Raw genomic sequence first — 125,580 nt, 5'->3', positions numbered from 1 at the left:
TGTAATATGTACATATAATTTTGTTCTTTTTAAAGAATCACTACCTTGCCCTTAATTTATCTGTGACCTGTGTGTGTATACTGTTGTCATGAATGATGCACTGTTTGTTTGTGTTTCTTTTTAATTGTATTTTATTCTCCTTTAGTAAGTATGTAATTTGACTATGCAGCAAAAATAATTAACATATTAAAAAAAAAAAATACAATCACATGAATACATTTTCCATAAATATTCATTCACTTGAGAACTAAACTCCAGTATAATGAATGAAAGTGTGTCCATTTGACGCCAGTTTATACTTGTACTCCACTATAATTCAGTGGGAATTATTACACTATTTCTGACCTCACTGCATGTATTTTTAAGCTATAGTTACCAGTTGCTCAACAAAATAAGACTTTACAAACAAAACATCTTATGAAATAATACGTAGCACTGTTACAGATTAAAGTTCCCAACAGTATATTTATACAGTATATGTATTTTTACTTTTGATACTTAATGTAAACATTTTTAAATTGCCTTTTAGTGGTAATTGAGTAGTATTTTACTACTTTTTTTGTAAGGATCTGAATATTCTCTCCACTTCTGCAAAATATATATAAAAAACATAAAATAGTGATATAATCCAATATTATTATAAAATATTATTTCATACTGCTTCTTTTTGTTCCTTCTTTATCATAGGATTATAATTGGTGGTGTAGGCTACTTGTAGGTTACTTTACTTAAACTTATACTCCACTACATTTTGGAGGCAAGTAAATCAACAATTACAGGAGTATACCAAGAGGTTCAAATTAGACACAACTTTACCAGCTGCAACAGTAATGAAACATGTAAACACAAATGCATCAGCTATTATAACACATTAATATATATTATTCTGAAATGGGCAATTCTGCATAATGGGAAATTTTATTTTTGGCACTTTGATGCAAGTACATTAATACTTTACTTTACTTTGAATGCACTATTTTTACTCTGAGGTTTTGTTTCTTTTACTTACAGTCAATCTGAGTAGTGCCCCCACCACTGGTTGCTGGGACTTGCATGTTCACATGCGTGATAAGGAGTTGGACTAATTCCATAATTATTTTTCTAATTCACAAGAAAATGATCCCACTAACAAAATGTATAAAACAGCTTTTCAAATTAAGGGTTGCACTCTGAACTCTTTGTTAACATCCATTCTGACAACATTTATTGTAATGAATTGTGGAAAAACAAAAACATGTGTGGATCCTGGGATAAAACATTATTAAAGGGAGGTCTGTGTGATGACACCATTTTACAACCCTTCAGGGACAGTTGCACAGAGCTGTGATCCGAAACAAAAGAGAGCATGTGAATCAAACAAGATGCTCTTAAGAAGAAGTACATGTTTGATCTCAGCAATTCAAAAGATTAGAAAACCAACGCAGGGTAAATTACACACCTTGTAAATTCTAGTGAATGCATCGCAGGGGGCCTGAAGACTTCAGAGGAAAACAAATGAAGAGATCTCTCAGACACAATACTACTTACACTTCAAAGCCTGTCAGAGGATGAGAGGAGACAGAAAGGATATTCCTGCTCTGATAAAACTTCAAGGCATATCTCAGTCATACACACAGACAGAAAAAAAGTCTTCTTCATTTGAATTATGTGGGTTTACGCTCAGTTGAAATGACTATGCAAGGCTAAAGTTTCATCCACACCACAAGAATTGCATCATAAAAGTCTTATTTTATTAAGTAAAAAAAAATCTGGCTGTGTGGTAAGATCTTTTTCTTTTTTAATTTGATGCATATTTTAGTGTTTATTTTATTATTTGTCTGATGTTTGGTTCATTTTACTGCAAAATCTCCATTTTACCAATTAGTTTTCATGTGTTATTGAGTCTCAAAATGTCCTGTTTCAACTTCTTTCTAATGCAGAGCAACTTGTTCAAGATTTTCTTTTAGAATCAAGTGTAATTTTTTTATTCTGTCTTGCCTCAAAACACTGATTGTTGATTTTTTTTTTCCTTTTCAAGAAAAAAAGCTTTCAGGATTCCAATTCCAGATGAAAACCACTTGGTAAGATGAAGATTTTTGCAGTGCATTTCAGCAAACATCAAATAAACAAACACAGGTTTATCAGAAATCAGCTGTCGCCACTTCTGTATTCTTTATTTGTCTACATCTTTTTGGTGCAGAGGCACAGACTCGTTATCTGCGGGCTGAGTTCCTCTGTGGTCATACATGGGTGGGAGCGATAACGCTGCTATGAAACAAAAAAAAAAAACATGATCTTGTCGTCCACAGGCCGAGGAGAAATGGTTCAGAGGGGAAGAGGAGGGGAGTGGAGGGCTGAGGTTGTTGACTGAGGCCTGTTTGAGGGTTGTTGCATTCTTGGCAGGAACAACCTCAACAACACCAAAATTGCAGCATTTCACTCCGCCTGCCCTGAGATCTGGAGAGGTCAGAGGGAGATACTGCCAATAATCGGGAGCGAGGTGTCAACCCCTCCTACCATTGTCAGTGGGACCACATCAGAGCGACTGCATCCCTCTTCACCCTCCCACTCCACTTCCCTTATTCACTATTCTGCGGTTTGTATTTGACCGGGGGTCTACAGGTCGGTTTTATCACCCGCCTCACCCCTCCCCACCCCACTCAATTGTACCCCTGGAGGTGTTTATGGGTAGGCTGACAGGATGTTCGGCCCACCAGGAGATCAAAGTCTCCCCTTCAAGTAAATGTGCTGTTGCTCACTGTGACCTTTTCAACTCCAATAGGGTTAACATCACAGACGCATGCAAGGCTGGGATTACAGTAGAGGAGCTGGATGATCTTCGTTGTGGCAGCGGATCAGTTTCCTTCCTGCTGTGGTTCACACACAAGAATCAGAGCTCATTTTTGCAGTAATGGACGATCATCCTCAGGATATGGGCCGTGGGTTCACGGAAAAGAGGATTCCTAAATATAAGTGTGCAGTCACAATTATTGGCCATATTAGGGCATTTCTTTTAAAAACAAAAATACAGCAAAAAGCAATAGAGCTACATATACAAACTGATGAGGTATAGAGAGAAAACAGACAGACATACGATCACAACTCCCATTGCAATGTTTAAGTTATGAGGAACACAGGCTATTTGATTTTTAAAAAGTAAAAGTGTATTTTCAACATCGTCCAAGAACAATACAAATGCTAAATAACTGTGGTTAAAGAGAAATGGATTAAGTCCAAATTCAAGGCAGTGCTGGCCTTCACTTAAGGCCCTTTTTTTTTATAGGAAATCAGGACATTTGAACAACAAATAAAAGGCTGTAAAGACCCAATTCTGACCTCACTCGATTAATTCAAAGGCTCCGGGTGTTACTGCATAGTTAAGTGAAATCTTACATTCATAACATTTAGAGCAAAACAGAGCAGTGTTATATGGATTTTAAAATGCGTATTTGAACAGCTGCTTATGAGAACAATCCTTTTCATACTCATAATGTCTCAGTAGCACAGACATTATAAGACGGTATCTCATCTTACGTCGTATTACTTTATAAAAATGTGATTTTGGACAGACTGAATGTATTGTTTTTGTGACGAAAGCAGATGAATTGATAAGTTAACAACATTTCAAATATTTCTTTCTTTTCTCCTTGCTTCCAACTCTGTGCATCACTCACAAAGACTAGGTAATTTGTATGTGTGCACCACGTTGTGGGTATTGCATTTTCCCAAATAGTTTCCTTTGTGTCTCTCCCGTCATGACACTGCATAACAACTACTTTGTTCCAACCACAGTAAAAAAGAAGCTGGCAGGAAGTGAATTCCTCTGAAGCTCAATCACAGACTCTCTGCTCACGTGTTTCACAGTCATCGTGTCTTCAGATGTTTGCAGCGCTTCAGAGACAGTGCACTACCAGTACAGGCAAGCATGTGAGACCAGCCAACAGTTTACCGAGTTCATTCACAACATCTAATCCACATCTGAGTCATAGCAGAGTCGTAAGGTGAGTTCAAAATCAGATCGACGGGACACACACACACACATAGTGATCTATATGAAAAAGGGGATTGGAGTTCAGTGTTTATACATGGCTCAAGACACAAGCTAAAAAAAAAGGCACTTTGCAGATCAAATAAAACAGGGGTATATTCATGTGAGGAACAGTATAACAAAACTATTACAGAAACATTTGTAAATGTCTTTACTCCACAGAAGGCTCTCATCTTCAGTTTCATTCATCCAGGCTCCACAATCATGATAAAAAAAAAGAGAATATATTTCACATACTCGAGCATTAAAGCAGTCCTTGCTTTAACTGTAACAGTTTTACATTGCTTAGAGCCTAAGGGATGCAGAATTACACACCGTGGTACTGAGGTGCCCTTCTGGTGCAAGGATCAACTAATCTTGATGTCAACCACTAAAAATGATAACACAGCATATGTTCACTGGTGATCAGTTGCCCCCCCCCACCCCCACCCCCCTTGTGTCTGTCTTTACAAAGCAAACCCTCTTGTGGTATTCACCAGTATTGCAATATGGAAATCTCGAGCAACGCCTGCAGTGGTTTTTCAAGTTTCCAGGAGTTCTAAGAAGGTGCCATTGCACAGCACAGAGATTGCAGCCAAGAACACGGAGCCCGGGGAGTTCACAGCGATACTTTTCTCTGTGTCTGAGGCTGAATGTGCATCAGAGTGAGTCATTCCCCTGAAATATGACTCAGTGTACACAGAGTCTGACAACAGTTCACAACCGTAAACACCAAGCTCTTTGCCATCCACAAAACAAGGCCACTCTTTGGAATGATGCTGATTAAAAACAGTAAACAACTGTCAATGAAATACGCAATAAAATATCAAATCATCTCAGAATAAAAAAGTGCTCAGTGTACAGTTGCTCTCTCAGAGAGATCAGTGGCTGAGGAGGATAGTTTTCCCAGCTTGTAAAGGATGGAAGGCCTTGTTGAGTCCGGTGAGCATCTTGACGGTGCAGGTATTTCAACCTTCAGAGTTCCATCTCATTTCCCAGCCTTCTCAGTGGGAATGTACTCAGTTTCACCTGACGACACCTGAGAGATGCGGCGTGTGGAGCCCCACAGGCGACGGGAGAATTGTCCTGAGCGAACCTGAGACGAGGAGGGGAAACATGTTAATCTTCACTTCAGGGCTAAAACGGAGATGTTAGACTAAAGATGCTCCATTACCATCTGAAAAACCTGGTTTTCAACTAGTACTTAGCATATGATTACGCCCCCTGCCCCCCCTCACACTTACACATACAAACATACACCACCACCCCACTCCTTCATCTCACACTTCATCTCACTTCATGTCCTGGTTGGTTCTCACCTCCTCTGGCTTCCCTGCCCCCACCACAATTAACTTCCCGTCCTCTAGTCCAACGAGGATGTGGTTGCACTCTTTGGTGACAGACACACTCCTCACAGGAACCATCAAGGCCAGGGGAGCTACCGAAGCATCCAGACTGTCAAACACAGAGGAGTTAGAGTTTCTGCAAATGCCGAAAATTGGAATCATTATGTTATATCATATAGTTTTTTTTTTACCTGTATAAATCTCGTATGTGGAGGCTGCCCTGCATGGTGCCCAAGATGACATATTCAGACACCAGGTGCAGAGCAGTCACCTGCTCCTCCATGGTGAAGGAGGACAGCAGGCAGCCGTTTACAGAGTAAACATAAATGGAGTACTTGCCCTGTAGGAAGACGTAGAATTAGCACTGGCATAAGCAGGCTGAGAAACTTTGTTTGAGTATAACTGTGTTTGCGTATGAATGCTACTATACTGGATGTATTCATGTACCTTCCTGTTAGAGCGTTCCTCCAGCGAGGTCTGTACCACAATGTGGCCTTCCATGCCCACCTGGAGCTCAGAGATTTGGGCGGGTACACAGCTATTACCGGGAGGTCGCAGGGTTCGCAGGAACTGGCCTCGTCGGACAGTGTGCACTATTACAGTCCCGTCCTGACACAGTAAATGTCAGAGTGAGGGTCAGGTTTGATTCAGACCAACAGTGAAAACTGCACCTTTTGTTCGTTTTTTTTTTTTTTTTTAAGTTTCCCACTGCAAACCAGGTTTTTCAAACCATAAGCCACACAGTGAGAATCAAAATAAATAAAGATCAAAGCTCCTATAACTACAGCTAAGAATGACAGACTTGTATCTTGTATCTTCTCTGATTTTAATACCAGTTAGGATGAAAAGCTCAAAATGACAGTCAGCCAAAACTGTGGTTTACCCACTGTTCATTTTGTTGCATTAAGCTTTAAGATGGCAACATTTGTCTCCTTATACCCATAACGTTTGTGTTTTGTGGTTGTTTCCTGTGGATTAGATTAGATTCTCACTTCTAATGAGCCACATCACATTTTGCTTGGAGAAAATCCAAGTAGGATTTTCAGGCATCTTATTGAACACAATTTTTCACACCCACACAAACATGCAGAACTGGAGCATAATGCACTCCAGCGATTTAAAAAAAAAAGACTTATGAATTATCTACCTACATTATATAATAAATCATTACTTTGATACTAAGTGTCGAAATTTCAAATCAATATGCAAAACCCGTCACACACAATAGATACTTTGTGTCCAGCAAGTGTTTATAGAGTGTGACACCTCTGACCTTTGACCCTGAGACAGCCATGTCCAGTTCAGTGCTGATGGCCACACAGGTGACCTCCTGGTCATGTCCACAGAGTACCTGCACCGGCCGAGGAGACAGGCCGCTGGAGAGGCCACCCTGAAGGACGAAGGAGTATCCATATGTGAAGCCATGACCTTGATGGCAGCTTATATTCATGCACATGTGAGTGACTTATTGGATGCAGACAGGGATCTATGAAGACGTTTACCTGCTGTAGGACCTGCCACACTATACAGGATGTGTCCCTTGAACCAGAGATGAGGTAGATGCCACAGAGATCCAGAGCCAAGCAAGTAATGACGTCTTTGTGGAACACACAAAAATACAAATAAATATGCAAAACTTAAACAAAGCTTGTATATTAAAAGTTAAACATACAACAATAAGAGCTCACCAATGTGCCGGCAGATCCTGCCAACCAGCTTGCCCTTGCCCAGTTGGGTGACGCGGAGACTGCAGTCCCAGTGTCCTCCGCTGAACAGCAGACGTCCGTCGTTGGACACCACCAGCACCTGAGCGCTGATCTCCACCCCGGGAGAGAAAGGCCCACTCAAGAAACGCTGTGTTCTGCAGCACAAAGCAGGGTCGCAAAAGATCAAAGCGAGTTAGAAACAAGAAGTGAGAGTCAGGCTATGACCTAGATGCGGAGGAGATTTATAATCACAACATAAAACTGTCATGACATCTGCAAATTACAACCTGCATGAAGCCCCAGTGTTCAAATGCTTCTCATCCTGATTTATTCTCTTTTTATGTGATCCACGTTCAAGATCAGGATAAAATAAGATCCATTAAAGCAAATTTCAATTAATGAAACAGGCTTTGAAGCTTCACAGACAAGAAAAGGATGCCAAGGCAGATGTTACGCTTCCATCCAACTGTCAGGAAGATTTTATGCATCTTTTGAGATGCTGTAAAAAAAAATAAATAATAAGTGGGTTTTTGATTTGTAAATTAAAAAAATATCAGAAAATGTCATTTGAAAAAGTACTGAGCCAGATATTTTACTCACAATAAATTCAGGGGTCCAAAGTCAAGCTTTTTTTCATGCTATTTATCATGTGATATTTTAATGTGAGGGCGCTCACTTGGGATTAGTGATCGTGGGGTCCTTAGCGAAGGTGAAGTAGTTGGCGATGTTTTTATCATACGGCAGCCAGCTATGCGTTCCTATCAACCCGTTTGAACTCACAGTCACCTGGAGAGAAATAATGACATGGTATGAAAATGACGAACCTCAACAATTCAAAAATGAATGTATTTTTGCTGTCATGACTGCATCCATACCATTATGTCTGAGCCCTGGATGATGAAGGAGCGATTCTGGCTCTTTGGTACCACTGCCTGGACCAGAGGAATGCCGTCACTCACCACCTGAGGCACACACATGTGAATATTTTTATTCTTTTTATTTTTTTTTTTTAGAAGAAGAATAATGAGATCACGATGGGATTTCAAAGCATTTTAGGCCCCACCTCGACAAATGACCGCAGTTTCTTGAGCTCCTCAAAGATATTTGGGGGCATAGTGTCCAGGCGGGCCTGCCGCCTAGCTGCGTTCTCAGCTGACATACGAGGAGGATGAGGCTCCTGGGTGGAGACAGGAACATGATATGTTTATCTTTTTAAACGCAACATCACAGAGTTTTGTTGATAATGGAATCTCAAAAAGGAGCTGTGAATTAGACTGGGAGCAGCACCTTAAGGAGCTGACAGGGTGTCTGTCCGAAGTTGCTGATGATGCCTTCCAGGGCCTTGCGCTCGTTCTCGTTGGCAATTGCATCCAGATCTACTGCACCTGCAGAGAGGACAAACAACAAGGAAGAAAGATTTTTCTATGGGACACAAGGAGCGGAAGAAAAAAAAAAAACTGAAGGAAATGTTGCACGTTTTTTTTTCTTTCATTAATAAGAAAAGGTATTCACTCTTGTCTTACCTTCATAAGTGCAGTAGTAGAAGACATTGAGCGCATTCACTGCCTCTTCACCTCTCTGCTTGCAGCCAAAGATCAAGTCAATCCACTCATGGAGGTGACTGGACACATGCTCACATTCCTAGGGTCAAACATACAATATGCTATCATCTTCAACAGCTGCATGATCAATGTGAGTCTTTAAGACTGTGGCTGTTTGTGTGGACTCACCAGGGCTTTCCTGTGTTTCCTGATGAAGTCTTCTCTTGATGTGGCCCAGCGAGGCAGCAGAACATCTGTCACAGAGTCCTGAGATATCTGCAAATGTCCCAGGTCAAATCCTACAGCAAGCAAACATGCATTAGCTTCTTTATGTCAACAATATATCAGCGATACGGCTAAAGACAAAACACATCAGACTCATTTGCTTTAAAATTTGACCACAGGTATAAGTGCTCCTTACCGTTCATGTTCTGCAGGAATTCGGAGAAGTAGAAGAACTCTGGGATGAGCTCTTTGACGTCAGCGGGACTCTCCATGCGAGCCTGCCAGGCGGCTGCCACTGAGTGGAACTGTCTGTCTGCACAGTCGAACCTACACAACAACACGGCATACCAATGTGAGACCAGAGATCAGCAGGAAATACTTAAAAATATCATGCACGGGTCAGTGTTCCCACCTGCCACTCTGCAGCTGGATATGCAGGGTGGTGAATGGCTCCATGCGGATCATGTAGTGCATGACTCCTGCTGCATTTGAGTAGTGTGTGCCATAGTGGAATTTGTCAATGGTGCCTGTTGGGTCTTCAAAGCTCTCATACCTGGTGACAGATGCAGAAAGATGCTGAAAATGATAGATTCTTGACATTGTCCAAAGCATTTTGTTGCTTTGTAGTGTGTAATTGACAGTTGGCTGGTGATGCAACCACAGTCACATTGTTATACAACCACTCACTTTTCTCTGACATTCTGTGCATGGCGTGGGTTGACCACACCTATGGGTTTAGACAAGTCCCTGAAAACCGATGGGTCCTCGAGATCCAGAACAGAAGAGGTGTAGTCACACAAGACCCAGGGGAACTGAGGACAAAAAAAAAAAAACAAAAAAAAACACAAATGCAACATGATGCCTCCTCACACTGAAAGCACATCACCTTTTGCAATAAAAACACTGTCAGGGAGAGATGGTGTGTATTTACCACAGGGTACTGCGACAGGTCGTTGTAAGTGCGTCCAGCAATGGTGTTCAGTTGCATCAAATACTCAAAATTGGAGATTTCTCTGTATACCCATTTCTGTTCAACACATCAACATCAGATCAGGTCAAAAACAATCAGAACAATTCAGATCTAATAAGTTTCATAGAGAGGACTGTATTAAATAAACACCTGTGTGAGCCCAGATGCCTTCAGTAGCTCTTGGGGGGAGCGGGAGCCGAAGTAAAACAGGTTGGGAGGCCGCAGCCCCAGGATCCTCGAATATACTTTGTTTCGTACCTGAAAGGAAAAACATAGTTTTGTTTTTTTTTTTTCATATCACCACATCATTTAACAAACATGTATTATTTAATTCTAATTAAACAGCCAAATGGGTTAAATTTGAACTGAGCCACACCTTCTTCCTGAAGTTGATGAAGTAGTGAGCCTGATCTATGAAGAACAGCTCCAGTGCAGAGCGGCGCAGGTTGTAGCGCCTCAGATGGACTTCTCTGAGCTGAGACAGAGGCCTCTTGAAATCGAACCCGATTCCTGAAGGCAGTGATACTCATTACTCATTGTTTTTTTTTTTTTTTTTTTTACAGAACCCTTTGTAGACCAGTGGAAAAAAAAAATGGCAAGGTGTGATGTCTGTGATCACATATATACTATATTACCTTCCTCCGTCTCCTCTTTCTCACTGCTGCCGTCATAGAAGTAAAGATGGTGTGTGGTGACCTCCAGACGACCAGGAACGACCGCCACGATGGTGATGAGCTCACAGTCTTCCGACAGAACCAGTTTTTCTTTCTGGCTCTCATCTTCTCCCTCCACCCTGAAAGCAAAGAAGATGGTACACCTTAATATTTCCTGCACCACATTTGCAAATACCAGATACATTATATTCAAGGGGCGCCCGTTTGGTGAAATTTAGTGTTTCAAAACCCGTCGCCCTGGTCCACATCATGTGAGTTTTTTACTTTTAGTTTATGGCCAATGGAAAATATAGAAGCCGGTACAAAAGATCTGCGAACTAGTCACTCACTTATTATCCAAAAAGACAAGGTCCTCTTCTCCTAACTGATCATCCTCCATGTCGCTCACTTTTGCTTCCTTTGCAACAGCCAGTGGGAGAGGTTCAGAGCTACGAGGGCTATCAGCTCCTGAAAATAAATCAAAAAGAACACAGCACGTCTTCAGAGCACCATTCTGCTAAAATGACAAAAAAAAAAGAAAAAAAAAAAGAAAAGTTAGTATCTTTGTACTCTGTGACATACCCATGTTGTCCCTCAGCGCACTGGCCTCACTGTGAGTGTCATAGTTGTAGTTGGGTACAAGTTTGAGACGCATCTTTGAATAGGTCTCTGCATTGGACAATTTCCATTTCACCTCTGGTTGAACTCTGTCAAAAAAAAAAAATACAGCAAAAGAAAAATTAGAATTGAAAAGCATAAATAGATCTTGGAGGCCACTGGCGGTTCACTGTTCCCTCTTGGATTTGTAAGTGAGAATCCTTGGCCAGAGAGTATTTTCAACAATAACTGACTGAGAGTCAGATGTCATCATACCTGTTGGCCCATGCTCCTCTCTCACTGGTCAAAAGCCTGCGGAGAGCTCTCCAGTGCTGCCACACCACCCCCTGCTGGCTGGAGCTCTGCTTCTGCCAACTGAGGTACCTGTTGTTTTCACTTCTGACGCGCTTCAGGTAGGGGTCCACGATCACTTCCTGTTTTTGCAAAAAAAAAATAAAAAATAAAAATAAAGAACAGTCAGAAATATCAAATCAGTAACCTATTAAAATTTCTTCATATCATGCATGAAGCCTGGAAGTTCTCTCATAACCTGAAACTTGGATTTGCTGTCAGATCTGTCTTTTTCCCGCTTAAAGGCCGTGCTCATCAGGTCATCGAAGCAGGAGTTCCAGAAATTGGACATGATGTCGTGGCTCCTCCCAAATGTGTCCAGCTCGTACTGCTCCATGGTGGGTTGGACCTAGAGGAAGATTTTGAGGAGGAGAGGACGTACATTCAGTCACACACAGTTACACAAAAATGTCACGGATGACACAATAAAGTCCAAGACTAATGCATCTGTTGTGGTCCTTGAATGTGGATTCTAAGTGACGAGGCAAAAACTGAAAAACACACATTCATAAAATCACTGCGAGTCAAACACTCAAGAAAGAAATGATCAAAATGAAATATAAATCATATCAAATAGAAGCTGCACTGACCACTAACTTTCTTTTTAAACACATGGTGGCTGATTTTTTAACTTCTGCCACCACAGAACCTAAAGGATGAGTAAGTTAGATGCATGAAAACAGGAGACAGGAATGGCATCACATTTCCCCATCTGACTGACCGTTTCCCTTTATTTATTTATTACATTAGAAGAGGTGTTTTTACAACTGCTGCACTGTCTAAACTCATCTGTTGTTTTTTTCCTTCCCTCTTACCGTCTCACGTTACACGCTAAGAACATGAAGCTGTATAAACATAAATACATCGGCTAAACTACTTAAACTGCAGACACATACACACTTAAGACATACATGTGAGAAATCAGCCTGGTCCAAACTATCAAGGCGGCCAATGTTATGCCATGCTGGCTAATGTATTGCGGGATCCGTATACAAAAGTAATCTAAACAAAACAGATTTATGAGCATGCACTGTCACACAGAGCGATGATAAATCTGCGCTCAGCTAGTGGTGAGTGTGTCTGTTTGGCATCAGTTCTTAAAATATCTCAGCTTCGAGTTTGAGCATAAACTGATCTCTGCCTAAAATATATCGAAGGTCAGCTAGAAAACATTTGGGAGTGTAGAGCTGTTTCTTTTTTTTTTTTCCTTTCTAAACTTGTGATAGCTTTTTTAAACTTTGCATTAGATTTCTCAGCCACCCAGTGAGATGTAACTGGTCACACTGGGAAGAAAGATTGCAAAAATCCTGAGTGTACATTAATGTGATGAAGAACAGAGCCAGCAGTATCTGAGAGTGGAGGGTTGATTATACCGACTCAGTCATAACAAAAACAGGAGAGGGAGGCTCTCTAGAATCCCTAAACAAAAGATAAATGACATTTTGATTTTAAATGCATAATATCAGCCAACGCACTGACCTGCTGCTGGTAAAACCCCTGCCACTCCAGCGTGAGACAGTAAACCTTCAGGTCCTGGGCGAAGGTGGTGCTGCCGTTGGTGATGGGCAGGTTGGGCAGCAGGTTCTGGAGGGTGATGGGGTTGGCATGCTGATCGAGCAGGGTGCGTACAATGGGCACCAGCTGGGAGAAAGTCTCTGGGTGTCCACAGTTGGTGCTGTCCATTACACCTCCCGGCCACAGGGGGGCGCCCAGCTGCCCCAGTAGGAAGCACACCTCCTCCCAGCTCAGACACAGCACAGTCTGGAGCAGGCTGTGGAGCTTCACATAGGCCATCACACACACCTGAGGAGGGGCAGAAGGCAAATAACTTACTAACTTACTTTATAACTGAGAGTCTATCCTTTAAAAAGGATATGATAAACAAACATATATGTAATGGTGTTTTAATTAGTTCAAAAGTCCTGTATGTAAAATTATACTAGTACAGACATCCAGAGTATCAGAAATATGTACTTAAAGTATCAGGAGTAAAAGTACTCCTTTGGTAGCAAATTGGACCCTGGCTGTTATATTAGTATATATGATATTATTAGACTGTTAATACTGACGAATTAATTCTACAAGCATATTTACTTACTGTATTTGGCTGAGGTGTATGTACATAGGTTGAACTTTTTACATACGTTTCAGTGGTTTAATCTATGATCCCTCCTCATATTTTATGAGTGGATTAAATGTTTTGTATGAGAAACCTCCGTCTGCAAAGTAACTCAAGCTGTCAGGTAAATGTAGCAGAGAAAAAAGGACAATCTCACTCTGAGACCTAGGAGAGTCTCAGTAAGAAGTAGCGTACAGTCCCTCAAAACTCTACACAAGTGCAGAACTTTAGTAAATGTGCTTAGTTAGTTTCCACCATTGGATTTAATGTAGCTATGTTAGTATTTCTTTTATTCTAATCTCAGTTTGTATTGTATATTCAATCTACTAAAGTTGGTTTATTTCCAGGACACCTGCAGCTGTGACGTCCGGGTGCAATTAAGTGAATCTATTCCAGACCTGACATTCGGAAAAACAAATGGCCATGGGTGGAGTTGTACTACTTTGGAGATGAACGCAACCAACAACATTTGATGGAAAGCCTTGTGTCCAGTTCATTTATGACCGCTCCCCCAATCTCACAATCTAACAACGAGCAGCAGCAGCAGCAACCATAACTCTAAGAGGAGCTGCCCTTTCATACAGAACACTCCCTCAGAGGAATGACTGCAATGTCTTTAAAAAGAAACCCATAGAAGGCTTGGTATTTCTTGGTATGGCTTTATCTGAGTGCACATATCAAGTAAAAATAAATTCTGCAACCCCTTTAAATTTATTTCCTGCAAAGTTCAATCTTGGGTTGTGAAAGACATGTACAAGGAGAATTTCTTTTTTTTTTTTTTTTTAATTTATGGTTGGTGTACTGGACAGGACAGATAGTGGGTTCTGCTGACCTGCGAATGTGGCTGTTGGATATATCCGGTGATGATACGTAGGCCGATCTGAGCCATTTCCTTCAGTTCGGTGTTCCCTGGGCTGCCAGGGGTGCTGTGCCATGCCTGCAACCTGTCCAGCAGGTTCACCACCCCCTCAAATATCTGCAAGACAACAGCTGTCAACAAAGGACTCAACATAAAGGTTAGACCTGTTTCCACACCTTGCACATTTTACAGCAACCTAAAGCCATTCAGTGCATTAAACACGGCTTAGCCTGCATTGAAAAAGATGCTACCTCCACCCAAACGTGACTCTCCACCCTGTATTAACTCGAGTCAGGAAAAATGTCTGCTAACGTTAAACATAGTAACTGACAACAACCACACCCAACTGCCCCTGCTTTGTATTTACGATAATAATAATAATAACAATAATAATAATAATAATGTAATAACTGAAGTCACTGATGCCTTTAACAGCCACATAAAATGTTGTTAATATTAATAATTAAATTACAGTACCACTTTCCAACAATGTAATCTGACTTTAAAAGATTTGTCATGTTTTTAAATAATTCTATTTCATAGGACCAACATAAAAAAAACATTTTCTTACAGGTTTATTTGTAACAGTTTAACATCATTAAGTCAGCCAACAGAGACGATACGGCCAAATTACATAATTTCCTGGAAGAAAACACCCATGACTGTTCTGCACACATAATTTCATAATGTCTGCCACCAGCTCAGTTACTGCAGAAAACTGCTGCATTGCTTTTTGGCAAAAAAAAAGAAAAAAAAAAAGGAAATAGAAAACTAATAAAAAACTAAAGTAGATTGTTGCTCTGGGGACCGAGCCTTTGAAATTCATCAGCAATTTAAATTCCACTGGTGATGAGTATTTATAAAAAGCAAACGTGCAGCTCTTAAACAATCTCATGTGTTTAATTCATACAAAAACTGAAGTGTATGAACGACAATTTGTGGTTTTACAGGGTTTTTAATGTGCTGAGTATTATTAATAATTAATAATTAAAATTAATAATGAGTGTTTGTTTGCTGGGAGCAGTCTCGGTCTTTGTGCTAAGCTAAGCTAACTGTCTAAACAGTTCTGAACTAAACAGTTCAACAAATAAAGGATTTGAAGTATCTTCCCTCAGAAGATTGAGTTGCATCATAATCTGTTTTTAATCAGCTGTGTCTTGCTGCACTACATACGTTTTAAAGATGAGACCATTTGGACTCAAGATAAGGAAGTAAATAAAAGAACTGGTGTTTCTATAATCAACCAGCAAGATGGAGACAGGCTTTCAGGAGCAGAAGAGAATGTGTGTGTGGTCCATACATCATGTGTTAGCTGAGGTATGTGGCACACCTTTTCACTCCACAGCGTGTGGTTGTCTGTACCCTCAGCAAACAGGAAGTCCTGCAGCAGCCGGAGGAGCCGCACCAGACTGGGACAGAAAGGCAGAGACACTCCCTGGGCGTCCCTCAGGTCTGACAGAGACGACTCCAGCATCATCTCCAGCAAACTGGCACACAAACAAACCTTGAGTAAATGTAATAATTCTGAACATTTGGACAAAAGGTGTGGTTCAGTTCGTGTTTTTATTGCGACACGGGCTCAGTGCAGATGGAATGTGTTTGTTCTCTGAGGAGAAATAAGTTTGAAACCATCGTCACTGACCTGCGTTTGATGTCATCGGGAGGGCGGACCAGCTGGCAGGATGAGCCCAGTTTGGTGAGAACAGAGAAGACCTGTCCTCTCTCCCTCCACACCACATCCTCCGGTCCCTCCGCCCCACTGCCGATCCACAGCACAGAGAAGACGATGTTGGTGAGGAGGTTGCACAGCTCCTCCTCAGGGGTCTGCTATAAACATAAAAACAACTCAGTCCCAAACTCACACAGAAAAGAACTGAAATAGTACACACATCAAAAAAAAAAAAGAAAAGCAGCTATACCTGTGGGTTGGATGTATTGGAGATCGTGTCTCCAGTCGGAGGGTCTGTCCCATAGCTTGTATCATCCAGCACGTTGGACAGACTGGAGCTCTTCCTGGGTCTGAGCGGTGGAAATGGTTTGCAGTGCTCCAGAGGAGACGGTGTGTTTGTCAGACTACCTGCAGGAGTGTGCGCGCCTGTGTCTCCCATGCCTCCTAGCTCCAGATCTAAGGGCGATGTACCAAAGGGAGAGAGGGGCTGGTACTCTCTCCCCTCTTCATTGGGGCAAGACGAGGTGATATCAACTGCATTGGAGATGGAGGATGAGTGGCTGCCCTGGTCCACCGAATCAAATGACTTAAAATGGAGGGAGCTGGTGAAGTTTTTCAGCGGGCCTCCTCCTCCACTTGGAGGCGACTGGGATAAATCAGAGAATCCCTCAGAGATGTCCCGCTGGCCACCTTCATCCTCCTCCTCCTCATCCTCAATGTCCTGCGATGTGCGGTAGCTCAGGAAGATGGCAGGGCGGGTGTCCTCTATGACCAGAGACTGATCCCTGCGCAGCGTCGGCCGATAGTTTGGTTCAAAGGAGCCGCGGGTGCCGGAGTCTGCAATGCTGGCGGTGTGGGACTCGTAGGACTCTTTCACATAGAGTTTGGTGAGAACATCCTGCCAGCCGGGCTGCTTAGCGAGCTGCTTCACATAATCCTCATTGGAGTAGATCAGATGAAAGAGCTGGGGCGATATCAGAGAGGAACAGAGAGAGCTTGTTTTCATTACTGAGACGATAAATATGCTGAGGATGAAACTCCCTGTGCCAGTTTTAGCAGAGCATGAATCATGTGAGCAGACTGACCTTGCGACAGACGTCCAAGCGGACGGTGAGCTCAGCTCGATGGGACAGACAGACCACAGCAAGGAGGTCTCTGAAGTTAGGGCTGGCATCTGTGGGGCAGCAGCAAATCTAATTTCATCTTCAAGTCCATGAAAAACTATTTCTTAATCAGCTTTCTGCTATAAATAATGAGATCTTTCATAAACCCACTTATTACTTTCCAAAATTAGAACAACACTGGTACAAAAGATTTCTGTATTTGTGATTTTTCTGCCTTTTCTCATCAATTTGAAACTATACGCACTGATCAGAATTCAAGATAATCCTTTCTTTTACACGTCTTCTATCATCGAATCATTTCCTGAAAGTTTCCAGTAAAGAACTTTGGTAGAAGACTGTTTTATATATATATATTTAATATGTTTAGTTGGTTATGTTGAGTTCATAGGCAGCTGCAGAGGAATTACTTGAAAGAACTGCTCAGCTCCACTTAAGCCAGAGTAAATATGAATTCATTATTTATTTATATTGGAAACTTTATTTTTCAGCTGTATGCTTGCTTGTAAACTAATTTCATATGTTTGCAGGTTGAGCTGACCTGACGACTCTAGGTTACACTAGCTAAGTGTTACATTTCAACAATCTTTGTATTTGACCACAAATTGGTTTCAAATTAAAAGTTGTTTTTTTTTCCAGGAAACGTCCTTGGAAATTATTAGAAAATTAAAAGAAATTTACTGACCTTATCAAGTTACAATGTGATGACTGTTGGGTTGTTTACTTATGTTCCCCTGGCAGATACCACTTTCAATAAAAATTTAATCAAAGCGTACCCGCACAGTCCGCATGAAGGAGATGAGTTTTAAATCATTAAATGAACTAATTTATGACTACGCATGTTTTATTTCCTCTTCAACTTAAATTTGGATTGTTGCTTATTCAGTGTTTAAGAGAAATACTTAGAGATTCACAACTCAGAGGTTGTTTCATCATTACCTGTAGCAAGGACCTGCTCATACAGACAGCGCACGGTGTTCATGGTGACGGGAATGTCTTCAAGGAAACAAACCAGGCCAAGGTAACCGAAATCCTTGAGCTTAATGCGCTGCTTGTTGCGCTCAGACACTCGCTCACTTTTGAGGATTTTGTATAAAACCTGCAACATCACAAGGAAATTGTGAGGGTTTTTATTTCTGTTTTGCCAACATATCACATGGGAGTTTGCAGGCAAATATCTGCTGAGTGATAAGCCTAAGTATTTTAAGAAGAGGTCCACTCAGTTTATCTCACCCTGAACACCCTCTCTCTGGCCTCGTCTCCGAATCTTGGAGTGAGCAGCAAACAGTAGAGCTGCTCCACGCCCCACTCCAGCAGCACGGCCTGCACATGCTCACGAGGAGGGCTGCTCCTCAACAGCTCATACAGCACATCCAAGGCCCTCACCACCTGATTGGAAGAGGAGTGAATCATCAAGATGGGGGGAGATGTGAAGGAGGACAAGGTTAGTACAAAGCACAAAGAAATATGTCTTAAGGAGGTTGACATTTTAAGTGGTCACTAAAAAGAAAAAGAAAAAAAAAAAAAAAGAGTGGATGATCGGGTTAATCGAGGTAATTTGGGGATTGGATGGTGAAGCATCATTCTGAAAAGGTCAAGTGATAACAAAATTCAACTCCCAACAGAAACAGAGGTAATAGATATAAGCACAACCTGCTGCTCCTCTCCTACAGTCAGAATGTAGGCGAGGACACTGTGAAGCTCCTCTGATGTCGGAGACTTGAGGAAGTCTTGCAGCATGGCGAACAGAGAGGTCTGGATTGTTTGCTTTTCATCAGACAGAGAGCTGCCATCTTTCTCCCCACTATGACCAAAGATAAGGAAAAGTATTGTAAATTATACAATAATATAAGAACAAATATAAATGTTTAAGAAACACTAAACTGCAGTAAATTTGTTTGGAATTCTCTTCATATACTTTATATTGTGGTGGACATCTGCGTCTTAATTTGAAACTATATTGTGGAAGGAGAGAGGTTCACCTGTAGAACGTCCGAATGGTATCCAGAATGTACTGAACCCCGTACTTCCTCTTCATGCGCTGCTTGCCTTTGTTGATCACAGACGACAGGTACTGCACGTGGGCTTCGGGGGGAAAAGAATACTTTTGTCATCTCCCTTCAGGTTGACATTTAGAAATGCCAAACCAATATGTGAGCTCGTGCCCAAAGAAGTGCATTAATTTACAAAACAGGGCAGTGAAGTGCAGCTTCAGGCACAGATTCACTTATAATCCTTGCCACGGCTTGAACTCAAAACATTAATGTATTCTATCTCTGCTCTACGGTGCTTTTAGCCTCCTCTTACTCCTTTCAGTCTTTGTGTCCCTTTTTATATTTATATGCACGCCAAACAGCTTCGGCAGACATTAAAAGGTTCACAGGTGTGTTACAAGACAACACAGGGGCTGCTTGTGCCTTACCCAGACAAACAGCGAAATGGCTTTTAGTCCAGATACGGAAATCAAAGAGCAGGTGCTGGTAGAGTTGCTGTAGGAGTGGGCTGTTGCCCTCATTGAAAACCTGCTCCAGCAGCAGCTGACATGCCATTAAAACGTTCATGTCCATCATGCTGCCTGGAACCTGCAGAGGTGAGTGGGAACAGAGAGTTACAGCGTGTTTGTGTTGAAGTATGTTTTCATTTGTTTGGATTTGTCTGTGTGCTAGTTACCTACTTTGATAATTGCTTAATAATTTAGTTCATTTTTCCAGCAAAAATTCACTGGTTCCAGCTTCTACAATGTGGAAGTTCGCTTAGATTTTAGTTAATTGAATATTATTGATCTGAATATTTGGGTTTTTGACTGTTGGTCGAACAAAACAAGAAATTTGAAGACGTCAGCTTGGACTGTAGGAAACTGGGGTGGACATTCCTCTGATGTTTCATACACCAAAAGACCAATCAATTTATCATGAAAAAATGCAGCCCATTAATCAATGATAAGAATAATGTGAAGTTCCAGCCCTCCGGTCTCAGCCAAACCTGGCAACCCCATGCAATTATAAGAACTCATTTTCATTACAGGATGCTCCGCGTCAAGGTCAAATACAGTATTTCAACATATCCTGTCAGACAACCAGCATGTCTGTGCTGCACCAGATTGACACCTGATTGGCTGCAGCCATCAAAGATTCACATCTATTAAAATTGTATGACAACTTGAACTTCTGAGCTCAAAACATACGTTATCATGAATCTGAAGACATAATTTCTACTACAGATGCCTCACTGAATGAGGACAACACTGATCTTTGCTTCAGAACCCTTTGGCATTTGTTCTAAATCAAAAGCTATGTAAGTTTGTCTTTGATGTGGCTCAGCATCAAATACAGATAACGCTGTCTGCATCACCGCATCAAAAAGCTAGAAGATAACTAGTTATGGTTGTTTGATACCCACTGAGCAGTTTTATTAGCGGGAATCATGAGAACAGGAACTGAGATCAGGAGTGATGACAATGCATCACAACTAACTCTTGCTTCCACGTTTTATATGATATGTAATTCTAAAATTAGTTTTAATCTATGCATGATTTTCTAAATTTCAATACATTTTCAAGCAGCAGATTCTGTGGCTGAAATCCTTTGTTCTCATTCAGGGACACCACGCAGTCTGACAAACTCTGCATAAATTCCCCCACACAAGCATGTGATTCTGCCATTCTGAAAGAACCACTGCTGTTTCTACAACACCATAACTATTCATTACGCTTCAATTACTTTGCAGCAACACAATGGAAAAGGTCAACTATTCCCTTTCAGATGCTTCTCGCAATTAGCTCCCACTTGCTGCGGTAAACTCACATATGCACCACTTACTTTGCTGAGCATGGCTCCTATGATGCTCGGCCCATGGCAGTGCAACAGGCTCTCCTGATTGACAGGGTGATGACGAATCAGGTTTTTCACCATCAGCAGGAAAGCAGCAATGCTGTTTCTCTCTAGTCTGCCCTCTGAGAGAGAAAAAAATAGGGCAAAACAACTTTTAAGATTTCCTGTGTTACCCACAGTTGTATTTATGCATTACAAAGCACTTTATTGACATTATCATATCTCAGAATGAGTCATATGTTGTGGTATTTGTCTCACTTCTCACAGAGAAGTTCCATGTTCCATTTACCTCATTATATTTATCTCTTTATTTACAGACTAATGTGCTGTAAGCTCCTGAACTGCAACGCTTCAAGCATGTTATGGCTCAGTATACCCATGCTGATTTTTAACCCATTAGTGTTGATTTCGAAATCTGTATTGTTGTATATTATGCTATGTGCCTCTTTTCTGACTGTTTAGTGCTTCCTGTTTGTCCATGCATCATGCCCCTTATGCAGACAGTGACTCACTGCTACTCAAAACACGTTCAGAGTCTGCAGTGCACTGAAAATTATACCTAGCGTTTAGCATTTAGCATAGGATAACAACTGAGCGAAGAGAAGTAGGAAACACAACATGCAGAAGAAAATGTACAAATGTGAGGCATGACCTGACCTGTGGATTTGTTCAGCGGCAGCAGCATGGCAGCGGGGCCTCTGGACGAGGTCAGCTCTGGCCCAAGCAAGTCTGAGATTTCCTGACCGCCGTTGTAAACCTGCTCAGCCTCAGACACCTGCTCAAGCAGAGGCAGCAAAACCCCAATACCTCCGACCACATTCACAACATCCTGTAGGAAAGGAAACAAAAAGGCATTGATACAGGCAATGTTTTTGTAAACAAGTTCACTGTATGAATACCCATCGCGTCTGAAATTATAATGTTTAATCAAAATTTTTCATTTCTAACCTTGATGTCCCAATTCACTACCCTGTGACCTGTCAGCCTGCCGTCATATTGGTGATTGGGAGACAGGTCCAGACATATCTGGTTCTTGAAGGCCTGAAGGAAACATATATACAAGCATGTGAAACAAGAATACTTTCTGCTGGTGTTGTCAATAATTTACACAGTAACATCATTGCAATCCTGAGTTTCGGTGGGTCACCTGTGGAGTGTAGTAGAGCAGAAGCTTGCTGTTGAGATCAGATATCTCTCCATCCGCTTTGAATAAGGACACGTGATTGGGGCCTGTGAGCAGAAAGCAACACGCAATCACTACTAAAAAATACAGGCACAATTGGTATTCTTTCAACTGTTTGGGGACAGTGATTTTCTTTACTATTGTTTTCCTATATATTTGATTTTCTGGTGAATTAAGAAAATGATTAAATATTCAATCTGTGCATTCTGTGCAACAATATTTGCATTGTAGCAGAGAATGACCTACCTGCAGCAAACAGAGCTCTCGTCTGGGTCTGCTGCAGAGCCTCGTGGCAGATGAAGGCGGTGCCCAGGAGACCATCCAAAGATGTGGGTGTTCCCCACTCTGTGTCCTGCAGTCCCGCTGGGATGGTGTGCACAGGGGAGTCACCTGCAGAACCCCAGTGGCCTCCTGCAAAGGAGGCTGGGAAAGACTGGGAACGGATAAGGGAGGGGGCATGGGAAGGGAAGGCAAACTCGGGGGATGGGCTGCTGCACGAGGTCATGGGGAGGTTGGGGGAGGTGGTGGTGGTAGTGGTCCGGTGGCCTGCAGAGCCAATGCAGCAGGAGGTAAAAGGCTCACTGAGGGATGGAAAGCGAAGCTGAGCAGTTTTACACTGCTCTCCATCAATGTAGATGGTGACCAGGTTCTGACCAAAAGGACGGCGGCCCGGGATGTGGACTATCGCCACTGAATGCTGTGATGAGGATGACATTAAAGAGCACACAGACGTGTGTCAGCAATATTTGTATTGAGAAACCGGAGGAAAACAGTCTTTAATTCAACCATATTAATAGACCTCTTTCGTCTCTTGTCAGGAGGCACACGCTTCAAATTTCTTATAATAATCATGCTTCAAGGTTAGAGGCCCAGACAACATCGTTTGGAAAAATGGTGTGTGATTTTCACTGTGATTTAAATCTATTTTTATTTGGGACAGGCTAAATGAGGACACATGTTGGCCAAAATCCTGGCTGCACTATTCAGTATGTGTTCACACTCACCCAGCGTGAGTCAGCTAGCGGGTGCTCTGGCAGAGCGACAGCCATGTAGTCTTTCTTAGTGCAAACAGCCACTACCAGCACACCCTCCATGGTGAAGAAGGCTTCAAGCCCAGTTCCACTAGCTGTGAAGAAACTTTGGAGAGAGAAAACAAGTTTGTACTGTGAAGGTGGACACTGAAATGCTTGCAATTCATCACAATTCTCATCTGTTCTGTGTTTTTCTACCTGTACAGCTGCTTCCTGCGTGGCCCTTTTCCAATATCATGCTGAGCCCCTGTGCCAGAGTTGGCACGAGGTCTGCGGTTGTTGAAAAACTGTTGGTGACAGGAGGGGAACTCCATGTTGAGGCAGAGCCAAGCGTGAAAGGCAAACCCGCTGCCTGGCCAGCGTTGGACTGTGGGCACCATAATACCTGCCATAGGGGGCGTGAGATCAAAGTACTGCAAGGCACTGTCCTGGCCTTCTCTGGCTGCCATGGCCGAGAGCACTCGGATGATCCGAGTGCAGTAGGGGTGCGCCCTGCCCAGCACTGTGCCATTTTCCTGATCCACCCTGAGCAGTCTGAGCAGACTCTTCAGCTCCTCTGGTTTCAGACACAGGGAGCCCAGGTGCTGCAGGAGACCCAGGAGAGCATCTGCACATTGCCTGTCCAGACTCTGGGGCTGGGAGAGCACCTGCAGCAGAGCCCCCACCATGCCTGCCTCCACAGCTACGGTGCGACAGGACAAGGAGCCGCGACAGACGGTGGCCAGCCACTGCGCCACCAGCAGCTGAAATTCCCTCTGACCCGACAGGTCAGGCAGCCACTGCAGGAGCAGCAGCAAGGGCTGGTCGTTACTAATGCCAAGGTGATGAGCGTGGGCATGCTCGCCCTCCACCGCCTGGAGACAAAGAGGGCCGAAAATAGAGAAGGCAGAGAATGAAAATAAGATATAGACATGGTCACATGACATGATTACTTCAGGTTAACTAGCACTAACACAGTTTAAATTGGAACAAGGTCATCAATAAGAGCAAATTGACTTCTACTGTCTCCGCAGTCAGCGGGGATAATGAGGAAATGTGCATTTAACCATGTTCATCAGCTCCTGCAGCAGCCTTTTGGTGGGTTGACCTTGACTCTTCAGCACATCAAACAGCTGGGAGTAGCCAATCCTCTCCTTGAAAACCTCCTGGGTGGGGGGAAGAGACAGAAATAGGCTGGAGAAAGCTGCTCCACGGGGGATAACTAGTTGGCACACTTCCATACATTGGACGAGAATACAATGAGATTTCTTAAATGAACGGAAAACAGCTTTCCTCTTCAGGCACTCATTTATGTTGGCATTGTAGGCATCATATTATGTTTAACAATGTGCGTACAGGGGGTATGAATAATGTACTTTTAACCATGGCGGGCCTTACCTTTGCAGAGGGTGAGTTACTCATTATAGCTGTGAGGACTCCTAAAGCATGAACTGTAATACTGTCTGATCCTTTCTCCCAAACCTGCATCAAAATAAGGAGGTATAGTTGATTGTGGCATTGAAGAGCTAAAAATGTGTATCAATCATGAGATAGAGACCAAAAGCCCGACAAAGGTGAAGACTTAAACTGCACATGGCCAAAAAGAAAATGAGTCAGTTTAGAGCATATCTTTCATCAAATAAAGGATTTCCTCTTCTGATTATCTGTAAAGTGCAAGAGGACACACACCGCAAACATTGGAGCAGACTGGGTCAAAGTAAGTGAACTGCTGTACCAGTCACCAAACAATCGCATCTTTGTTAATTACTTAGGTCCCAGCATGCAAAAACCAATGCCAACCACCAAAAGAAAGATTGAGGCGACCCCCCCCCAACTATTGCTCGAAATTAGGCAACATCAAAGCCCGGTACAAAAACCAGTCACACGACACAGCAGCCAAAATACGAGGAAAAGAAGGAAAGACATGCGCCGAAAAAATGACCATTTCATGCACTATAAAAAACACAGCATGCTCTCCTTGCCCAGTGTTGTCAACAGGGAATTCAGCCTCTAATTATGAATCTGATACATTAAACACTCCCACACAGGCAACGATTAATCCTGATGATCTGAATGTTGACTTTTCAACGTGCAGCAAAGCTATAAGCAGCTTTTTCCTTACGTTTATTTAAAGTTGGATTCAAGTGGAACAAACAATGGGCCCAAATAACAGTTAATGATATGTGACATAGGCTGTGAGTGCACTTGCATTCCAGATGCGACAGATAAAAAAGGTAACTCCAGACGACAGTTATCACATATGGCCGCGCTACCTGCTTTATTTACAAATGAGCGTAAGTCAGACTTCCTGCCTAAAGCTTCCTGTTTAAATAGCTCACAGCATTTAACGAGTGGAGGGAAGGCTGAGTTTCCTGCTGACAGACCCATATCGACACCGAGTGGAGGGGGGCGGGGGGGGGAGTACCTGGTCCACTCCGACCTCTGTGAGTAAATGTGTGGTGAGGTCACACACAATCTCATGATCCGGCCTACGCCTGTTGCTCTGAAAGAGCTACAGATACGCACACAGGCGCGCGCACACACACACACACACACAACACAAAAAGACAGACAATTAGACAGAAAGTCCTGGTCCTGGTCTCTTTACAGCTGCAGCGGGATACTTGTGTTGTGAGCATGTGAGCAAAACATCAGCTGGTGAAACGGATTTTTTGTTTTTGTGAGATTTCACACTGAGAAATTAGAAAGAGGTTAGAGAGCAGATGTGACATTAAATAAAAATGTGAAAGAGGAAGTAGATGGTGACAGACTGACAGTCACAAGTTGACAGAAGGGAAGATATAAAGAGCTGACAGAACAGACAGGTACGTCTTAGATGGACAGGGGTCAGGGGTCTGACCTTGCTGTTCTGAATGAGCCTGAGGATGTGTTCAAAGCAGTTGTTGTTGAGGAAGACAGCCTGCAGGACTGGTCTATCAGAGCACTGCAGGATCTCAGGAACAGCAGCTAAAATTGACAAACAGGAGGATGTTGACTCATTTTATTTATCAGACTCCAGGGAAATTGAATATTCTCCACACTGCTTTACATCCAGCTAGACGTGAGACCTAGTGGACGTGCTCTTACTTAGCATTTGGCTCTGAAGCGAGATCAGACTGTCTTCCCAGCTCTGTCTGTCTTGCTGCTCGCTGATGAGCGGTCGGTTCCAGTTGAGGAGCTGGAAATAGCTCTCCAGTATCGTCCGGATCTCGACCTGCCGCTCCGCAGGACTGCTGGAGTGCAGGAGGTGGATCATCGCCGTCAGGCACTGCAAGGTCAGTCGCGGGAGCGCCATGTCCTTGGGTTCAGGGGAGGTCCGGCAGCACCACGCTCGCAAAACAGAGAACAGGTCCTCAACAGAGTGAGGGGTGATGGAGAGAAGGCCATTCTTCTGATTAAAAAAACAAAAAGAAAAATAGACAAAGTGACTCTCTGGTAATCACTTTTAATTTACACTTGTAGTGTTTTCTCAGATAGTGGAATAGTCACTGATGAAGAGGACAGATAGGCGAGCAGACCTTTCCTCCACTGATGACAGCACCCTGGAGATGAACCAATCTGAGTGTGAGGAACTCTGGGATCCGCTCGCTTTCAAGTAGACTTTCTGTGAAAGCCAAGAGTGGTCAAGCCAAAAGATAATGTTACACAGGACCAGCTACCACTTAACCACAATACAGAAAAACATGAAACACAATTTTGCTGTCAGAATCCCTTTTGGTAATGCACGCTGGCACTGAACAGGATACACTGTCACAGAAAATGACTCAATAAAAATAGTCAAAAGTGCATGGTACAATGCCTCGACAAAATTTCTCTTGCAATGCCACCACCGCCATTCAGGGTTACATCACACAGAAAAGCCTAAGCCTCACTAATCTGCTAGGTATTACACAATTAGCTCTTAGCATTTCCAATTAAAGCATACTATCACGGTATAATCCTCCTAAAATTTGGACGTACTGAAACTTGTCCAGGCTGAGATTTCCCACATTGCTTATAGATTAGTGCTCGCTTCTTATAATTAGACATGTTGTGAAACTGGTGATTGAAACTGATAATTAGAGACTTGATGAATAATTATGTTTGTAACCCAAACCAGACAGACTGACAGAGTCACCTGACCAGTTACTTTTCATCATAAGACAGAGTATTTTGATAAAGGGTGATTTCCTAGAAAACAAAAAGGCAGCGTGTTTTTCAAATCAAGTCAAATGTGTTTGGGCAGCGGCAGGAACAGTTTGATTCCTGTGGTATGCGAGGTCTGACAGAGATCAGAGTCGAGCAGTAGAGCAAACGAACGGGAGTGTCTCACCATGGAAGAGAGCAGGCAGCTCCTCTGGCAAGGCCAGCGGGGAGAACTTATACTTGTTCCTCTCCAGCAAGCTCACCTCCTCCCTGCAACACACAAAGCCTCATGTCACCGCACTCCCACTCACTTCACGCCTAGTCAGTGTGCAACTGCCACTAATACTGCTGGCACTAATGAGTCTTGACTTTGTGGCTTAGAGGCAACAAGATGAGCTGTTACACATCACAAAAGGTTGGGCAAGATGCTAAATGCATATGTAAGTCTTTTGGGCTTTGTGTGACTAAATTCCACCTCCCACACATTCAGTGCAGACGATCTCCAGTGAAAAGCAAAACACACACACACACACACTCACCCTGCCAGGCGTCTCCTCCATGTCTGATAAGGGTCAAACAGACTCTCACACAGCACGAGTCCATACTGCACAAGCAACTGCAGAGAAGACTGATCCCCTTGTCCACTTTTTAGCTGCTCAAAACACAAAGTGTGGACACACATCCTCAGCACACATACACCTGTTTTTAACATCTTTTTAACGTGCAACAAATACTTCACAATTCACTGCTGTTCAATAAAGAGAGTGTCGACTGAACACACACTTCACTTGTCAGTATAAACTAGTTCTGTTAGTTCTTAATGAAGTTACCTACTATAAACAGGATCAATTCACTGTAAATAATCTAATCTAATAATCAGGACTAAGTAATCTTTGCGTGCATGATATACTGAGCATGCTGTGGAGCTAAGCCGCATCATAAATCACTGAACTCTACGACCTGTTTGAAAAACACTTCATACTGGCCTTACCTGGTCCAAACAGAAATTCAAAAGCCTGATAGCTTCAAAAACAAAACCAGGGGTCTTCTCTGGGTCGATGTTCTCCATATTCCTAGAAGTAGAGAGAAATTCGTGCAGTTGAGTGTTAAGAAATTCTGTCTGATGCTTACCCAAGAAAAAAAAGAAGACAAACACAGTGATTCTACAGAATCTAAAGAGACTACTTCCCGACACCGAGTTGCATCTGCTTTACACAATCTCCAGTGCAATTTCTGGAAAAGCTGAAACAACGTCTGTATTCATCTGCTTCCCTTTATCTCCATCTCCGTCATTGTCATGGTAAAGAACAGAATTTCTCTATTTTGTAAACTGAGTGTACATAAAATGAATTTGGAGCAGTTTTATTTTCTAATAAAATGATAAGTGACTAACTTCTATACTTGATTTCACGCAATATCAGGACAATAAGGAGAGTTAGGACGGCAGTTCCACTGTGTAACATGTTTACGATCATGATGATGAAGCGCACACACAGCACACTGGCCTCTCACCTGCAGACTATGATGAAGAACTTGATGAGGAGCAGTGGGTGTGGGGTGCTGCTGTTTTGCTCGCCGGCGCCAGAGAGGTGCGGCGAACTGTGCCATGGCTGGGTGCTGAGGAACACCAGGACCTCTCTGGGGAGCAAGGGCACCTCTGAGCTAGACTCCTCCAGCCTGAGAGAGTTGGAGAGGAAGATGTGCGAAGAGATGTGGGAAGGGGGGGGGGGCAGTAACAAACAGGCAAAGGGCGTTGTAATAGCGACTGAGTTTATACATAACATAAACATGTCAAAATGGTATCTCTACAGAAGGTCAGAGTTCATTCTGCTTTGGGGAATACAAACCGGTAGAAGCTTCTGGCTTTGTAGTTTATATAAAATAAATAACTGTTTCTACTCACCTCCGGGGCTCCAGTGACTGCACATCGATGAGCCTCTCAAAGGACGCCACGAACGCCTCCAGCCACTGTTGCAGGTAGCCCACGTCTTTCTGCAGGAGGGAGGAAAGAACATGTGAGTCCCTAAATCAACTCAACACCTCCAGGCATGCGCACAGAGCAAGTAAACAATACAGTAGGTGTAAAATGTGTATGGTTACGAAAGAAATTTCAATGGAGTATGCTCTTTGGTTGTGCTCAGCTGCTTTGCTACGAGCATTAAACTGGGACTGAAAACATAGCACAGACTAAATGTTGTGACCTGTAAAAACAGGTCATAACAGTAACAGGATGTTGCAAAGAGATGCAACTCGGAGAGGAACACATGAGCCAATTCTTTCCTTTTTCAGAACAGGGGGGGGGTTAAAGGAAACAGAATCAATATATTCCTTTGTTTTAAGTTCACATCAGTCATAAGTTCCACACATTCAGCAGTAAGCATACATTAACAACATTTCACCGTCAGCATGCTATTGTCTCTAAGAAAGGCATTCCTGCATTACTATGTCCTTATATAATGTCATTTAAGATGGCTACAGTTGTATGAGGATGTTTACAACACTTGTTATCACGGCTTTAATCTGCCTCTGCAGCGCAACATATCTTGCTACTCTTCACTCCTCACATCAGTCTCTCAATCTCACATCAGACTAAATAACACAAATGACGCACAGGTCCCCAACGAAACAGAGTCAACTTTACATGGAAATCATTTTTCGTCTTTTTAAACACAGACTTGAATATAAATCGAATGAATAGATCCTAGTGTTAAATAGAACAGGAGTAGGACATCTAGAGATGTTCCCTGATGTACTGTGTTAGGGAACAACCTGAACACTTTGATGAGCTGAGTGTGCATGTGAGCACTGTACAGCAGCTTCTCCAGAGCAGGCGGTGTGAGGGAAGACATGACTGGTTTCAGACTGGCTGATTCATTGTACACAAATAACACAGCGTGAACAGCACATGGTATCGCTAATTCATCAGGTACTTCCCCGAAGCCAGCAGGAAAATAGATCAAAAAGGACTAATGTCAAGTGTCATGTGGCTGATGCGTACTTTACAGGCTGCACCATGAGAAAAACTTCTAGTACAGTGCTCTAACATACATATTATGGCTATGTGTTGCAGCTCATTGCATGTCTAATATGCAGTTAATAGTCACAGTTCCTCTACTAAATGCAACATCGAAATGGAAAACTGATGCATTGTACTCTGAAAACACTGTGCGACTATGTCTTTTCTAATGCTGCATTCATTTTAAATGTACATTACCAAGTGGCATTGACTTATGAGCCAGTCCATCTCTCATTGTACGCAGCTGAGCAGGGTGCCAGGTTCTTGTGAACCCAGTCTCAGATGAGCCCTCAGTGTAGTCCACAGTCGGCAGCTCAGCAGCTGCACATCACTCCTACAACACCAGCAACGGCGTCCGACTCGCTCGCATCTAGTCTCCCAACATCAAGCAAACAACCAGGAAATGACATGTCACTTTAACCGAAGCTTATTTCCTTCATACTCTGCCTCCACGTCAAACCCCTTCCTCTTTTGGTTCTACTGCTGGTTGTGAGCAGATATGACCATCGATCTATAAAAACAGAAACTGGCACAGTGTTTATGAGCTCAGCAGGAGCTGAAACTGACTAAAATGTGATGCCTTGAAGCAGTGAATGTCACAATACAAGGACCACTGTATTTAATGGAGATAGCTTAGTTCATATACCTTTAGCCCATCACTGTAATTTTTTTTAAACAAAATGTGATTTGTAAGTTATTAAAAAAAAAAAAAAATGAAAGAAAATAAAATGACATTAATGGCACACATGCTATATGTAAAAATATACAATAGTTGAATGACTGACTCCTCCCTAACATTACTGAGGATATAATAACAACTTTTTATGATGACACAACTGTCCAGCGTTGTTTTCGACAGCGTGCAGAGGCTCCATCAATTACTACTCTATCTACTGGAATTCACAATGTACACGGACACATAGTCATTAAATGACGCTGTTTGGTTTACAAATGTGTAGGCTGTGAATACAGACTATATTTCTATATGCTAATATGCTATTAGTTTTCTAGTTTGTTGTTTAGACACACTGAAGCTGGGTGGAAGTGCAACAGGTAGATTTTTAGAGTGTTATAAAAAAAGAAGAAGCAGTCACATAAAGGAAGTGAGACTGGTTTGCTATCGAAGAGTAGAACCAGAGTGAATACAACCCTACTTTGTGCATCCCTTGACAAATCCTAAAAAATCATCCCTTACAAAATGACTATTGATCAACACCTCTGAAGAAATCCATATCCTTTGCTTGCAGTTCTTTCAACTTGTTTCCCATGACGTTGCCAAGAGGAGCTAGCTCAGTAATTGGTACGATGTATGCTGGCAGAAAAAGGCATATTAAAGACACTATTAGAACAGATGTCCCAAACCAACTATGAGGGACCAGCCTCTATAAACAGTGTCATTTATCTCCGTTCTCTCTGCACATGGCCAAGCAGCTGTGTCGCTCTCTGCTGCTTGGCATTCTGCTTCGCTCCAGCTTCCTGCACAAGTGAAAGCAAAGAGCACTTTGATTTTCCTGGTCTGCCCTTGTGTTGGTAAACAGGGGAGACCGAGGCACACGAGGGAATTCAGTCACAGGGCTCATGGGACAGTTATAGTGAGCTGCAGGGTTGATTCCGTTTGTTGTTGTTGTTGTTGTTGTTGAATCTCTACAGTATATTAAATGTGCATCAGTGGCTGAGATAAAGGCACAGTAGGGGTAACTGACAGCGTGGTGACAAAAAAAAAGAAAGAAAGAAAGAAAGAAAGAAAGAAAAAAGCCAGGAAATATGGCGTGTTCTCTCCTCATAGCAAGCAGAGAAGGTGGTTTCACAGCTGCCTCCATGGGTAAAAATTGGGTTGTCACCGTGGTCCAGCTCTACCACTACAGGCTTTAATTAGTCCTTCCAACAGCCTCTCAAGCTAATGATCACAGGATAATCACAGACTGTTTCTCTGCCAGCCTGACATCTTACTGTATCCACGCATGCAGCCAGAAATGATGCCTCTTTGTGCCTCACTTCCGTCCGGTATCATAACATCTGGACGTTCTGCAATTTTACGTGTGTGTGTGTGTGTGTGTGTGTGTGTATGTGTCTTGGGTCAGTTATCTTTTGGCTGTACACACTGTGTTGACCACAAGAGCTCTGTGCACGTTAAGGCTTTCTCACTGCATCATTATGTTCATGTTCCGCTTACTTCTGTCCAAGAGCAGCCTGAATGTAGGGCGGCAACTAAAGGTTTTCACGTTTTTCTTTTTAGATTATTTGTTTAATTGTTTGTTCAATATTTCCTGGTTCCCACATTTCAAACGCGAGAGTTTGATGGTGTTTCTCTGTTTTTAATGGGAGAAAAATTTAATACATCTGGATATTTTTTTTTACAGTTCTTAGTAAACTGGTAAGATGAAGATATAACTTTGGGCTCTGGTAACTTTTTACCAAGACATCTCATTAAATTGGTCACAGTTTTGAACAAATGACTTATTCATTAACTGGGAAATAAATTCTCAAGGTAATCAGTGGAGAAAATAACAATTAGCTGCATCCCCACAGTTGGGATGTAATGAAACGTAACCATGCAAAACTGTTGTTAAAGTTTTCATTCTAACAGTATCACTGTATTATGACGTCCTATAAGAAAAACCTTATTGGGTTTCATCAGACACGATCTGACAAGTTCATGTTACTCCCTCAGTGATTAGATCAGACTCTTCTGTGTATGTCCATACCTGTCAGGCATGAGCATTCATGGTGGTCTGGGAAACATTCTCAGATATGAGATATAGAGCCCTGAAATAGTTCCAGTAAGGCTGGTTTCAACTCCAGCAGATGAGAGACACAGGCATGTTCTGCCCATTGCATGAGGGTCTTGATATGCATATATATGCATATCCTGGTATAACATTTAAACCTGCAAAAACCTGATAACCAAGACGCATTTAGTAAATAAACATTGTATGTTTATGCTGTCAAGTTGTTTATTGATCTATTTGATGGAATAAATGCATGTCTCTGGTTTTATTAATGTATCCATACAGTGTTATTATAATTTTAGCTAGAATCAACTCTGGGGTCTAAAAGGGAAGCTGTTCTCATCAGTTTATCCATCATTGCCTGCCTGTTCATTTGGTCATTTGTACTGACAGTGTCTCATGTTGGAAGAACTTTTCGCACAAGATATAGTAGACACTTCTATACACACAATGGCTTTTCAAAATTTCACATCATTCCTGAACCTCAGCTGATCTAAAAAGTCTTGCAAAGGGTGTGTGACTTCTTGCACAATCGGAGGAAGCAGCGCTCCTTTATCACCAACAAGCCTGAGCAAGCTTAGCTTTCATATTGCAAATACTGAGCGATGGCTGACATGTGTCCTCAAAAATGTTGGACTCAATTGTTCTGACTCATCGCAGCTTCACTATAGACTGTAAACTCTGAGTGAAGGTGCACTAATCATATTAGGATTTCATACAGATGATTCTAAAAAAAACAGTCTGAAGCAAGTATAGGAAGAAGTCTGAGGAAAAACAGTGTTATCAACGGAGACACACAAGACAAAAATAGTTTTACACATGAATTCAGATCTGTTACAGGGTGTAAAACAGCTGCCTGGGCGTGTTTGATGTGACTCATTCAGAAAGTGTCAGGCTGTTGCCTCTATAAGTAAAGGCTTGTTTACACACAAAAAGCTTATTAAATTGAGCTCAGGTCTCTTTTCCAGTTTGACCGATTTGCACTAGCCAACACCTACATCTGAAAATAAGGCCTGTGGTGTGAAGATGGGATGTGTCCAGTTTTAAAAAAGGAAAAAAAAGAAAAAGAAGCTGTTGTCTGTGTTGACTTGATTAACAGGCAGACAACAAAAACATCACATACAGTTGACGTCTGTAGGAGAGGCAGGTGTTTGTTCCCTGAAGTGGTTCTGCTGCCTTTCTGCAACCTATTGTGTTTCTCTCATTCACATAAGGTGGTGACGTTTAATACTGGGCTCAGTTAAACCACTTTCCTCAGCCATCCTTTCTCGCTGCTCGGCAATAAGAGCAGGTCATTTGCACACATGCAAAATCTGCATCCAAGAAAGCTTGGAAATCTGCGTGTCGTTCTCTGGGGTAAATTTAAAAAAAAAAAAAGAGGGAGAGAGAGAAAGAAAGTATTTTAAACTTTCTTCTTTTAGAGCCAAGAGGCATCTTAATAAGGAAGTGGTCTCTTACATAGAGATGCTACACAGCTGTCAAGTCAGATTCAGGGCACACACTCACCCACACACACACACACACCAGTGACTCTTTCTAGCAGTGGATTACTTGTGTCAGCACCTACAACTTTTTTTTTTTTTTTTTGTTTCATAACTGAGAACGTTTTGCAAATCTAGATTTGTACGAGCAGCAGCAGCCCAGAGGAGAAGTAACTGGGTGGATTAGAAACACACTTCCTCTGGGATCTGCCCAAAGTGACCACAATGACCACTTTGATAGTAAATGCTGCAGCGAGAGGCGATGCACTTCTTGTCCACTTTTGTCACTGCTCCATTTTAGAGCATTTTTTGAAATTATTCCATCTTTGACTTCTGCCCTTTCTTTTAAAGACTCTGTCTGTTTACCCAGATTGGGATTAAGACTAGTCCTGAATTAAAACAAAATTCAATGAGATGATGAAAAATGTCCACGACTAGACTTTATCCATGTCAAGACAGCAGGTCTGCTGTGATGGTAGGAGAGGAGTCTTTGTCACCCACAGTGAACATACAGTACATGCAAACTTGGAAAGAAGCCTTCTCTTGTTTTTCTCTGTCCTCGGGCAAGGAAGCAGATTGCAAACACATTAAATAGTAATACTTAATTTATTCACAGCCACACGGCCTTCCTCCTTCAAGAAGAGGCGTGACATGGAAACCATGTGCAATAACCTCTTATCATGACCGTCTTTTCATTCTTATTACTAAGATGCTGTACTTTAACGAACAACCGGGGGATTGAGCTGCAGTTGCACCCACTGGGTGAAACATTTGAGACCAAAGCACCACATAAAACAGTTTGACACTCAATTTAGGATAGTGTCAAATTAGGTTAAGCGTTCTCACCACAGAGAGATGCAATACTGTTTTTTTTATTTAATATGTGAGTCATAGAGGAAATTTGCTGCTGGGAGCAAAACAAAAACAAATGTTCAAAGTAATAAGTGAGAATATGGTCGTTCTCTTAACAATAACACAAGGCTCCATGACATATAGAAACATATTAATCCCATTATGCTGCAAGAATGTGACACGCTTCAACTAAGGGAGAGAGACAGGAGGGGAGAACAGGAAGAGGAAGTAGCCTCAGTAACACCTGCATCGCAGGTACAGGATTAATCACGCCTCACTAAGCTTCAGATACCCTCACCACTGACTGCTTTCAACAGGTTAAATGGCTCAGTGACACAGTTATAAGACATGATATGGTATCCTTCTGTGGTCTGCACAGGGCAGCCTCCACCATTAGGTAAACAAACAGCTGCTGTACAAACAGGCAACAACAAAAAAAACCCAAAAAAGACAACACAGGCGACTTCCTCATAAACCGTTTCCAACAAACGACAGAGATAGGACACACAACACATCACACAGACTGCGATCATGTGTCGATCGGGTTCATGTTATAAACTTTAGGCGGAGGACCTGCTGCGACAACAGGTGTCACCGTCAGGGCTTCCGCACTTGCACTCACCTTTGTGTAATATAACATCCACAGCTCATACAGCCTTTCCTTCGATGCCATTCCGCCGCCCTTGTGGTTGCTCATTATCTGCCTTTTCTGTTTGTTTGTTTTTTAAAAAAGCATCAAAGTGTAAAGCATGGTCAAAGCCAGGGCTGTTTGAAGTAGTTTCCTAAAGGCAGGAGGTGGAGTAGGCGGTGGAGGACGCGGCACGCTCCTGTGAACCATTCCTGCAAATTCGGGCACAGTAATCCGCACAAAAGTGCTTTTTTCCTCCTCGACACGCAAAGTTATCAGAGTGGCGTGGAAAAGGAGCAAAACATGACGGTGTGAGCGTGACCACGGTGCGATCACTGTCGAAACTGTGAAACCAGGAACAAAAATGCGTGGAGATGCATGTCTGGAGAAACACCCATGTCCGCATTTAGAGCGAGCTTGTTGCTGTATGATTCCTATTGGAGAGAGTTCCCACGGAAGCGACAGATGCCATCCGACCGAGACCGAAAATGACCGCTACCGCGTTCAGTCAATGGATGTGGGCAAGTCCTCTCTGTGTGGTGTGTGACGAGCAGGAGCAGGCGACCATCAACTGGTGTCTGACTCTATTAACAAGGCAACAAATACAGTGAAGAGTTGGCTGTAGATCATGCTCACAGGTAGGCTGATATTCTTAAAGACACATGCACACAAACACACACACACGCACACGCACACACATGCACACACACACACACACACACACACACACACACACACACACACACACACACACACAGCTACATCTACAGGACTCCTCTGAGTGACTAAGGAAAGTCAGGAGCCTATGCATTAACTAATATATAGTCAAATGTATTTTTTCAGTAAAATCTGCCAATTAAAAGAGGTAAATTTAAAAAAATCTCTTCATAAACCTATATGCAAATTATCACTTTTTTTATTGTATTAAACCTTGTCATGTGCAATTTCTGCAAAGGGGAAAGAAGCAAACTGGGGGGAAAGAAGCTGTCACTTTGTACGGCAAGCAACATTCAGCACTGATAACATAAAGACAGGCAACCAAACAAACAGCTGAACTTCAGACTCTAACAGCTCCTTCTGATGGGTCCTGGTGCCTTTGTGGGCTGTTATAAATAATTACTGCACATCATTATATTATATACCTGATGAAGACTGTTAAACAATAAACCAGTTTACACCTAGACACCTCCACTGATAAAAGGAGTGCTACTCAGATAGATACTGAAAATAAAAGGGAATAGGGAATATAACTTAGTAATTTTCCTGCATTTAAGGTATCCAGTAAAAATGTAACACATCAAAATTAAAAAAGCTAATTTTGAAGAATTGTCCCTCTTAACTTATAAGAAGTATTGGAATGTTTTAGATGGATCTGGTGGTGTCGGGTCTAACTCCATGTACTGTAACCCGATGGTCTTCACATTTCACACTTCTCATACATTTAAATTCTCTGAGAAGAAACATCACATTATTCTTGAAGTACAAACATTTGTATTTATTTTAAATAAATTGAATAATAAACACACAATTCTTGCAAGAGGTTTATGAGCCTAGTTATTGATGCGGTATACTGTTGGAGGATATTCACTAATGCAACATATTCTATTAGTTTCATCATGTGTTTGCCATGTTTATGCATGTAAAATATCAGGTAAGGCTTCACTTGCTCAACATTACGCTTAAGCAGAAAGAAATGCACTTCATCTCTGGACATGCAGTTTGTCCTGTTATACTCTGTGGGTAGTTTACAGTAGATATCCTTCTCCTATATGCTATGGGAGAGACTGTATCGTAATCTATAGCAGGAGTTAGTTATGGGTAATTTATTGATTTATAAGTGTTATGATATTTAACCTTTATAACATCTTGAACACACACAGGTTTGTGTTGTCACACACCAATGTCGGTCATTAGGAGGAAGTACACAGTGAAGCTTGAGGCAGCTGTATTACCATGGAGATGGCCTACATTCCTAACCAGGACCTGACAGTGTGACCATCAACAGGCGGGACAGTGTGCCACTCTGTCCCACGTGTGATCTTTATTTACTTTAATATATAGGCCTGTTCACAGTCTATAAGTAGGTTTAAATAGGCTTTTAAAAAAAGCCTGTTAGCTACTGAAAGTTAAATCAACTGAAGCATTGAAGATGTCCATGTGCCAATACATCCAATAGGCCCCAATAGAAACTTATCTGTGCTTAAAATCTTCATAACCTAAAGATTTATTTTTAAATAATAATGTTTAAATTTCTATTAATCTAATCACTGATTTTGAAGGAATTAGTCAAACAAAACAAAACAATATCACATGATGAGGCAACAGGCCACTGCAATCGATGTGCTCGACGGTCGTTTTACATCCTCAGTCAGGACAACTAATGGGTTTCAGAGAGAATTGAGCGGCGTGTAACGACAAACATGGAGCGAAATGTTGGGTCACTTCAGGAGCAGGCCCTCAAGAGAAAAGAGAGGCTAAAGGCACTAAGAGATAAACAACTTCATGTAAGTTACGTGTCTCGTGATGTTTAGCTTATGATAAATGCAACATAGCCTGTAGAAAACGCGTCAAACTGTTAGTGAGGTAACGTTAGCCGACTTAGCTTGCAGCTAACGTTAGCACGGTTAATGTAGCAAATTGGTCTTAACCTTGGTTCGTTGATCTGTTGATGTGAAAAGAAATATTTAATCGATATCTAGTTCAAATTTACTTGCTTTTATAGCAGTAGTTGTAGTTATTAGTCATTCACTTTTGCCCATGGGGCCAATTTGCGAAGCTAACCTTTATGAGCTAATCATGTAGCAAAAGTTAATGTCTTCGTTTATAAAGTATAGTAAAGATCCTATTAAATTAGCATCCGTGGTTACCCCTCTGTTTTGTGCCTGTACAGGTTTCATTGTGTTTATAACTTTGTTTTAACTGCCATGACAATGAAAATGTATCTCAGGTTTGATAAGGCCAGAACTGCAGTCGTAATTCCTTGTATTTAAGACATTGAGTTGGTTGTTCTATAGTGCATTGAACAGTGAGGCCTTAATAACACCCCAAGCCCTATGCCCTGAACCCTCACAGACTTAATTGACATCACCTGGTGAGTGTTTGAGCGCGCGAGGCTGCAAGGGCTGAAAATGGTACAAAGAGGAATGTGAAAGCACTTATATCAAGTTACCTTGATGATGCCAAAGCATTTGCATTCAATTGTGGGTTTGGGACTTTTGATTGTACATTTTTATTCCCTCCCTTTGCTCCCTGTTGGTAAGCAAAAAATACAATGTTGGATCAGATCTGGTCCATTTTTGGTATTTGGAGTTCATCATCATGTCATCATAGGACAAATAACTACACAGTTCTGGCTCTGAATCACCAGTGGGCTTTGTTTTTATACTGTCATTTACTGTCTCTGGTAATTCTCTCAGGCAAAGTCTGCAGAAATGCAGACTAATGGAAAGTGTGTATAAAGGGCTCAAAATGTCTGCTGGAGAGCCCTCATATCCTTGATGGTTTGACAGTGGTACAGCCCTAAACCCTCATGAATTTACAGGGAACGTGTCTCCAAGTCTGTGGGAGTGGACATTGGGATTGGGCTGCTGACTATCAGAGGTATAGAATAGACGGGGGCTGCAGGGATAAGAGCTCTGACCTTGTGTTTATGCAAGGAAATGTGTCTCTTGTTGATGTTTAATGACAAAAGCAGTTTCTCTTATCTAAACAAGACATATAGCATTCTAAAATTCTTGGAATATAATGGAACACTGGTCACACTAATCGGGTAATTTCTGAAGAATGTAACATTATATTTGCAACTTTGTTTCACAAAGTAATTTCACTAAATTGGTTGTTTAGAGTGTTTTCCCACACAAGCCCAACAGAGTAGGATGTTTGAAAACGTCTTAACCATCTACGACATTGTGACGCTGAAAACAATAATAACTAACTGAAACCACCTGAAACTGAAAACACGATTATTGTGGTAGAAGGTGGAGAAATTTTACTAAAAAGACACAACTTTTTCTTTTGTAAAGGAGGATTTGTAGGAAGTATGGAGATACCTCAGTTTCATGAACGATGCAGAGAAAAAAACTATTAGAATCTGTTAAAGAACACAGCAACACACAAAAAAAATGTCTACTACTCTTCTCTGTGGCCACTGCCACACACTAGACAGTTAAATCTAAAGCATGTGTAACAGTTGATTGACAGTTCTTATCAGTTATTATGAAAATTATATTGTATGCTTGGCTAATCTGTCCATGATAATTGTACAATATTACATTTTCATATCAACACACACCCTAGGTCTTGACCCACATATTCTGAGAGCAGGTTGTTGCACCTGAGCTTCAGTGAGGCTTCAGCAGGGCTCCTGCTATCTGTGGTGAAGTATGTGAACATCACACAGTTATTCTGCTCCACGATGACATTGTTACAGTTATGAATCTGAATTGTTCTTGCAACAGGAAACCCTGTTCAATGTGTAAGCTGACTGCTTACACCAGAACATGTTTCACTAAGCTGTTGTTGAACAGAAGCATACTGGCTTGGCTAGCAATGTTTGATAAACGGCTGCTGACATTCCTGAAGCTTGGGGTTATTTTCTTTTTGTACTGCACTTCAAGAATGAGTCAGTCCTCTGAATTGTTCTAGCAGGTGGACAGGAAGCCTCTTCAGGAAAATGTAAGATGGGAGGGGTTCGATATCCTTTGTTACAATTTCTCAAGGTCAACATTATGTTTTTTTTTTTTCTGGATTTCTGCAAGTACATTTCATTATTTGTTCTCCCCATTGTTTACGTGTGTATAGTTTTGCGTAGGCCTCATTATGAAATGCTGTAATTGTTGTTCAGGTAGCATGTTAGCTTTTGTGGTTTTTACTGATAGTCCTGGACCATCTGGTCCAGGACTATCAGAACAGCAACCTGGTTTTCCTAATTTATTTGTTAGTTCCCAAAGTTCTTAAACTACACATCCTAAATAACATTGTGTCAGAAATAATCAAGCTCAAAATGTAAATTTGTTATTTGACTCACAAATGATGGGCCAACACAAAACACTGATGTTTTATTATTTTGTTGTCCTATGCAAATTTTAGCCTGATGTATAAACTGTATCTTTAGTGTGCCAGATCTAAAATGGCCTAAAGCATACCTTACAAAACTTGTTTTAGGGTCATCTTGTAGGCTTTGTGTCATCCCACCATCACACTTCATGTCACCCTTGGTGTAAGCTTTGTAATAAGAACAAAACAGCCATAAACATTTTCTTTAAGTTATTATTTGTGGCAGAATACAGCATTAGATAGTTTAGTTTTAGTGCTGTTGTAGTGATGCTGTTGAATCCCATATAGTAAAGTCAAGTTACTTCAATGATTGTGTGATGATCTTCTAACAGGGGAGAGAGCAGGAAGATGGGGAGCCAGAGGAGAAAAAACCTTCATTAGAGGAGACTACGGAGGAGAGGCACAGGTTAGTTCATCACTCCACTTGTCCTTTTGTTTCTTTCATAAAGGCATGTGACAGTTTATTCACACCCTGTTGCTCGCCCCTTTTAGCTGAAGCTTTTTAAGCATCACAAACGGAACTGAAACTGATATAGAAGTCCATCACCAGAACATTAATCTTTACCTTTATCTAACCACGATCTTCTTGTAACACAGAAAATATGTCAGTGCAGGTCATGAATTGCAGTGTTTACACTTGGCTGGATCACAGCCTCGTGCTATTAGCTGCTCAAATATCCTGCAGCTCACTCAACTTTGTGTATTAGTCGGCAGGAAGAGCAGCCATCTTTCCTGTCCGTTTTTCCATTGTTTATATTTAATGACTGTGCACTGACGGCACAGAGGGAGTGCCGCTGTATTTCCTCCAGTTCAACAGGACAGATCTCTCCTGGGAGAACGAAAATAGCAGCAGACGTTAAGAGTCCAATTTAGACATTTATCTGTGAAGAAAGAAAAGATCAGTGCTGAATGTACTGAATGTTTTTTTTATCTGTGTTTTGCCAAGTTAAGAAACACATCTGTAGCAAGATGTGCCTGTAATGTATCTTGTGATTGGTATTAAAATTTCATGGCAGATCAAATTCCCAAACCAAGGCATGAAAGAACAAAACAATCAGCATGTTAGTCCTTATGTTATTCCTATTTAAATTAGTGAAAGATTCACAGGTTTGAGATGTGAAAATAAATCTTGTGCAGAAAGGTTTTCAGCTTCCTGTTTGTTATACATTCCTTCAAGGCTATTTCACAAAAGGCCCCAACAGCATGATGCAGCTTTTCCTGTTACATCTTGCAGGTGTGTTAGGGCTGCTGTTAGTAGATTTCATATCCTTGGAGGTGGCCAATAAGACAAATGGAATTTCTAAAGCCTCTGAAATATTAAATTAGTACTTACAGTTTCTGTGGCTCTTGTAAATGGAAAGGCTGGAGTTATTTTTGCAGTGGTGAATGGGCCAGGTACCTTGATATCAGTGTAAACATTTGAGCACTCTGCTAAACCTCCTCCTCAGTCTCAGTTCGCTCTAAACATTTTGAGAGGGCTACACTTGGGTCAGTGCTCTGAATTTATCACTGGCTCTCTTTGATGCCACATTGTGCTTGAAGTGGAAATGTGTAAACACACTTGAAAGGTTTGGACGCATCAAATTGAGAGACAGTTAAGAAAAATAAAGGTAGGATGTCAAACATTGACACAGGATGGAAAATTTACACATCCAGTCTGTTAATCCTGTCTTTGTGGCGGCACTTAAGATGACGATGTCATTCATTATTTGTGTGCCCGTCTGTGCCTTTGGTCTATAACAAAATATCTTGACATTTACTGACCAGGATGTCGTAAAAATTAAGTTTGAATATCATCCAAATGATGTGGGTGACTTTCCTTGACCTTTTGCCTCACTCAATCCAGTTAAAAATATTTTGGACAAGCACTACTTGTCCATTGCAATATCCATTTGCTGTGATCTCCATGGCCTCATGATGTATCTTCATGTTTACGATCACCCCTTGACTTTACCTTTTGTGCCACAATTGTATAAGTAATGTCAAAATCATAAAGTTTGCACTACAACTTGCTCCTCAGAGGACCGTCGTCCATTTTTTCTTTTCTCTAACACTATCTTTAGGCTAAATGATCAGTTTTGTACAGATGACAAATAATGGCAAAATTGCAACTACATTCATGTAACCCTTTGTACAAGCACCAGCCTTATACCAAAAATATCCAAACATTATCCCGAATAATGTAGCCAAAGACTTTACTAAACACATCCATGCTTCCCGGAGGGAGAACCTTTTTTTAGTTTAGTATTTTGGGACATTTTTATTAGAATGTTTGATAGTAGTGAGGTGACAGAGAATGAGGAGAGAGAAGTGATGACATACAACCATGGTCCCTGACCAGATTTGAAACTAAAGTTGGCATAACCCATAAATCTTTTAATTCAAATTTGACACTCAAAAAAAGGTGATATGATTTAGCTCTGTTGTTTTCTACATTAGTTTTATTAAAGTAACAGTGTTTCAATTAAAGTCATATTTTAATTGCACAGAACATTTTCTCTCCAGATAAGTGTTTTTTGTCGTCATACAGCAGAGCTGTGTGTAGCTTTTAGACAAACAGAGAGTAGATGATAGACATTTTCAGGGGCATTTAAGTGGCATGAGAATTCAATTTAATGGTGAGATGGATAGAATGACATATTTCCCCACTAAAACAGTCTCTGGGAAATATTCAGGAGGCAGATAAAGAGAGGGAGAGATGTGTGGACTAAGAGTGGACCTCGGTCAACCACAGGCAGAACATGACTAGCATTCCTGCCCGTACCCATACAAGGCATCGGTCTGTCCATTGGCAGCAGGAGTGTGATGAATGTATCAAGAGTGTACACTCTCAAGCTTCATCACAAATCCATGTTAAGCTCAGAACAGCTGATAACTCTCTTGGTGTGCGTTTAGTCAGACAATAGTTTACCTCTGCCTCTGGACTTTCTGTATAATCTGCATAGATGTCAGTTAAGGCTTGCCAAGAATTCCTCTGTGCAGAGACGTGATGAAAGACTTCGTAATTCAACATCAAGGAAAGAATTCCTCAGCTGTTAGCTGCTCTCCTCGAGTCTGTGCCCAGGAGCAGGTGGAACATGTTAATCAGACGTGTCCATAGGAATAAAGAGGGACATTATACCCGACCTCTTCTAGACATTAGATGTGCAGCTGTGCAGGGTTTGCAGATGGTCATTTATGCTCCTTAATCTCTGGTGGAATATATTTGTCTACACTGCCACCTCCTGGACTGTCACAAGAGTGTGGGAAAAGGGAATAAGAGAGATGTATCGTTTACAGCACTAAAACCAGACTCACTTTACTTTGCCTTTCTTTTGTCAGAGAGCTGAAGCTGCGGAATTACACTCCAGAGGATGAAGAGCTGAAGGAGAGACAGGTGCCCAAAGCCAAACCAGCATCAGGTGAGAACTCTTTACACACAAACAAGCTTTGAAAAAACTTACCTCAGAGCCTTGTTAATATCATACATGGCCTCCAGGAAGGTCATAGCACATGACACCCCTTGAGTAGTACTCACAGATTCCTGCTGCTATTATCATACATGATTCATGACTGATGGCAACCTCTCTTGGTTTGCAGTGGAAGATAAAGTTAAAGACCAGTTAGAGGCAGCTAATCCAGAGCCCATCATTGAAGAAGTGGTGAGTAATTCCTTCAGTGTAAATGTGATTCATTTGTTGTTGCATCAGTGCCTGCTGTATTCAGTTGTTTTCTTTCCCCAGGATTTGGCCAACCTTGCCCCGAGAAAACCAGACTGGTAAGACCTTTTTTTTTTTTTAATAAATTTCCAGTCGGTATTGTGCATAAAATCTTGGTCTAATCAAAGATAATTTGTGGCTGACTTTGTCTTTTCACTGTGATTCTGAATCGAGGGACCTGAAGCGCGACGTGGCAAAGAAACTGGAGAAGTTGGAGAGGAGAACACAGAGAGCCATCGCTGAGCTCATCCGTTAGTATTTCTTGTTTTATGTTTTTCCGTTTTATCGCTGAATTCTCCTGACAGAAGAGACAACTGCGCCTGAGCTGGGTGTGAATTATTAGGCTAATTGCTTTGTGGTTTCCAGACTCCACAGAGGCTTGAAGTCACCTGATGACATCAACAGTCTGATTCCTCCACTGATGTGTGATCCACATTCTAAAAATAGGCACAAGCTTTCAGGAGATCACAAAACAGGTTTAACTGTAATAGGAGGTTTTCTCTGTGTGTCACATTGTTTATACTTGTTACCTTTTATTTACATGCTTGAAGAGTTGAGGTAAACATGTTCTTTTTGTTAACATAATAATCTAGTTATTAAAATTCTTGAGTCATTGACTAACATTAAACAGATTATAGTGGCAAACAAACAGTCACTCCTTTCAGTTTAGTTTTTATCTTCTGTGCAAACTCAGACAGCAGTACAGCTATGTATTGAGCCTGTACTGTCTGGGTGGAATATCATCACCATACTGGACTATTCTGTCGGCAGCTGGGATACTTGGTTAACAGGTGTCAATGGTGCATGTTATCAACTCGTGATTGAAGGATGCAGTGAATGAGTGAGTCAGATTGACTGTGTTTGTGTGTGTCCAGGGGATCGTCTGCGAGGCAGTGAGGAGGAGTTGGCTGGAGCAGTGGGAGCAGTAGGAGTGGAGGAGGGCGACTCGGACTGAATCCAAGATGTAACTGTACAGTGTAAGACTATAGTGAATGAATGGAACACCACAATGATGGCCTGACTTTACTGGGACTGTACCATCACATTGGTGTCGTGCCTAGAGAGATGGCTGGTTTCGTCGCTGCAGGGAGTAAATTTTCCTGTCAGGTCTTCATATACAAGTCCTACCTTGTATCACTGTATTATTACATATGAATATGTAGTAGTACATTATGTATATGTGGTTAATTGAGGTGCATTTTTAATGTAATTTTTGTATTTTCTCAAGTAAAATAATGTGACTTTTTCAAATACCTGATTATTATTTTTGTGTATTTTCCCTTTATGTGGGAAAAATCAATTTAAAAACTTGGATTGATAAAATGCTTTTTTTCTATCGATCTAATTAAATACCTGACAAATCAAACTACTGCTATCATACTGACAGAAAAATCATCAATATCTTCATAAAGATAAATTGCCGGAATGGCAATGGAATTTGAACTAGGAACTCCACAGTTTTGTGGCATGACTAATCATTCGTCCAATAAGAGAAAAAAGACACGTTTCAAATACATTGTGTTTATTCAGAAAGTTATCTGAAAATTGACTCTAATCATCATGAAATGACCTGCATGGTAGTTACTGCAACATTAATGTCTTGCTACACTTGAATCAAGTTAGTTTTGATTCAGTGGGTGATAAATAGAGGAATGATGATGAACAGATAACAATAAGCTGTTTCTGGTATGACATTCACTAGTGATATCTATTGCAAGCACCTAAATACCTGTTCTGAACTGAAACACTCCTTTCACAATAAAGTGCATCTTCTGTCCACATAGGCCCAAGCAGTCTCCTCAATAAGGAGGATATTGCACAGTTCATTATATTACCAGTCTAGGACAAAGGCCACCCACTCCCTTCAACGACTTTCCTCTTTACTCAAAAGGCAAATTATCAAGTCTCGAAAGAGAAACAGAAAGAATTCAGTCACTATTTTTCTGAAGTTCACAAAAACTACACAAATATGTGATGTCAGTGTCACGGAAATGTCTGTACTTTTGCTATAAAACAGATTCTCCTACACACTAAAACCTTCAAAAATATACAACATTGGAGATGAATCTCACAAACTACAGACATTTATAGCAAGATGATTAATACTGCAAAAACGGAAGTGTTGATATTGTGGCGCTGGAAGCTTACTAAACCTGTCTGGACATGATGCTGCTCTAAACACTGGTGATCATGGAGGATATGGTATATCCTGGATTTTGGTATTTAATACAAAGAAACTGAGATACTGTAGTTCAAGGAAGCATCAAATCTTACACCGTAGGGGGGAGTCAGAGGTTGTTTTGGCACTGCATGCAGATTATCTAACAATAAAGGGTTATCATGTGTCGGAAGCGGAAAATGGCAAAGTGGAGGCCAATATCCTAAATACCTAACCTCAATCACAGGTCTTCATTTATGTGCCACACAGACCTCCACAGATTTAGCCCTTGAGCAGCATTGCTGTTGATCTTGTTGAAACTGTAGCTCTATGAATCATTGGTAGGGTGGGTGATAATCTGACGGCTGCAGTCATGGCTCCCTGGTGATTTGAGGCTGTCAGTCGCACTGCCCTCCACCAGATTCAATCTTCCTGGCTGCAGGGCCCAGTTCCACCTTGCACACCCTCTGGGCAAACTTCAGTGAGCACAATGTCTCTCCCACATTACTCTCCAGAGCAGACACCTTTAGCAGAGAAGTTGAAACAAGATGTCTCACAACAAGCATCGACAAAGACTTCAAATGTGGTGTACTGAAAATATGTCATACGTCTCAGGCTGAAAATCTAAAAAATCTGGAGGAGTAATCTTACCTGCACCACCATGACAGTCTTGCTGCCTTTGCCCAGAGAGTCTTGTAATAAGTATGTAAGGCGGGAGTTCCTGAAAGGGATGTGAGTCTGCCGAGCCCTCAGTGCCTGAATTACATCCCCCAGTGCCAGCAGAGAGCGGTTAATATTCTGGGCCTCCTTCAGCCTCTCTCCCTCTGCACCAGACTTGCATACTCTCTCCGAGCCAGCCAGGTCCACCAGGTTCAGCTTGCCTAAGGGAAAAAAAAAAAAAGTAAACACAGAGTAATGGATGAAATGATGAAGACGGCCATCTCTGGATGCTCATGTGCCTGACTGAATCCTAATCAGAAGCTGTGTTTTGCTTTCTCATCCTGCTTTCACTCTCAAACTCTCTCTTGATTCAACATTATGACTAATAGCTAGACTGCCCTCAGCTTTAATACAACAGAGAGGCATTCGATGAGGAATACCAAGTATGATTCCAACTTACAGCAGGAACTTCTGTTGGGCATTTGAAACACTTTCTGTGTAAGAAGAGACAATGCATGTGCAACTGACCGGTGGTTTTGGACCCTGTGGCGAGGTCAGTGCCCTGAACCGTGATGCAGAGCAGAGCATGGGAGCGGGAGCTGTGCTGGTTCATCTGAGTGCCAAAGGTGATCCTGTTTCTTCGTGCTGTGGCTAAAATCTGCTCCAACACGAGAATATTGAGCATCAATGTTATGATTTGCTCCAACGGTGAACAATATTCATCAAATCATAACAGCACGGGCTGTTTCCAAACATGTCACCTTCTTAATGTGCTGAAAGCTCTTGACTTCGACGATCCTGAGGCCCGGCACATGCAGCTGTCCTGTTCCGTCCGGGTTGATCTTTATGTCCAGTTTTTCTCCGTCCTTACTCAGCAGGTCTCTGGGAAACAAAATGTAACACAGACAATAAAACAACCACTTTCTTTCAGCTCAAAATAATATTGAAGGCTAAATGCTTATCTAAAGAAAAGAGTAGCTTACCTTAGCACCTCGTTGTAGATCTCCACAGAACTGACAGTGACGGTGTAAGACCACATGTCCTTCCTCTCCTCGATCTCACTGAAGAGATGTTTCAGTGCTCGCTGGTTGATGCCTGGGTTCTCCACACTGCCCTGAAAAATCACATGATACTTAGCCTGCAACCTATATTACAGACCATCACTCTATGGCGACTGTTAACCGGAGAGTATACCTCCATGGTGTAGGTCTTTCCAGAGCCAGTCTGTCCGTATGCAAATATGCAGACATGGTAGCCATCGATGCAGGACGTCACAAGAGGTTCAATCTCCTGAAAGACCTGGCAGAAGCAAATAAAGGGTTAGAGTTCTTGTTACGCTTATATTTCCTTCGTGCTCATACACCGTTCATTTTCACTACCTCTTCCTGCGTGGCCTGAGGGTGGAAGACCTTATCCAGTTCAAAGATACGACCCTTCCCTTTGTTCAGCACAGTGAGGGAGGACTCGTTGTTGGGGTCTGCCGTCACCACCACAGACTGGCCCTCCTCATGCTGGTCCTCCTTCAGCACGGGCTTCACGCGACACAGCACGCGGATGTTGCCTAAAAACAGAGGGGTCCAGTCAGTGACACATTTTATATCTTCTGCAGTGAATTTATATTTCTTCTTCTCTGCATACCTTTAAGCTCCACCAGCTGTTCATGGTACTTCCTGCGCAGTGCAACTTCTTTCCTATATTTCTCCAGAAGATCTTTGTTGGCTTCGGACATCTCACTGATAGCTGCTGTAATCTGCCACAGACATAAAACAGTAAAAAAAAACAACAACAACAACAACTTTTTACTAGGCCTGTTGATTTGGTTGGACGTCTGTCTCCTAAACACAGCAGTACATACCTGTTTTTTTGCATCGTTTATAGCTGCTCCATAAAAGTCTGAGAAGTTTCGAACTTGGCTCCTCAGACTGGCGTAGTCTGTCTTCATGGAGCGTAAAGTCGGTGGGAGGGCCGTCAGACGCTTCTGCAAGCCTGAAAAATACATTTTTCTTTTTCTTGTGCATGGAAACCAATATCTCTTTCTTTGCTGATTTAATTATGTGTAACTCACCGAAGAATTGGTCCTGCAGGTTCTGAAAGTGTTCTGCTGAGCAGCTAGCTGCAGCCTTCACAGCCTCCTCCTTCCTCTCCTCCAAATGGCCAATCTCTTTCAGCAGTTCCTCTCTCAGTTTACTGATTTCTCGCTCATATGCTGCAATCTGTAAAAGGTTCAGCGCAGCAATTTGTCAATCTGTCAGCTAGACATGTCCAGTCTGTGCAGGTTCTGCTCTATAATGAGTTCATCTGTCAATGAAACTGATCCAGGTTGTGAATTTCCAACAGTGAAGTGAAAAATCTCTCCTTCTACCTTCTGATCATCTGTTCTCTAAAAAACAGGGGGGGGGGTTATTTATCCCGGCCGACTGTCTCTTTCAAATGTTTTTTTAATCAGAGTTGATGTTGATGGCATCACGATTTCATCATCTGGGATTTGTTGCCAGTTTCCTTGCTTTTTAATGGCCAGCAGCCAAGAGTAATAATTCGTGTACTGATGGATATTTATTTATTATTGTGGAGCATTATTGTCATGTGATTCACCTTAAGATTTATGTACATTAATTTCGTGCTTGAGATATGTTCAAAAACAAATGTTAACTTCTAAAAACACAGGTCATACAGTATATAATGCTGATGTCAGTTTAATCTGCCAGTGTTTGTGTGTGAGATGGTGTGTGAGATTGTGTGTATACAACTGTGCACTTCAAAGCAGATATGACAGATAAGTATTCACAGCAAACTAGTTTAGTGTGAATACTGTCGCTTCTCCTTGTTACCTTGTGCTGCAGATTACAGCTATATTCATCAGACTTCCTGATTTGCTCCTCCAGCTGTTTGCACCGCATATTCTGATTGGACAGCTTTTCAGACAGCAGCTCATTCCTCTGTCTGGCTTTAGTCAGCTGCTTTAGTGTGGCAGGTGATTCCACCTCCACAGTCTGGGTGACATACTGGGAAAGAAAAAAAAAAAACCCATCTGATTGTCATCTACTCTAAAAATATATAGTACAAAAGAGGAGGCTCCTTTATTACTAATGCTGGTGTGTTTCCAGCTAACAAATATCTATATTCAAATCTCTCTAATTAGCTGTTGTAGATCAAAAGCCACTCTTTAATATTCAAACCAATTTAAAAAACACTTTCGTATTTGAATTACCTTCACCAGTGGCTCCTTTCCTCTCTCTCTGTCCAACTCCAGCTGCAGCTCCCTCACTCTATCCTCTCGTTTCCTCAGCTCCTCTCCTCTCCTCCACTCGCTCTGTTCGCTCTGTCGCTCCAGTTGTGACAGCTGCTCAGCACGTTGTTGTAGGGAGATCTCCAGCTGCTGCACTCTGCTGCGGAGGTTCTCGTTCTCCTAGCAGGGCATAGAAAACAAATTCAATTATTTGTGTTTGCAGTTGCTAATGGTTGCCTTGGTAGCACATCAGCGAGCTCCCAGCTGTGCGGGCGCGTCTCACCTTGATGAGCATGGTGCTGGACTGGGAGGGGATGGCTGACAGCTGCTGCAGGAGGCCTTGAGTGACGCTCAGGCTTTGTTTCAGACTCTCGTTCTCCGCCGACAGACACAGCACTCGCTTCTCTGAGTCTGTGGCCCCCTGAGGAAATATAATATAAGGTTGAGTTCCAGCATTAAAATCTCAAAATTGCAAAAATATTTTTTCATCACGGATTTATTACACAAGATATGCTGACCCTTCTTTGGCATTTTTACAGCACTATTTTCAATTCTGCGTGTTTGGGAATACACTGTGGCAGTCTTGCCGATGACGTGGAAAGTGACAGAGTGATTAAATCAACAGAGCTAAGCACTTACAGTGGCAGTTCTCAGTCTCGACAGCTCCTCCTCACGCTCCTCTATGCAGCTCTTCAGCTCATCAATCTGTGCGAGAAATAGAACAGTTAAAAGTTTACTAAAACAGGTCTGATCTGAGAATATAGACATGTTTGACTCTCGATTTCATTCAATCATTTGTAGCACAATGTGAAGTTATATAATTCTGCTATTTCTTATTCAACGTTTAAACAGGAATAGATAGATGTAGATACCTTGCCAAAATGGCAGTGTAGATTACACAGTCACATAAAAAATTCACAACATTCACATATATGCACAATAACACACGACTTGAAAGGCATAATGTATTTATGAAGATATGCATGTACAGAAAATGTGTCCATAAGAAGGAAATGATGATATCTTCTCTTCCGCAATACTTACAGCCATTGGCGACTCCAAAGTGCCCATAGGTGTGACTGTGAGCGTGACTGATTGTTTGCCTCTGTATGTTGGCCCTGTGATGGACTGGCAACCTGTCCAGGGTGTACCCCGCCCTCGCCCAATGTCAGATGGGATTGGCTCCAGTCCCCCGCGACCCCATAAGGATAAGCGGTATAGATAATGGATGGATGGATGGATGGATTCAACTCTGGGGATTTAACAAATATGCTGCTGCCTACCTGCTGCTGAAAGGCCTGTATGCGAGAGTGTCGGTCTTTTTCCTTCTGTTCCAGCTGTGAGTGCAGCAGACGGAGCTCTCCTCTCAGCTTACTCCTCTCGCCCTGCAGGCCGTACAGAGACTCCACCAGCTGGTGAACCCCAGCCTGTGCCCCTGCATCACTGCTGGACTCACCTGCAGGACATGAATAGAGACTATCATCAGCATCTTCATCATCATCATCATCACCAGCCTAAATGCTGGCTGCGTCAAAATCAGCAAAAAAAAATAATTCTAAAATTTTGGACCCATATTCACATTAGATCACCCACAAATAGAACCAACCAATATCCTCTGAACTTCCTCTGACCTGTTTTCTATATGTAGGCTTTTCAGTTAAGGCCACTTTCCAGAGTACGCTTGAATGCTTGTGAGCGTGTGTAATATTAATGAACATTAAGTATGCACTTAAACACGCCATCTAGTTACTTTGCATTGCAGTTAAGTTAGCATTATCATCGCCGTGTTTCCACTCTGGAGTCTCCAGGGCAAGTCTAAAGACCTGTATGGCTATCACGTGCAGCCTGTCTCAAGTGCAGAACCAAGATTCACATTTAGAAAACGCTTCAACCTGCTAAACCTCTTCTGTTGTTCCACAGGAACCTCCGCAGCACGCCCAGTACCATTTTAATCACTTTTCTCCACCTCAATGATTTATCAGGCACCGTCACCTTTGATTTTCATAGCAGGGAATTATGTTAATTTCACTAACACGGTGTGTCAGGTTTGCTGTGTCACAGTGGTGCAGGGAGAGGTGGTGATGCCAGGAAGAAGAAAAAAATACAGGGAGAGGCTACAGCTGTGAGTCCAGAGTGCTGATAGAAACGTGCTTGCAAGAAACGTGAAAAGTCTGAGAGCTGTTCTAGTCTGCAGAGGCTCTGAGATAGCTTTGTAAATTTTAAAACAGCAGCTCGAACACAATGAACAACATAATGATAAAGATAAAACAAAAAGGAAGCTTAAGATTTCTTTTTACATTCTTGACAAATGACCAGTGAATGGAGCATTAGCCATTCATTCTAAAAGCTTAAATACTGAATAGTGGATAATAGTAGAAAAAAACAAACAAAAAAAAACAGGCAAATGGTGCTCGTGATGGAAATACTGCACATCTGAAAATACACAGGAACACTCCTCCACTTAGACCTGCACGTTGCCTTACAGAAAACAAACAAAGCCAACAGCCTTGTAACACTGGGACATGGACCCCCGGCTATTTTTAGTCCAACACGAGAACACGTGGCGCCAAGCATGTGCCAGACCTTGTAAGTGCATTTGCAGGGAATAAAACAGTACTTACAGCCATGTTTTATTCATGACAGAGAGCCAGAGTCACTATCCAAATACCACACACTCATGTGTCACATAGGCATTTATCTTTGTCCTGCACACGATTGAGTGTCAGTGTGCTTTAAAGACACCCACGTGCTGAGATGTATATGGCCCGGTCTGGTTATGATGCATGCTGTCATACATATTGACACATTTCAGACTCTATCGGTCAGCCTGAGGAAAGGAAATCTGATCTGTCTACAGCTTCATGGAGGCATGCACTTGTTAACATGCTCATCATATGCACAGCAAAGTGATGCGCAGCCGAGAGTGGAGCTGGAAGCTTTGTCTAATCTGCTCTGAGGTTAAGCAAACACCTGGTCAAGTCTGAGATACAGCAGATACCAACATTGAAAGCTTTGAGGTCAGCTGGACAGTGTTAGTCTGGCCTCTGTGATGTCACCAATGCCAACTTGACTTACACCACCACCCACACAAATCTAATCAGCCTTCTCCTTTTTATTAAAAGATGTACAGTGTGTCCCCAGTTGAAAAAAAATCTAATCTTGGGTGAGCCAGCAACGGAAAAAGCCAGTCATTGGACATTGACGTGAATTACGTCTTCAAGACTGATCACTCCCATGATATTAGATCTTCTCAATTCCACAGTCATGGAAAATGACTGGATTTCCACCAATGTAAATAAGACCACAGGTCGCTTTTGTATATATTACATAACCCACTGGATATACACCTACTATGACGAGCATGTGACCTTCTGTTTTCATTGTCCTCCTAATGCATCTTCCTCCATCCATCAGATGATCTCATCCAAGCTGAGGTGTCATAACATTAATCTCGCCTTGGACCTTTTCTGCTCTTTTCACACCGACCAATCAGTGCAGTTATTAAAACAGCACTACGACCTCGACCTCTCTGTTTTTCCATCTTCCTCACACCCACCGCCTGGGAAAACCTCTTTCTTGCACCTTAATTTCACCCTCCCCCATCCCCTCTTTCCTCTCTCTCTCCTCCCCCTCCTTTTCTCTGACCCTCCTCCTCCTCCCTCACCCTCGCTCAGTGGGCTGGGGGTCTGCTGATGGCTGATGGCCTCCTCCAGGCTGCTGATGATGCTGTTCTTGTCCCTGAGGCGCTGGCGGTAGGAGGCTCGCAGGGCCTTCATCTGCCGGCGGTGCTGGACACGGTGTCTCTTCAGCTGGACCCGGTACTGGTCGGCCTGCTGCTGCAGCTGCTGGAAGTGAGAGTACTGCTCCAGAAAACTCAGCAAGTGGGACATCACTGCCACCAGGGGAGAATCTGCCAGCTGGGCAGTAAAGACAGCGCGCACACACACACACACACACACACACACACACACGCACACACAAAGTTTAATGACACTGCAGATGCTCCTATTTGGGGAAGTGTGAGTTTATGTTCCTGCATCAGGTGATGACACAGTTTTGCTACCTTTCCTGTTGTTTCCAGCTGAACTTGTGAGGCCCTCCTCCTCTCAGCCTCCTGTTTGAAGGACAAAAAGGCAGCCAGAGGAGTGCAAGCTGGGATGTCGGGGCCATCTTCCTCATCTTCATCACTCGGGGACATTTCATCACTGTCACTGCTACTGCCTGGATGACAACAAACCACATCAACAACAAAGAGTAATGGGATGTATGCACTAACAGAAACTATCCATATCACTCATCATAGAACAGCCTTTACATTAATAAGCTATCTGAGCACTCACTTGATTCACTAAGCCGAGCACAAGCTTTTTTCCCCATTTTGGGGGTGTGGCCATCTCTCCTCCTGCTCCCTGTTTCCATGGAAACAGGTCCTGGCTCCTGAGTACAGCATCATAGATGAGGGTCAGACATGCACAACATATTTACAGATTGCATACATAGAAATGCACACAATTACATGCAATGACGCTCCCAATGTGGAGATCCTTTATAAGGGAGCCTATAAATCTTTTTTTTTTGCTCTCGCGTAGTAGGTAACGCATGCATGTTCCCCATAAAAAAATGCTTTGCCGACAAAGGACCCCCCGAAGGCTGGACATGATGTGGCTAGACATACATCTGAGGAAGCTCCACATGCTCCCTCCAATGCCTCTTCCTCTTCCCTCTTAAAGACAGTGTAGAAGATGTAGACTAAAAGGGAGTAGAAGGCGTACATCTCCACACCATCCAAGAGTCCCTGTAAATGACACAATGTTCACGTTCAAGTCTGTCATGCAGCAGAAAAGGAAAAAAAAAAAATTTTTTTTACCTTGATATTACTATAAAACTCAAGTTTTAATGATAATCAAATGATGCATGAAGGTAGCACTAGTCTCAATACACCAGGACCTCTTATGTTTCTATTTTAACTGTCACTCTAGTCCATCATGCAAAATGCTTTATCTTCTTTACCTTATCACATATCTTCTCTGAGGTGATGATAATTTGGCATTCTCATCATTTGTATTCCTCTTTCGCAGTCCATCTGTGTTGTCAATGACAAATCTTCCCATGCATCCCTTTTTCTCAGAGCTGCAACAGCATCCCAGTGCTGTGTGCAGCTCCTGTGTGGCTCCCTCTCAATCGTTCTCTCTCTCCTCCCCTTTCTCCTCCTTCTTCTCCTCCTCCACTTTGCTCCATCCACAGGCTGCAGCTGCATGTGAGCATGCTCACTGCAGTTTCCTGCTCCGCTGCAGTGGTGGAGTGAAAATTATGGAGTATGGAGACTGATTGGGCTGCTGATACCAGCAGCCTGAGACAGGTGGGTGAGATGTGCCAGGTTCCAGGTGATGATGACAATGATGATGATGTACTTGCAAATATTGATGCATTGCATGACGATGAAGGACTTTAAGTGGCACAGTGACTGGACAGCTGAACATGAGCTAAGCAATCTTTGAAATGCCATGTTAAGTTACATACAGTAACTGGGGTTAACATTCATATAATTTATTTAAGACATGTTAACTGCATCTCCCTTTATTGCATATTAACATTTTTGTGAACAAAAATCAATTCAATAAGAGAATAAGTAAAAGTACAGAATGTGACATTTTTTAAATACCCCCACAAAGACATAAACTGAACGATAAAGCATTATAAAAAAGAACAGGCAACACAATTACCATAATTATATGTAAACATAATTAGATTAGATTGAAAACATCACTAGTCATCTGTGCCTTGAGGTTTGACAAAGGCATTTTCCCATAGACAGGCACAGAGCTACAGATGCCTGCACAAATACTGCAGTAAAACTGCTGAGCCAGCTGTTCACAACTCTGAAATCCTGGAGAGAGTCTGCAGTGTCCACTACAAATCTCTGTAAAGAATATCAATACCTTTCAATGACAACACTGTGGACAAACAAAATTATACACACAACATTTAAGTAATGGTGAGTTAAACAGATGAGGTCGTTTCAGTCAAGATTAAAGCAACTAAAAACCAAGGAAGTAATAAAAAAAAAAGAAGTGCACTGATAAGTATCAAATGGGCATGGTGAGGTAAGAGCAGGGCCAAAAGCTTAGACCACTGCAGATATTTTAATAGAGATACTGCTGAGGCTAGGTGTTTTTGGAAACACTAAAACAGTAAGCAGAGAGATGTGTGCAGGATGTCAGTAGCCTGAGAGTAAGTACAGCCTGGTAGACATTCACTGACAATCACAGAGGACATTAAAATATTCACATCGGATGACAATAAATGTCAACCAGGCACTACCAGGAAGCCTAAAAAGGCTACACAAGGCCACAGTGGACTGGTCAGTTATAAACTGTGGTCACGTACTCTCATTTGCATGAGAGTACGTGACCACAGTTGTATGTGTGTTTTGTCTAATGCTGTGTTAAATTCAGATTACATTCATATGAAGTTCAGACACAACTGTAGCAGCGACTGTATATTCCAGTAAGCTGTATATTTCCATTTTAAGCACATACCATTAGAAGAATCAATACATGACTAGTATATTGTGGTTACCGTAATATTACTTTTTCTATTTATCTCAACACTAATTTACTGTTTTGTTCATCAACATTACCATTGCTTGTATGTTGCATTCAAATGTAAAAGAATGTTATCCTTTAGTCCGTGTGACCTCCAGCGTAGAAACTTGTGTGGCAACCAATGATTATTTTCACTATTAATTATCTCTCCATTATTTGCTTGATTGTTTAGTTGACAAAATGTCACAAAATAGTGGAAAAGGGCCCAAAATATTTAATTCATACTGATGTGACAAATACAAAAGCAGCAGGTACTCAAATTTGAGAAGTTCAGATCAGGTAATATTGGAAGTTTTGTTTGATAATTAACACTTGCTTGGTTAATAATTACCAAAATTGTTGCCATTTAATTTTCTGACCACTGACGAATCGATAAGTGACAAATTGGTTAAGTTCTAGCGAAATTTACATTAAATCTTCTTCACAAATGTCTCAGAATGCTTCTAAGTTAGGCACATTAAATTTCTGTATCTGCAAAACTTGTCTTTGCAGCACTTGGTATATATATATATATATATATGTGTGTGTGTACATGCATGTACAAAGATTCTGACTAATCACACAGATATTTACTGATTTAATAAATTCCTATGTTACATCGGTCAGTCACATCCAACAGAAACTTGCCAAGGGCCTTCGTTGAGGCCCAACAGCCTATCGACATCGTCCCTTTCAAAAACCACTTCATCAGTCCCTCGGAGGAAGCTGGAGAAATGAGTGGAGCAAAAGTGTTTGTTCCAACCTGTGGGGTCACAAGCAAGGGCAGACTGAGGGCCACACCGCTCAGGGCCCCTAGAGCATTACCAGCAAAAAGACACACTGTGAGGCAGCAGGACAAGGAGGACAGGCCCAGGCAGCGAGTCATCACTGTGAGAGCATCTGCTGAGAGCCAGTCACACAGCCCCAGCAGCAGGCAAGAGCCACACATGAGAACATGCGCTGTGTTGTGGTCTTGACTGAGCCACAGGAAGTCGAAAGAGACCAGCGCTGGAGCCAAAACCTCGCTGGCCCACTCTGCTTCTCTCTGGAGGGAGGTCAGGTATGAGCTGGAGGGATGCAAGATGCAAACTGCTGCAGAGAGTCCAAGCAGGAAAAGGCCTACTGAAGGAGCTCTATGGTCCTGCAGAGAGAGGGGTAAATGCAGAGGCAGTGGAAAAATAGTAAGTAAGAAACACAATACATGGCTGGGTTTACTGATTAACTTCTAATTAGAATTTACAGAAATGTCAGCCTGTTAAATGTATATATTTATATATAACAGATGAATATAGGAATTTAGCTTTAAAACACCCAATAGGAAAAAAATTTAAACAAGCAGTGAATGAAGTTGAGGAGAAACACTAGAGCTGCAAATAACGTACTGTACTTACCAATAATAATTTAGTCTATAGAATGTTAAATGTCAAACGACAGTCCAAAACCCCAAAATATTCACTTTACTATAACTTCTGATATGGAAAAGCAGCAAATCTTGACAATTGAATTAATGAACCACAGAATTTGCTTGAACAAAGACAAAGTTTGCTTATTATTTTTCAGTAGATCGACTCATAGTTAATGGATTGAACCACATAGTTTCAGACCTAAAGAAATTAAAGTTACAAAATTATAATATCACTACATGCAGTGATACCTACCTTAAAAAGTTTATAAGAAGAGTACAGTGCAGTGGCAGATAAAATGATGTTGGAGCATGAAGTTACCCACTCTGCCAAACAGGACGCCATTGATCCTGACACCGAGTGTCACTGCTGTAAACATCCACAATGTTAGCAACGCTACCGTTACTAACGGTCACAGAGAAAGTCGGTTAGCTTCTGATGAATGTGTCTGATGTTATATAATACAACTGTACCGTGTATCTGAATGTTGTCTTGTATTTCATGAGGTCAATGCAAAGCTAAACACGCAGCACAGAGGAACAAACTTTAGGCAGGAACAGAAGCGCGTTTGTTTTGACATGTGACAAGTGCGGATTGGACACTGCGCAGGCTCCAAAAGATGCGTTCAAATATTCTCGTAAACATCTCACACTTTGCCAGCAGAATTATCGCAACTTTTGGCCAGTAGTGTTACTGACTAATATTAATTGTGGCACAGGGACACCAGGACCTATACAGGGGGCAACAGCCAATCAGGTAAGAGGCAAGAACTAACAAGTAGGCTCATGGACAGCAGGTGTGTAGATTGCAGGCTGCCACCACACAGACCTTGATGCGTTGTGCTCGCTCCATGAGGCTGGGACTGCTGGTTATACTTGTGGCTCCGGTAAGCCTAACCTGTTGTTTTATTTATTGTTATATGTCAATTTTGCTTGTCCACAATGCTCTAATAAATAGCCAGTCATGGCAGGTAACCCACACTGACTGTTGTGGCCTTGTCCCTGTGTCTCATTCATCTGTCTCATTCCTCTATGTTACATAATTAATAGGAGTTTTAAATTGAACAAATGTCTTATGAATAACTTGAGTATTGCTTTCTATTTTTTATCACTTTGAATTGCTTTTGCATGTGAGTGTGTTCTACAAATAAACTTGAACGTGTATGCACGTCGCTGTAAATCTGAAATTTATACTTTAATAAACTAAAATACAGACGATGAGGTTTTTAGTATATTTTTAGTCAGTAGTATATTGCAGTAACAGAATGTTATTTGTTTATTTTATGACAGTATGTTGAAAAATAAACAATAATTGTTGGCTTGTCTCCAACAAACCGTTATAAAGTAAGTACAAAAATAAATAAATAAAAAAACAAGCGATTAACAATAATTGTATGTTTGGTTTGTAATCTTTAAAACAGTAGGGGGCAGTAATGCACTCGGCCAAGAGGAAGATATATTTTTCCCGACAGTTCCTGAAGGCAGCAAAAGTTCGAAAAGTATGGCGGCTGCGTGTTTGACAACAATAACGGAGCAATGGATACGGGACAGATTACAATTAAAACATCCCTGTCTCGGTAACATTATCTCATGCTAATAAAAACGTTATGAAGGAACAAATGGTAGCAAACATTAAGAGTAAAGCCATGGCGTTGTATGTTTTGTTATGTTAAACAATTGTAGCTTTTTGTCGGTAGCTAAGCTAACGACAGCTAACGTAGCAGTAACTGTCACCTGGTGCAAACCAAAGCACCAGAATCAAGGTGATGCAATGTAATCTTATTTAAGTGTTATCTTATTTATTCATATATCACACTTCTTAAACAGCTGATGTCCGCTCACTGAGCCTCCCGGGAACGTATGAGGAGAAGATTAGACATCTGGGAAACGCACTGACCAACTTTGTCCGTCTGAAGTCTCTGGATCTCTCCTGTAATGCACTCGTCTCTGTTGAGGTACGTTTGAAACATAGATAACGTAATGAAACTTTTTGCCTAACCCCTGCTTAAACTTCAATGGTTTCTTCCCAGGGGGTGCAGCACTTAAAAATGCTGGAGAGGCTGATCCTGTACTATAACTGCATACCTTCCCTTGAAGAGGTGAAAGTGCTGTATGAGCTGTTGGCTTTGAGAGAACTGGACCTCAGACTTAACCCACTGACCAAAAATGACCCAAACTACCGCCCTTATCTGGTTCATGCCATGCCCAACCTACGCAAACTTGGTGAGATAAAGCTGTTTCACCCAGATTGTGCTCCTTTTAGACAAGTTTTGGGTATTAAGTGTCCTCCATTGCTCTCCAGATAGCTGTCCTGTCAGAGACACTGAGCGCAAAGCTGCTATAATGCAGTTTTCCTCTGACCTTCTACCTCAGCAGAAGAGCTCCTGTCTAAATCAGGTTGAAGACCAAAGGTATGCTGACTATCAAATGCTTCACGTAAATGAGTTTCAGCTGAAATTATATTTGACACAGGTGTCAACATCTGGAATACATGGAAAATGCACTGAAACTGATTTTTGTCAATGGAGAAGGATAAAGAAACCTTTGAATGTTTTGAATAGTTAAGCTATTTTCCCACCACACTGAACATTACTAAGATTTAGAAAGTTAAGAGTGACCTTTCTATTGAATTTTGGTGAAAGCAGCCACACAGGGAGCAATGTAGAGGCATTAAATGGAAACAAAAGTGTTGTAACCTTGATGGGTCTTGCTTGTGGTTCCCAGAAGCAGTGATCAGAGACTGGCCTTAGTTGGCCGCTTAACCAAGCGTCTCTCTCTCATGACTGACACTGATGATGTCGTACTGAACTTTGTGGCGATGAATCATGGAGACCAAAGTGAAACCATCTCCGAACCTGTTCACGAGGAGGCAGAAGGTAAGACGTCAAAGTCCAACAACTAATTCTCAGCTCAAAACGAAACCGATTGAATGTATATTTTGCTTTTGGACTTCTGTTAATTATTAATTTCAAACCATCTTCTGTCTCAGACCCGAGAGAGAAAGAATCAAAAGATTTTACAGAACAGAGAAGTTCTACTCCAAAACAGGTGATTTTATCTTACTGCAGGTGAAACAATATCACCAGAAGTACATTTGTATTATATATCTATATATACATATAGTGTATGGTCTGTTTTTTTTTTTTTTTTTTTTAAAGGAAATGGCTAAATCCATCCTCAGGTATCCCCCCACAAAATATGGTAAGTTTTTACAGCTCTCTATTTGGAGAGTCAGTCAAAGTTGCAGAGATTTGTGTGTATGTTTGTGGTTTATTAGGAGGACAGAGACTGTAACCGTTAACACCATAGAAACAAAACGTTATGGCTGTATGGTAATTTTCTCTGCTCTAGTTCTAGCTTTATGTGGAGCAAAGAAATCACAATCCATGAACAATTTATCAAAAATCTGCATTTTTGTAATTGTAAATAAACTCTGTATTTTGATTTGGTGATTAGGTTATCAGAGATGGCTGAACATTAGAGAAAACAATTTTTTCTTGAAATGGTTTACAGTTGAAGCCTCTGTTCTCTTTTCAGTTGCTGACAATGTGTAAAACCACCACTGGGTGGAGACAGAAGCCAGTCCGACTATCCAGTGTCAATTAATGTCAATGTTTTATTGTGTTATTTATAATTTACCAGATAATGCAGAGTCCAATGTGGCACACATGAAAGATCCATCTCATAAAAAAGGCTCTACCTCATTAAAAGTGTCTGAAAGACCAAAGGTGTCCTTTGGCCCCTATGTAGAGAGACGCAGAGCAGTGCCTGGAAAACTAAAGGACTTCCCCAAACAAACCAGACATGCAGCCAAGGGACATTTCACCCCCAATCCTGGTAGGAGCTGAAGTCTACACTCAAAAAGATCCCATGTCAGAAGTTATACACATCTGCAAATACCAAATTTCGCTTTCTTGGTATGTTGTTGAATGTGTGTTTTCAACATTATTTTCAGATCAAAGACACCATCATAGTTCTTCATTTATTAACATCCGGCCTCCCAGTCCTCATCGTCCTGGTTTGAATCTGTCTGACTCTTCTAACCCCATTTTACATCCTCCAAGACTGACGTACTCCAGCTTCAATAAGACAGGAGGGGGCTCCAGCCTGCAGCAGCAAGCAGAAATGAAAAAAAGGGTTGGGAGTTAATTCAGTCTTCTTACTAATTTGACTGAATCATAAATTGTTCCTTCTCCCTACTTGTACAACTCATATTTGAGGTTGTTTCTCTTCTGATATCAACTTCCAGTTTCTCTGAATTCGCCCCCCCCAGGGTAGTTACAGGAAACCCCTGGAGATGCTTCTCAATCTCGTGGACAAACACTGGACGGGAGAGAAATCTCTGCATCATAACAACAACTTCCTGTGTGAGTTGGAGGTTGGTTTGGGGAATGTGATCTCTGATTACAGGAGCCTGAGATAATGAATATCTTCTCATCATTTCTATTTTTGGCTCTAGCTCAGGCGGTCCAGATCCTCTCTATGATGGAGAGCGATATTTCCAGCCGGGAGGCTGAGGTCAGGAACTTAAGACGAGAAGCTGATGCATTGAGCTTTCAAGCGGCTGCACGAGAGGAAGAGCACAAAACTGAAGTTCGTAACCTCTCTGCTCAGCTGGAGGAAACTCGTAGTGCAGTTGTGAGTGGATTCAGCACTCGAAAAATATTTAACTTCAAGAGGCCTTAAAAGCTTTGATAAGCATGGAGTCTTTATTGTGTTTACTCCATCGTAGGGCAAATTAAATGAGCAGCTGAGGATTGTCTTGGAGGAGAATGTCGCTCTACAGAAACAGCTCATCAAATTAGAACGACAGTATCTCAAGTCTATGATGAAAAGTTCACCTATTACTCAGATTAAAGGTGGGTGTAAATGCCAGTGGGATATATATGAATGAACATTTTGCTGCTTTCCTTACACTATACTCTCATACTTGCACATTTTTAGAGGCTCAGACGGAAGTGGAGGAGCTGAGGAAAGAGATCGAGGGGCTGAGGGAGAAAGTGCAGGAGGCTGAGAAAGTCAAGGATTTATCAAATATGCTGCAGGAAAGCCACAGGTAAGAGGATGCTCATATCTGAGCGTTGCCGCTCGTATCTAAATCAGTTGCTGCTCCGTTGGCTGCTTATGTGATTTGAATGTGTCTGTGTACGTGCTGCAGGTCCCTGGTGGCTACCAACGAGTGTTTGCTAGCTGAGCTGAAGGGAAGTGGGGAGCATTAAAGACGATTTTGAATGAGGACATGCGCATCGGTATGAAAATATCAAAACAAGACTATGCAGAATGTCATATTAGCATTGCAGTCACTGCATGAGCCCCAGCATTTAAAGACATACTTTTATTTATATCACTGCAAGGTACATTGTGTTTGTGGGTATGAAGTTCCCAGCCCCTTTGATAAATGTTCATTATTTAATATAATATGTGTTAGCTTGATGTAAACAATGATCGGGAAAGGCAATTCATTCAAGTAAGGCTGTGTATAAGTGTGTGACACGACTGTTATATTGACAGATCATTTTATGGGGGAAAAATGTTGATAGGTCATAATTTATTTCCTGGATCAGTGGAAAGATTGTGTCTCTCTTGGCTGTCTTTCCCCTTTTTTATTTATTTTATTTTAGGCCATTTGTGTCTCCATCTGCTTTGTACGCTGTAGTGGAATGAATGCATCTAGATTCCAGCTGCAATGTGACTTTATTTATACCTCTGCCTTAGGGCTGGAGAGCTACAGACACACACACACACCAACACACTTTCGTTTCACAGACACTAATGCAAGACCTGGCAAACCAGGTTAGAATGTGGATCCTACATAAACTGATGCTGCTTTTATTTTTATGTGACTGTTACAGGTCACTGGTTGGTGCTACTGGCAGGGAGTTTCACAGTGTTCCTGAAAAAACCATAAGAATAGAATATTTTGACTTGCACCCCATAACCTGCTCAGCAAAGGTTCTGGGGTGTTTTTTTATTTTTATTTTTTATTTTCAATAAAGCACTACAAATCATGAACACACATTAAGAGGTCTAAAGAACAAGAACAAAAACACGCTGCATGCACCGGGGCACAATAGTACATTAAAAGTTATTTGAAAAAAATAAAATAAAGACAATATTGTTCCTCCACATTAAAAGGTGCACAGTATTTGGCATTAAGCACAGGAAAGAGATTACACCCAAGCTACTGCAGCAGACAAAAACTAACACACTGATAGCTGCTAGTTTCGCACTCAATGCGTGATTCTTCATCAGCTGAGGCTACGGGTAGTGTGTGACGAGTGTGGTGAAAAAAACACTGTCACTATGTTGAAAAAATATTGTTCTACAAAAGTATATTACTTGCATTTTTCCCTTTTTCTCATACAGTATGCAGTATGTCAGGATACAACAGTAAATCCCTGCTTTTGTATTTAGTTGAATTTGTGCCTTGGATGACAGTACCACACATAAAAGGTACTCTAAATCTTTATCAATAGACAAGTATAATAGCATTATAGGGTAGCTGACTTTGTACATGTACAAGTTGATACACATTGATTTCAAGCAATACAAGATTTTATCATGATCCCACAGTTTCATCACTTAATATATTTTTAGCAAGAAAATAATTAAGTCAGTCCAGTAGTCTGTCCTCACAGCAGGCACAGCAGTTCAGATACGATATGACAAACTCCTACAGTCATCTATATGCTTCTGAATCAAATGCAATATACACAACATGCACAAAGTACAGCAATACAGGAAGAAATAAAAACATACGAAGCCAGTGTCATAAATTAAGCCAGGTGGCTATAACTTTTTAGAATATACACAATCTTACCACAAATATATTAGAACTACTGTAAGAAATCTGATGAGGAAGTAACAATTTAAGTAAAATGTTAAAAATACAATCTTGTACAACTGAGCTCATCTACTGCGGTTGGAGCTTCCTTCAGCTAAATTCACCAATTTAATATTCAAAATGCATGTTGGCAATATGGTTTGTGAGGCAGTGTAAGATGTAATAGGAAAGTCCTATTAAATAAATGTTTATTTAAGCGTCATAAGCAGGCCATTTTAAAAGACTTGCATGCTAGGACTTTTGTTTTTCATATTCACAGAAGCAGACAGATATGGCAGAGGTCAAAAATGTTCAATCCAACAACTAACAAAAAAAAAAAAAATTAAACCAAGTTGACAAAATTCTTAGAATATCTTTCTTGGTTTGAGCTAAAGGCAAAATATTCAGATGACAGTGTGAGCTTTTGAAAATAAAAAATGAACAGCAGATTTTATCAAGACTTAACAACGGCTGACAAGTGGAGATGGCAGACAAACAATTAACACAAGATTGAATTAATATTTATGTCAAAAATGAGAGCCAATTATCACTGAAACTCTGCAAAACGAATTAAAAATTCATTTCTTCAGCTAAATATGGGAATAGAAACATTTCCATTTAAAAAGTGCAATGTTGTTAATTCATCAAACCGCTGCCCCACTTTTGTTTTTCTTGGCATGTTGTGTTCATTGTGCTTAATAAATATTATAAGCCCCTATCATAACAACAAAGCTGCAATATTCATAGCATAGAAGTTCTCATTTGTTTTCTTCAGTGTTTGGCAGTAATTTGCTATCAGATAGGAATGTACCAGCTGGTGATGACTTTGTAAAAATAGATGTAAACAGTTTTCCAGTTCTCACACCTGAAAAAGAGAGGAACTCAAAAACATCTCTCTCTCACACACACACACACAAAATAGATGGTTGGGAAAATATAATGCAATCCTATTCTTTTGTGCTTTCATTGAGTACTCTTCTTTTCTTTTTTCTTTTTTTTAAATAGAAAATTATCCTAGTAATTGATCAAATGTTTATTTCCTCATCTTCACTCTCACATGGGTTTTCCCACGGTGGGTTTAGTGACTTTCTTTTCATATGACCCTTGATGTTTGTATCCCGAGACGTATCCGGAAGTGTCAACTATGTCTACTCGTCCCGCCTTACCCTTCCCGCGGCCGGTGGTGTCAAAACGCTCCTTGTGTGACCCCGTAAACTTGGTGGTGTCTGTAAGGCGGCTCACTGTCGGGGAAGCCACGGCTCTCTGTGAGGATGTTTGCAAAACATTTCAGTTTATTCCGTTATTGCTGATAAGATGGACATGACATCAGAATTATTCATGTTTTGAGTCTTACCGTAACTCCAGCAATTATAGGTGCCTTCCCTTCGATCAGCTTGAAGACCTCGGCCTCGGCTTCCTCTCCAGTCTTCTCTTTATATTTCTTCCTGGCCAACTCTCCTAGTGCAACCTTGAACTCGTCAAATGTGATGGTGCGAGAGGATTTCTTCCTGAAATGTAGGTGGAAAAGGATCTTAAATATGGGATAACACACCCAAAAAGACATCTGCTCAACTGAGCCTCCAGGGACAAAAATGCTGTATTTAGGTTTGCTTTATCAGCAGGGCTTTTCTACAGCCTCTCAGTACAGTTTGAAAGCATAAAACGAGAACAGACAGTAGTGTAGACACAGCCATGTGTGATCACTTTAGCATGGCAGATGTAAGACAGCATGGAGATGGTATCCTGCTGAGATAAACAATGAGAAAACTTTTACTGTTTGGGTCTCGTCTCCCAGTGTGTCTCAGTACTTAACTGTCGTCCGAGCAACTCCACAGACTTGGATACACAGCTGTGGGCTGTATATGTGACTGTCTCTTCATATTATGGATCATATTGTATTCAGCTGTATAGTTCAGCTGCAGTGCTCAGGGCCCAGAGCCCCTATGTTTTTCATTTCAGCTGTCTAATAGACACAAGTAGACCTGCTGAGTCCAGCTAAGTGCCTGGAAGTGTGTTGTGAAGCACTGCGTTCTCATTTGTAAGCTCAAATTGTTGTAACCACTGATAACACCATGCCACAGATCATCATCATCATCAATCATTCTCCTTCTGAGAGTGCTCTAGTTGTCTAACCAGCCATTTGTTTCACTTCCATGTTAAAAGTGCATAGTAACACAAACACAAACAGCCATTGCTGTGGTGATAAATCACCTAAACAACAGCCTATAAACCCTGCAGTCTCCCCAGGCAACTTGCTGTCATAGCAACAAGCTACAGTAAACAGGGACGTTTGGGTTTATTATTAATTTGACTCATCCAGTGACTGCTTTTGTTTGGGCAATCCATCAGTGTTGAACATATGAGAGCTCCATTCCTCTGTGCCTGTTCCATGCTGTCTATTGTCAGAGGGGAAGCTGGACTTCCAGCTGCTGTGTCTGTCCAAGGCAGATAACTGTGAGTCCTTTGCAGATCTCTCCATACTGAGCTATTAAATTCTCCAAAGTATACAAATGGTTAACCTGTGTAACTGTTCTGTGTAAACAGTGAATCAGAGGAGACTGTGATGAGGTTAAAAAGGACAAAGGTTAGGGGGCAAGTGGAACGTTATCTTAGCGTGGATTACTGCAGTAGCTGACCCGCTGTTTATTTACATAGTTCAACCATCTGTATTACATGATCCATATAAAAAATGCTCCTGTATCGCCTACAACGCCTACATCATGTTCAGTGATGAGGAAATTCAACCAAAGCCTAGAAAATGAAGCCACCATAAGATCATGCTAGTAATTAATTAGTCCACGCCAGATTTCAACCTCATCCATAGTTTAAGCTGTGGTGTTCTGGCTTCGAGCAGACAGCACAGCAGAGACTCAATGTGGTGCAGGAGACCTCCATACCCACAATAAATAAGGGTTTATTCAGCCATGCTGTCATTAGCCAGTGCTCATTAGGATGTTTAATTTTTCGTGTGCAAGCAAAGAGTTTTGACACTGATTAAAAGGAAAGTGGAGATCTGCATCTCTGGCATGACAGCCCTCCCTGGCTCAGTCATGCCCGGAGTCAGAAACTACATGAAAATGAGCCCTTCCCCCACCCTCTAGCCTACCTCTTTTTATCCTCTGAAGTGTACACACACCACACACTTTGTTCAGATTTTACTGTACTATCCTCCTCTGTGAGGCTGGTTCACAATGCATGCTGGTCTATCTGGGACCCTGATTAGAACCTGTAAGCCTCAGACAACAACGCCTGCAAACGATAGGCCAAACACTCATCCAAGGACCTAATGTGTGTACAACACTGCAGATTCACGACTAAAAGCGTGTGAAAAAACAGGGAACATGCTCTTTTACTTAAATGTCTAAAGTGGTTGCACCATATTGTTTGCACATTTCCAAATATTGCTCACCAATAGAGCGCGATGTAAACAAGCTTAAATCCCACAGCCAGCTTCACTTGTCTTGCCAAGAAAAATGTTGAGCAGTAAACATGAACACCCATTGCCATGCCAACTGTGAAGGTGTTGATGTGGGTGACTCAAAGTCCAAAAAAACAAGGATACTTCTTTGGCTTCACAAATGTAAATACTATTGTCCAGTTTGCTGTAAGAAGTGCTGAAATAATGATGTATTTAGATGTTTATCTAGAAATGCTAGAAAACCTGCAAGACTGTAAGGGCACTGTCTTGCCCAAGTTGCTTATTATCTTCAAGCAGAGAATGTCATGTCCATCTTAAGCACAAAAATAATACCAATCATGAAAGGACTACTACTGTAGCTCGTTTTCTGCTTTAGTATAAACATGCATGAGTAATCCTGGTCAAATATGTGAGTCAGTTTCAGTCTCTAGCATCTGAAGCCGTGTGTGGCTTTTGATAGGCTGTAACTGAGGACTGAATCCTGCCACTCCATGTTTGTGTCTCCTGTAACATGTTTTTGTGAGTTCTGGAAATGGAAAACCCATGCATGTTTCTTCTTGGTATGCAAGAAATAAAAAATTAGAATACAAAACTGTTTTAGTTTATCCTTCACTGTTTGTTGGTAGCAGAAGTCATTAAGTAGTTAATCCTAGTTTTGTGGAAAGACTTTTTTAAAAAATATTTTATCTTTCCTAAACACAGGAAAGGAACAAAAACTTTCAAACAGAAAATTAACACTAAAAACCATTTTTGGAATCTCTTGTATATACGTGTGTACACAAAATGACTGAGGTTGAACTTCGGTTACACATCAGCAGAAGATGGAAAATCCACTAAATCAGTGTGAGATTTTCAAGCAACCTCTTCTCTCCTGTAGCAAGACATGATGATTAGTGGCTTCCAGCCATACTCTTCTATTCTGGTGCTGTCTAGCAGAATCATTTTTTATTCACATCATTCAACCAGGATAAAAAAAAAAAAAAAAAAGTAAAACGTCTGCTTTGTGTATGAATGAAGATCTCCAAACTAACTATGCGCAAACATATACACAATATTCAATGTGATGTGGAAGATATCTACACATCATCTGTCAATGTGTTATCAGCACAAAAAGGTCTGCAGACTCAGTACACTTGGTAAACATAAGCACAGCTGTACCGATGAAAGGTTTTCCTCCTTTGGTGAAATAATATTGAGGTCACAGCTTATTATTAGACTCTACCTCACTTAAATCAAGCAGTTACGGATAAATAAGTGCGGCCTGAGGGAGATACAGGATGAGACACCCTGGCCTCTTGCTCTGGCTGCTGTTTCTGATGGACAGTTTCACCTAAGCTAACTCAACAGAAGAAAGAAGAGTCAGTATTGCCCAAAAAACATGGGGTTCCATAGCAGCAGCCCACAATGCAACATTCAGCCAGTTTTCATTGCTCCTTCCCTCTGCCTGTTTTTCTTGACAATGCCATTGATTTAATCCTATGGACGCTAATGAAACAGAATATAAGCAGCCTTTTTCATTCATACCAACAGTGCAGTCCTGAGCCAGTTCTCATCTCCAGCTATTTGCCACCACAATGCTCCACGTTGGTGACCTTTTGAGCATGCTGATCTCAGTGACTAAACCTGTAGTCAACAGTACTGGAACACTATGTGTTAAAAGAGGACAGTCTTGTTGTGGCACGCCGGTTGCAAGATCATAGCTGAGAGCTCAGATGTTGACAGATTAACGAAAGGGGGAAAAAAACCCCACATAGGCTGAAAATGATTTCACAGTATTTAGTCTTTAGAGAGCAACACATTTGGTGCATTTCTTACTTGACTTTGCTGAAGACGATGTCCACGTCGGTGAGGGTGATGCTCTTGCCATCAATCACACCGCAGTCCTTGCAGAGTTTGGACCAGTTCTTGCCGTGCAGGTCCTTGCCTGTAGCGCGAGTGTCACCGTGGATGGCGAAGCGCCGAAATGACTCTTCCAAAGCGGTCACCTCCACTGGTGTGGACGAACCCACACCTCCTTCGCTGGTCCCATTAGACTCAGACGAAAGCCTTTTGGACGTTCGGTCTTTAGACTGTTCACTGTGCGGCCGTAAAGGGGCCGAGCCCATGTTGGGATGCTTGGCTGTCTGGACTTTAAAGTCATCCATGTTGTCTCTGAGAGGGGAAAAAAAAGTTACAGCGTCATCTGACCATTTATTCGGGTAATATAATGGAAAATGTAGCACATTCACTGAACCTACTCCTTTAAATTACATGTCTGAATATTCAGAATACAAGAGGCCTGTAAAATAACACTTGATTTGAGAGGAACAGTTACTGGGGCTGAATGACTATTGGCTGCCTAAAAGAAGGAAAATCAACAGATTCAAAACAAAAAAGACATTTAGTCACGGTATATGCGCCAGGAAGGAAGAGAGGGTTTTCAGCATAAACATATCTGATCTTACCCTCTGCAAGACTTGCAGCAGACAAACACTGCTACAGAAATAAACAGTCCATCATGCTTTAGGGTCAAGACACAGCTTGCAAATTTGTCTCTAGTTGTCCCTTTTTTTTTTTGCAAGCTAATCTATGTTACAAGCAAGATTAGACTCTCCAGAGGTGTGTTTCTGTGCTCACACTGCCTGTGAATGGGCAGATGTGTTATGTGTTCTGGCACAGCGGTGAAGGGTATAAATAGATCTCTGTGGAATTCAAAAGGCACACAAATCAAGAACCAAGAGAGCAGATGGGTATTTGAACTAACGTGCAAAATGTGAGGTGAAGGCTCTTGTTTTGTAGATGACTTCTAAAACTTACCTCTGGTCTGCCATGCTTGTGCAGGAATTTGGTTCCCTCTGCGCAGTGCTTGGATTAGCCGACTTTTGATTTCTCTTTGTGCTGTGGGACAAGATGAGAACGCAGGTGAACGATGTGAGAGGAGGTGTCTGTACGCATGTGAGTGCAAGAAAGAAGAAGGGAGACAGAAAATAATAAAATCAAAACAAATTAAAATAAAGCATCACTATAAAAAAAGTACAATATGCCACTTGTACTCTTCCCTCTTTAATCACACTCCAATATAAACACAATTAATAATGAGATCATGTCTAATCCAGTCTGGCACACACAAGCAGACATAGAGATTTAAGGAAACCCGTCAGAATGGGGTGAATAACGACCACGACTTCAAAAGGATCAAGATCAAAATCCCCTCAATCATCATTAACACCAAATTACCTCCAGATAGCGTCTGCATGTAAATTACTCTTTGTTGTGACACATCCTTTAAGGCTGGGTTTGTTCGCCTTCACTTCTCTCTTTTGATGATCTGTTTGTTTTGAAGTTGTTGCCTTGTGTGAAGCACTTTGTAACGTGGGTTTAGAAAAGTGCTCTAAAAATAAAGATTATTACTACCGTATTATTTTGCTTCGGATGATTTCATTCACTCAGAGTACAGGGATTCCTCTCTAAACACATCATTATCCAGATTTGCATCAGTGTGTGCAGAGCAACTGGATAGCACCTTCTCGACACAGCCTCACACTTGAACTTGAAGAAGTTACTTTAGTCCATGTTGATTTGGGAAGAAGCAGGAAAATCAAATTACTGTCATACAAAAAAAAGCAAGAAAAAGCCTATTTCTATTAAGATCATTATCTATGTTTGTAGCAAGTGATGGTTCTCTGCTCACCTTTCAGCTGTTCCCATACTCAGCTCAGCACTGTTAGAGGACGTGTGCTGCCATGGCAAAGTACACCCCAACAAAGTCTCTAAAACTATTTGCCAGTCGTTCTATTCGCTGCTGTTAAAACAGATACAAAGAAGATGCAAAGCAGAGAGAGATGTCGTATCCCCGCGGACTTTACCGTCTGCTCCAGCTAGTATAGTTTCAAGCGAGTCCCTCAAGTCAGCAATTAAGTTCTTTCACTCACCCCCAATGGCACCATGTAAAAGTGAAGGGTTTTATTTCCACGACCCTGTGGCCAGCAACCACAAATGTGACCTTCCTGAGTACAGTCGACACTTAAATGGGTACAAAAGTTCCAAGATTGACACTGCATAAAGCCATTATAATCAGGATGTCAATTCTTAGGACAAAAAAAAGGGGAGATTATTAATCTGTATGAATAATGGCATTCATAGCTACGCACACTGGGAACCCATTGTCCAGTGCTAGTGGCTTCTCTGTCTGACCCATGCCCATGTCTTCACACATACACGCATGGTGACATCGCAGAGTGCCACTATTGATGCCAGGAGTTTCTGTAGTCATATGTCATCGAGTACTCGGGCCAAGACAATCGAGATGGAGTAACAGGTTGCTGAGGCTGTATCTATCATGTGTTGGGGGGGGGGGGGTTGTAATGGAAAATCTAAATCTATCCAGCGCTGAAAACGCTCTCATAACTCATACTTACAACCAAAAGAAATCTTCAGCCTGAAACATTATTTAAAATGTATTTCATACACTAGGCAGCCATTGCAACGAGGTCATACTTAGGGGGACAGGGCTAGGTCAAACGGAACGATTTGCCGATTGATCACAATTTTAAGTTAAATGATATTATATTGAGTCTCAAGATCAATATTTATATCTGTGCCTTTCCACAATGAATATGTTTACATTTGCAGTACATGTTACAGGAGGGCTGTGATTACTTGTTATAAATTATAGTTTTAATTTCCTTGGTTCACTGTTTTGGTCCAGAACAGAGAAATGTGTTGACAATTTAGCCAATAACTTGTGATTTCAGCTGTTTCATATTAAAAAGAAAAAGGTTCTTGTGAAATAATAAGTTCTAGTTTCTCGCATAAATTCTTAAAAACACTTTTATATTTATTCAGTATTAGTATTTACGTGATGTAATTCCAGAATTGAGTCAAATAAAATTAATCAAAACAAATCATATCTGAAATTGAAATTCAATTGATTTGCTAGATCATTGCCAATATCCAGCCTTCTTGGAAAATGTCTTTCTATTAAACTAATATAATCACATCACTCTCTTTAGATCATCATACACCTTAGTTTTATTTTTTTTAATTAAATGGTTCATCTTACAAGTTTAATGATGATATGATGGAAATGTACTTATTTGTTGTCGGCAGATTTACAGTGGAATGCAAGAAGTAAAATGTGTATCACAGTAGGGATGCATTCAAATCTGCTGTGTGTTCATGTGATGTAGGTTTGGCATCACAGTGGCTTCCTGTGATGCCCACACTGAGGTTCCACCGTTCTTCAAACATCCTTTCAGTAGTAGACAAACTACACGGTGTGTGTTTTCCTTTGTGTGTCAATCACAGCAGTAAAATCTATGTGAAACAAAGGAACCTTTTCTTCATCCTCCTCCAATTTATAGTCAGTCAGTTAGTCTGTTTCAAGTGTCTAAGTCCTCAGTACAACAAGCTTCCTCAATCACATTATGTTCAATACATAAGAGAGAGGTCATTAACACTGTGCTGAGTTCAGTGGCCTGAAATAGAACGCATACTGAGATTAAAATAAAGTGTAGTGCTCTGACAGACCTTTTTTATTATTATAGACAGTTAGGAGAACATATCTTTTGGCCCAGTATATTTGTCTTAGTATACATACTGAAATGGTGGCTGAAACATTGTAAGATTTAACAAGTGATTTATATGTAATTCAAAGTTATATATGCTTTGATTCTAACAATTATTAGACAAAAACTATCATTTTAGAACAGTTTTGTGCTGTTGTGTGTTTTTTCTGCCCCAATTTGCCACATTCACACAAGAAGCCATTTGGTTAAGGGCAGATCCCCCGAGACAAATCTGTGACTGGATGACAGGATGCTTACATACACTCGCCTTCTGGCAATACACTGCACAGATGAGTGCTTTAACTATAAATTGACCCATTTTGAACTGGATCTATTCATAGCAACAATACGCCGCCATGGATGGAACATTCTATTCATTCTCAAGGGAGGAGATCAGCCAGTGGACAACATGCACGCCGAAACACCAAAAAACAACATTTTGTGTTTAAGTGTTGGTTTGGCAGATGGTGTTTAACTCACAAAATGATGACCATGTTGTCTGAGTGATGAGAGAGAGAGGAGAGCGTTGAACAGTAGCCTCCTCTATCATGCCATCACGGTGAGTGGGCATGCAGAGATCCCATCTGCTTTTGATCTAGATCGGTATCGTTGCCAGGCAGCTGCTCCGAAATGTGACTGTAGGTCAATCATCAACATAAAGCACGAGCATCATTGCCACGGTGAAACCTTCCAGTCTGCTCAGGACTGATCTGCATCTAATGTAGTACATCGTGTCTGCCAGCTTACTGCCACGCTGCGTACTGTAGACTAATTAATGGGACGAGCACTACTGAAGAGAGTAAATCAACAGAGAGCCATCTTTAAAAGACAAGGCTATGGCAATATTCAAAATTCTTCTTACTGTCAAAAAATCCCATGACAAGAATCACCAATGAACCTGGTGTAGATTATTCCTCTGTGCCATGAACCTCTGTTGTCGTTGGCGTATTAAACTATTACTACTTCTAACAAGGACTGTGGTTGATTTTCAGTCAGTTGTACTTATGCTGTTCTAGTGGGTTGCCTCTCTCTACCCATGTTTCCCATCTGCATTTCCACTGTTAACTACCTAATGAAGGCAAAATGCGAAAATGTATACATATGACTAGTAAATACTCTATTGTGCCAAGGCTGTATTACTCTGAAAACGGCCCCCAACAAATGCCCCATTTACTCATGTATGAGGAATATTTGCTAAAAACTACAATGCCCAGCTGTTTTAGGAAAGCACCTTTTATTTTTATTTTTTATTTATTTATTTTTTTTACAAATGAAACTACACATTTTGAAAAAATGTACATCTTTAGTAGGAATGAATGGGCTTTGAGCGCCACAGGCAGTGTGAGGAAAGTTGGAGAGCACCGAGGGAGATGGACAAACGCATCGTATAGGTTTTGTTCTTCTCATAACAATAACAAAAATATAGAACGATGCTAGCTGTAAACTTTAACATGGACTCAGCGCTGTACCACCTGACACCACTAAATACAACCTCTTAACCATTTCCCAGTTTGGCCACTGTCCTCAACCCCAACTCTCTCCCCAAAGATACAGGGAGAGAGGGCATGACATCAGTATGCTGCAGCCCGGGTCTGAGGTCACCAGCATGCTGTCTCTGTCAGTCCTCACCTCCCTAAACTCTTTAACTGCTCTATGAGTCAAAGATCTTGGCAAGCATTGTGCATAGAAAAACAAGATGTTTGAAACAAGCTACAGCAGTTATTGTTGGCAGCAGCAGCAAGCCAAATAGAGGTATAAGGCAGCGTAAAGAAAGCGTGGGGGTCCTTACGCAACCCCCCATTTGAGAAGAATAGATGATGCCATACACAGTGTCCCTGACATGGCTCAGATGGAGAAAGGCCTGTTGAGCCAACTGCAAATTAGCTTCGGGTAGAGCCTGGTTAAAACATTTTTGGAAGGCAGACTGTGTTGTGTAATGTCTCACTTAATTAATTAATAATATAACTCAGTCTTTGTAATGTCCTGGAAACACCATCTAATGTCTAAACACCAAAATGAGAAACAACGAAACGCATAGTTGCAATTATTTCCTAATGTTAAGGCCAACATGAAAAAATAATTCTCCCCCTCAGCTTTGTGTAGTTAAAAAAAAAAAAAAGCCATAAGACTACAACACTTCATTTTGCCCAAAAGCAATACTTTTATTTTGTAAACCTGACCTGAATTTGAGTCATCACCACAAACAAAATGGGATAATTTACACTCTGAGGTTAATTGTTTATGACAGGACCCAAAGGCTCTTGGACCAGTGCAATGAAACCTAGAACAGTGAATCTGGGACAAACACTTCTTCTCATGCATACCTAATTCAACCTGGGGAGGACTCAGCCTTGCTGAGAGAAAGTAAACACATTACCTTCCTTATGGGAGAGGTGAAGTGTCTTTTTGTGCCCCCCCCCCCCTTTTTTTTTTTTTTTTTTTTAACATCATAATACATTAATTACTTTTCCTACTGGTACTGATCAGTGTCACAACAGAATCCAATGTAATTTTAAACAGTAGGCTGTTAATTTGCAATTAACCAATCGACACTTCTCAGATTACATCATACTTATTTATATTTCTGTCCAGAACATGTTGTACTCCATCCCTACATATGCCTCATTAGTCTGTTTTTTTTTTTTTTGTAAAACCCGTCATATCTTAAATAAGGAGTTGCTGCTCAGAGCATCAGGAAGCTAATAAAAGAGGCACACTTTTTTTTTTCATGTATAATTATGTAACTACCTCCATATAACCCAACAGCTTGGCACAAAGGCTGCAGCCACAGGCCAAATGCATTGTCAATCATTCTCTTTAACCAGTAATGGTGCTTAATGGAGAACCCTTCACTCTGGCTCTCATTGAGCCCGCATTTAAAAGATAAACAGAGGAGAAAAGGCTCGTGTTTATGTTACTGTGCAGCTCCCGGTTAAACCAGATTGTCTCAGCGTGACTCTTGAGCGAAGTGTGTTACATAAACTTGTAAATGCTGGATACATTCACACAGAGTCCACGTGATCAGTTTGTTATTGTCAGCTTCTAATGCATGTCTGCCAATGCAGGACATGACATTATAGGCAAAACCCTTTCGATTCTATTCAATTATTGGCAAAGCATGCTGCCACACGTCTTTATATGTCAAAGGGCATCTCTTATTGCAAAATCAGCATTAAGGAAGCATGCAGAGACTTGAAACCTGAACAACAAGCACCTTCAGGAATCAGTTGAATGTATGTAGACTGGCATAAAGTCATCAAATTATTAATTGTTTGCATAATGTGAAAACATGTAGATCTACCATGAGACAATGGTAGCTTCTGCTAATAAAGTAATGAAGCCAAATTCAGTTTTAATCACCTGGTGACGAAATCCTCCACCTCCTTGTAAATTTCACAAAACCATAATTGCGCGTCGAGCAGCCTTGAAGTCTCCTTCCTCCCCGCTGCTGCCTGAGCTCAAGTCTGCCCGATGGCTCAGTCCCTGCGAGATGCTGAAGAGAAACCAGGCCGCTGATTGGCTGCCGCCGAGCGCGACGAGCTGTTTTCTTCTTGCCTCGTCTTTGAAGGCTGTGATGGAGTTTCAGTGCTCAGTGAGGCGCTGGTAAACAAGCGGTGTGAGCTCGGAGCATCGTGTGGCGCTGTGAGAGGCGGAGGTGGAGGATGTAAACAAAGACCGTGGATGGTTTCTATATGGAAGATCCGCACAGCTCCATTCACAAACAACCAGAACTGAAACTGAATATCTATCTGAGTTCAGCCTGATCCAGGCTGTCTTGAGGTTGTTGGTGCGTTGGACTGTGATTGGCCAGAGGGAACTGGCTAGAGAGTTTATATTATATTAGATGAGAAATTCAAAACAAATAAGCAAACATCTTCTCAGAAAGGATGTATATCTACAGAGGTCTGTCCTCTGACTCGGATGTCCTCTCCTCTGATGTCCAGCACACTAATGTGTTACACAACCAGTGGGAGCCTAATGGCTGGACATAGATGGACATTATGTAACGCCATAGCTTTGCTCAATGTTCAAATGATAAAGTAGTAGCATGTTCTCAGATACACAATTCAGAGATAGGGGAAAGTGGTAAAAACATGCATGCCTATGAGCAAAAGAAAGGGCTCAGAACAGTGACAGAGTTCATCGTGATGACAGCAGCCTGGACTGAGCGTAATCACTTGATGACATAATATTCCTGCTCAAGCTGCTTCAACTGCGCCACTGTGTGGTTAATAGTAGGTTATATTGAAAACACACACACACACACACACACACACACACACACACACACACACACACACACACACACCTAAAGGAAACATGTTTAGTTGCTTCACTATCTTCAAATTGAGCAATTGAACAGTTTCTTTGCCACATTTGTGAAATCACCATTTACCATAAAGCCATAAACTATTGGTGAAAGGGAACAAAACACAACAACCTAGTCTGTTATTAGAAAACGTCCACTGGACTGAAGAAAATGTTCTTTATCTATCAAACTCTAGCATCCTGTCCAAGTCAACCTCAGTTCTTTTAATAAGAAATAAACCATAGATGTATGGTCATGTGACTCAGTTTAATGAGGGGAATTTCATAAATAGTTTATGAGAGCTGCATATCTTTTCTCTGAGGCTCTTCCTCCGACTCAGGCCTCCAGCAGTCGGCGTCTCTCATAGACATTTAACCTTTCATGGTGCATAATAAATAGATGGGGGAACCATTACCATTTACAAACAACTTGTTTAGTTGTGTAAGTGTAACATGGATTAATGGTCTTATTTTGTCAGCTCATACTGATAAACTTCACTGAGTAATGATTCAAGTTTTCGGTGTTACTCCCACACAATTTGCCTTTTAGACAGAACAACAATAATCAAAAGGATAAAACTTTATTATTTACAAAAAGCAGTAGCTAGACAGAGCAAAAATGGCAATCAACCATGTAGCGGACCAAAACCCTCCCTACAAAAGAATACACCACACGTCACCTGGTAACAAAGGGTAAAGCACAGGTGTAAATAATACAATTAATGATGGTTGAAATCCATTAGCTGATTCACTTTCACTGTCTTGGTGTTGTGCATGCTGACTCACTGTCATGGCTTAATTTGGAAACCGAAATCATGACATGGAACAGAGCAGACCTATTGTTAATGTGAGTAGTAACACTTGTGCTTTTCCTACTTTGCCAAGTCAACATAGCTGCTGTGAAAAAGTCCCATTAAGCCCCTGTCATCTACAATATTATAAGAGTTATGAAAACATTTAATTCAAGTCATTATAAGAAATTACTCCACAAGTGTAGAGTTCTCACCAACTAGAATAAAGTCGATGTAGAAGGAGGAGACTGGCTAAAAGAAGCGGATTGGCACATCACAAGCTGTCCTCTCCAGAATAAACAGAGGTGACTGTGAAGGAAGTGAGTACTCAAAAATCCACTCAAACACCCAGATCCCTGTGTTTATCCAATCAACTTAAAAAATACAAGCCACCCAGTTTCTACAGCCCTCTAGTGGTGAAAATAAATAATGGCCTACATACACACAATTACTCCAAGAACAGAAAACAGAAAACACCTGAATTCTCTGCTAAAATCCATGTCAAACTCTTGAATAAAATAGATATGTACATTTATTTTTTAAAAAGTACAATATGAAATTTGAATGTTCCTCATGAAACATAGAGAGGCTTACTGAGATTACTCACTGAGAAAGCTTCCTAGAGAGAGCTGGCTAGAATCATATGGAGGCCACAGTAGCAACCATCTGAGGAGTCTGTAAAAAGAATAAGTAAAGAAAAATTGTCAATGAAGAATTTGAATAGACGTGTCACATAATAGAATATAAAAAAATATATATTGTATATCCTACTTTATTACTGGAAGTTTCAGCAACAGATTAGTTCTCTTTGTTATACCACCAAAAATCAGGTCACTACCCAGGGCCCTTAAAAACATCTTGCTCAGTAGCTGTGAGCATAAAAGCATCCAGGTGCTGTGGAGCTTAAGTACTGCAGAGCCTAATGTTGATTCATTTAAGAGTAGCTCCATTAACAAGTCGGGTGACTGATGCAGTAAGTAGAAATTTGTGAGCTTTCCCTCTAAAATAGACACGTATCACCCAGCTCCCTGAATTTCAGTCTTTAATTTAACATGCATCTCAGCTATAAGCAAACTTTCAAAGCTGTAGATGATGAATGAGTGTTCATATTTTGTGCCAAATCCAACTGGGGGATACCTATTCTGGAGATGGTGTTTCATTTGTGCCATTTTGTGGTCAAATACGCTAAAGAAGAAAAAAAATAATGGAGCAAATATTGTGTATTCATATTCTTTACTATCAAATTTAGCTAAAAACAGGCACAAAACACTGCTGGCTTTGTGAAATCAACAGTTAATTAAAAAAGCTAGCATCTGCTCCCCCTACGTTCAGTTAGACAAAGTATGTGAGGTTTTGGTCTCTTTGGTCTTGAAATAAAATGACATGATGTACAGTGCTTGATACCCATCTGGCTTAGAATATGATCAGTAACCTCCAGTATCGTGTTTCAAATTTTCAGGAAGATGCCAAAATACACACCCTGTATCTGACTCAGGGTAGTTGAACAGGGGCTAACCTGGATATGGCGCTGGAAAACAATGCTTTAAATAATTCAGCTGTCATAAAAACACATAGTGTAGATAAAAACGAAACAAAACACAATAACAGGTCCACAGTTATTCAGTCTGCATACAAAATGCCCACTAGACAAAAAAAACTCTTCCATGTTGTGTATCAAACGGTGGTGTCCTCAAAATGTCCTCTGTCCATGTCAACAATAGGTCCATGATCTCGTGGCTTGGTTTCTTGAAGCATAGTTTCTTGATAGTTCCTGAAAAGCAGCATATACTGATGCGCCGTCATGCAGACATCAGTCACAGCTAAGTATCGTCTGGAGTCATAACTGAGCTGCCCAGAGGGTCCTGCACTCCAGGAACACTGTCAGCAGACTTCACGCTGGGCCACTGAGCCTCTTCATCAGCATCAGGCTTCCAGCTTTTGATGTCACTCACAGACATTTCCCCTTTTACACACAGGAAACAAAAAAAGTGTTATTTATAAACTGCATGAGCTAATCTTCTTTTGTATCTGTATTAATACGCTTCACTAACAAAAGGCCCATAATCTGTATCTAACAGATGTTGTATGCACACTTTCACAGTTGAAAATAGAAACCCCCCTACACTAAAATACAGTACAACAGTTCCATTATAAATACTATAAAACTTATATATATATATATTTATAAACTTACTTATAAAAAAAATACTGTAGATACTGTTTGTATTATCTTGTAAGGCATTTCTAATATATCTGCTCCTCTGTCTTTGCAAATGAGATGGACAAAGAAAAAGGTGTAAGTGCAATCAAATACATACTTTCTGTGTTCTCTTTGGGATTTTCTGTGCCATAATTAAAGCTATTCTCCTTTCCTGCTGATTTCTTGAAGTTTTCCATCTAGATTAAAAACAAAATTTCCATGCAATATAATATCACCTATTTAGTGCATGTAAAAATCATTCAAAAGGAGATATACTGTAAGAAGACATGCTTACCTCTGTGCATATGGACTCTGAAAGTCGGCTGCTGAGTGGGCCGTTATTGTCAAATTTGCAGGTACTGCAGGAAAACCAGAGTGAGCTTTAATATCCTTCTCTACAAAAGTAGTGTTAGCAGTAGTTTAACAAGAACTGTAAGGAATCCGTTTTTACCTTGAACTCTGTGATAACGCCGGCTCACAGTCAATTGAGCTCTCTTGGTTCTGTAAAAGAGAAAAGATGTTTTTATTGTTACTGAGATCGTGGCAGGAACGAGTGATTGACAGTGAGAGGCAAACGTCAAGTCTCACCTGTGGGGCCTTGTTATGGGTTTTGGCATCATTAGCTTTTTCTGCCTCAATGTCTCGGTTTCTAGCTTCTTTTTGACGCTGCATCTTTACATAATCAAATGTGCTTATGCCTTTATAAACTGTATAGACAAGTGGAGAACAAACACCACAGGGAAATTAGGAGAACTAATGAATGGGGAGAATGGGCCAAATGAAAAGTCTGCTTTGGAGATTGTGACTCACATAGGTAAAAGTGAAAACCCAGCAGATGACAGAGCAGCAGCAGGCAGGTGATGCTCAGCATGACTGTGACGAAGGCTAATATAAGGAGACCAGCCGAAGTAGTCTTTATGGGTGCTAATGGTAAAAACACCAGCCAGGTCCCATTCCCCAGTATACCTGTGCAAACACACATACGCAGGTTTTCATGTAATGATGCAAATGACAAAAATATTTGCAAAGCTGTTTCTATTCAGTCAGATAAAGAAAGTTAAAGATTGTGGTGACTCACTACTAAACTGTGGAGCGGTCCGCAGACTGTTTGGGTCCAGGTAATGCTGAATGAAGATGAACAAGATGACAACGACGAGAAGGAAGACACCTAGTGTAGCAGAGGACAGTGCCACAAAGAAGTACCTGAAGGCAGCACACAAACCATGATGTTAATTTTTATACATTAGCATTTCACATGGTCAGATCCAGAAATCATCCAAAACGTCTTCTTACCAGTAGTTTCTGCCACCCACACAGGTGTTCAGCCATTTGCAGTGGTGATCAAAGTCTTCCACACACTTGTTGCAAATGCCACAGTGTTTTACTCTGGGGCCACTACATGAAGATCAATGAAGATTAACACCATTAAAATACAGCTTTTTCAAAATTGCCAAATTATATTTCTAGTGAAATCACATTAAAACATTACAGCTTTGGATACATACACCTTGACGTCACATAGATAGCAGTGTAGATCCTGGATGACATGTCGTTGCTTTGTGTGGTCAAAAAGTGGCATTGGCCTGGAGTAGCTCTGTTTGGCCCTGACACCGGCATCTGCTGGGTCTATAGTTACAGCCACAATATGGGTGAAAAAGTGTACAATAAATGTTATGCCTGTAAGCTGTACACAGGAGGAGTTAAGGAAAATAGCACTAATATTAGAAAAACATACTTCAATATGTGTAAAATGTGCAATAAAGTGCAGAGTAGTATATGTACAAGAAGCTGCAAACTGTTGCGCACAAGTGGATCTTTTGTGTGAGAAATAAAGTCGGGTCTGAAGAAATCAACTGTCTTTACAGCTGAGTGAAGCTTCAGTTAAAGAAACTAGTGTGTTGACATCATGCAGCATTCAACATGTGACAAAAACACCAGTGATTATGTCTTTTGGGCTTAATAGAGACCACAGAAGCAGAGACAGAGTCACGTCTGGTGTGACTGGAGCCCATACAGAAAGCACACACAACACAATCCTTGTCTTATAACCAGCAGTCCAAACAAAACTGTAGCAGAGGCTAATGGTTGCTCCATATTCAAATCTGAAAGACCCACTGCTGCACACTCAACAGTCAGCTACAATGACAGCAAAGTTGCAGCTGTGTGATAAGGATACAGAATAAAGCACATGGTTCCACGGCAGAGGCAGAAGAGGGATGTAGATGCCAAAGCTGACTATGGCGAGGTAGCTGTACACCAACCAGCCGACCACTTGGAAGGCTTGAGGCGGCCACGACCATCCGTTCATCCTGGGAGGTTTGGAGGTGACCAGCTCATTCCTGCTGCTGCTGCCCTGCACAGGAGATGTGCGCCTCAGCCTATGACTGAAGCAGTTCATCTAGACAGTACAAGAAGACAATAGACAAAGTCTATAGAGTGTGTCCTCCAGGCATCTTTGAAAATCCATCCACACATCACTAAACGCAGGTCTAGGTCTAGCTCCAGCAGAGTGTGTGGCCACATTTGCAGGGGAAATGAGTTAGGAAAATGAGTTGAGCATAATGATAGTGGCTGCTCACTCTCTCATGGAGCTAGACTCAGACTGCATTAGTTTTAGCAAGGTGTAGTTTTAGTCTAGCTTCATTGCTATAAATAGACTTAACAAATACTTTCTGACCAGTTTCAAAAAAAACAACAACAAAAAAACAGAACATGGTAACCTTCATGAGGATGGGATTTATTGCTGGGTTTTTGTGTAACCAATAACTTGGCAACTGAGTGTCTACAATGATAAGGGTGGTTGAAAGTCTTATTCATCTTCAGACATGACAAAGGCACCACTGCATATAAATAAGGAGGATGATATTGTCACATAGCTTACAGAAAACAGCTGATTCAGGGTAAAAGAGTCACACAAAGTGCAACATCCCTTCCTCTGTGAAAAAAGCCTTGTAATCACATGTTTTGCCCTTGGCCTTATGCCTGGTACATGCTCAGTTCACCATATTAACTACAAACCAGTAAAAAATAAAAAATAAACGATTTTAGTGCTTTTTACCGTTAAAAAGTAATCAATAATGATTTTTGCTTATCACTATAAAGGTCAATGAGTGAAATGTAACGCTAGCTGCCGAGTAGAAAGGGGAATAAACCTCTCTGGCTGTTGGTTTTGTTGTCTCTCTTTTCCTTAACAACTAAAGCTACGAGCTAAAGCTTAGTTAAAGGTTTTCTGCTTTATTCACTAATAGTTCACGGTTTAAAATAAACAATGAAGTCAACAATAACCTATAGGATAACAGGTGTGTGCAAAGTTTTAATCGTACGAAGAATTACTTACTTTTTCCGGTGAAAGACAGCGACCATTAGGTTAAAAATAAATAAATATACACGCTCCTGTTCAAATAAAAACGCAGATTTCCACCGCTTGATATGCCATGATCAGTCAGTCAGCCGGCAGGTGCTTCAAAAAGTACAATTTACATAATGAACAAACACAGACCGGCAGGAGAACGCGAAACAATTAAAAAAAAGCAGAGGTAAACATGGGTAAAATCGTTCGGTGCCCTTAGGTGTTTGTCAACGACGGACGTGAGTCATAAGTTGAAGAATCAACTCACTCAGCGGGTCTTAGCAGCGCTATGGAAACTGTCCCCCTGCTGCGCATGTGCACCACAGCTCCCCTCAAGATTCCCAGCTTTCTAATGTGGCCCTTCACGGACGGAATAAATAACGCATACAGCTTTCCTGTCTAACTCAGTCCGTGCAAATTCATCTTCACACTTTTAAACCCTGGAGAATATAAGATCCTTAAAAATAACCGATGCTCTGTTAACGTGAGAGCAAGAGGGAACTGCAAACACAGGCCACATAACACTTCTGCTTTCAAACGCTCTCTTTTATGGTTGGCCTTCATCCTCGATTTTATCATCTAGAGCTATATTTCGGTTTTATTTTCACTTCCCCGTTGTGTCTTCCCACATTGTAACATTTTACAATAATCAGAAATTACTGATTACAGATCCTGCATTTTGAGCTGCTCCCACAGTGAACACAATGCAGCTGATAATAGTTTTTCTTACTGAACAACACACATTTATAAATACAGGTGCAAGCATTTATTTTTCAAGTGTTGCACTTATACAAAACCATACAATTACACTACAAACAGTCTGTACAATCATGATCAGTCTTTAAAACAGGTCAGAGGCTCCTGCTGTCTGCACAGTGTTTAAACAGTCCAACTGAGTAGACAGCGCTGTTAACACCAGCATAGCAAAACGGCATGTGTGTGGTCAGCTGTTGGCTGTGCTCTCTTGCTCCGGAGATTGCAGGAACTCGTAGGGATCATGAACCATTTCCGACTGGTCCCCAACACCCAGGTGTGATGGGCTCCCTGTGGATAAAAGAAAACATGGGGACTTATGTTGTTGCACAATAATATGATGTTTAATACAACAAAACTGTAAAATTGTAACTTAAAAGTATTAGCAGTATTTCTTAGTCTTGCTTATATACCTAGGTGGTGCTGGTCCCTCTCTGAGGCATTAGAGAGAGAGGACAGGTTGGACGAGGGCCTGGAGCCAACTCTGTCGACCTGAGCCTCCTGGAACTCCTGCAGGAGTTTGTCTGCATCGTCAAAATGCTGCTGGCCCTCCTCATTCCCCGGCTCTTTTTTCACTGTTTTACCTGATCAAGAAAGAGGGAAGGTACGATCACTGTAGAAAATTAATTGAATAAAAGGAAGTAAAACCACACTGGGAAGGAGGGGAAATGTGCACACTATTAACTCTAATGGTATATAAGTAAGATTTGCCACAGCCACAAAACAGCCACTGTGGTGCACCAGAGTGGCATCATAACATAGTTGTGATACAATTGTGTTTTGAGCGGTTCTGTTTATACTAGCTTCAGGATAGTAGAGCATTACAAAGATACTGTCCCAGAAAAATATATAGTAAGAACTTGAGGGTTTTGATGGGATTAAGGTGTTTACATGGCTATTTTGCACTTTATTGCCCTTTAATAGCCAAATGTGTAACTGCCCTTATGCTTACTGCAGCTATTAGCACTATTGCATTGCTAGCTTAAGTGTGTTATGACTGGATTACTGGTGTACATGTAAATGCAGCCAGGGTGTTGATAGAAGATAATCACCTAGTGAGTTAAGCATGGAAATATCCAGAGACATATCAGGATAGTTCTTCATTGACATGAAATCCAGGACTGAGCCGCTCTCCCCCAGGCCAGTGCTATCTGCCATCTGCAGGAAAACACACAGCGTGAGTCAGATAGTCAAGCGAGAGCAGCCAAGGACAACATGATTTTACAAAAACTGCTTAAGTACAGTATCGTCTTTTCTAAGCTATAGCATACCTGTATGTCACAAATATTGGACTTGGTTTCATCAGGTTTCAGCATCATGTTTCTTTTCTGAAACGTAAAAATGAGTATCATTTACACAGACCTGCATCGCATTGTCAACACAACCTCACTGGGAGCGGGTGATGGATAAATCTCATTCATATAAAGTGTAAGTACATATCATATACCTGTCGAATCTGATTGACCGCTTTAATGTGATCGCCTGCGGTCATCTTGTCCAGAAGACCATCGACCCAGCGCTTGGTGACACTTCCACAGCCCTTGACAAACTCCTGTATACTTAAAGAGTGATAAAAAAGAGCGAGAGATACAGAAATTACAAGCTGAAATGAAAGACAAAGAGATAAAGATAAGTTTTACCTGAGACAAAAAAAATCCCTTACCTCAACGCACACTGTACCCCTGTGTCGTCTCCATAGGCTGAATAGAGCATGTCCACCTCATCGGGCAGCAGGTCTGGAAAGACGGAGTTCTTCTGAAGGCTCTGGGTGTTGTAGGCGCTGCTCAGGAAGGTCACTACACAGACAAAACAGAATCAATTAATAAATCAAAGCCATAGGCTTTTGTGGCAGTTTTTACTGTTGTTAATTGAAAGAGATGATTGAAGTGAGCAATGTGAATTAAAACAACAAAAGTGCACTTAATGGCATACCTTTGTGTCTCCTGTCATCTTTGAAACCCAACGTTGTTAATCCAGGCAGAAGCTTATTTGACAGAGAACTCAGGTCCACTTTATGGGTCTCCTCTTCTGCAAAAAAAAAGAAGAAAAAAAATGCTTCTTACATAAATATTAAATATGTTGCAAACATAGTTCAGATCTTGTGAGAACGTTGGGCTTTGAAAGATAGCAGTGCGGTGATAGCAAACCTTCAGCATCAGGATCAAGCTGATTTACAACAGTATATATGAGAGAACCATCTGATTCTTTACGCAAGTGACCCATCTGGAAACAGAGACAAGAGAAACAATATACTTCCATCAAGTCGCAATTTGGAAAATTACTCCCTGTCATATCCGAGTGTGGAAGTCTTACTATCACTTAGTCATTTATGTCATAACATACACCCATAGCTGGTAGAAATAATGTATGAATGGAAATTTATACACAATAAGTAAAGAAGACCTTGGAGTTCGGCATGTATCGGCTGATGCGATCCCGAGCTTCATCTGCAGAGTGTTCAACCAGTGCCAGGACATGCTCCTCTGCTGTACTGTCAGTCAAACTGCAAGCATTTCCCTCTGGTTCATACAGGTAACTGAGATAACAGATGTGATAGTGTTACTGGATTATTATACTGACAGGGAGCTTTTCAACTACAGTTCAGCCCTTGGGTGTATACAAAAAAAAAACACATTTAATTTAGAGGTTACAAATAAGGAATACCTGATGACTTCCTTCATGTCTTTGACTGGTTGTTTCCTGGACTTCTTTGCCGATTCCACTGGGATGGGGATTATCTCTGGAGGAGTTACATCAGCTGTAAGATCTTCATCTCCCAAAATGGCTGCCTGCTGGGTGAAATCCATGTCTTGCATGAAAGACATGCTGCGCTTCAGAGCCAATAACCGCTCCTATACACAGAGCAGAAGAAAAAAGGAGCAACACTTAATCTGCTTAAATGGAAATGAATGTGAGGGACAGTGGGAAGTAGTTGCTGACAGTGTTACCCATACATTGATTTATTTGTGGCGGGCCGCCACAATATCAACATTGACCACCACATATTGATTTTCTATGGGTTTTTTTTTCACTATTTCATTTGGGTAAAATCTTACTTCACTGTAGAACTGCACCCAGTGCATTGATTCACTCAGCCCCTCCTTGAGGTTGTACATATTGTTCAGTTATTTATTTGTCACAAAGTACTTGGCAAAATATTTGCAGTGGAGTGCCTTATACACAGCCGCCCTCAGCTAACGCAACAAACAGAATCTAATTCTGTGGAAATTGCTGATTGTTACAATGAAGTTGCAAAGGGAAAATAAAGGTTATAATATTATATATATTTTTCTGATTTTTGTTTTTCATCCATATCATTACATTACCTTGCTCATCATCTTGAATCCTGTATGCAGCAGTTTCTTGGCAGCCTTATAGTAGACCGTCTCTGGTCGGTTGTACACCATTGCATTGTCACACATCAGTTTAAAGTCCGCCTGAAGGCCAAAAAGTTTTCAAACAGGTATGAGGACAAATGTTGTTTACAAACACTGCTATGTTAAACTTGATGACACTCTCAAAAGAAATATTCACCATCCCAGCTGTCAATTTGAAGATGAGAACATGTTGAAAACTACCCTCACCTTGAATTCTGTTACCGTGTTGTACTCGTTGTTTCTAATCTTGTCTTTCATGGTGCTGAAATCCATTGGATGTTTGATGATCATTGAGTAACCAGGAGCAATCGCATCTGTTACTGGAAATGAGAAGAATCCATGGGGGTCTTTCCTGGAAAGACAAGTGATGCACTGTCAGTGTTATTCAGTCCAGACGCAACCTTTACAATTGTTTAGTCTTGTCTGTTCATGTGGAAGAGTTCGTTATCTGTCAGGTCAATATGATCAATATGAATATATCTTGCTCATGCTGTGACGTGATGTCCAGACCAAATCATAATATGGCCTTTTTCTAATTTCATATTTTTCAATCTGTGGTTGATACATCTGCAAAGTTTCCAGCCACAGCAGGACTTACTGTCCATATTTGAATAGTGTCAAATAGACTGTATACCAAAGGCCCACAAACAACAAAAGCAAAATTTGCTCTTTTGGGGAGTGAGGGAATGTTATGAAAATGAAAGAGGTTTGCCTCCGAAGGTATATACTCAGCTAATTTCATGTCACTCTACCAACCGGATCAAGGGATATGTTGCATGCAAATATGACATTTTAACCTGAAAGTGGTATAACAAAAAGTTCAAGAGTTTTCAAGAAAGTCCAAAGTGGACAGTATGATTGTGCTGAGTAAACTTCACAGGGATATGCACATTCACTTCTGATATTTCTTGTGTACATATGCTCGATAGTGTCGATAGTGTCAGTGTTAGAGGAAATGGGGTTCCGCCAAATCATTTTTAGGGGAAGGTGTCAGGACATCAAGTTGTTTTTTTAGGATCTCAATCCTCTCAGACTCTGTGACATCTTTAAAAAGTTTATTATCAGAGTGGTCAGACTTGGAAGGGGTCTTTGTGCTTCTATATGAATTGTAACTAGTTAAAACACTTCAGGAGCAATTCTGTGGCATTAAAAGGACAGAGGGGCAATGACAAAAGTGGATGCAGAAATCAGAGTGAATTCCTCACCTTTGCAGCTGACGTAAGAAGTGCTCCAGCAATTGTTGACGAGGAGTGGACTCATTCTCTGCAGTAGACAAGCATAAATATGCAACTATTTATAAAGACATCTACTACTGAATAATAGCTGAAATCGCCTACAAGAGGAATCTGATGTGCCAGTATACAGGCTGTTTTACCTTGTTGTGTCCTGCATGCTCTGACTGGTCTGTCTCCTTGCTGCTCTACTTCCACCTTCACACTGGGCTGAAACTCCTCCACTTCAGACTCTATCTCAAACCTCTCTTTCTTTTTTTTCTTCTCTTCAGGCTGACAAGAAACACACAAGATGCGGGTGATTTGTCAAAGTACTCAATAAGAATTTAATGGTGATATTTTCAGGATTAAATTTCTCACCTCTAATCCGATGCTTATACTTTTTGACAACGTGAAAGGTTCAACCGGCACACCAACACTGGCAGAAGTCGCAGCTGCTGCCTCTGATTCATTCTGCTCTCGTTCTCTCTTCTTCCTTTTCTCCTCCTGTATGATGAAAGATCTTTTTTAACTTATAGCACCAAACAATGCAGTTATCAGGCAGATAAATGTTCTTCTGCCCACTAACCTTTCGCCGTCGTCTCTCCTCATCGTCCACATACTTGTCTTTATCCTTTTCAGATTTCTTCTTTTTCTTCTTCTTTTTCTCTTTGTGGCGTTCTCGCTCGTGGTCCGATCTGTCGTCATAGTAGCTGGAGTCATGGCCCGAACCGGAGAGCTCTGTCACCTCACTTCCTCCAACTTTGAGCACAAGCTTTAGGGGCTTCTCAAGAGCCTTGTCCTCATAGTCTGCAATCAAAACAAAGGAGATGAAGGCCACAGTTAGTGGCAGGAATCATGGTGTAAGGTAAAAAGTTGTGGAAGGAGTAGGTGCATGTGGGATGACATAGACATTGGTATGGTAGCAGAATTGTATGTTTTGTGTTATATCAGAAATTGTAAGAAGAGACTTAAGGCTGTAGCTTCTCTGTCTGTAGAAAATCTTCTACTTCATGTTGTGTGAATGGGTTGTGTTCTTCTGTGCTGTTTTGTTGAAAGTAATCCCATAGGACATGTTTGTGTTTGGTTGTGATTTTTTTGACTGATAAATGTTATTCATTGATACATTTCATGTTATTTAAACACTTTGACACAATTCTTGACCTTTTAACTTTTTGTTGACTAATTATGTGATTAGTTACACACCAAATTAAATTTAAATGTCAAAATGATGATACAAATAAGACAATCAGATATAACTTTACTAACCAGCTGCCTTCACCAACACTAACTTACTAGCACAACCAGAAAATAAACAAAAAAATGTATTGTATATATTAAATTATAATAAACTACTTATTAACTTATTAGGATTTCAGCAGAACCATATACCAACAGGCTAGGCTAAGATAGCTAACAACAACAAAGCTAGCTGGAACAAAAGCGGTGGAAAAAAAACAAATGGTAAACGGTGCATTCAGGTACCATCAACTGTTCTCCACTCCGGCTTGTGTTTCTTGTGTTTTTTCCCCATTTCTCCGTATTTATATCCGAGGTCTTGTGTTTATTCCAATAATGTCGATGCAGGTCGCTGTCGTCGCTCTGGCTGTAACAAATCTTTGCAACAAGAAAGCTAACGCCAGCCGGATGTGATTTCCCGACACAAACGATGTATGTCCGGTGTAACGACTCAGCGCGCTGAATTCAACAAACTATCGGCTTTCTGACAACATTGAGGACCGACGCTAGTTTCGTGAGTATCACAACTTTGGTTGATGCAATTAATTCGCTCGACAACGTTGAAGTTAAGTATGGTTTCAATTTTTAGTAATGTAGGGAACTGCTTTGGCGGACGTCAACATTAACCAGCTATGTTAGCTAGCTACAACATCAAACGTCGCCAAATTTCTCTGCTAACGAAATGCAAAAGAGGTTTTTGCGTTGAGCAAATTTCTTCGTTGAGTACAAGACTGAACACCTACCTGCCGAACACACACGACACTGTCCTGTGCTGCTGTCAAAGCTGTAAATGTTGCTCTGGTGTCCACAGTTTTACTGGAATGGAGGGTGACAGAATGGAGGTGGGAAACCAGAAAGAAAACATCAACGTGGAGGTCCATGTTAAATCTCACAGGTGGGTTACCTTACCTGAATAATTTGTGTCTGTTATTTAGCCATCACAGTACAACTGTAAGGCTGCAACTGAAAATTAGTTTCTTTAATAACTTGAGCTGTAAATAAAATGTCAAAAAATAGTTGAAAAAGGCCCATCACTATTCCCTGAAGCCCAACATATAACATGCTTAAAAATGACTTAAAGTCTTCACCTGTTATCTAAATGGTTACAGTAAATTTTCTCTCAAACAACTAGTTGACTGATCAGCTAATTATATCAGCTTTGGAGTATTGTTTGGTGTCTTGGTGCCTGTAGAAATGATGAAGCTGTCATATATAATGGGGGTTGATAGGAGCCCAACAAAAGCAGCTTGCTTCAGGGCCCCTCAAGGAGCAAAAATCCAGCCATGAGTCCAGATCAAGCCACAGATGCTTCCACAAATACAGAGAAGACACACATAGGCACACATTCAGTTTAGCTGACTACAAGCTTCATGGGAGGAACAGTCAGGTAGATTGAGATTCACTAATATGCTGTATATGTAGTAAGAAAACACGTTTGGGTTATTGGACATTTATACTGAATAGAAGTTATTTTTTCTAGTTACATACTGTACCTCAGAATATTGGTATATTCATGCTAAAGAAATCACATAATTACAGCCATACATTCTCATACAATGTATGTTTCTGCTCTTGTCCATGTTTCAGCACAGCTAAACTGTCTGAGGTGAGGATGCATGTTCTGGCTCTGCTGAATCGCCACAGCATGGTTTTTGGAAACTACAGATGGACAGAGTTTGATGAAGACTTTCTCCAAAATCATGTGCAGTCTGTTGCTATAGTTGATCTAGAGGAAATGGTAACACAGGTCTGTTGGTTTTTTTTCGGTCAATATTTTTAATCATGTATAACTGTGTTTTTTCATAAAGAGGTAATGATGCTTTGCACTTGTTTATTCATTTTTTCCCCACTCAGCCCCTTGATTTGAAAAGCTGCTCCGTCTCCGTTCACATCTTCACTCTGAATGAGGATGGACCCAGCACGCTCAGTTTGGAAGATGATGAGGAGCTTTCAGCAGCAAATCACTGGTTGTTGCCAGCAGGTAACAATGAGCATTGTGGAGGATAGTGCACTGAAAAGAACAGCATGTTGATCTTGCTGTCTTAGTTTGATGTATTTCCAGTTGAAGTCAGGCAGTGAGGTAAGATTTAATACAGAAAGAGTTCTACAGTGTAAACCAGTGGGTTATCATAGACATCATAGACATACAGAATAATATTCAGTATGACTAAATGTGACACTCATCCCACAATGTATTTGAGTATGAAACACTTTCCATGTTAGTGAAATTGGACTGTCCTTCCACCTTCCAGCAATGTGCAGCTGAATCAAAAAAATACAAAAGCAAACTTTAGAGGGAGAAAATGATTGGAGGGCAGCAACTGATGCTCCCTGTAGTCTTCAAAAGGTGGCTGTAAAAAACTTTGTAGTTCTTCACTGAGAAGAGAGACAAACAATTGTGTCATATATTTACTCAAATAAGTACACATGCACAAGCGCATGGAGCTTGCAAGCAGGAGCCTGTGGTAAAGTGTTTGGGACATATTAAGAATATGAATGGACACTTGAAACATGGATAATGTTGCAGGACCAGTGTGAATGAGTTTGAGTGGTGTCTGCGAAAGTTTTCTTTCTCTATTCTACTGTGAAAACTTAGAATTCATTCAGAATCTTTTGTAATCTGTGTCCAACCTGACCAAAGCCTCCTTGCTCTGTTGAGAAAACTAGAATTGTTTCAGGAGCACCCTTTAAACTTACAAGATTTGAGTATTATATCATCGAAAAATAATTGAAGGCAGGGTGAAGCATTAATGTAAAGGCAAAGTTACAATAATAATGATAAGCTAGTCATTTTTTCTTTATCTTAATTCTTTTGATTTGTATCTATCAGCTTGGTAAACATCCTGTTTGTATATTTGTTGTATTTTCATTTCAGATTCGCCTGAAAGACCCTCTTAACCATTGGCTAATTAAAGTTTGATCTTATATAATGACTTGATGTCTTGTTTTTTAACAGCTGAATTCCATGGGATTTGGGAGAGTCTGGTATATGAGAGTGGAGTCAAAAGCCAGGTAAAAAAAAAATACATAATAGCAGCTGAAAATGATTACATAACTTTCTCATACTGCTAAACATTTTCTTTCAGCTCCTGGATTATGTCACAACCACAATTTACTTCTCAGACAAAAATGTCGACAGCAACCTGATTTCATGGAACCGTGTTGTGCTGCTTCATGGTAAACAACTAGTAACAGTGATTTATTTTTATTGATTGAGGTCGTGACGTAAAATAACTGATTTATCACTTTGTGTTTGGCCACACTCAGGACCCCCGGGCACAGGGAAAACGTCACTGTGCAAAGCTCTTGCCCAGAAGCTGTCAATCAGACTGTCGAGTCGGTAAGGCAATCCTCATTTTAGTGAAACCGCTTCAGCAGTAAATAACTCCTGCTCTTTTCATTTCACCGTACACTCCTCTCCCTGCAGGTATTCTTATGGCCAATTTGTTGAGATTAACAGCCACAGCTTGTTCTCAAAGTGGTTCTCAGAGGTACACCTGGGCTCTTCTCTTTATGATTATATGTTTAATTGGAGGATCGTCTAGATTAAACTGATAATATTTTGGTAGCTAATAATGCCTCTTTGTTACAGAGTGGCAAGCTGGTCACGAAGATGTTTCAAAAGATCCAACAGCTGATTGATGACAAAGACGCTCTTGTGTTTGTTCTGATTGACGAGGTAAAAATCCACTTGTTGGAAACTATTTTGAAATTGGCATTAGTCTAGTCTGAGCCCCAGAAATGAATCTAGTTAGTGCATGTTTATTTGCTTCCACATTCACTAGAACAGAATCTTGACTTATTCCTTGTTCGGGAGTGTTTCTGCTGTACACTCGGGCTGCTCATTTTGTGAACCTATTTTACTGTGAATAGGTGGAGAGTCTGACAGCAGCTAGAAATGCCTGCCAGGCGGGAACAGAGCCTTCTGACGCCATTCGAGTGGTCAACTCTGTTCTCACTCAACTGGATCAGATCAAACGGTCAGAAAGCAAAGTATATGCAATTTTTAAATATATATATATACATACACACACACACACACACACACACACACACACACACACACACACACACACACACACACACACACATATAATATTTAGATATCATTCCTGGAACTCGTGAGACTAGAAGCCTTAATTTAGCATTCTTGCCATTACTCTTGATTACTATTTGCACTGTAAAAATCCTACCATCTGTCCTGCTCACACAGGTTTGTTTTGTGTTGACTTTTGGGCTCATATTTCAGACATTCAAACGTTGTGATCCTGACGACCTCCAATGTGACGGAAAAGATTGACTTGGCATTTGTGGACAGAGCTGACATCAAGCAGTACATTGGACCCCCGTCTGAGAAGGGCATCTACAACATCTACCTCTCCTGCCTCGAGGAGCTGATGAAGGTGACCAAACAATCTGGCAACATTTCTCATTATTAGCAAGTATTCATTACTTATAATGCAAAGTGTGTGTGTGTGTGTGTGTGTGTGTGTGTGTGTGTGTGTGTGTGTGTGTGTGTATTGAATCGTATACTAGTTTATTCCAGTTGTCAAAAAACATTAACAAAATAGAAATCAAAATTTCAGAAAACAAAGCAACAACAATGTAAGAGCACAGTCATAAACAACAACAGTGTAGAAGCAAAACTTTTAATTCAAAAGGGTGAGTTGGCACATTTCAATTTCTGATGTGTCTTTGCTTCATGATTTGTGGTTATGTACAGTGCCAGATCATCTACCCCCGGCAGCAGCTGTTTACCATGTTTGAGCTCAAGACAATGGGGTTTGCTAAGAGTGAGGTGTCTGAACACAGTCTGAACCTGAGGAACATCGCTCTGTGAGTACAGCCTCGCAAAATGCAATAGCAGCCAAATCACACCGTCTGTGTTGTGCTCATTACATCGAACGTCAGTGAGAACTGAAACAGCCAGAGGCTACTGTTTTATTTTTCTTTTCATTTCTAGGAAAAGCAAAGGTTTGAGTGGAAGAGCACTCAGGAAGTTACCATTTCTAGCGCATGCACTGTTTGTGAAGGTAAGTATTTGATTTTGTTCGACAGAGTGTAGGTAAAAAAAAAAGTCATATTGTTTTTTAATGTAGTTTGTTTGCCTGCAGTCACCGACAGTGACACTTGAGAGGTTTCTGGAGGCTATGGACCAAGCGGTGGATAAACAGAAGGAGGAAAAAGCTAACCTGGTCAACGGTGTCTGAACTTATTACAAAGCCCAAAGGCTGACGCATGATTGTTCATGAGCTCTCAGTCCCTGTTTGTTTGTAGTTTGGAAAACTACAACCCTTACATCTTTTTTATAAAGCATAATGAATTAATTTGGCTGCACTACGTTAAATATATTATTGGCAAGTAACATTGTTTTAACAAGTGCTATCTATAATATCAAAGTCTTTATTCAGGTAATATTGTTGGTGCTACTACCTTACAAGACCAAGTCCATGTCAGTTTCGGTAAAGGTAACTTGGTGTACCTGATGCTTGAATTTTCTATGTGCTATTAACTGTTTACTCTTTTCTCATCTTTAAAGTGTTTGATATTTTTATGTAACATGCAGCTTTAACCTCAATAGTGCCATCTTGTTTTTGGTTCCCATGTTAAAGGGATAGTTTGGATATTTATTGGCATTAATTAGTTTCTTCATAGTGACATTGGTGCACAGACATTAGCTCAGTCTGTGGATAGTTTTTTTTTTTTTTTTTTTTGGAGATATCCCATTGAAATGGCAGCTTGACACACAAAGGACAAAGCAGTTCCGTAATGGTGGACAGTGAAACATCAGAAATACAGAAAGGCAAATGCAATTTGTTGTGGAAGGTTAAAATTTTTGAGTCCTTTGTTGTTGATTAAAGTTTTTTCTTTTTTCCATTAACCTGCCTCCATAGCAACTGCTTATTTCTGTCTGAAAGGCTGCAGGCTCGCAGAGATATCTCCACGTGTCTATAGAACGAGCTAATGTACAGCACACCATCTTATGTCAAAAAATTTGAACTGTCTCCTTAACATGCATGTTTTTGTACTCTGTTCATGTTTTTTTTTTGTTTTTTTTAAAAAGGGCCATTTCTCTTAATTCATTAGTTCAAAGAAAATGTTTGTTTATTTCATTGTCGGTTCTATATTTATGCTAACAACCAATCCTCTTTAAACTCGGGGTTCATGTGCTCATTACAACTTTATTTTGTATATAAATTTGTAATAAACAATATTGTTTATACTTGAGTCTTTTGAAGCAGATGCATTTTGCAGATTTTTAGCAAAGCCTTTAGGCCACCACTTGGTGGCGCACAGACGCTGTCATACAGTTTTACACATGGAAAGACTGATTTTATATAGTGTATTTTATGAGATACATGATAATCACAGCAAGGGCAATAAGGGAAAATGCCCACAGCAATAAAACCAGATTGCACTTGACCTTGAGCTTGTCTCATGTAACAGGATAATAATGTTATCTAAATCTCGCTGAGTAAAACCAGAAACCTCCACAAATATAAAATGTAAGTGAGCAAATCTGGAAGCGTAAAAGGAACTTTTGCAGCAAACAGCTAACACCATAGCATGTGGATTTAAAGCGATGCATGGTTATGTCTGACAGTGTGTGTTTGGACGTTGTTTTGCCCTTAAAACAACAACTGTTGAAGGATGATTTGGTTATGAAGTGTATCAGTCATACGCACAGTTTACATGAACAGATCAGTGGCTCCATTGTTTGTATGAACATGTTTTGCATTCTGTGAATGCTCTGCTGCTTTGCATGTCAGCTGCCGGGTTCAGACAATGTGCCCTTTGTTTGTTGTTGGGCAACAGCTTTTTCACTCCACCACTTCAAAGGTGGATTCTGTCGGCTGTTCCTGAATGTGAAAGGAAAGCAAACATTGAGTTCATCTTTCTTCACACGCCCTTATGCCTACTCAATCATATCACTGTCACCTTTAAGATGGCCTGTCTGGTGCTTTATTGAGCGCATTTTCACATGAAATTTGGTTGGATTTGATTTTACTGGCAACAGTCTGTCGTTAAGATCAAACAAAAGATTTATACTCTTTTTACTCTTATCAATTTTTTTTTAAGTACTGGGTTTCACAAAAAACCCAGAATGGATTTCCCCTCGCACATAAAGCTCCCATTTCATTGAGGAAACTTAATTGTTGTTTGTGTGAATTATCCCTTTAATGCCACAGTATCTTTTACACCTAATTGTTTGGCGTCCTCAATTATCATTTGTCAATGGAGTTTTTATGTGAGATGAATCACAAGAGGAAGTTCTTCTTTTCTCTAATGTGATCACTGATCACAAAGTGGAGAGAAAGAAGGCAGATAGAGAAAAGGAAATTTGTAGGAACGGGCATTGTGAATAAAACCATAATTGCTCTGTCTGGAGGCCGTTTTCTTTTGACTGTAGTTGGTCCAAAACCAGGCAGCTGTTAAAAGGCAATCAAGATGGTGAAGGAAGAAAAGTCAAAAGCCTTATTGTTACAGGGTTTTATCACTGTTTCAAGCTGTTTGAAAATGTCAGAAAACTCCAAACAAAACAAACAGTCTGATGTTTATCCTCTCAACCGTTGTTCAGGTACATGGCTGAAAGCAATGGAATATGAATGCATGTGCCAATGGTGATTCACATAGGGAGGGGATTAACTTACACACATACTTATAGGTACGCTAAGAGGAAACTGAACACAGCCGCAACCAAAAACCATGGAAACTAACACTCATTTAAGTTTTAAAGAGGATATGGTTTATGCTGTCGTTTTTTTGTGTGATGCTGGATTGATTGACACAAATTTAGGAAGATCCTGCACCTCTGCCAGTATAATGATCCACCACCTCTGTACTAATACATAACAAGAGCCCATTAAAGTGAAGCTTGTCAGGGCTTCTCAATTCTTCATCTACATGACAGCCTTTGATGATAAACCAGGACTTTTATCCAAGTGAACATCGATCTTAAAAAACAACTCTCTGTTCCCAGTCTAAACTAACCTGTCAGAAACTGAAAAGTTATTTCTGCTTGAGTTCAGGTATTTCTGTGTCCCCATATGTTTGTCATCCATTTAAGAGGGATGTTAGAAAGAGGATAAGGGAGAGATACCTTGTAAAGAGGCAGAATCCTGAGAGGCAGGCTACATAAAGAAGTGGTGATAATTAGGCACGGTGAGCAGGATCAAAGAAGGCTGCCATCAATGAGCAATGCAAATGTCAGCTCGTTCTGTCAGCCATAGACGGTGATCTGAGAGTCTTGTGTCTGTGAGGAGTCAAATGGCAGACAAATTGACAGGAAGAGCTTTCTAGCTACGCTCCACATTAATCAAGGTATGACAGTGAAACTGGGACACTATGATACAGTACCATTCTCAGAGAAAATGAGATGTTCTTCCAGAAACACAGAGGGGGAAAAATCTTTTATGTTCTTCCAGGAAGAGCTCCACTGTTCAGGTAATAAAGTATAAAGATGGGCTGCATGCATGGGCTGTAATTTCTTATATGACAGCAGCACTTTGGAGCAGTGAGAGAATGAGTGAGCGATTGACACCAAGCGTGTAATAACAGTTTATGTCTCAATAACGTGCAAAGATCAAAGTAACAGCTCTTCTAGTTTTGAATACAGTCTGCACAGGAGTGGAATATTTACAAAACACTAACATCACATTCATGTTTTCATACTAAGCAAAAGGTTGCCTAAGTAAATGAATATTCATAACTCCTGGCATGTGTTCTGCAGCCGGGCCTTGTTTTAACGCCCTGCCAAAGGAAACAAGCTATAAAACTGCTGAAGAGCTTTTGATGTCTGGTAGGTTGAAGTACAGCATGTTCTTCCTGGTTCTCTTTCATAAACAAATGGTTTATCTTTAACATCTGTTGTGCACATACCAAAAACAAATAATGGAAATTTCTGTGTACAGACAGGAGCAAAGTCAGTCACGTTATAATAATGTTGTTATTAATTGTACCTTTTGTGTTTCTCTACACACAAGAAATGTTGTGGAAACTCACTTTTTTTTAACAAACCAAAAATGTCATTTGCATTGAAACGTCGCAACATAAATGATGTTACTCTTAATCTAGTTTATGTATGAGCATAGACCTATGTGGAGATAGATTTGATTAACTGGTGTATGACTTCTGTGGTAAAATTTACCTTTGGTGTTTTGACGAGTTTGAATGAGAGAAAAACCTGAGATATAAACTATGCCTTCAAACCAATGACATTAATAAAAATAATGAAATGAGTTCATAAAATAGTAATAAGTGTTCTCGTTATAACTGTAAATCTGCTTTAAAAACCATGAATGGAGTTGAAAATTACACCAACAGAGGACGCGGTTTTACGTTCAACAACACACGAGGAGCCAAACCAGTGTTCAGTACTGAACAAAACCTGAATGAAACCGGAACACAAATGAATGGGATTTTCAAAATAGTAGTTGATTTGGAAAAAAAAATGAAAGCATAGTTAGGTGTACAGGAACAATAATGTACAATAGATAAATATAATTGAAATATTCTACTCAGTGGTTCCATTACATTTGGTTAGAATAAAAGACTAAGTTGGTTCACACAAAATTGGTTGCAAATCAAATAAAAATTAAAAAATAAATGTATTTCTATATCAAATGATATTTATTATTGCTTTGTGCATCTGAATTAGGTACTTCTGAGATCAAGGACAACAAACATGAAAGGGGAAAAAAGGCTGGTGCTCACTGACTGATTTTTATTCAGGCTATGTTTGGTTGATGTAAATACAAAAATATACATACTAAACCTTCACAAAACCATAACTTGATATCAGGGGACTTACCAGACCGAAGTGGCCACCAACAAAAGGTGGAGTGCTCTCCTGTAGCCAACAGGCTGGGGAAAATTCCCAATTCAATTTATTCCGCAAATATTTTACACATCTCTCCCCACATTTGACTTAATGTTTTACTGCTCATAATCTGCTTGCAACCCTTTAATCAATTAAGTGTTTTATTTTTTAAAGCCTGAGGCGGATGTACCCTACCTGTTTCACGCGACTTGACGCTCGCGCCTCATTCTCTGCTGCGGTCAAAGCGCCTCCACATTCAGTTGGACTTAAGTGAAGTCTGGAGACAGACAGTGAGCGCGCCTCGTCTCCCACTGACCGATTTACACACTTATCTCGTTTCTGCACAGAGACAACTGATGCTTCAATGAAGAGGCGATTTAATCACCCGCCTTTGGATGAAGTTGGAGTTTTCTTCTTGCAAAACAAACACAATGTGACCATGTTGAGTCACTGACTGTTTTATCCTTGGCGGATTTCGGAGTACCTTTATTGATCCAGGGAAGAGGGACTTAAGAATGGGCAAACTTCAGTCAAAACATGGTAAGAGACGATGCAGCTGAAAGCACTGAACATCAACATTTTGAAGTATTTCCTTTACAATGTTACAAAAACTAACGCTTGTCTGTTTTGCATCCCTGTTTCTGGTGACGGGATCTAAAGCGTGTAAGCGCAGAGAAAACCCTGAAGGTGAGGATAGATCATTTTAATATAATGAAGATTCATTAATGATGATATTCTTATGAAGTACAGGTTGAGATTTATAGCTGCTGATCGACATGTTTTCTTCATGTCTCAGGAGACAGTTTTGTTGTGAACGCCTTCCTCCGGAGAGGGATGGAGGAGTGTGAAAGGTACAGCGCGACAGATCACAAGCTGAAGCACATGCAGGTATCTGGATTTTTTTAATTTTTTTTATCTCATATTAATTGTTCCTCCTGGTGACAACAAGCCAACAAAAACAAAAGCAGCTTGTTTTGATGAAAATTAAATGATAAGCTCCTCAGGCTATTAAGTTATCCCTTTACTGATTTTTAAGACTTTGTGGAAACAATTTTAATGACTGACCACAAAGAATTTAATGGAATTTAAAGAAAATCAAACAAGTTCCATAATTTATTTAGCAAACATGTTTTTTTGTTAATCCTGTGCTGCCGCAAATGATAAAACATGGAAGTGTAAATGATGATTGCATTCCCTCTTGTTATGTTGTATGTGCATCATTCATGTTCATTTACATGAACAAAACTCACCGGGGAAGGAAAGTGTGCAGTGTGTGTGTGTGTGCGCGCGCCCGCGCGCGTGTGGGTGTGCGCGTGCGGCAGTGTGGGTGTGCGTGCGTGCGTGCGTGCGTGCGTGTGTGTGCCTGTATTTGCTGATGGGACGGATCTGTCAAGCACTTCAAAGCTGTCTGGCTGAGGCTGTTACATTCCCTTTTCCTGAAAGATGAGCTGAGAACTTCTTGACTTTGAGGGGAAGCAAACTGTATTCACAAGCATGTGTGAAGACACGCTGATGTCTTTGCAAAGTTGTAGGCTGTTGTTCTTTCTGTCATGTCTGGCTCCGGGACAACACTGCAGCGGTTATTCCCCTGCCAGCATCACTGGATGGGTTATGACAGCCATGAGCCCTGTGTGTGAGGTGGCTTGGCAGAGCAAGCACACACACACACACACACACACACACACACACACACACACACACACACACACACACACACACACACACACACACACACACACACACGTACACAGACATACACAGGCTGGATGGAAAGGTAGTCGTTTCTCAGACTGAGGGATATAAAGTTTGCTCTTGTGGCTGCTGGCATCATGACTCAGGGCTGTGTCTTTTTCCTCAATGCCTCCCATTCTAGCGCGGCTCCCAGTGGGCAGCCCTCTGTGGCATAACATTACATCACTTCAATTAGCATGTCGTTTTGAGGGGCGCGAGAGTCCCGAGCTCGCAGACAGAAAGTGCGAGAAGTTCACACAGAGGTACTGACAATCTGTGAGGTGGGTGGTTGTAATAGTGGAAGAGTTATGGATTATATCAGGGCTATAAACCGCCCACTCATGGCAAATTAAAAGAGAACTTTACTCTGCTTCAGAGGAGTCTGAGTTCACACTCCCCTGAAGGGAAACCACCAAAGACATACGCTTGGCTCTTATTAGTAGGTGGGTCCCACCCTCCCTTACCTCTATCAAAGTCATGCCTCTGATTTATGTTGTGTCATTAGTTGGTTGTATTCGAGGCTCATTCACAGACCAGAAGTGGATAACCATCAGCATTTAACTGACCGGCTCTTCCGGCTTTCTTAGAAACTCTGTATTTGTTTAGCAGGAGGTGGAAAGAACAAAATGCAGTAACATGTGTTATTGCGTATACTGGTCTTTATGTGTCTTCAGGGTAAATTGCTACAGTAAATAATATTGTTGTGTTTGGTTTTTCTTTGACAGAAAGTTACCTGGAAACTTTTCATACATTTCTATTTACTACTGTAGCTGTATCATTCAGGCTGTTCCAGCGCTGAGAGTTTTTGTGTATATATATATATATATATATATATATATATATATACAGTATATATGTATGTATATATGTATGTATTAGGCATCATCACTTTTGTTGCTTTTTTTTGTTTCATGTGACAGTAAACTGAACATCTTTGGGTTTTGGACTGATGTTTGGACAATGATAAAAATTTCAAGATGTCACTTGAGGCTTCAGTGACAGCTCAGTCCATGCTGTTTGAAATGAGCCTACATTAATAGAAAGATAGATGATGTCCCCAGGGATGTTTTTCATGCTGTTTCATTTCCCATCAAAGAGACAGTCTTTCCGCACGGATAGAGTTTATTTCTGCTGTAAAACAGTGATACCATTTCCATGTTTGATCCCACATACTGTTAATTGATTCTTCGCTAGGATTGGATTACATTGTCACTTTTCCAGATATAATTATTGGATAATGGGTTTTTGGATGTCTTCGGTTTGGATCATGATTAATCACATCCAAGTCAATATATATATATTTATATATATGATATATGATATAGGTTTTTTATGGGATGTGAAGTTTGTAGATGAATATCAGACACTTTTTCTCCTCCTGAGCATTTGAGCATATGGCTCTCACCGGACAGTAGTTTCACCACTCCTGGTTGATGAGCTGCAGCGACAGTTAAAATTACTTATGATTTCATATAGGAAGAGATTGACCAAACACACTGTTTAGCTTTGACCATCCCCCCTCCTCATTGTCAAATGGGGGAGTAGGATTCCTGAGCTGTCTGGCTGCGACTTCAAAGCACAGAGCTGCGAGTTATAAAAGGGCTCTGATATCAGTGGAGCCTTCGAACCCTCACCCCTCTATCCCCCTGTCCTGTCTCTGGGGGATGGGCTGAGGGATGGAGTATACCACTGGGGGAAAAAAACAAAGAAAACAAGCACTAACAGAGCCCATGCCCAACACCATTCTTTGTAAACCATTAATCTCCTCAATAAAGCATCTATCCAGCAAATTGTGAATGCTTTGCCACACTTTAGCAAGAAATAAAAGATCAAGGGATGAAAAGACCTGTTTAAATATTGATATTGCTGCAATCCATGATCCAAGATTGCATCTGGCAGGCTGCCCTCAATATGTAATCCTATAGTCTCCTCAAGGTGTGGTATGAGTGGACAAAGAGAACGTGATTCAGCAGGACTTGGCTCATCCTGGCTACACTCATCAAGGTTTAGACGCTATTTTGCAGGTGTTCAAGACAAGTCGTACCTGTCCAAGCACCTGGTGTAATGGAGAAACACCACAGGAGAGATCAAAGTGGCAGTCCAAGGTGTAGTCACCCACCTCACCCCAAAAAAACAAGCGTAGTCTGTAGTTATTGAATATGTAAAATGCAGAAAACTCCAAAGCCCGTACTTACCCAAACCTGTGTTCATTAGTGGAAGAGCTCTGTGAAGGTTCACTGTGTTTCACCTCTGGAAACATCAACACATCAACAGTCCAGACCCTCACACACACACACACACACACACACACACACACACACACACACACACACACACACACAACCACAGTGCTTCATTTTGGAGCTTCAAACAGACATGCTTGGATGCCCAAATAATGACAGCCTAATTCAGCCTTTCAGCACCATCTTTTGTCTCAAAACTTCCCACAGACATCGCCTGTGAAGGGGGAGTGTGCCAAAAGCTCCAAGACGCAAATTTATTTTGACTTAAGGAGAGTTACGTAGCACTCACCCCTCAATAATAAATTAAGTTTAAGAGCAGAGTTCCCAAGCAGCTCACTAAACTAATTGTAAGCTAATGTTTTTTTAACATTCATTTGGAATCTGTGAATAAGATTTTCCCCTTATATAAAAGTCCTCATTTGGCGATCCTCCTCAAAATGGATGTTTTGTTTGGACAATTTCGCCGCTGGGCATTTGGGTATATCTTCTAGTCACCATGTTCATTTTGAGTAGTATTTGATTTGGATCTGAGGTTGGGATATCTGTGTAATCTTAAGGCCGTGGCCCTAAATGACATTTTATTTTTCAGTACACAAGCCACAAGTTTAAAACTGAGGTCATTTCTTTTTAGTTTGTGAGTTGTGTGTAGCGGATACAGTTGTGCAGCTCCTGGGGTCTTCAAGCATTTAAAAGACTTCTTTCAAGAAACATTGTCATCATCAACATCTCATGACTTCTCACTTCTGCTTCTCTTACGACCACAAATGACAAAAAAAAAAAAAAAAAAATGCTCATCCCTGCTGCAGCAATACCAGGGAGTGATACATGGTGGAGAGGAGACAAAAAGGTGTGCTCATATATGTACTGCTTTTGAAGGGACTTGAAGGCATTTGGAGAGTTTGTTTTTTTCCACCCCTTTTTTTTTTTTTTTTGAAATTGGCTTCACAAGAAGGCGAGCTGTGAGCCTTCATCTCTGAATGAAAAGCATGTGGCTGGCATCCAGAACAGCGGGGTCTTTCAGCACGGCCCCGGCAGACATCTGTTCCTGGTTTGTACAGCAAAATCCTGGAGCAGGGAGAGGGGCTGTGGTGGGAAGGGGGTGAGAGAGTGTGGCGGGGAGTAGGAAAAGAGGAGGAGGAGGAGGAGGAGGAGGAGGAGGGGGGGGGTTGAGGGGGTTTTTTTTTTTTTTTTTTTTCTTGGGGAAGATATTTGAGGGGCTTTAAAGGTAGTGGGGGGAAGGGGAGTAACGGAGAGCCTCATCCGCCCTTGTCCACACCATTGTTTGGGCAGGAGCTGACCATTGATCTCACCTTACCTTCTAGATTAACTTCTAACAGCTGTTAAACATGCAAATCACACCGCTCTCCTGGGACTGCTTTTCTTTTTTCCTCTATGTTGGTTGCAATTTGTCCAGAGCAGTGTAAACATTATCACCTGGTTGGCACGAGTGTCAAGATGCTTGTGTTAGCCATTCTTTCATGTTCGAGTGTTAAAGTGTGTGTCACCACATGGCTTCGCCTGTGAGTCAGAGGTCGAGTCCCTCTCTCACTCTGTCTGTATGTTTGTGAGGGACTGAGGGACTGAGGGACTGAGTGAGTGAGTGAGTGAGTGCGTGAGTGAGTGAATGAGTGAGTGAGAGGCAAAGGGTGGTTTGTGTGGCCTGTGCCTAATGGAAAAAGACATTACAACACTGCAGGCAGATTAAATGTTTATTTTTCTGAGGATATTTATACTGTCTGAAGTACTTTGAAGCAGTTTGCTCACTTTCACCCGAATTCCCCTGTGAACTGTGCTCATGAAGAGAGCAGGGCCTCTCTTTGGCCATCAGGAGGAATCAAAGAGACATCACACATTGGTTCACAAGCCTTTTGGCACAAATCAAGCGCTGTATTAACCTTGGGCAAAATGAGCTATGGGCGCCTTATAAACCCCCACCCTCCTGGGTGAAAACTAGAATTTTACACCGGGCCCTTCCCCAAGACAAGTCCTCAAGATTAGGTAAATGCTGGAGCCAACTCAAGTCCCTTATTAATTGTGTTTTACATTTTGCAATCAGACTAATGAAATTACTACACACTCATTGTGACACAGAGAACCTGAGGTCTTTATTCTTGAAGCCGTTTCCCATTTTGCGCCGCTGGTACAATCTCAACGTTGTCTCTCATATGTCTTGAATAGTTCGAGATTCTGGGAAATACGCAGATGTGCTCTCTTGCTGAGAGTTGGATGAGAGGGTTGAATCTGCTGTCATATCTGGACAGTAAATATGACAGTACAGTCAGCAGCTACGCTCAGCAAAAGCTGAGAACATGGGGAAACAGCTGGCCTGATGTTGTCCAAAAATAAGAACATCAGCCTACACGCACCTCTAAGGCCACATTCAGACCGACACTAGCTCTGCACGAAAAAAAAAACACAACTCTCTCTCTCTCTCTCTCTAGCGGCGCAGCAGGGGGTGCCAACGCAGGGGGCTCCGGCAAAAAAAGTTGAACCCAGCCCAGCTTTTGATGCAATGCAACGCAACGTCACACATCAAAATAGATATACACAACTACTGCTTGTTGACAGACTCTTTGACAACATTGTGACAACTGCTGTCGTACCATTACAGCATTTCATCCACAGATATTCCATACCATTGATTATGTTTGATGGTATATGTAATGATTTAAGTTTCTCCTCCATCTCAAAGGAGAACAGTATACAGTATATTTAGACAAGAGGAATGACAGTCGCTCCGCTTCCTTCATTATTGGAGCTCTTATCCACAGACATATGGAATGAAGCTCTGTCCTCTTTGAAGTCACTTACTTCTTGTCACTGCTTTTCACAATGTTTATGAGAGATCTGATTGCGTACTTCAGAGAGAGCGGTGTAGCTTCACAGGACTGGATTGCAGCAAAATCGTATGTCAGTGTCTGAGGTTCCTGAGTGTAGCCCATCCCAGATTTTCAGTGACACAACATGACCTAGACGTGCATGGTCACTGATGACAGCAGGGAGACCTCACTTCCTCAGCATGATTAGTGCGCTGGTGGCTGTTCGGGGCAGCCCTGCCGAGGGTTAACACTGGTCTATGTCTTTGCTTTCGCTCCCTGCCAGGGGAAAGAAAATACCTGAAGCTGGAGCCCAGTGCTTAGCGCTGACATTTTTGGCAACGGCTGCTGGATCCAAGTCTGTGTTTGATCTTGTGCTTCTCCCAGCCAAGTAAAACACCGGGAGACTCAAAGGTTATTACATTTTAGTGTGTAAGGTATGTTTCCACATAAACCCCTGTTCCCCCTTAGAAAGCTTTAGCTCTTTTCCAAGTGGACTTCATTTCGCAAGCCTGAGAGCGGCCAGGGGAATATTATATTTTTTCAGTTATGGTTGTTGGTGGTGTTATTATATGCTGTCATTGTAGCTATTGTTAATTGATGACATTGTTTTAATTACATCTTCAGTGAGTATAGTGCATGAGGAGGACACAGGACACTTTAAACTCAAAGTCTAACTTAAACATTATCGGAAGAGACGCTGCAGATCTATTTTTATTCAATATTTTGTTTCTTAAATATTTGCAGATTGAAAGGGAAGACTGAGGTTTTGCTTGTTTGCTTAAAGAGGACAGGGGATTCCTCTTTTGGACATGAGTTTGTTATCCTATGAATTCAGCCAGTGGAAACTTGAGATTGTCTTCACAAAAGGTCAGATGCTGACATATATTCCACAGTACAAGCACTGGGGAAACTAAAGAGCAGCATGCAGCAAACATACGCTGATAGTTATAAATTTTAGACATGAATACCTCTACTTTTTTTTGTTTGTGTGAGAAAAAAAAAAAAAAATCGAGAACAGGAGAAGACAGCAACGCCAGGAGAAAAATAATCACTGAAGTGTATATAACATTCAGTCAGACCATGCAACTGTGGTTTTGAGCTACTCGCTAATGCTGCTCATGTTGTGATGCAATGTGCACCTTCTTGTGGACCTTTGGTAGGTTCCATTCACTTTCTGTGTATAAAAAGCCTCCAGAGTCACCCCCGAATGCTTCGAAACTTCATCCTTGCTCCACATTCCTGAACCTGACGCCCTGTTAGGTTTGAGGCTGGGGAGTGGAACACCACACACACCACAAACCCTGGCTTCCTGTAGGCAAAAAAAAAAAAGAAAAAAAAAGAAGCCCAGTGGAGGGTACCCAGAGCTGCTGGCATTGTTACTCATTGTTGTGATGCTGTGCTGTTTGTCAGGCGTGCTCCGTTATGCTCAGTGTTGTACTCTGTAAGTGGAGTATCGCCATGTTTCGAGTGTTTACTCCATACAAGGAGTCGATACCTTAAGTTCATTTGATGTTCAAGGTAACCTTGAAAAAAAAAAAAAGAGGAATTTATAGCAGAGTAGTCTTCATAGTTGAACAGACTTCACACAATATCCATCTCCCTGTCATCCAATTTCATATACAGAATGCCATAGCGCAAGATTTATCAAACACACCCAAACCCAGACCCCCGAGGAGTTAGGCATCTTTCCCTCTGCTCTGAGCCGAGCCTCCCCCTCTTTGGGACCCCAAGCTTGCACATGTGTAGGTATCGCTATTACTCAGCTCATAAAACGCCACAGTCCCATCTGAAAGTGGTTAGCTGTTGAAACACACTAGCAGCTTCAAAGCTTGGATCCAAGCTCTGCAGACAGCACAGGCCTGGCGCTCCTTCTGCACATCACATTCCTCTCCAATGGGGGATGGCTGCAAACTTGCTTTTGTTACACAAACCTGTTCCCGTCATCAAAACCCTCAATGGGTCTCCATTCAAAGGGAAGTGGTTTATTTTTGTCATGGGTGGTAATTTTTCAGGGGAATTTAATTTTAGGAAATAATGGTTTCAGAATAATTCTTCTTATGTGTTCGTAAGAAATAAGAACTCGGCGGTTCACACCCTGCGTTGGTGTATTTATACACCCAAACACCTTTTGTGTTCTTTCTATATGTGACAGAAAGGGAGGGAGAGGATGAAACAGTGCTGAAAGAGGCCACTGTTCTCATTTCCTCTAAAGGCAGCCTTCTTTTCTTCCCCCACCCATTTCTTTCCTGAGCCCGTCCACTTCAAAAGCTGACCTGGCCCTGTCTGCCATGTAACATGTTTACCTAAAGGCTCATTTCAAATAAACAGCAGTTCTCTCTGAGATGCCCCCCCACCTCACTCCCCCCCCACTCCCACCCCCACCCCTACTGAGAACCTTTCAGACTCACCATCTGCTCATAGGAGATGCTTCACAAAGACACTTTTCTATATTTGGATTTTATTTCATGTAGAGTGAATTTTACAAAAAAAAAAAAAAGTTTTCAGTTTACAGTGTGTAAGAATCTGCTTTAGAAGATTAGTGGCGGCAATGAATGAATACAGCAGAATTCTCCAATATAGTAGCTCTGCAAGGTCGTACTCTCTAACCAGCAACTACTTCTTTGTGTTGATAAGGGCTGACTGATCCTATCACTTCAAGAATGCCAGTGTATCAGAATATCTGAACTTTTACCCCCAGTGCCATGTGCTCAGCTGTGAGAACCGCTCTATCCTGGTAGCACCTGATTATCTCATAGCTTTTAAGATGTTATTGCACCCTCTGCTTTTTGAAGCATAAATCCGCCTTCAAGAACTTTTTTATCAAACATTAAGTGTCACACTTAGTGCTTTCAAGTGGACTGCCTCCAGACTTGTGTGTGATAGAGAGCAAGGCTCCATCGGGCTTGTAGCTTTACACCTGAGATAAGATAAGAACATACAAGCAGCTAAGCTAAGCTAAGCCAGCTCATATTTAAGTGTAGGTTTTTTTTTCATGGCTTCACAGCCTTGGTTTCCATTAATTATGGCTGTGAAAGCAGCAGCTCTCTGTGCGCTCTGCTGCAAAAAACTGAGCTGGAGAAGGAGGTGAAGCTGAGCTGAGCTGCCCTCTGCACCATAGCCTTTTGATCTCTGCTTGTGCCATGGATGAATTACGTTCCAGAATTTCACACTGGGGAACTGTGCTTCAGAAACACACAGCTAGTCTGTCAGGTCACTAAAGTGCACACATGGCAGCCTCAGTCCAAAAGGAAGAAGTACAGATGTTACAGTCTCGCCGACTGTGGCCTGAAAATCTCTACTTGGCATCTTTCTGTGATGTGTCACAAAAAAATAAAATTGTAATTCACGGTTTGCACCATGAGGTTTTAAAATTCTTGTCTTGTAGCTACGATTTCAGAAGTATGCACACCCTCATATCCTTTTTATTTTTTTGACCAGCAATTTTCTTTGAGAATAATTCAACAGAAATATGAATGAGCTTTGCATGATTTTGGTGCATCAGTAATTGGCCCATGTGCTACTTTCTTTTTTTTTTCTTTTTTTTTCTTTTTTTCTTTTTTTTTTTACATCTCATCAGCTCATCTTCAGCTTTCAACTTTGTCCTCTTTTTCATGGGAAGTTACGTCTCATATGCCAAAGCATTACAGCCAGTGGCCCTTTGGCAATGGGCCATTTGACATATCCAGGCTTCCTTCTCATCATCTGAAGATCGCGGAGTCTCCTCTGCTTCCTGCACCCAGCAGGAGTGTATTTTTAGGAATCCTCAGGAAAACACTTGGTGTTGACCCTGGGATGACCCCCTGCCCAGTTCCAGGCCTGTGAGGAACTTCACGGCTTGGAATTAAGCCGGTTCTTGCAGTGTCGAGAATTCTCGTGGTCTTTCAGACTGGCAATGCCTACCAGCTGGAGGAGACAGCGGCACCGGACAGTCAGAGACAGAGAGAGAGAGAGAGAGAGAGAGAGAGAGAAAGGGGAGATAAAAGAGGTGCAACCACTTTGAATATGTAGCACCTCTTTTTTTTTCTGTATGTCAGATTTAAGATATTTTGTGCCAAAAACTGTGCAGCAGTCTGCAAAGCCAAGACTTTTTTTTTTTTTAACCCAAACTATGTTGGCAGGGTGGCCTCAAGCCTTAAATATTTCATAGTAAGGAGGAACAGTACCAATTATGCAAACAAGTGGTGTCTCCTAGGACCTGAGGTTTGGCAAGTGTCATTGAGAATAGTGAGGCTATAGCAGATGAGTTATTAGAGGCTCAGTCTGTGTGCTGGCCTGTCTACCTTAGTTATTTGTTGCATCCTGCTGCACTGAACTCTGTATTTTGGCTGCCTCTAACCAGCAATGCTGATTCCCCCTGAGGGCTGAAGGCAGTAATAGTACAGTACAACAGCCGTCCATCTCTGTTTGCCCAATATGCCTACCAGATGGATGTGTTGAGAGTTCATGCTACATTACTGGCTGATTGGTCACAGCTGCATAAGCTCCTCTTATCATAGTCGGTCATATGGATCCACACTTCTACCTACAAGTCACCCATAGGGAGCAGTAACAAGTGGGCTGTAGAGCTTTGGTTTTGGCCCTGAACCTGTTCTTATCCTGCTGGAAGACATGTTCAGGAAACCAGCAGGCAGCTCATCCACCAACCCACAAGCCTTTTAACAACAGGGGTGCCTCAGATTTAAGTGAGCAGCCAAAAATTCATTGTGGATTAGACAGACAGCATCATTCAAGTTTATACTCCAGCGATTCCAAACCAGAGGAACTTGTTACCCATAGGGTGCTTCCGCTTTTGCCAGGGTGTATGTGGAAAACCAGACTAACTCAGATAAACTAAACTAACTAAAGTAACAAATAGAAATTGTGATCCTATAAAAAAAAACGCCACATGGATAAATGGTTGAAACAGTTAAGGTAATGGATTAACTGTTGAAATTGTGATAATAAATGGACAAACGGTGGCCATAGTTAGATAAGTGTATAGATAAAGAGTTGCGAAAGTTAACATTAGCTGAAAGTTATGCAAAAAATGCGTTAAAAAAGTACAGAAAAAACAGTCTGTCATTAGCAGTACAAATACAAACTTGACCAAAGCAACCTGCACCCTGGCAATTCAGTTTTAAAGAAGAATTGTTGTAACAATGTCCTCTTGATATCCAGTCTATAATCCACTCACAGGAACATGACAGGCGGTGTTGATGAAGGGGCACTTGAGCTCATCTGATGGGGCTGTTGGGGCTACATCAGACTAACACGGTTGGGAACCACTCTACATGAAAAGCTTGGGCAATGTTGCTGCTGCTCCTCCACACTGGCGCGCAGCTGCCCTTCCCCAACATGGTTTGTTTACATTTCTCAGTCACCCACAGGAGCACTGCAACGCCTGTAGCTCCACCAGCCTCCAACCGCAGAGCCGCGCCCCTATGAACTGCCAGGCCGGGCTTTCAAAGCCGTGACTCAAATCCCTCGCAGCTTAACAAAACGAGCAGCGAAAACAGTGGTGTTGGTGGTTATCTCACAGGTGAGAGCAATTATAAGTGACATCTCAATACAAGACGGACAGCTGGAAACCTGACACTAACTACAGTACACAAAAAGCGCCCTTACAGGTGAGAGTGACTGTGCCGGAATGGTTTTCACCCAGCAGGACCAGACAAGGCGGAGGAGAGGCGACTGTAACCTGACAGACGACCGGTTGAGATCACTGCAGCTGATGAGTTTCAAATGCTGCTCAGCTGGACGCCGCGTGAGAGGTGGCGTTGCTTTGGACCATAATGGAATTGGCGTCGCAGCCGCCTCACCCGCAACCTGGCGTTCTGAGATCCACTGTGTTGTTTAAAGGGCCTGTGGAATGTGGAACAAATCCCCTCAGCTTTATCAGCCCGGGCGCGCTCCCCATTGGCCGAGCTTAAGAGCCAGGGGCCTGCGCGGGAGCTTACAGAATTTCACACAGAGGCCAGAAACAGAGGAACATCCTGTTTGAGTCTAACCGCCTGTCCCACACTGGCTTTGATACACCGTCTTGTGCACTCACCTCTTTTTTGTTTGTCAGGGTGTGTGCGTGCACGCTCAAAATATGTTCTGTGTGTCTCCTGTCTAGTGTCCGTGTACGTCTCTTTTTTTTCTTGATGTCTGCTGCTGTAATGTAGTGTATTTTAGTTCTGAAAGATTATTGGAATAGTAATCTGAAAGAAAATGAAGCTGCAACAATTCTGATTAGCGATAGAATAGTTAGTCGTTTGTCAAACAAAAACACAGCAGATTTGCTGGTTCCAGCTGCTCAAATGTGACGATTTGCTGCTTTTCTTTGTTTTATATCACTGTGACTTGAATGTCTTTGAGCTTTCACTGCTGTTGACCAGATCAAAAAAAAAAGATGTCACCTTCGGCTCAGGGAAATTGTGACAGGCAATGTTCACTATTTCCTGAAGATTTATGAGCTTACTGATTACACTGAGTTTATTTGCCTTTATTTAACCTATTAAGTTAAATTAGTTTTAGTTCTTAACACCTACTTATCATAAGACATGTAGACTCGGGACATGGACTTACTCAGCGCTGTAAGACTTGACTTAATGGAGATTTCACCCTTTTAAAACTCTACTTGACTTCAGATTTAAATTCAAAACACGTCCCGAGTTTTAACTTGTTAAATCCCAGAACAAAATAAAAATGAAAAGACGATGTCACTTGTGACTGTTAAAGGAACATATTTTACTATACTTTTGTTCGAGCAGATCATTAAATGTTCGAGTGCATATAACACATGGAGTTAGTCATATAAAATTCCATGCAGAGACTATTGCATTACACCACCAAGCTCTGTTACCTCTGAATTAAAACAACATGCTCTCTGTGGTGCTGTCATAATGTGTGTGGCACCAGGTTTTAGTTTCTTTTGTATTTCAGATATAGTGAACCATGACAGCCACTTTGTGTTTTTCTCTTTCCAGTAACTGATCAAATACATTAACTGTGTTATGATCCACTACATATTTAATTTAATACGTTTGCCTAACCCAGATTCATGAGTGTGATTCCAGTCGCTGGTATGAAGCACATGGTTTCTAAGTCCCTACAGTAGCTGCCTGTGTGACAGCTGAGAGGAGGGCACTCCATTACATCAGACTCCTATCAAAGTCCACTTTAATGAAGGCAAGCTGATTACTGCGCCGGTGACAGATGCAGGGTGGTCAGCCAGTGATGCTAATCTTTGTTTATGCCGTCTAGCAGGTCATAATCAAAGTGAGAGAAAGAGCAGTGATATGGTGAGGAGGGGTTTGGAGGGGCGTGCGGAGTTTAGGAGATAGTCTTTCCTGATTGAAGGGGAGCGGGTGACTTTCAGTGGTTTACGTGCCGCCCAAAGACAGGCAAGTATGCTCATCTCTCCCCACAGCTGTTGTTATACTAGGACCGAAGAGGCTTCACCCCATTGATTCATGTCCTGCCAAGGGAGAGGTTTCGCCTCCTGTTTGACCTCAGAGAGAGTCCCACTACCCTGTATCTGGGCCAGCGTGGCCACAAGCGGCCAGTCCAGATAACAGGATGGCATTCTGCACTGATCTCATTTCCATTCATGCAGGACGTGTCATGGCACGCTGATACATAGATGAAATAACCAAATTAGTGGACGAAGGCAAATGTTAGTGTTCTAGTCAATGACAAGTATAGAAAAGGAGAGGTTATGATTTTAAAGCCTTGAACATGAAAATGCTCCAAATCCTTACTGAGTCCTTGGCTCAGTCACGATAATAGAATCATAAAAAAATGCTTTTAGCTTGTGTTTATATTGTGAACACAATGAACATTATAAGGCAGGCTAACTCAAATCCAGCAGTATGTGCAGCACTGTTTGTTTTAATATTGCTACTCACTCCCAGCTGAGGCCAATGTGCTCTGTTGACTCTGAGCACCATAATTACCCTGACTTGGAATGAAAGCTGAGGCCTGATGAACCAAAAAAAGGAGAGGGGGCTTTCTGTTCAGCCATCAAGAAACCAGCAGATTGTTCTTTTGCTGTCTTGCAAGAGAGGAGACAGAGGTTGTGCAACCGGCCTTCTCTCTGTAGCTCCCCATATTTTCAACCCCAGCCCCTTCCCTACTCTCTCCGCTCCTCATCTCCCTCTCTTTTACTCTGCCTCTCCTCAGTATAACCACTCACATCTGGTTTTGAGTCAAGGCCAGGTTGGTTTCTCTTGGAATGGAGGGCTTTTATTTCTCAATGGCCCCACTCCCTCTCCAGTTTCATTCTGTGGTGAAGAGTATGCAGTTTGTTTACGAACTGGTGTTCCTTTCTTTATACTGATACTATTCAATTCTCATTTTCATTACTGGGGAACCCTACAATCATGCCCAATTAAAGTCCAGCGGGAGCGGGAATGCCGGTTGGCTCGTGGTCATCAAGGCTTTCCTGTGGCGTCCTTTTTAGTGTCAGTTCCAGGTGACTTTGCGTTGCTAGAAACTGTACATCCTGGAGGACTGCCACTGTTAACCGCTCAGTATTTGTCTCCCGAGTCACTCTCTGCATCAAATTAAGGAAATAACTGAGATTGCTGGCCTGCTTTGGACAAGTAACTGCACCGTACAATGCAAAGAAACTTTATTTTTGAAAAAAGGAGACAGAAACAGAATTAAATGTACAATAGTAGCACCTACTATACTGTATATAGCCAGCTAGGTTATTTTTATGCTTATTACAACTTTATATAAAAATAAGCTATCTGAAGTTCTTCAGAAAACCACATAGCTTTGAAATTATTATGAAGAAGCTTCCAGGCAGTATCCTGTTCTTTTTTTTTTTTTTTTTTTTCAGCATATGTTTGCACTTGGATACGCATCCACACATCTGATCAAGTTGCCATATTTCATACCCCGAGGCCAGAGGAACTGTGTAAACAATCTTCATGTTAGCCTCCCTTGTTTCTGAAGATGCCATTTTCAAAATCACTTGTGCTTCGTATGGTTTGAAGAATGGACTAAAAGAAGTGTGTATACTTATATTTAGGGGCTGAGCTAGAGGGTGGGGGGTGAGGGGTGGGGTGTGAGAACAAAGATGTGCAGTGTTTTCCAGTGGGAGGATGGGTGGTAGGCAGGCAGAGAGAGAGAGAGAGAGAGACTGCTGGGGGATGTCTGATGTCACCTGGTAGGGAGCTATGAAAGCTTCTCCTGGTTACCCTATCCCACATAAAAGTCTGGCAGTAGGCTGAGGCTTTAGGGAAGCTTGGCAGAACTGCTGCATTAAACAGGAACAAACATCACACACCCCTCTGTCTGTCTGTCTCTTATGTCAAGATGTCTGGGAGACGGAGCCTGTTTACATGGAACACTGTCAGTGCATATTTCCAATGCACTGTTTTTTAAGACAACGGGAGATCTATTACCCTATCATCTCCCTGTCACTCTGGTTGAAGCGCCTGTCCCACATCCATGCAATATTTTTCATCTGTCTTTCCCATGCCATAATATCACACACACTGCGGAGAGGTGCATATCGTGAGTTTCAGGTGTACGCCATTGGTGGAAAACAAGGAACACTTTGCTCCAAAACGCTAACACATTTGCGTCGCCTACAGAGCAGCTTGTGATCTGATAGTGAAAGAATGAGAGCTGCTAGATGCCAGAACGCAGTTAATTACACATGTGGTGGGCAGATTTGAGCCCGACACCGTGGGCGATGGGGATGGAGATGCCATGTGTTTAGACGTTAAACTGCAGACTGCGGTCAGACCCAGGCTGCTCTCTCATTAGCTCCCCCAATGGATGTAATGGAGGTGGTGGTGGTGGTGGTGGTGGTGAGGAGGGGGAGCCATGTGTTCAACACAAGCCCCGCTGATCCCCTCCTTGTGCACTCAGCAAGGCGTCTCCTGATATCTGAATTTTAATTAGAGACAAGATTCACTTTTGGCAGTTGGTTGATTGATTCGCTTCATTATATTTAACGCTGAATCCTGTCTTTCATTTAGAGGTGCTTATACCTTGCTCTGCTTCCTCATGGGAACGGGGATGAGAAGAATCAATGGCTGTCTTTGATGTTCCTCTGAGCTGCGGAACAGTGTGTCTGTGTGAACTCCCTCCTCCTTACATACTGCCCTTCATTAAGGGACTGCGGTACAAAGAGGGGAGATAAAAGCATCCAGCGCAGAGAGGAAACAACAACTTGGCGGCAGCAACCACAAAAGATGGATTGTGTAGGGATGCACATACACTCCTCTCATTTCCACTGTGTGTATTTGGTGATTGAGGAATGCTGCTTGTTTGGGGCCCAGGGAGTGGTACCAGTTGTCTCCACCTCTCTCAGAAGCCTTCCAGAGTCTGTAAAAAAAAAAAACCCACCTCCACCTCTCCCTCTGAGCTCACAGTGACTGGAGGAGGCAATAGATAGGCCCTATCTCCTTTCAAACAAACCACATCCTCCTCTGCCTCTACTCTTATCTGCATTTCTCCTCTCCTATCTTTGTTCCTCTTATGTTTCCTTCCCTCTTTTCCCCCTTTGTGCCCTTTTTCCTCTGCTCCTTTCTTTCTTCTTTATTCCTTCCGCTCACTTCCTGCCCCTCTCCTGTTTCCCTCCCCTCCTCTCCCCAAGGCTCGACGACTCCCATTCTTTTGCTGTGTTCTCTCAATGTCTCCGGTGGCCAATTTGCAGGGGGGTGTCCGAGCCTTGACCCTGAGACTCAACCGGCTCCAACCCCTTCAGCGGTGAAGGTCAGGGCCAGATTACAGGCTGGAGGTATCATCCTCTGAAGTGAGGAATAATCACGGGCTATGAGATTGTTAAATAGAACCACAGGCCCTGGCGCTGTCATTACTCTGAGAAAGAGGGGAAGGGGAAGGAAGAGGGGGGCTCGTTCACCTAAACGCATGCAGATGTTCAGACTCTCACTTGAGCCCCGGCTCTGTTGAAGGTACATGGAGTTCTTTTGTTTTCTAGCATCTATCTGTTTTTTATTTGTCTCGTTTCAGTGGGCCTCCTTGATTCAATCTGGTGAGATTTTATTTCAAAGTGTGTGTGGAGCAGCTTAGAGGACTGAGAATGACGTAAATAAGATGAATCATTTGTTGTTTAAATACTTGTGGTTTAGGGCCTGTGCTGCACTTAATTTTCATTGTTTCCACAATCCAGTTGTAATTAAAGAATGGCTGTGTGTGTGCGCATGGAGACCCTGTTGCTTTTGCCTCTGTGTGCCTCTGCATTAGCACATGTGTGGGATGGTTATGAATACATTGTGGTTCTGTTTTATGCAGGATATAGATTATTCACATATGACAGCAGAGCCTTTTTTCCTTCCACCCCTTTGTCCCACTTTTGTTTTATGGCTATGGAATTGTGTATTTAATCAGTCCCATCCTATCTGCATGGAAATTTCCATCTGGCAATTATTCTCCATTCAAAATAAATACACGCATGTTGCTGAGAGCTCATTGTGAGGTTTGCTTTACATAAACCAAACTTCTCAGAGTCAGGTTTTCAATGGGAAATACAACAAAACGTCTTCCATCAAACACTTCTCAGCGGGTTCCATGTCAAGCAGCATGAGAATAAACAGGTTGGCTAAGCGAGAGAGCTCAGATGATGAAGTGCATTATGGGCTTTTTGATGGATGCGAGAGGGGTCCATTTGAAGGGCTTGGAGGAATCTTGAAAGCTTGGCTGTGGCCGCGCTCGCTGTGTCCCAGACAGTGAAACACAATAAGCGTGCAGATGTTCAAAGTGTTTGGCCGCGCTGGAGCCTCCAGCCCTCTCCCTCTCATCTGAGTAGGAAATGCTTTAGCTGGAACTGTTTGTTTTCTCTGTGTCTGTGGTCTGAACTGTAGATTCACTTACATCTCTGACCCCCCTCCCCTCCCTCTCTCTCTCCCTCCCTCTCTCTCTCTCTCTCTCTCTCTCTCTCTCTCTCTCTCCCTTCATGTCTTTCCTTCTCCCAGGAGTTTCCACATGGTGAGCTGAAGGACAGACAATTCACAGATCAACACTGTCCCCTAGAGGGTAAGTGGAGAAGGATGTCTTTTCACTCATTGATAAGCTTTGTGCGAGAAGAATACTTTAATATTCAATGCTGCAGGAAACACATATGGCACCGTATAATCAATTTGTATGTATGAGGAGTATTAGTTGTGTATGATTCCATAAATAATACAGCCTGAAAGCTGGCGTATATAGTTATGTATAGTATCGCCAGTATGCATTTATTACTTCAGGGATGCTTATGTGCAATTTTTCGTGATGATTAAAGAAAAAAGGTTGATGGTTTGTCATCTGGTGGATGCATATGTTATGCTATCACAAGATTATAATCTTTAACTTGATGTTTATTGTTCAGAAAGTGCATGGCAGATATTTTGGATTACTACAAAGCTTTCATTAGAGCGCACCAAGCTTCAAGGACCAGAGATAGCATTGTCCTGTGTGGCGATTTTTAATGTAGTGGCTTACCACATAATACCCAATACTAAAAAAAAAGAAAGTAAAAGGGTAGTAGTTTGAACAATTAAAAGCCTCAAGATATTGTTTTAGTTTCATTTGGGGAGCTAGAATAAATGTAGAGCCACGGAGAGACGCTAATGTACATGCAGTATGGACAAAAGAGCTGTGTGCATTTGGTGAGAGATTTTCTTTGGACTGAAAAGGCTGTCATGTTTGGATACTACATTTATAGGAAGCAATCAAGAGCTATGTAAAATGTATGGTTTTGTGAGGCCTTGAGATCTGGAAGTGTAGCTACTGGACCACATAAGCTATTGCCTAACATCTGGATGAGAAATCAACATTTTCTGTTCCTGATTTCAGTGTGTCCTCTTGTGTTGACAGTGGTTCTCCCTCCTGAGAAGGCTGAGGGCTGTGAAAGCTACCTGCAGTATCTGCACTCAGAGGACGGGGAGAGAGAGATACTTAGAGATGCCACCAAAGCCCCCGGGAAGAAGCGCATCAGCCTGGATGTAAGCAGTTATACGACCTGGCAAAACTGCCATTCTGAGTTTTTGATTACACAACAGTCAACAAGTGTATTACATGAGCTGTGTGTAACAAATAAGTAGGACAGGCGCACAAATTATTAGCAAGAAAGTTAAATTACCAGCTGAGGTCTGTTCTGTGAGAAGCTTGCATGTTCTGCTGATAGTAGGATTTCCTTTACATGCTTCGCGGTCCAAAAAAATTACAGCTCATTTGGACTGGGACAGTAATTATTATGGGGCGCATGAGTGCCTATGTATCTGTGTTAGGCCTGTGAAGGACCAAGGACCTGCACTTGGCATTTCAACACTGGAAGAGTCACAAGCAATATGTGAAATCAGTACTTGCAACAGTGAACTAGTATTGCTTCACATGACAGGATTTTTCAGGTCAGAAAAAGGTCTCTCTTAAGCCATGTGCTGCAAGAGCCAAGACTGTTGAAACTGTTTTGTGTTTCAGTGAGTGAAAGTTATTTAAACATAGGTCAGAAAACAAAACCTATATGGGTAACCTCCATCCTAGCTGCCGCTGTACGCCCTCACCCTGTGCGCAGAACATCTGTCTGTATGTTGACACTGCTCCAGACCATATCCTGATTAAATTTAGGGACCAATAAATAGAATAAATAGATTGTAATGTTTAGACTTGCATGTTTTAAAGAAGTGCTTAGATCCGCCCTTTGGAGATGACTGCTGGTTATGTGAGCTGAGGAGATATTGTAGAACCATAAAGGGCTGTTTCTCTCCCTGGGGTTTCCACCCTTGTAAATGCACACCGCCTTTCACACAGTGTCAGCTCTCCACCAATGTGTGCAGCAGGGTCTATGTTCCAGATGTTTATTTTTCCAATTATGGCCGTGTTACTAGATACATCTGAATGAAAGTTATTGCCAAAAAGTTGTAACTGAGTAGTTGTTGCGCTCCTTTTTCCTGGAAGAAGGTAGAAAGGGAAGGTCACAGTGGAGGGGCTCTCTCTGCTCCCCTGACACACGGTAGAAGCAGCTGAATGGATGTTGTAGAATAGAAGATGTTGTTTTTTGTGCTCTGCTGTAGAGCTCGAGTTGCATGAATTCATACAAAAAAAAAAATTTTTAAGCTCCTTACCATTCATCAGAGGGACTTTAGTTGTTGCTGTTTGTAAGGCAGTCTTAAAAGTTACATATAATACCCCAAAATACACTAAACAACACTCATTGTCAAAGAATCACACTGAAGACATCAGCTGTGATGAGTGAATCTGATGTACTTTGCTGCCCCCTGTTGTTGTAAATACTGCTGTGTTTGGTCTTTGAAATGTGAACTGTGATGGTAAAAAAACAATGCACATAGACACCCTTTTTATTCTTTATGTGTTTTTATTATATCATAGATATTCAGTAGATGTGTTTGTATGCACAGGACTTGGAGTGTGATGTGTCTGTGGAGGACGACAACCGTCAGGAGTGGATCTTCACCCTTTATGACTTCGACAACAGCGGGAAAGTTACAAAGGAGGTGTGTGTGATTTGCTTGATTTATAACCTGTCCCTTTCAGATGTCATATGTCAAATGTAAACCAACAGAACACATTGCGTTCTCCCCGTCACTGTAGGACATGTCCAGCCTGATGCACACCATCTATGACGTGGTGGATGCCTCTGTGAATCACTCCTGCCATAACAAGAGCAAGACTCTGCGTGTCAAACTGACTGTCACTCCAGAGCCGAGGTGCCACAGAAGAGAAACAGGGACAGGTAAAAGAAAATAAAAACAGAATGATCCCCAATATGCAGCGGGTCTATTCAGCACGTCTTATAGATCTGGAGATTTGGGGGATAGTTTTGGTTCTGAAACCCAGTCAGTGTTAATCCATAAACGCTTTTTATTTCATCCTTGCAGCATCTTTAGTGTTAAGCAATCAGTCACTGCTGTGATGTTTTTGTGTTTGTGGCCAGTACTGTCATATCCTCTTCTGTACATTTTCAGATGTTCAAATTATTTATTCTGATGTTCACAATTCATGTCTGGTTCATGGTCTGTTTACTTACTTACCTTCCCTGAAGGCCTATCTGATTATTTAAAACAGCCAACATATCAAAGAAGTATGGTTCAAATGGATTGAATGTATTAAAAAAAAAACAACCCAGTGTGTCAGTCGGTGTGGGTGTTGCTGATGACTCTTTGCTGTTCTGAGCTCTTGTGCTTTCTCTCTTCAGATCGCAGCCACCAGGAGGAGGGGCGCTCAGCTGACAAACGTATGTCCTCATACATCAGGTCAGTACCTACCCAGCAAGTATGCTTTACTTAGAGGCTCGCCTTTGCTTAGTGTATTAATTCATATAGATTAAATGTGTAAACTGTTGATAGTGTTTTCAGAGTTCTCATCATTTTAATTCATTTTTAGCAGCAGAGGGCAGAACAACGAGGCGCCGGCCACTGAGGGTCAGCATTACTGCGTGGATGAGAACACAGAGAGGAGGAATCACTACCTGGACCTGGCTGGTATAGAGAACTACACCTCCAGATTTGAAGGCAAGCATCTTTTCATTGTGTTTTACAGCCTGCTTGTTGTTGTGAACCTCCAGAATATAAAATATTAAAATTGCTGAAAGCGGAAACAGCAGTGATTTTAAGTACAGTAAATTTTTACGACTGACCTCCTGCCTCTGTGCTGTCACTTCAGGAACGACCCCTGCCTTCCCTCCCCAGGAGCCTCACGGTCGCAGCTCCCAGAGCCAGAGCCGCTCCCGCTCCCAGGAACCAGAAACCCAAGTTATTCACCAGCGCCGCTCGCAGATCATCAGCGATAGCTACAACCCCACAGAGTCTCGAAGCAAGGGCGCGCAATTCCTCAAGTCGCCCAAAGGAAACTACAAGGGAAGCGGAGGGAATAACGGGGGTGGCAAATCCACTAAATGTCACGGCTACCACCCCCCTCTGCAAACTATGCTGCACAGTGGCAGCGCAGCGGGCCACGGAGGTCAGGATGTGTACCACTTGCCGCACCAAGCCCAGCCTTCCGGCCACCACCAGCACCCGTTGCAATACAGTCACAGCAAGCGCCTGAGGGCCAAAGCCAGAGAAGCCATGTCCCCGTCCAAAACCCCGCTGTCCCCTCAGTCCCACCCCCAGCAGCAGCAGCCCCCTGTGCCCTCTGCACTGCCAAGCCTGGAGAGAGAGCAGGCGTCTGGCCCACCTGGGAGCCCGGGGTTTGTGGTTCCTGTGGTCCAACGCCACGAGCACCACCATCACCACGAACACCACCACCACCACCACTACCACCATTACCATCAAACATGACCGCCCTCAGTGTGCAGTGACTGAAACTGTACAGGACCAACCACAACCAACCACACCAGTCTGAAGGACTTAACGTCATCCCACGGGAGTGTCTCATGCTCTGTCCAGGATCCTTTTACTCTCCTCTTGCAAGCTATACAGATATATCCCGAGAGTAGATGTACTGAGGAATGGCGTAGTGTGATGGCAGATGATATTGGACCGAGAGGATATTTTTCTGAGGTTATTGTGTAACAAAAAAGATGCGTGGCACAGCTTTGAAGTGTTTGATTTTCAGCTGGGACCGCTGCGATCGTTACCCGTTTTCAGTCAGGGTACAGATACCAGTAAGAAACAGATCAAAGGACTCTTGACCTAACATCCTCTCTCTCTCTCTCTCTCTTGATGCTGTTGGTTGGAGTCCCAGGAAGCTATAAATCAGAGTAAGTGTGTTGTTCTGTGTGAGACCTTTCCAAAACATGGATCTCAGGTGTAAAGGTGCTGCTGCTCTCAAGCTTTTCACAGAGGCTTCCTCCTCTGGGAGGCCTGATGTGGACTGAGGGGTTTCCTGTTTGGGGAGGGAGTATAAAATCACCACTGCCAGTTTTAATGCAAAAATATCTTGCTATATGTATAAAAAAATTCTATATATGTAAACACATTTTATTGTATAATTATTATACTGTATATGCATATTTCATCATGGATATAATTATGCATATATGTATTTTGTCTTTTATATATTTTAATAAACGTTATATAGTTCATTTACATTATTGCAGCTACGGTTTGTTTATTCCTGCTCATGACGCACTTGATAAGGATGTGTCTGCTGCCGCTGTTTGGACAGAAATAGAACAAATACAGCACAAACCAATCAGTATGATGTTATTAGTTGACACTCGAGCATTAACTCAAACTAATGCTCAGACGGTTGGAGGCTTGTGAAT

The 125,580-nt window shown here is 41.5% G+C and overlaps 10 protein-coding genes across 19 annotated transcripts; 4 read left to right on the top strand and 6 right to left on the bottom strand.

The window, feature by feature from the left end:
• Window positions 1–4,435: 4,435 nt before the first annotated feature.
• On the bottom strand, window positions 4,436–36,144 carry nbeal2 (neurobeachin like 2). 4 transcript variants are annotated; one of them, XM_022765629.1, is made up of 54 exons: window positions 36,012–36,144; window positions 29,215–29,303; window positions 28,824–28,988; window positions 28,303–28,384; window positions 27,851–27,963; window positions 27,499–27,581; window positions 26,705–26,790; window positions 26,274–26,577; window positions 26,047–26,153; window positions 25,612–25,698; window positions 24,585–24,668; window positions 24,254–24,352; window positions 23,406–24,061; window positions 23,181–23,313; window positions 22,423–22,873; window positions 22,141–22,223; window positions 21,942–22,034; window positions 21,651–21,822; window positions 20,982–21,115; window positions 19,586–19,745; window positions 19,146–19,248; window positions 18,817–18,967; window positions 18,397–18,552; window positions 18,103–18,262; window positions 17,128–17,216; window positions 16,293–17,006; window positions 16,016–16,200; window positions 15,704–15,860; window positions 14,347–14,490; window positions 12,875–13,198; window positions 11,595–11,744; window positions 11,321–11,478; window positions 11,030–11,154; window positions 10,798–10,915; window positions 10,430–10,587; window positions 10,171–10,304; window positions 9,945–10,052; window positions 9,756–9,851; window positions 9,512–9,636; window positions 9,237–9,377; window positions 9,021–9,151; window positions 8,789–8,898; window positions 8,582–8,699; window positions 8,346–8,443; window positions 8,122–8,235; window positions 7,934–8,020; window positions 7,735–7,844; window positions 7,041–7,213; window positions 6,855–6,949; window positions 6,626–6,742; window positions 5,800–5,961; window positions 5,544–5,692; window positions 5,326–5,461; window positions 4,436–5,102 (listed from the first exon to the last, which is right to left on the bottom strand). In XM_022765629.1, exons 1-54 carry the CDS (start codon window positions 36,084–36,086, stop codon window positions 4,995–4,997), a joined length of 8,460 nt encoding a protein of 2,819 aa, XP_022621350.1. In that variant the 5' UTR covers window positions 36,087–36,144; the 3' UTR covers window positions 4,436–4,994. The 4 variants fall into 4 exon arrangements, with proteins under 4 accessions (XP_022621350.1, XP_022621351.1, XP_022621352.1 ...); XM_022765630.1 differs by lacking the exon at window positions 36,012–36,144 and adding an exon at window positions 30,526–30,675; XM_022765631.1 differs by lacking the exon at window positions 25,612–25,698.
• A 2,270-nt stretch (window positions 36,145–38,414) lies between these two features.
• Window positions 38,415–46,021, top strand: ccdc12 (coiled-coil domain containing 12). Its single transcript, XM_022765650.1, has 7 exons — window positions 38,415–38,521; window positions 41,405–41,478; window positions 44,394–44,473; window positions 44,652–44,713; window positions 44,795–44,829; window positions 44,945–45,021; window positions 45,646–46,021. The coding sequence occupies exons 1-7, from the start codon at window positions 38,438–38,440 to the stop codon at window positions 45,723–45,725; spliced, it is 492 nt and encodes a 163-aa protein (XP_022621371.1). The 5' UTR covers window positions 38,415–38,437; the 3' UTR covers window positions 45,726–46,021.
• A 7-nt stretch (window positions 46,022–46,028) lies between these two features.
• On the bottom strand, window positions 46,029–55,920 carry LOC111236789 (kinesin-like protein KIFC3). The gene is made up of 20 exons (XM_022765649.1): window positions 55,825–55,920; window positions 55,490–55,609; window positions 55,155–55,251; window positions 54,878–55,035; window positions 54,479–54,731; window positions 52,098–52,270; window positions 51,454–51,519; window positions 51,098–51,235; window positions 50,797–50,994; window positions 50,417–50,590; window positions 49,654–49,801; window positions 49,444–49,574; window positions 49,227–49,338; window positions 48,968–49,149; window positions 48,783–48,887; window positions 48,572–48,702; window positions 48,350–48,470; window positions 48,117–48,246; window positions 47,580–47,809; window positions 46,029–47,452 (listed from the first exon to the last, which is right to left on the bottom strand). Exons 2-20 carry the CDS (start codon window positions 55,586–55,588, stop codon window positions 47,327–47,329), a joined length of 2,772 nt encoding a protein of 923 aa, XP_022621370.1. The 5' UTR covers window positions 55,589–55,609; window positions 55,825–55,920; the 3' UTR covers window positions 46,029–47,326.
• A 2,063-nt stretch (window positions 55,921–57,983) lies between these two features.
• Window positions 57,984–59,373, bottom strand: LOC111236788. 2 transcript variants are annotated; one of them, XM_022765647.1, is made up of 3 exons: window positions 59,275–59,373; window positions 59,057–59,170; window positions 57,984–58,539 (listed from the first exon to the last, which is right to left on the bottom strand). In XM_022765647.1, exons 2-3 carry the CDS (start codon window positions 59,144–59,146, stop codon window positions 57,997–57,999), a joined length of 633 nt encoding a protein of 210 aa, XP_022621368.1. In that variant the 5' UTR covers window positions 59,147–59,170; window positions 59,275–59,373; the 3' UTR covers window positions 57,984–57,996. The 2 variants fall into 2 exon arrangements, with proteins under 2 accessions (XP_022621368.1, XP_022621369.1); XM_022765648.1 differs by having other exon boundaries at window positions 59,127–59,373.
• Window positions 59,374–61,588: 2,215 nt separating this feature from the next.
• Window positions 61,589–64,144, top strand: cep72 (centrosomal protein 72). The gene is made up of 10 exons (XM_022765690.1): window positions 61,589–61,676; window positions 61,790–61,848; window positions 61,959–62,001; window positions 62,443–62,637; window positions 62,756–62,937; window positions 63,074–63,167; window positions 63,260–63,438; window positions 63,533–63,659; window positions 63,745–63,856; window positions 63,959–64,144. Exons 1-10 carry the CDS (start codon window positions 61,619–61,621, stop codon window positions 64,017–64,019), a joined length of 1,110 nt encoding a protein of 369 aa, XP_022621411.1. The 5' UTR covers window positions 61,589–61,618; the 3' UTR covers window positions 64,020–64,144.
• A 572-nt stretch (window positions 64,145–64,716) lies between these two features.
• On the bottom strand, window positions 64,717–78,334 carry tppp (tubulin polymerization promoting protein). The gene is made up of 5 exons (XM_022765673.1): window positions 77,948–78,334; window positions 71,838–71,918; window positions 70,857–71,192; window positions 66,978–67,131; window positions 64,717–66,886 (listed from the first exon to the last, which is right to left on the bottom strand). Exons 2-5 carry the CDS (start codon window positions 71,849–71,851, stop codon window positions 66,677–66,679), a joined length of 714 nt encoding a protein of 237 aa, XP_022621394.1. The 5' UTR covers window positions 71,852–71,918; window positions 77,948–78,334; the 3' UTR covers window positions 64,717–66,676.
• A 2,568-nt stretch (window positions 78,335–80,902) lies between these two features.
• On the bottom strand, window positions 80,903–85,483 carry LOC111236787 (probable palmitoyltransferase ZDHHC11). 3 transcript variants are annotated; one of them, XM_022765643.1, is made up of 11 exons: window positions 85,224–85,483; window positions 84,063–84,284; window positions 83,392–83,570; window positions 83,180–83,281; window positions 82,965–83,089; window positions 82,697–82,852; window positions 82,475–82,593; window positions 82,338–82,387; window positions 82,182–82,245; window positions 82,005–82,083; window positions 80,903–81,649 (listed from the first exon to the last, which is right to left on the bottom strand). In XM_022765643.1, the coding sequence occupies exons 2-11, from the start codon at window positions 84,282–84,284 to the stop codon at window positions 81,507–81,509; spliced, it is 1,239 nt and encodes a 412-aa protein (XP_022621364.1). In that variant the 5' UTR covers window positions 85,224–85,483; the 3' UTR covers window positions 80,903–81,506. The 3 variants fall into 3 exon arrangements, with proteins under 3 accessions (XP_022621364.1, XP_022621367.1, XP_022621366.1); XM_022765646.1 differs by having other exon boundaries at window positions 84,063–84,239; XM_022765645.1 differs by having other exon boundaries at window positions 84,063–84,234.
• A 515-nt stretch (window positions 85,484–85,998) lies between these two features.
• Window positions 85,999–92,203, bottom strand: brd9 (bromodomain containing 9). Of its 2 annotated transcripts, none has more exons than XM_022765640.1 (17): window positions 92,062–92,203; window positions 91,166–91,386; window positions 90,958–91,083; window positions 90,741–90,870; window positions 90,571–90,628; window positions 89,573–89,717; window positions 89,315–89,425; window positions 88,653–88,840; window positions 88,392–88,524; window positions 88,136–88,211; window positions 87,921–88,016; window positions 87,652–87,784; window positions 87,436–87,547; window positions 87,260–87,316; window positions 87,041–87,146; window positions 86,402–86,572; window positions 85,999–86,279 (listed from the first exon to the last, which is right to left on the bottom strand). In XM_022765640.1, exons 1-17 carry the CDS (start codon window positions 92,108–92,110, stop codon window positions 86,179–86,181), a joined length of 2,013 nt encoding a protein of 670 aa, XP_022621361.1. In that variant the 5' UTR covers window positions 92,111–92,203; the 3' UTR covers window positions 85,999–86,178. The 2 variants fall into 2 exon arrangements, with proteins under 2 accessions (XP_022621361.1, XP_022621362.1); XM_022765641.1 differs by having other exon boundaries at window positions 88,653–88,777.
• Window positions 92,204–92,237: 34 nt separating this feature from the next.
• On the top strand, window positions 92,238–97,983 carry trip13 (thyroid hormone receptor interactor 13). Its single transcript, XM_022765642.1, has 14 exons — window positions 92,238–92,329; window positions 92,627–92,710; window positions 93,403–93,562; window positions 93,670–93,796; window positions 94,772–94,827; window positions 94,902–94,992; window positions 95,083–95,155; window positions 95,243–95,306; window positions 95,408–95,494; window positions 95,689–95,795; window positions 96,065–96,218; window positions 96,539–96,651; window positions 96,779–96,848; window positions 96,930–97,983. The coding sequence occupies exons 2-14, from the start codon at window positions 92,637–92,639 to the stop codon at window positions 97,023–97,025; spliced, it is 1,272 nt and encodes a 423-aa protein (XP_022621363.1). The 5' UTR covers window positions 92,238–92,329; window positions 92,627–92,636; the 3' UTR covers window positions 97,026–97,983.
• Window positions 97,984–101,912: 3,929 nt separating this feature from the next.
• On the top strand, window positions 101,913–125,287 carry nkd2 (naked cuticle homolog 2). Of its 3 annotated transcripts, none has more exons than XM_022765670.1 (10): window positions 101,913–102,175; window positions 102,296–102,322; window positions 102,432–102,523; window positions 120,347–120,407; window positions 121,230–121,357; window positions 122,771–122,866; window positions 122,964–123,105; window positions 123,568–123,625; window positions 123,759–123,883; window positions 124,035–125,287. In XM_022765670.1, the coding sequence occupies exons 1-10, from the start codon at window positions 102,151–102,153 to the stop codon at window positions 124,649–124,651; spliced, it is 1,371 nt and encodes a 456-aa protein (XP_022621391.1). In that variant the 5' UTR covers window positions 101,913–102,150; the 3' UTR covers window positions 124,652–125,287. The 3 variants fall into 3 exon arrangements, with proteins under 3 accessions (XP_022621391.1, XP_022621390.1, XP_022621392.1); XM_022765669.1 differs by having other exon boundaries at window positions 123,756–123,883; XM_022765671.1 differs by lacking the exons at window positions 120,347–120,407; window positions 121,230–121,357 and having other exon boundaries at window positions 123,756–123,883.
• Window positions 125,288–125,580: the final 293 nt, after the last annotated feature.

Source organism: Seriola dumerili, unplaced genomic scaffold, assembly GCF_002260705.1.
Source record: "Seriola dumerili isolate Sdu_G_001 unplaced genomic scaffold, Sdu_1.0 BDQW01000723.1, whole genome shotgun sequence".
NCBI classification, from domain to species: Eukaryota; Metazoa; Chordata; class Actinopteri; order Carangiformes; family Carangidae; genus Seriola; species Seriola dumerili.
The sequence above is the reverse complement of the archived record's forward strand: the minus strand, read 5'-3'. Positions and strand labels throughout refer to the sequence as shown.

Excerpts from the sequence above, each read along its gene's own strand:
- LOC111236788 (XM_022765647.1), bottom strand. The coding sequence starts at position 59,146 with ATGGCGTCCTGTTTGGCAGAGTGGGTAACTTCATGCTCCAACATCATT. Across the intron at positions 58,540-59,056 it reads CTTCTTATAAACTTTTTAAG|GACCATAGAGCTCCTTCAGT; the intron begins GTAGGTATCACT and ends CTCTCTCTGCAG.
- ccdc12 (XM_022765650.1), top strand. The coding sequence starts at position 38,438 with ATGGAGCGAAATGTTGGGTCACTTCAGGAGCAGGCCCTCAAGAGAAAA. Across the intron at positions 41,479-44,393 it reads ACTACGGAGGAGAGGCACAG|AGAGCTGAAGCTGCGGAATT; the intron begins GTTAGTTCATCA and ends TTCTTTTGTCAG. Across the intron at positions 45,022-45,645 it reads AGCCATCGCTGAGCTCATCC|GGGATCGTCTGCGAGGCAGT; the intron begins GTTAGTATTTCT and ends GTGTGTGTCCAG.
- LOC111236789 (XM_022765649.1), bottom strand. The coding sequence starts at position 55,588 with ATGTACGCCTTCTACTCCCTTTTAGTCTACATCTTCTACACTGTCTTT. Across the intron at positions 55,252-55,489 it reads CATGTGGAGCTTCCTCAGAT|GAGCCAGGACCTGTTTCCAT; the intron begins GTATGTCTAGCC and ends TGCTGTACTCAG. Across the intron at positions 49,575-49,653 it reads CCTGCAGGACCAATTCTTCG|GCTTGCAGAAGCGTCTGACG; the intron begins GTGAGTTACACA and ends TGTATTTTTCAG.
- tppp (XM_022765673.1), bottom strand. Across the intron at positions 67,132-70,856 it reads ATCGTCTTCAGCAAAGTCAA|GAAGAAATCCTCTCGCACCA; the intron begins GTAAGAAATGCA and ends CCTACATTTCAG. Across the intron at positions 66,887-66,977 it reads CTATAATTGCTGGAGTTACG|AGAGCCGTGGCTTCCCCGAC; the intron begins GTAAGACTCAAA and ends ACATCCTCACAG.
- trip13 (XM_022765642.1), top strand. The coding sequence starts at position 92,637 with ATGGAGGGTGACAGAATGGAGGTGGGAAACCAGAAAGAAAACATCAAC. Across the intron at positions 92,711-93,402 it reads GTCCATGTTAAATCTCACAG|CACAGCTAAACTGTCTGAGG; the intron begins GTGGGTTACCTT and ends TCCATGTTTCAG. Across the intron at positions 93,797-94,771 it reads TCACTGGTTGTTGCCAGCAG|CTGAATTCCATGGGATTTGG; the intron begins GTAACAATGAGC and ends GTTTTTTAACAG.
- brd9 (XM_022765640.1), bottom strand. The coding sequence starts at position 92,110 with ATGGGGAAAAAACACAAGAAACACAAGCCGGAGTGGAGAACAGTTGAT. Across the intron at positions 87,785-87,920 it reads AGATGACAGGAGACACAAAG|TGACCTTCCTGAGCAGCGCC; the intron begins GTATGCCATTAA and ends TTGTCTGTGTAG. Across the intron at positions 87,548-87,651 it reads GGGGTACAGTGTGCGTTGAG|TATACAGGAGTTTGTCAAGG; the intron begins GTAAGGGATTTT and ends TCACTCTTTAAG.
- nbeal2 (XM_022765629.1), bottom strand. The coding sequence starts at position 36,086 with ATGAGCAACCACAAGGGCGGCGGAATGGCATCGAAGGAAAGGCTGTAT. Across the intron at positions 10,588-10,797 it reads CTTGTCTTTTTGGATAATAA|GGTGGAGGGAGAAGATGAGA; the intron begins GTGAGTGACTAG and ends CTTTGCTTTCAG. Across the intron at positions 8,899-9,020 it reads ATTCCTGCAGAACATGAACG|GATTTGACCTGGGACATTTG; the intron begins GTAAGGAGCACT and ends TGCTTGCTGTAG.
- LOC111236787 (XM_022765643.1), bottom strand. The coding sequence starts at position 84,284 with ATGAACTGCTTCAGTCATAGGCTGAGGCGCACATCTCCTGTGCAGGGC. Across the intron at positions 83,282-83,391 it reads TATCTATGTGACGTCAAGGT|TGGCCCCAGAGTAAAACACT; the intron begins GTATGTATCCAA and ends ATCTTCATGTAG. Across the intron at positions 82,853-82,964 it reads GACCGCTCCACAGTTTAGTA|GTATACTGGGGAATGGGACC; the intron begins GTGAGTCACCAC and ends GTGTTTGCACAG.
- nkd2 (XM_022765669.1), top strand. The coding sequence starts at position 102,151 with ATGGGCAAACTTCAGTCAAAACATG. Across the intron at positions 120,408-121,229 it reads TCAACACTGTCCCCTAGAGG|TGGTTCTCCCTCCTGAGAAG; the intron begins GTAAGTGGAGAA and ends TTGTGTTGACAG. Across the intron at positions 123,884-124,034 it reads CTACACCTCCAGATTTGAAG|GAACGACCCCTGCCTTCCCT; the intron begins GCAAGCATCTTT and ends CTGTCACTTCAG.
- cep72 (XM_022765690.1), top strand. The coding sequence starts at position 61,619 with ATGAATCATGGAGACCAAAGTGAAACCATCTCCGAACCTGTTCACGAG. Across the intron at positions 63,439-63,532 it reads AGGAAACTCGTAGTGCAGTT|GGCAAATTAAATGAGCAGCT; the intron begins GTGAGTGGATTC and ends ACTCCATCGTAG. Across the intron at positions 63,660-63,744 it reads ACCTATTACTCAGATTAAAG|AGGCTCAGACGGAAGTGGAG; the intron begins GTGGGTGTAAAT and ends GCACATTTTTAG.